The following is a 144179-nucleotide window of genomic DNA, read 5'->3' as shown; positions in this document are numbered from 1 at the left end:
CGCTAGCAACCGGCTCCTTAGATGGGCCATGATCTTAAACAGCTATGAATATTCTATCCATTACCAGGCAGCACGAGAGAACACCCCCGCCGACGCACTATCAAGACTACCGATCGCATGCAACGACACAACACTGGAAGAAAGAACCGGGCTACCGCAATTCGCCCACTTACTACATCTAAGACTCGAAAACATTCCCGTAACAAAACACGAGCTACAAAAACAAACACTCAAAGACAACACGCTCAACATCATCAAAAATTATATCATAACGCATTGGCCAGATAAGAAAGACCTTTCCAACGAGCTACACACGTTTTATGAAAAAAGGGACCAGATATCATACGAAGACGGAATCTTACTTTGGAACGGGAGACTCGTCATACCAGAAACACTCCGACCCCAGATCCTGGAAATGCTACACGACGGCCATAACGGCATCACAGCTATGCAGTCACTGTCACGTCTTCACGTATATTGGCCAAACATCGACAAAGACATATTAACTTTCTCAAAAAGGTGCAGTCTATGTCAGCAGTCCAGAAGCAACACGAATGAAGCTCCGGTGTTTCCGTGGGGAATACCTGTGGAGCCTTGGCACAGGTTACATGTAGACTACGCGGGACCATTCTTAGGTCACATGTGGTTAATACTTATTGACGCCTATACGAAGTGGCTAGAGATTGTGCCAACGAACGTTACAACGACGAGGGCAACAGTGCAGAGATTAAAGAACATATTTGCTACATTTGGAACACCAAGATATATCGTAAGTGATAACGGACCGCAATTCACTTCAGAAGATTTTAACCATTTTTGCCAAGTTTCAGGCATCACACACATTAAAACAACACCCTATCACCCCAAAACGAACGGATTGGCGGAGCGCGCAGTGCGCACGTTTAAGGAGCGAATGCTAGCCAGTGACAGAAGCCTTGACCTCCAGGAACGCCTTAACAGCTTCCTTCGAGGATACCGCAATACCCCACGACGCTCAACAGATCGATCGCCCTACGAAATGATGTTCGGAAGGCAAATACGCACTACTTTCGACCTGTGGAAGCCTGACGTAAGAGAGAACATGGAAAAGGCACGCCTCAAACAGATACTGAGACCTACCAACAAAGTAGTTGTGCCTCCGGTATATAAACCTGGCGATAAGGTTTGGATAAACAAACCTATCGGTAAGGGGTCTGACCCTGGAACAATCATTAAATGCAACGGACCTTACTCTTACGAAGTAGAACTCACGAACGGAGTACATAAACGCAAACATGCAGATCAGCTTCGCCTAAGATATGAACAAGTACCAAAGACGGCCATCGACTCAAACCAACAAACATCTCGACATGTGCCCGAAACTAGACAACCCGAATCTGAACAAAACCCAAGGAGAACGATCAAGATCAAAAACTTTACATACTACAGACGTAACGTTAACACTCGAGAACAGAGTGGCGACCATGGCGAACAACCGGCCCCAGAAGCGCTCAACCGGGATCACCCAGACGGTCCCACGCCACCACCGGCACCTGTGGCCTCCACCAGCAGGGATACAGGCGGAGGAGCGGCCGAGCCGCCTGCGCCATCCTCATCATCTGCTCAGCCAGATCCACCCTCACCGCGCCGGTCGGGACGGAAGACGAAACCACCGTCTCGTTTTGGTTTTTGGGGATTATAGACAAACAAGCCTCTTTGTGGGAGGAGGAGTAATGTAGTATCATGTCAACCTCAACCTATATACTTACTGTCAACCTCAACCTATATACTTACGTACTTTACTCTATGATGTCAACTGTGAATGTCATCTGAACATTCAGAATAAAACTACAAGATTAATAAAATAAATATGTTTTAATATAACAGGGTGAAAGCGATGGACTAAGTACTGGGCTATGGGATAAATAACCGGACGCCTGCCTAATAAGACGGTTTACAATTTTACTTCCGACAGACGGTGAGTCGCCCCCACAAGATGCGCACTCACAGAAAGCGACATCTAGGATGGCTTAAGGGTACCAGTGCAGTGAGGGCTGAGGGTAGAGAGGTATAACTAGACTTTAAACATACCTATAGCCAACTCGCCACTTATGATTTGCCATTTACCTTCGAGAACGCAGCTCTTGCGACTCTACTCTGACCGTCGGTAAAGCCAGAGGCAGAGAATACTGTAATTTGGGTAACTCCCCAGGAGCACTCGGGTACGTGAGGTCGCTAGTCCCCAACAGCCAGTGTTGGCCGTAATGGTTAATTCTAATTAACAATTAATCAATTGCATTAACCATTAATTCCGCAATTAATCAATTGCATTACGCATCAATATAATTAAAATTAGTTAGAATTGAATTTTGAGACGTTTAATTACATTGATTGTCAATCTGCATTAACGTTTAATGGAATTAAATAATTTTTTTCATAAACTAATAATTAATGTTACTTTTGCTTGGAACTATGAAAATTATAAATAAAAATAACCATTAATACAAGCTTCAGTGAATTATCAGATCGTGATACATATTTTAACATGAGACTCTACACTATATGTTTCTATACACTCATTATAGGTGTATTCCTATTTGTCCCTGCCATATGTAAGTTGGAGACAAATGGGAAACGGGGACAAATGGGATTTATATGCAGAACCTATTCCATCTGTTCCAGGTGGGAACAAATGGGAAAACATCAGAAAATGATGTGTTCCCATTTGTTCCCACTTTATTGGTGTGGAGACAAATGGGAAACGGGGACAAATGGGATTTATATGCAGCGTCTATTCCATCTGTTTCAGGTGGGAAAAAATGGGAAAACATGGGAAAATATTGTGTTCACATTTGTCTCCACACCAATAAGGTGGGGACAAATGGGAATGTTTTACACGAATGAATATGAACGGCGGGGAACAAAAGGGATACACCCGATATTAGTGTTCCCATTTGTCTCCGCTCCAATGAGATGGGGAAAAATGAAAATATTTGTATGCAGCGTCTTTTCCCATGTTTCTATACACTCGTTATAGGTGTATTCCTATTTGTCCCTGCCATATGTGAGTTGGAGACAAATGGGAAACGGGGACAAATGGGATTTATATGCACAGCCTATTCCATCTGTTCCAGGTGGGAACAAATGGGCAAACATCAGAAAATGATGTATTCCCATTTGTCCCCCCCTTATTGGTATGGTGACAAATGGGAAACGGGAACAAATGGGGTTTATATGCAGCGTCTATTCCATCTGTTCTAGGTGGGAACCAATGGGAAAACATCGGAAAATGATGTGTTCCCATTTGTCTCCACACCAATATGGTGGGGACAAATGGTAAATATTTATATGCAGTCTTTTCCTATATGTTCCCCGCGGGGACAAATGGGAATACACCCATTATTGGTTATAATGGGTGCATTATTGGTGTATTCCCACTTGTCCCCTATCCACGTGTCCTACGCCATACATGAGAAGGGACAAATGGGAATACATCATTTTCCGATGTTTTCCCATTTGTTCCCGATTCGCGTGACCTACGCCATGCATGAAGCTGGGACAAATGGGATGTTTTATATGAATGAATAAGAACGGCGGGGAACAAAACGGATACACCCGATATTAGTGTTCCCATTTGTCTCCGCTCCAATGAGATGGGGAAAAATGGAAATATTTCTGTGCAGCTTCTTTTCCCATATGTTTCTATACACTCATTATAGGTGTATTCCTATTTGTCCCTGCCATATGTGAGTTGGAGACAAATGGGAAACGGACAAATGGGATTTATATGCAGAGCCTACTCCATCTGTTCCAGGTGGGAACAAATGAGAAAACATCTGAAAATGATGTGTTCCCATTTGTCCCCACCTTATTGGTGTGGAGACAAATGGGAAACGGGACAAATGGGATTTATATGCGTCTATTCCATCTGTTCCAGGTGGGAAAAAATGGGAAAACAGGGGAAAATGATGTGTTCCCATTTGTCCCTTCTCATGTATGGCGTAGGACACGTGGATAGGGGACAAGTGGGAATACGCCAATAATGCACCCATTATAACCAATAATGAGTGTATTCCCATTTGTCCCCTCGGGGAACATATAGGAAAAGACTGCATATAAATATTTCCCATTTGTCCCCACCTTATTGGTGTGGAGACAAATGGGAACACATCATTTTCCGATGTTTTCCCATTTGTCCCACCTGGAACAGATGGAATAGACGCTGCATATAAATACCATTTGTACCCGTTTCCCATTTGTCTCCAACTCACATATGGCAGGGACAAATAGGAATGCACCTATAATGAGTGTATAAAAACATATGGGAAAAGACGCTGCATAGAAATATTTCCATTTTTCCCCATCTCATTGGAGCGGAGACATATGGGAACACTAATATCGGGTGTATCCCTTTTGTTCCCCGCCGTTCATATTCATTCACATAAAACATTCCCATTTGTCCCAGCTTCATGCATGGCGTAGGTCACGCGAATCGGGGACAAATGGGAATACACCAATAAGCACCCATTATTACCAATAATTACCAATAATGGGTGAATTCCCATTTGTCTTCGCGGGGAACATATGGGAAAACCCTGCATAAAAATACAGAGACAAAAATTACGATGTTTATTCTTGTTAATTGTTAATTATCAATCACATTGTTAATTTTCATTCAAAATTGATTTAATTTTTAATGGTTTGTAAAGCAATAACCATTAATTCTTTTTAATTGTTAGTGGTTCGAAATAAATTAATATTATTGCAAATTGATGATCAATGCAATTGATAATTAATTTTCCTTCAATGGTTAATGGTTAATGGCAATTAACCTTTTCAATGGTTAATTTTTAATGGTCAATTGCATTAACGTTCGGCCAACACTGCCAACAGCTCGCCACAAGCTGCCTTGCGTTGACTGATTGCACTAGTAAAAACAGCGACCGATGGGGTCGTCACATCCCTACGCCTAATATAGTATTATTATTAATATGGTATACTATTATTATTGGAAAACCAGCATTGGAAGTTCCCAACAAGGTTGACCGATGTACTAGTTAAAAAATACATGAAATTGTTGTACGTATACGTGGCTCATGTCACGTGCAAGGCAGATATTTGTAGTTTGTTGTTTCTCGGCTCATATAAATATTATGCCATTTATAAAAGTATGTTTACAAACGAATATTATATTGAAGTAATATTCAAGAAATGCTAACTAGGCATATACTTAAACAGGCACAAGTATAAACATAATTTTGTATTTAATGGCGTTCTAGCAAACAACAAACCCTATTAAACTCACGTCTCGTACTTAGTAGAAATAACATTAACTTTTCAGAACTTTTTAAACCTACGCTAACGCTAAGTGTCGGCACGGTACATATTTACAATACTCATCCACGGTCGATGTAGATAGGTATTAGGTACTATACGAGTACATTACTACAGAGGCCGGAAAAATAGATAGACTTACACCAAGAAAAGTCTGCAGCGAATTTGATAGCCCACGCAGTGCAAGTGTTATTTACACGTCATAATTTCATAGAAGTTTGACGTTTAAAATACATAATTATAGAGAAACAAAATCACAAGCAAACCGCATACAAGGCTTAAACAAAGGCGGTATTGCGGCAATTCAAATTGTCGTCAATATGGCTGAATGGTTTTTATAGTTTACCAATGTAACCAAAACTTACGCTTGATCAAAATTAACAATGAAACCCTAGAGGATCAATGAATCGGCGTAAATATGAGGGGTAACGAACCTCGCAGACTGTGACGTCACTGGCCAATTATAATGATTGTGGTAGCCCTGAACCGTGGCGGATTAACGCTTTGATGAGCATTGGTTAGGTAATTTTGTCATCCCTTGCATAGTCTTTTGATTTGTAGCTAGCCCCGAGCGGCTAATCCTTTGTATATTGTTAAGTAAACCCGCGCGTGCTATCACCTGCATAAAAAATCATTCGGTCACTCTAACTGGTTATTGAATTACAACTCCTATGGAAATTGCAATAGATTCAAAATGAACTAATGGAATAAATATTTTGCGAGGCTGTGTGTAATGTGTGTGGTCCCTTCAATTCGCTGGCACTCAGTAATACTGTTATGAAACAAAAACGTCACTTTAGATACTAACACAGTATCTAATCCATATTGTTTCTAGATCTATTAATTGACGTATCTTGAAGTTCGAATCGGGCAGTAAGTCCCGTGTTACTTATAAAAGTATTGAGAACTAACTTTACTATTAAATGAAAGTAGCAAATGTATGAACTCAGACTAAACAAAACTTTGTGTAAGCAGTCCCTAATGTGCATAATCAATCAATCAATCAATTTATTTAATACCTACAGACATAAATATCCTTAAGATTGTTAGTTATTACACATTTACAAGACTTAGGCCCACTTGCACCATCGCACTAACCCGGGATAAAGCGGTTAAACCGTTAACCTAGTGTCAAATTGTACTGGTAACCATGGCAACTCCAGGTTTAACCGGTTAACCCCGGGTGAGTGGAATGGTGCAAGTGGGCCTTATCAAACTATAAGTGCTACCAAAAACATCAGTATGAAACCGAATAAAAAATGAGCCAGTAAATTTCCAAAATTAAGAAATACACGGCAAAATAGTTGGAATTACATGTGATCCGAAACATCTGTGTCATTTCCTCAATATCCAACTAGAGCGGCCTACGAGCGCAGATAAAACTGCGCTTATATTGAAGAGAGACGCTGTCGGTAATAGTACATTACGATACAAGTGCGATTACCTTTTCGCACGTGTACAACGCTTTACAGTACAATTTTGCCCCTAACATTTTTGACATTATGCACGTATTGTCCTTAAAACCGCCCTAGGGCGGTAAAGCACCATATGTATTGTAGTAAAGGTACATAACAGCTTAACAGGTCCACCCGGATAACAACAAATACCAAGTTCGAACTGTTTTTTCAATGCTTGTTACGGCTGTTATGTATGGTGGAACAGAGATAAAGCATTCGCATGCCGTTATTCATACACGTTTGAAGTTCTAAATTATTCATTTATTAGTCATCTGCACTTATCTATACCCAACTGTTACGTTTCTTACGAAGGGAAGAATAATACAATGAGTAATTGATGCTTCTTAAGGTTTATGAATGAGGGGTTTATTAATGTTTGTAATGTAATTCTAAACCGATCTAGGTAATCGAATTTATTATCCTTGTTGTAATTTACTATACAATTTAAATTACCTTGTTAAGTGTGTCGCTAACTTACACACTAAACTCTAAACCTAATGAATGTTATATAACAAGTCGCAAACTGCTGGGAAGGCGTAATAATACTAGCTACTATACTCAACCGATACAATTTAAGCTAGCGGAAATTAACAGCTTCTAGCGTCGAGGGAAGCGGAGCGGGCGCGGGAGCGGAACCGATTTATCGCTCTCGGTATGTTAGGATGTTTCGGTGTTTATCAAATGCCCTACGTACATGCTCGTACAAGTACGAGTATGTGTGGGCAGGCACATGTTGGATTGTTGAACTATTCTATCCGTGCTACACCAGCCAATTTACCCGTTGGAATGACTGTAGCTATGTTTTTGGTTTTAGCTGCAATAAGCCTACGTGGTTGGAGGATTCAAATAGAACTATTTGGTAGTCTAATAATATTAGTCTAATTTTATCTTTCGAGAAATGGGCCCCAGGAAAGAACTAAACAGACAATTCGAAAGTAATTCGCTCGATAGCGTACCTAGCTGGCAAAAACTGAGAGTATTCGGTATCAAGGGAGTTAGGTGGCGCGCGTTCAGGCGTGCTATTGGCGGAGCTTAACCCTGCTGCTGCTGGAAACTTTAAGTACGCCAAGTAAATTAGAATACACTTTAATAAAGCGTAGCTCAAGCAAAAAAGTCCTGGGGGTGCTACTGTTTTTGACGGATTTGAAAGCCTTATTAACTCATGATTTTTTTCCAATATCGTAAAAAGATGAGGGTTTTTTAATAACTTGCATGTAGTAGCATTTCAACGTTAGTTTTGCGGTAATTCCCAAAAAATATTTTCAGTTCTTCGTTTTTGTTACTTTCTTTAAATAAAAACGTCACTTTTGACACTGACATATTCAATCCATATCGTATCTTTAGCAAATATTTGACGTCTCTTAAAGTTCGAATTAGGCCGTAGGTATATGTCATAAATCGAAGTAAAGTATAATAATGCACTCATTTTAATACGATTTTTGCTGGACACTAGTGTTATGATCTAATATTCTAGGTATAAGAAACACCTTGTATGTTTAGGTAAACTAGTGATTATTTGTTAAAAAAAAATCAACCTCTATTAGGGCATGGTTTTTTTTTATGTTATAGTCAGCAAGCGAGCAGACGAGCCGTCTGATGGGAAGCGGTCATCGTCACCCATGGACATAAGCAACATCACAGGAGCCACTTAAGCGTTGCCGACCCTTGAGAACCCTAAATACCCGCTTCTTGAAGAATCCCATGTCGTAGCGCAAAGGAAATACCTCAGGAGGCAAGTCATTCCACATTCTGCACGTTCTGGGAAGAAACGAGCGAGATGCCCGCTTATTCTTGGTGTGCCATGTATCTAAGAAGTGGGGATGAACTTTGCTCCTTTGGCGGGAGGTGCGGTGATAGAAACGAGACGATGGCACCAAATCAAAAAGTTCTTCCGAGCACTCCCCATTGTACAGACGGTAGAACATGCAAAGAAAGCCAACGTACGTCTCTCCGAAGGCTAAGAGGTTCTAAGCCGTCAGTAAGTTCGGGATCGCCGACAATACGAACTGCCCGCCGTTGGATGGAGTCAAGAGGAAGGAGCTGGTATTGTGGAGCGCCAGACCAGAGATGAGAACAGTACTCCATATGAGGTCGAACCTGCGCTTTATATAACAAAAGCCGGTGACTAGGTGTGAAGTACTGTTTGGCTCTGTTAAGCACCCCAAGCTTTTATGGTGAGATGAATTCTATTTTATGCGAAAAGAGTCAGTTATGTTATGAGCTTGCGAAACTTAAGTGAACCGGGATAGAGAAATTGTTTTGCGATACGTTCCCTCATGGACAGTCTTCACGTGTGTTATTAATATTTCATCTGGAGGACCAACTGTCAATATCACACCCGGGCACAATCGCCACGCTATAATATCGACATATTTTGTACAGGCCAAGTGTTATAGAAGTGTCTTATAATAACAATATATCATCATAATTATCTAACACTTTAAACTCTCGCGTTTTGTACACATATTTAATACACACTACACACTAATTTCGGGTAGTTTAGTGGTGTTTTATTAATATCTCCGTTGACATTTGTTGGGACGTCAGTCTTTCCGTGACCACAGCTGGTGCAACTCAGCTGAAACGTCGGAATTAAAGGTAAAAACAATGAAATTATATCGCGGTAGACCCGTTTGTGTAATTAAATATCATAATTATCTACTGTTCATTCGACAAATCAGTTATGATCAGATTATAATAGAATTTTTCATACCACGTCGGTGGCAAATAAGCATACGTTCAGCCGATGGTAAGCAGTCACCGCAGCCAATGGATGCCTGCAACTCCAGAGGTGTTACATGCGCGTTGCCGATCCTACCCGATCCGATAGATATCTGTAATTGGCATACATTATGAATTTAGAAGAATAGAATAGAATAGAATAGAATAGTTTTTTATTCGTAAACACACAGACAACAGACATACATAGAAAAAACATAGTGAATTTAGCTGCATTGAACTTATTAATTTGCAGAAAATGTATGAGTATGTTAATAGATAGGCGTTCCAAAAGCAGAAATATCTGCCATTTGTTTTTTTTCTGTTCTTAGTATTTTTTTACTATATTCATAAACACTGACTTTGACTAGAATATGGACAACAAAAGGCGCTACTTGTTCTAAATGTGAGTAAGTAGTTCTGGAAATCGTTATCAACTGACGTCTTTCTGGATAGTACGTTTATCTTGCTTCTTTCGACTCCTGTTCAAGTTAGTCTATGCTACGTAATAGAACTTGTTGCTTTTCCCTCTTTGATCTGATTAGGATCAGCCCATCGCGACGGACCCAGCATGTAGGTAATACAGGCTTATGGATATGCTTTGGCAGTTCGAACCTGAAAATCTGAACAATGTTACACTTAATTTTTTTTTGTAAAGTGTCCGTTAAAGTTTATAAAGTGCTAAGAATTTTAAATCCTATTTGGAGTCTAATAAGGTGCTTTACATCGCTGTAGAGCGACTTTAGGCCTTTTACAGGGTGGCTAAAACGTAACTGCATTCCCGTTGCCAGGAAAGTTTTGGGATTATACTGAGCAACTTTTACTATGAGCCCAACCCCAAAATCGCGAAAAAAAAATTGTGTGTTTTATACATTTTATATAGCTGGTCCATTTTCTATAGGAGGAAAAAAAAATTCTCGTTTTCGGTGTTGGTCCCATAGTAAAAGTTGCTCAGTATAATCCCAAAACCTCCCTGGCAACGGGAATGCAGTTATTTTTTGGCCACCGTGTATAATGAAATTCGTGTCTGCTACCAAATGACGCATAATTTTGTCTTTGAAATAGCGTATTTTTAATAATTAAAAAAAAATCTCAGCTAGGTATTTTTTGTACTTGCTTGGGCGATTTCAGTTCTTTTACACAGTGTATCTCAGTCACTATTCTATATTATTTATATGTCTCCCTTAATCACTTTATCGCCCAGGAAGCTGTGACTAAGGGGCTGTCCATAAATTACGTCATCGATTTTGACGATTTTGGACCCCCCCCCCCCCCCTATAATCATCCAAAAATCATGCATCAAATGACCCCATTTCCTCCTACTTCATGCTACCGTCATCCGATGTCCAGACCCCCCCCCCCTAATTTGAAATGACGTAATTTATGAATAGCCCCTAATTATGACTAAGTATTACCGGCTCGGGGTCTATTTTTATGTATAAGTATGTATGTTTATATGTGTAAAAATACAATGCCTGCAATAATCGAATAAGGAGCCTGTATACGATTATATAATTCAGAGATGCTGGCAATCTAGAACTATTTATATAAGTATTTACATACCTATGTATAGGTAGTTCGATTTTTTAGCATTAAAAAAAAGGTAAACAATCTTGACGTGTATTTTTATTGCAAACACTTTTGAAAAATAAGTCACGGCAAATATGTAACAATTATGAATAATATACGATTACTTACATTCATTTGCTTTCATAAGTAATAGTTACTGATTTTTAAAAAGCGTTCTTCAATTTAAAACTATTAAAATACACGTCAAGATCACGTAGTCTTTTTCTAATGCTAAATAAATGAGCTATATTATAGTGCATAACATGCGGTTGGGATTTACTCATAACACTAGGAAATACGTACGTAATCGCGGGAAATAAACTTCGATGATACCCGTTTCGAATGGCGCACAAGCTAGCCTAAGTGGATAAATGGGAGCGCATTCACTCACGATAAAGTAGATTAACGTCGCTCTCAGAATATCGAAGCATTTTAGTGGTGAGAAATAAATGGCAAACAGTCTAAATTTACTAGATTAAGAATTAGAATAGAAGTAACCGGCCAAGTGCGAGTCGGACTCGCGCACGAAAGGTTCCGTAACATGACGCAAAAAACGGCAAAAAAAAACACGTTTGTTGTATGGGAGTCCCACATAAAAGTTTATTATTCAATTTCAATAAGCCTTTATTTAAATATTTATTATATTCTGGTTTTAGTATTTGTTGTTATAGTGGCAACAGAAATAAATCATCTGTGAAAATTTGAACTGCCTATACAGCCTGGTGACAGACAGACGGACACACAGACGCACGGACAGCGGAGTCTTAGTAATAGGGTCCCGTTTTTACCCTTTGGGTACGGAACCCTAAAAAAATCATGGATTGTTAGTGATAATATTTACCAGATTTTTTGCCGAACCCTAATCTAACTGAAATCAAACATTCGGTTTTGACTCACGGATCGATTCGGAAAATGAATTAGAATTCTACTAGACTTCAACAAGTTACAATACGGATAATTTAAAGATATTTGTAAGTTAGATATGTCAAATTTGACGTTTCCGCGATTCTGGAGGTCCTCTTGAACGATTTCGACAAGTTATGACTTAGATATCCAAGTCACATCTATTAGTTCATTTTTTTAGCATTAGAAATAAGGTAAACAATCCTGATGTGTCTTTTAATTGAAAAACACTATTTAAATATCGTCGGTGCGAATAAAAAATCGCTATGTGTTTTTTACGATTTTTTGATTTTGGCATATTTGAATTCCTTTTTCAATTTCCCGTCGACCCACATAAATATTTTTGCTATATCTTTATTAGTTTTGAAAATAACAATTCCGCTATGTGAACACAGAACAACATTTGTACAAAAAAAATAGAACAGAAAGAAAAAAAATAGCTATGTGATTTTTTAGCACATAACGAAATTAAATGCCTTGTTTTCCGCCGAGGGTGATGGCGATAATGTTGCACATAGCGATTTATTGTATACGTAGAATGGATTACCCGACATAGACCCTAAAATCGCTATGTATCATCTCTCGTACTACACTCGCGTGCAAAAGTATTGCATCACTTTGCATTTTTTCGTCCGCACCCAATATCTTTGTAATTCTATACCCGATTCTGAAAATTTTGATATCAACTGAAAGCTTATAATGTAACGCATTAGAAAAATGGTAAATTCAATTAAATTTCGAATCTGAAGACTAAAAAAAATCAGAAAACTGAAAGTAATCGCATAATGATCCAAAATTAAATCAGGAAACTTAAGAAAGAAAGTCATTTTTTTAATACAATATCAATTATTATTATTAAATTAATATTTGGTATTGCCACCCACAGCCTTCCTTTCACAAACCAAGTGGTTTTTCATAGACCTAATTAATTTTGTAATGTGATGATGAGGAATAGCGTCCCACTCCTCCAGCAAGGCTCCCGTCAGCTCCTCAACATTGACCAGGGCAGGATTCCGCTTCCGAACCCTCCTTTTTAGGTAGTCCCACACGTGTTCAGTGGGGTTAAGGTCCGGGCTCATCGCTGGCCAGTCCATGGTGTCGATGCCCACTTCGAGAAGGTATGCTGCGGTGGCCCTAGCGGTATGACACGGGACATTATCCTGCATTAGGATGAACCCCTCATCAAAATTACCGGCATAAGGAACAACATGTTCCTCCAGGATATCAGTGATGTACTTGGCAGCGGTCAATCCACTGTCACGGCCCCCGCCAGGCACGAAAACTAGCTGTGTCCGCCCGTCGTAGGACTCGTAGGAAATGCCGCCCCAGAACATTACGGATCCATTGCCATAGGCGACCCTTTCGGAGAAGTAACATTGCACAAACTGTTTTTCTGGCCTTCTGTAGACTTTTTCTCTTCGGTCACACCCATTCAACCACATTTGCACTCTTTCAAGAAGAGAACTGGGGTTCACTGCTCAATGGTCCAGTTCTTGTGATTTTCAGCAAACTCTTTTTTAAATAGTGAATAGAATCAGGCGTTACTTTGCGGAAATCCATACTAATTAAAACCAAAATATTACTTTGCTGCAATTTACAAAATTTTGAAGTCTGACGACATTCCTGTGGCCTTTAAGACAAATAACACTTTGCACTCAAAGCTTTGCAATGGCAAAGATAAGATCGAGAATGGGAAAAAGTCTGGAGTTTATAAGCTTACCTGTGACGATTGCAATAAAGTGTATGTGGGGCAAACGGGCCGTAGTTTCACTACTAGGTATAAAGAGCATGTTGCGTCATATAGACATAACCATCCAGAGAAGTCCAATTTTGCAAAGCACTTATTTAGATACAGGTCACACTTTATCTGAGAATCATTCTTTTGATATTTTACATGTTTGCGAAAAGGGATTGCGTTTGGGTGTTCTGGAACAACTGGAAATAATTAGGTACAACAATAGGGGCATGATTCTTAACGAACAATTGAATGTTGCGTCATCGCCGTTATTACGAATTTTTCCATCTCACTCACACTTGCACGGTAGGGGGAGTGGTCAAGGTATAAATATGGCCGACCATTCTAGACAGGTCATTCCGTTGCCGGGCGTCAGACCGTCAACAACTCCTGAGGATGCCTCGTAGAGAGGCGAAACACGTGTCGAGGTTTATTCTTTTGGTGGTGGTTTGTTATATTTATTTGCGTATTTATTTTTGCGGTGGGAGGGTGGGAATATTAATTGCATGTAAAAATATGCAAGTAAGTATAACGGGTTAGCACTGATTGACTAGCACGTTATCTTTTCGCGGATTAGCAAAGTAATATTTTGGTTTTAACTCTTTTTTAGGCTGTACGGTGTCGCACCAGCAATCTGCGCCCCGCTGCGGGCCTCCTGGGTGTCAAGTTCGCTTTCTTAAGTCTTCTTCTTATTGTCTACTCACTGGCAGCCAGTTCTCGTACCTCACGCAGACGCTGCTGGATGGCAATGCTTGTCTGGTGTCGATCTCGGAGAGATGTTGTGACAAAGAAACGGTCGTCCCTCTCTGATGTACACTTTCTGCGGCCGCTTCTTGGTCTTGAAGTAAAGGATCCAGTCCCTTGGAACCTCTGGTAAACTCTGCAAATTGTAGATTGGCTTAAATTCAGCTTGGCAGCTACTGAAGATTGGCTACGCCCCGCTTGCAGGGGCTGGACGATTTGGCGGACTTCAGCTTCAGTGGTTTCCATTTTTCCAGGTCTTCTTCACGGGAAAATACGCGGAGATATGTAACGATCGACTTCTGATGAGTGACTGATAACAACCCCTTCTCTAACCCCCGTTTTATAGGGGTCAAGGGTAGCGCAACTCGTGCGCGTGATAACGTGAAACCGCTCACAAATCAGGAAAATGCCGATAATTTGAAAAATACTGGGCCGATTTCCATATTTTTTTACTTTTCGCAAAGCTAAAACTTCAAGGAACATGATTACATTAAAATAATTTAGCAAAATTAACCAGTTTACAAATATATTGGGTGCGGACGAAAAAATGCAAAGTGATGCAATACTTTTGCACGCGAGTGTATGTTACTTTGGCAACAAATCGCTATGTGTACAAACTTAACACATGACGATTTTAAATGAACCAAATTTAAGTCGCTATGTAGCAAAATTTTGGTTAAAATAATATATTGTAAAAAATTACGATAAAAACTGTTTATTTTCTTCATGAGTATCATGTAAAAATCATTGATCTATTAGAAAAAAAATACAGGTGCTACAAATATATTACAAACAGGAAAATAAACATAACACTTTAAACTCTCGCGTTTTGTACACATATTTAATTATACAAACGGGTCTACCGCGATATAATTTCATTGTTTTTACCTTTAATTTTGTATAATTAAATATAGGAAAATAAACAGTTATTTTTGTCTCCTGAAAAGTAGCTTAAAAATACATTTTTTTTATTCGCACCGACGATATGTAATAATTATGAATCTAATACGATCATTTATATTCTTCTGCTTTCATAAGTAATAGTTACTGATTTTTAAAAAGCGTTTTTCAATTAAAAGACTTGTCAAGATCGCTTACCTTCTTTCAAGTTCTTTCTAATGCTAAAAAAAACGAACTATAGTCGATATCTAATGTAGATCTAGTTGATCTCTAAATCGTCTCAAGATCTGGTGATTATCTCGAAATCCGAATAGGCCTGTTAGTTTTGCACGAAACCAAAACCAAAACTTTTATAGACTTGTTAAAATCAAGTGAAACACTAGTACTACTGAAAAACTAGGTATAATTCGTGCAAGTGGTTTATGAACGCGCTTATGAAAGTCAATTAAGAAAGACTACTACAAATTCACTTATGATTATAGAAAACTAGCTGAAATCTTCCGATTGTTCAATGCTGTAAGTTTCGGCGTGGTCGAAAGGTCCGGCAATTTATGGGCCGAAACCGAACCTTCGGCCGAAACATGAATTTTATGCTGAAACTTTGGGTGGACACTAATTTTTATACCAAAAAGTTGACATGATTATGACAGCAATTTGTACAATAGTCGGACCTGTTGTACAACTTGTACATAACAATTTATCTCACAAGAGATTATAACAGTAGGTATAAAGTTTTTCATAGGTAGGTACTAAATATTCATAATAATATTATGGTTCCGAATTATACACGTTTACAATCTTTGAAAAGTTATGTAAGTTTGTTACCTGTGATTCTACCTACATTCCAAAAACGACAGTGACAATAGATCTTCTAAATATCCGCATAGGAATCAATCTTGCTTATTTCCTACTCAGGCCCTGAGTTTCCGTCAATACAAATAACCTAACGAAAACAAAATGTAATTGATTGTCGCACAAAATACTTTGTGTTAGTTCATCTCAACCCTCTGGCGAAACAGATAAACAGCCGGACCGAGCGCCGTAAACGGAATACAAAGCAAGATTGATGTTTCCACAAAGGGATTTTAAACTTCTTGGTCACAGCGTTGCGTCACGAGAGGTGTAAGTAACAAGATTTCTTCAATTCACTTTATGCGAGGAACAAAATGAAACAAATTACCTTATTTTATGAGTTAACATTCTTCGTATCATTGTAGTAGAAGATTATTTTTTGGAAGCCTAAAGTTTAAAAAAAGAACTGATTATAAATGATGAAAACTGCTACTGGCTACCCAGTCTAGGAGTCTACTTACTTACTTACTTAATGGCGCAGCGACCCAAAATGAATCTTGGCCTCCGACACGAGTACACGCCAATTGTCTCGATCCTGTGCCCTCTCCCGCCAGTTATCGGCCTCCGCCCTACCGAGCGTCCCAAGTATGCTCTTTTAGCGCCGCGATCCTCCTCCATTCTCAAAACGTGGCCGAGCCAGCGAAGACGGTGAGCCTTCGTCTCGCCTATGATATTGGGTGCCTCCACGAGATCTTCAATATCGACGTTTTTGCGAAGTCTAAAACTGCCATCTTCTCTCCTCACAGGGCCCAGGATCTTTCTCATGATTCTCCTTTCTGCCACCAGGAGCTTGTTTTCTTCTTTAAGTGTTAGTGATGATGATGATGATATGGTTTCTTATTAAACCATATTATCATGAAAAATGAGCCTGTTTTATTCAAAATCGATGTATATTAATGCACAGTTTATACAATGAAAAATAAGAGAGCAACCGTAACACCACACGACTAGTTATAGCACAATAGTTTAGTATCTGTATTATATTATAATACATATTGGTCTACAAGTTTAATACGTAATAAACTACTTATAGGTACCAATACTATTTATGATTTAGCATTCCTTTTGTATAACTCTTATACCTCAATACGGTAACATTCAAATATTAATCACATCTACATTTATAAACGAAGATATTCGACTTTCAGTTCGTTCCATTCGAACGTGCATTGACATCACTTAAAATACATGTGTAAGTAGAGACTCTTACCTACAGGCAAACTGTGTATTAATAATAATGATAACAAAAAAATCGGAATGATATTTGAATAATGTCATTCAGTTATCGTGCATTTCGATCGTACTTGTCCGTACATGTGTTGGTGCGAGCGAGACGAACTATAACTAAATTGACGCCTATTTTGCGTGAGATGGCGTCTACCGTAAAAGCGTTGCACTTTTATCGGCCACCTTATAGCTAGTAGGAATTCACCAGTAACAGGTAGGTACTTACCTAAATATCTGTCTGTGTCTGCATGTATTAATTTAGTTATTTAGTTATAGGTTAGTCATACTGTTGGTTCTTAATTGTAATTTGGTTCTTAAATGTAACATCTTTGTACACAGTTATACAATAGGTACATCTTATCTTATCTTATCTTATAACTGCCAAAGGCCGGTCGATGGTTTCTTGCACCAGACCGATAAAAGTCACTACATCCTAGATATATACTGCTCAGAAAATCGAGTCGAAAGTCTAACTGTGAACAAAGTGATCGAATTAATTCGCGATGGATCAAATAAATCGGACTGCCAGAGCTTAATTAATAGCCCTTTATTAATTCAATTTAGTATCGTGCGTGCCGGGGCGCTATTCTCGAACCCCTTGGAATTAAACCTAAATTAAATCGTAAATATACTTTTAAACCCCGCATCATCGTTTACAACTGTTTACCCCATTTTCACCACCTTAACCTATTTTGGACCCGAATAGAAAAAAGAAACATTCTTCAATAAGAAAGAATCTATGTACAGAATAAATTTGAATATAATCTGATTCAAATTATGTCAACGCCTCGCTTCAACCTTCAGGCAACAGGCCAGTATCTAATTAACGAAACTGTTTACATAATACAAACAGCAACGCAACTGTCCATTGGTGGACCTTATGCCTTTTGTAATAAAGCCCACCGATGCAGTTAGGTACCAGCGTGGGCGAATGGCGATGGTACACATAATATACAATATACCTCCTTAAAAGTTTGCATAACAAACATAGTGGTATATTGAACAGTAATTGAACTTGCACTAAGATTGACTTGTTTGACGACCGGTCTCGCCTAGTGGGTAGTGACCCTGCCTGCGAAGCCGATGGTCCTGGGTTCAAATCCCAGTAAGGGCATTTATTTGTGTGATGAACACTAATATTTGTTCCTGAGTCATGGGTGTTTTCTATATAAGTATGTATATAGTCTCCTAGCACCCATAGTACAAGCTTTGCTTAGTTTGGGGTTAGGTTGATTTGTGTAAGATATCCCCAATATTTATTTATTTATTTATTGACTTTGAATTAATTTGTTTGTCACTGAATACACTCTTGAGCAATCGAGCGGTCCAGGGTGATTTGTAAAGGTTTATCTCCACCCAAGCACATATGAATGTAAGCTAAACGTTAATTATCGTTTGCCCGTTGTGACGTTAAAAAGGGTTTGAGGGCAGTAAATATTGACGATTAATAATTAAATATATGATGTTTGGATAACGTTCAACCTTTTTTTTTATCAGAGGGAAAGTGCTTTGAGTTTTTAAATGTAACAATTTCTCAGAATCAATTGACAGGTCGTGGTGTCGTGTAATCAGCCCCCTTACTTGATCAACTCAGTCCCGACAGCCCTTGGTCTGGCTAAGGCAGGAGGGCCTACCGCGAACCACATTTGACGTGCTGCCTCTCTGTCGCACTTGTAAATTCGTACGTAAGTGTGACACCTTGCACTGCTGCTTCGAGCGGCCTTATTCCCTCGTACGGGGGCTGGGAGAGTTTTCAGGTTAGGATTTTTATAATATTTCAATAATATATTATTAGGTTATTTAGGACGTCTAATTTATTTAAATTATATAAGAATAATTATTAAAAATAAATATTGAAATAAAGGAAATAATAATAAAATTGTCAATAGAGGTAAAAACAAAGACAGGACTTATGTGAGTAGGAAATAATGGGCAGGTTTACATCCATCGTGTTACTCGAATGTGCTAGAGCGATAGAAAGGCAATTTTTTTAAAACAACCCTCCAATATTTCGGTCGCATTTCTGGAGGGTCTATTTCGATAGATAGGCCTATCTATTAAGTTAAGTTCTCCCAATTGACACTTTATTGACAATCCTTTTTTTAGGGTTCCGTTTCAAGGTCAAATTAAAAATAATGTTTAAAAAAAATGTTAAATTGAGAGCTATTTTAAAGTTTTTTGTACTCGTCGACTTTAATGGTTGAATTAATAAAGACTTTGTAACCAATAAGCAAAACAAGCACGTGCTTAGGGCACCACGTTCAGGAGGGGCACCAAAATGCCAGGTTGAAAAAGGTGAACAAATTTTAAAATTAGGGACAGACACATCGTTTTTACCACACGATTTTTTTTAGCTGTCCAAAAGCTAATTTGCAAAAATAATGGCGCGTAATTCTTTGGGAAACAATCGGTAGCAGTAGAAGAGTCGTGATTACATGCATAGATTCGATTTCAACCCACTCTTTTGCGGTTCGGCGTTAGGTCTTATGCGAGGCCTTCTGCCTTAATTACACTTGGGCGTGGATCCAAATCCAAGCTTTCCTCTTTCGCAGCTAGGCCTACTGCCTTTCTCACACTTCGCCAATTCAATTCCAAGCTCTGCTTTCTTGCATATTTTATGCATGAAAACAACCTCGAATATCGAAGCCTAAGAAATATCGAGCCCTATGCGAAGCTAGGCTGATAGAAAACTGTCCCATCCCTTCTGTGTATGAAATCCTGGATTCGCGCCTGGTTGGGACTAAAAGTAAAATTGCGTTTGTATATCGAAAAATTTTCGCGCTCGCTTCGCTCGCGTTTTCAATAACTTTATAAGGTATGATAAAGGTGACATTCGGGTGGCGACTGCAGCAACATTACTCTGTTGCAACGTTACTGCTGCAGTACTGTCAACTTCCGTGATAAAATGATGTGACTGATTTCCATACTAAAAGTAAAAATTTACAACTGTCTATCATATTGCTTTTTTATATCGAAAAATTTCCGCGCTCGCTTCGCTCGGATTTCTATTACTTTCTAAGCTATGATAAAGGTGACATTCGGGTGGCGACTGCAACAGCATTAGGTACTCTGTTGCAACATTACTGCTGCGGCACTGTCAATTTTCGTGATAAAATGATGTGACTGATTTCCATTCTCAGCTGTAAAGCGGCAATGAACTTCTCTCAATTTACCCAAAAATCAACGTAATCTTGATGACCCGAGGGAGAGGGGGCACCTAGAAATCCTTAGGGCATAAACATATCTTAATCCGGCACTGATTGTTAAAAATTGTGTAATATACGGAACCCTTGGAACGCGAGTCCGACTCGCACTTGGCCGGTTTTTTTCTAACAGACCAGATTTAAACAACAGAATGTTTTAAAATAGCTTCAAAAGTATGTAGGAAGAAAGAGGACCGGGCCTCGTTAAGGATTAATTTTATTAACATCTATTTTTAAGTCCAAATTATTAGTTCCGATATGGGGCCTATTTCTAGAACGCAATTAGTCTAATAACATATTATTAAAGTGTAAAGCGACCTAGGAGCCACGTGGTAACACAAAGACTGAATGAGTCAGAGTCAGTCGTATTCCGTTCGATTTCTACGTATTAATAAGCGATATAGCAGTGGTGGCCGAGTGGATATGACGTCTGACTTTCAATCCGGAGGTCGCGGGTTCAAATCCTGGCTCGTACCAATGAGTTTTTCGAAACTTATGTACTTTCGTACATCATTTGATATTTACCACTAGCTTTTCGGTGAAGGACAACATCGTGAGGAAACCTGCATACATCTGCGAAGAATTTCAAAGGTGTATGTGAAGTCCCCAATCCGCATTGGGCTAGCGTGGGGACTATAGCCCAAGCCCTCTCCGCATAAGAGGAGGCCTGTGCCCAGCAGTGGGACGTATATAGGCTGAGATGATGATGATGAATAAACGATGAACTTTGAATGCCGAATAAATAAATTAATAATAATCGCTCGGATATCGAAATCTGTAATCCCGACAGTTAAAACGGCCTAAAGTAAATCTATTCTGAGGTGTACACATAAGTTCACTTCTTGGTATTCTATTTGTCACCCACACAATGTCATATACTCATGATGAATTGTAGAATACTCAAATATTTGGTTTAGTTAAATACGGCTAATGGCTTGAAAGCTTTTATGGCTGGTTAGTCAACAAAGCAAGGTTTACTAAAATAGGGGGATTAGGGGTACATCGACCCTTGTTAAGATTCTAGCGATACGTCAAAACATCCCGCTCCCACTGCAAACATGTTAATATTTCGAAGAACCCGTTTCATGCAGCGACATGTTTTACGACTGTACCTAAAAGAAAACATGCATTAAATATCCAATCAGTTTAAATCGTAAACAATGTCAGTAAACTTGTAGCGTATATTCAGAGACGCAAAATAAGATTAAATGTAAGATCAATATCAGTGTAACTGAGGGCCCGATTCGGATTTTGAAATAGACATCTAATAGACATCTTTTAGACATCATCAAGACACGATAACGATATGTTTAAGATTTAACCTGTCAAATTTGACATTTGCGCGATTCTGGAGATACTGTTGAACGATTTCCACAGGATATGACTTAGAGATCCAATTCACATCTAATAGATATCTTACTCTATCTAACGTAAAAGTGACATTGGTTGCCCGAATTGCGCTGCAAAAGAGAACTAGTTGATATCTAAACTATAACGTATCTAGAATGGATCTAGTACGTGTCGTCTCTTGTGAATATCGTGAAGTTCGAATACGGCAGTATGTAGTTAGTCTGCATGTTACATCTCAGAAGACTGATTTGAACTTAAGATTATAGTTTTCTCATTAAGTACTCGCCCAAAAAGTATCTCGTTTCTACTTTTTTTTTGCGAGCGATATGTGCTTCTGTTCTGTAATAGTTATTTACGATACAAGTGCGGAAAGGAGGAAAGTTTAAATCGACACAAGTTGCGAATTACCTATTCGCACGTGTATCGTACAACGTAACGGTCGTGTTTTAATTTATCACCACTCGTCGCGAATTTCCTACTTTCCGCACTTGTGTCGTAAATAACTATTAAGGCACGAATGCCATTCCTGGAGTAACGATAATCGCTTAATATCAATCGGGCCATATATGTATATCTTTAACAGCTTAACACATTCATTGCCAGCGACCAGCTCGACGGGTTCTCTTTTCGTAGTCGCTGTTCGCTACAAAAAGGAAAAGCCGTGTAAGCGGTTACGCTCGTAGCGCGTTGGTCGAGCTGGCAGTGATGACACGTACATTGATGGCATAGATGTGTTGACAATATTCACTGGGGGCGACCCTCGTTCTTTTGTTGCTTCTCTGTTCGTAGGCGGTTTTCGCTACATAAGAATTTCCCGTGTCGTCAACTACTTTCGTTGGCATTGAATGTGTTAATAGTGAGCCCGATTCTGATTCACAATTTGTTACGGTTTTAATAACGACGACGATCGTCAAGGTCGTATCAAAACCAGATTAAAACCGTTAACCTGAATCGGGCCCCGTGTTTAATGGTGTACAAATCTGAAATGTTTTGTTCTGAAACGATTCTTCCGTGGCTGACGTAGCACAGCTACGAATTACCGTTGTTACGGCGTAGCCAAGACAAACAGTGAGTCGGCCATAACAAGGGTAAGCTGATAGGTCTGACAGGGGACTCAATAATGCTAGAAAGTACCTCTCGGTTTCATTGTAAATGGTAAAAACTAAGTACTTATACTTACCAATTTATTTAAGCGAGATTAGAATCGGAATCGGCAGGATCGAAAAATCTCGAACAACACCAAGATGAGAATCATAAGAACGCTGGTCTTCTCGATTTTTCTCTACGGCTCGGAATCATGGACAATCCGGTCAGCGGAACGCAAGAAAATAGAGGCCTTTGAAATGTGGTGCTGGAGACGGATGCTACGTATCCCATGGACAGCCAAGAGGACAAACGTCTCTATCCTCCAGCAGCTTGGGATCCAGACAAGGCTATCCACCACCTGTTTTTAAAGGATTCTTAGCTATTTTGGACACATAGCCCGCCGAGAACCTGACAACTTGGAGAAACTTGTAGTTGTTGGGAAAGTAGATGGCAAGCGGCGACGTGGCAGATCTCCTGCTCGGTGGTCGGATCAGGTCTCTACCCTTACAGGCCTCACAATAGCAACCGCCATGAAGAAGGCCGAGAGTAGGGTGGGATGGAAGCGATTGGTGACAGAGGTCATCAGAAAATTTCAAGACGGACACGACCTTCAGCAATGAAGAAAACGACTGGAGAAAGAGAGAGAATCGGGATTAGTAGTGTGTCACAAGTAGGGCTTGCAATATCCGCCCATTTTTTGTATCCGGATATTTCGAATATTTATTATTTTACTATCCGGATATCCGGATAAAACGGATAATTCGAACACTTGCTTTTAAAAAGTGTAATAGAATCAAATTTTACGTATAAAAGATTGCGTAACAGCAAGTGTTAAGGTATTTTTAGGAGTTCTACCTGTTCGTCGAAAATTTATTGTCTGATTTTCACTTGAAATTTTTTTTCGCTTAAGCTTTACTGTGTGACATTCAACCTTCGAAAAATTAAACTTTGTAAACGCAAACGGTTGACTCAAACTATATTTGTAACAATCTATAGGTACTTTATTGGAGATACTTCAACCCTCCGCTTAATATTAGCAGCCTGCGCTGCGAAATTTATTTCTTAAGTACTTCAGATGATCACAAGATATTTGACGTTATTTTCATGTAAATTTTAGAACCATGAATTATAATTCTAGTCATCTAGTGATCTAGTCTTATTGACATATGGTACTGGCCGTGGTATTGATGACATTTAGAGAATCGAATCGAATACGTCTTCTAACTGATGCGAGTCTTTTCTTGTTGAGATACTACATTGCATTTAAGGACAATCAAGGTTTTCATTACAGATTTATTCAAATGCAGAATGCTAAAGGTTCCGTCACACAGGCGCGTTTTCCGGGCGGGGCGTGAGCGCGGCGTGAGCGTTTTATATGTAAAAACGGCGCGCCCCGCTCACGCCCCGCCCGGAAAACGCGCCTGTGTGACGAAGCCTTAAAACTTTCTTATCATATCTGCTAAACAGCTACTGCATCTCGTTCGGCAGTTCAATATCAACCGAAGTTCTCCTCCGTTGGTGCCATTTTAGCTCTGTCTGTTCGTACCTTATTAATAATGTATTCAGACGCTAATAATGCAGCGCAGGAACACGGTACAAGTACATTCAAAGTTATTACTTTGTACGTTTTAAGGTGCTAAATAAGTCGATCTGCATAAGATTGTTCCCAAATATTTAAAAAAAATAAAGGAGTAGTTGGCAGTCAAGGAGAAATACTTAAATACACAGTTTTATACCGTAAAAATGTATCCTAATAAATAAATAAATCAACCGACATCGTTTACGTTATAATTTTCAACGTATTTGAAATAGTTTTCTTAAAAACTGGAATGATATTATTGTCTTAAATGGTATTCGAATTATTCGTTTTATCCGGATATCATTTTCGTCTAAATCCGGATAGTAAATTGGACGGATATCCAGATAAAACGGTTATCTGGATATCCGGATTGCAAGCCCTAGTCACAAGGGAGCAAAATGGATATTGGCGACAAAGTGTTAAAACATTTTTAGGGTACCTAATGCCTTCCCTACACGTAAAGTGGGGATGATTTTTTTTCTCTTTAACCCTATGGTGTGGAATTTCGCTGTAATAAATCTATCAAAACGAACAGGGGTCTATGAACTGTAAAAAATCATTTTATGATATAGTGAATATTTTCGGAAATAATAGATCCAAAAGAAAAAAAAATCGGTCAAGTGCGAGTAGGACTCGCGTTCCAAGGGTTCCGTACATAAGTCCGACTCACGCTTGGCTGCACATTTGTAATAGGTTTTCCTGTCATCTATAGGTAGGTAAACTACTATTTTGTGTATTTTTTTCAAAATTTTAGACCCAGTAGTTTCAGAGATAAAGGGGGGGGGGGGGGGTGGTCGGACAGACAGACAGACGCACGAGTGATCCTATAAGAGTTCCGTTTTTTTCTTTTGAGGTACGGTACCCTAAAAATATGCGTTATTTCTTACTTTTGAACCAAGGGCATAAAAAATCATGACAGAAAAGCTAACTCATACTTTCAAACAAAACTAGCGAACATAGGTAATCGATTAAGCCATTTTTGAGCTATCGCAAAAAATCTTCCCTTCTTATTAAAAAGACTGCGCTGCGAAGATACTTTCTTTCGCTTGTAATATACATGATTATTATGAATAGCTACATTGAGCATGGCCCGACATGCTCCCTCACGACTGACCAACTAATCCCACTCTAAGAGTTTTAAGTTAGGTAGCTCCCTTATTCAGAATTCTACTAATGTCTCAGTACGCAGTCAAAATAAATTACTAGAACAGACCAGCTTAATGAACGAAAATGCCTCCACAGCGTCTAACAAATAACGTAATAGATACCTATACGAATTAGATATATCAGTACCGAACATTCGAATACCTGGAAGGTATATATCGAATGAGAGTATAAAATTTTGAAATGTTGTCAAAGATAAATGTATTGGTATAAACACATCAGTTTGTGATACTTTTTTTTATTTTACAATAAACAAGCTGGAAGAAATCCCTTAAAGGGAGGTTTTATGATCATTAAAATATTGTACTGCTACTAATTATTAGTATTACATAATTTAGTGCTACATGCAAATTAATGCAGCAACTGTCAATGTAGATTGTAGGTAACTTAGTTATTCTTTACCCTCCGCTCAAAAGTATTAAGCACACCTGTTTCCCGTTCTTCTTCTTCTTCCTCGCGTTATCTCGGCATTTTGCCACGGCTAATGAGAGCCTGGGGTCCGCTTGACAACATATCCCATGATTTGACGTAGACACTAGTTTTTACGAAAGCGACTGCCATCTGACCTTCCAACCCAGAGGGGAAACTAGGCATTATTGGGATTAGTCCGGTTTCCTCACGATGTTTTCTTTCACCGAAAAGCGACTGGCAAATATCAAATGATGTTTCGTACATAAGTTCCGAAAAACTCATTGGTACCTGTTTCCCGTTATAAAACTTAAATAAAAAACAACGGGTTGGAGTGCCGGCAGAAGGGAAAACTCAATGACATTGTAACAGTTTTTCGATCAGGTCACGTGTCCGTCTTACGTCTTACGAATGTTACGATCACGTGACCTGACGCGAGTTTAACATTTTTTCCCCATCACCCATCACAAAAAGTGCACAGCGCCGCTAAAGAAGTTTTCACATCAGTACTACCGCATTCTATAATTCGGAACCCAGGGCTTTTTTTTATTTAATTATTTAAACTTTATTGCACAATAAATGAAGAGTACAAATGGCGGACTTAATTCCAGAAGGCATTCTCTACCAGTCAACCATGGGCTAAACCGAAAGATCTAGTTGGTGCAGGCTCAGAATACTGTTACAGTAAATTTGGTAAGAAAAAAAAACACTAAACTATAATATATGACATTATATATACATCATAATTAATATTATACATAAATAAATAAATATACATACGTAAATATATACACATATATAAATATATATATACCCATTGTAAACATCATGAGGACGACTTATGACTTATGGCTTTGAAGTAACAATTAAAATTACTTTTATCTAAACTAAATGCTCAGTTTAAATTTCGAGTTTTGAGTGAGAGAATATGCAGCGCAGTCTGGAATTTTATACTTATTTCAAGGCCAAATTAAAGGTAAAGAGTTATTCTCGCACTGTGCATTTATTATAATAAAACAGGCTGCATTACCTTTCATCGCCTCAGGCCATCTCATGTCTTACAGGTTACGTGCCCTCAAGGAAACCCGAGTATCAAAGAGAGTTGTCATATTTACTTACTTTACGTTCTCGCTTATATAAAATAAATTTACATAAATATACGTGGCGCATCTCTTCAAGTAATTTTATCACTCACGTAAGTTACGCCAGTCGTTACGTGATAATTTCGCACAACACAAGAAAAGTATAAGCAGACATTCCTTTTTGATATAAATTAAATACATATCTTTACATTTAATAAGATAACCAGTAGCTGCGTTTGAACTTGATAATCTGTATTAGAAACGTTATTTAGTAATAACCGCGAATCGAGCTGGCACCAAGTGCTAGGTGACAAATTGATGTCAATATAACATGAGGTTAAATTGACATCAATTTAACCTCATGTTATACATGACATAACTTCTTATACATGACACAAGAAAAGTATAAGCAGACATTCTTTTTTGATATAAATTAAATACATATATTTACATTTAATAAGATAACCAGTAGCTGCGTTTGAACTTGATAATCTGTATTAGAAACGTTATTTAGTAATAACCGCGAATCGAGCTGGCACCAAGTGCTAGGTGACAAATTGATGTCAATATAACATGAGGTTAAAAATAAATGACATCAATTTGTAAGTTCAAATTTGAGTTTTTTAGTCGATAACCTCTACTCTAATGAGAGAAATGTAAAAGCGTTACTCATTTCATTAAGAATCGCTTAATCAGTTGAGGATTACTGCATGACTTTAGAAATCGCTGAGCAAACGCTTTAATGTGGTTCGTGTGCTGACCAAGTAATAAAAGGTAAAGGTAAAGGTAATTAAAGGTTTTGTAAAAGCTCGTATTTAACAATGAGATCTATTTAAAGGAGAAGTTTGCCTCAATCATATCACTCAAAGGAAAATGCCAATTATTTGGAAATAGAAATATACGAAAAATTTAAAAATATTTAAAATCAAACCAAATTAACGGTGTACCCTTGTTTTGCCGACAAACAAATTTAATCTTTATATCTGATGCAGTGATGACCATTTATGTAAATGAGTTGTGATTTTTTTTGTAAAAACCAATTAAAAAAGAAAAGATATGTATAGGTCTAATTTCTAAACCATATTTATACTATTTGCTGCCCTGCTAAGCCAGTTAGCAGTTTCGCAAATAAAAATCAATGTAATCATTGTACCTACTTAGGAAAGTTGTAAACTTGGGAAAAACATCAAAGATTCGATTGTATGGGTATAAATATTGTGGTCCCGGTAGCGTTTTACTCGTATTTATTCCAATTTCAAATATGTCCTTTTAAGAAATGTTACTCATGTAACTTTCGAACCATTAATTTTACTGAAATTTGCTGTTTTTCGCTTATTTTCGGCTGTATTTGTTTTTTAAAACATTGAACCACCAATTTTTTTATCCACATCCCAAACAGAGGCCCCTTTGAAATAATTTCAAACGGGCTACTTAGGTAAATATAATTAAAACGAAAAACGCTCGAAATGTTTCGATCAAATTTTCGAGGATCTTCTTTATGGAGCAACGACTCGCCTTTACAATAATACATTTTCTTTATTGTAAAACAATTCTTAAGAAAATCAAATAGGTATTAACCTAAGCCAAAGCTGACATTCATTTGTACCTACCTACAGATAGACATACATTTTAATTGAAATTCTTCGTTTTTCTATCGTAATAAATGTGTGAATAATATATTTGAGTATATATCATTTATAGTTAAAGATACAGTCTGTATTCTGACGATGATCCATAAAAAATTATATGTTTGGTCGAGGAACATCTACCCTTGAGAGCGAAGAAGGACGGTTTCATAGTACCAATTTACTTGAACACGTTTAAAATAAAAGCGAAAGTTCCAAACAAATCAATGAAAAAACTTGTACGTTTGAAGTTATTTGATCAACATTGTACGTATAAGTTGTATTCCCAGCGGCGTCGACACTGCAGAAAAACTCAACTAAATCCAAAACCGTCTTCAGCCAGTACCTTACTCGCCCTACAGGCTTCTGGATCCGTTTTTTCCTTCACGTTCGTCCTTACAGCGCATACTTAATATCTATTTGCTCGTACCGCGAGGTAAGCGGGTTGAGAGAGGGGAGGCAGTAGGGACAGGCGCGTTGGGGTCTCCCCAGCCAGTCGAGGCTGCGGCGTCACACAGAGCGTACTCGCGGCCACTCGGTTAAAAAATAACCGAACCACCGTGCCAGTGACGTGACCAGTGCTTGCACATGCGTGTGCTGTGACCGAGTTGATTATAGTGAACGAGTGACTTGTGTGTGTGATTGCGTGCCACTAAGTGAGTTCGGAGCGAGTTTAAGGACGGTGGTTACTCTGCAATCTCTGAAATTGCTTTAGGTAAGTCTTGGTTTTTATTAGTTGTAAAATTTGCATGGTAAAGGGATTGCTGTTTATTTGGCCGATGTTATCTTTAATTTATGCGGGTTTAACACATTACGTTATTCAGAAACGACATATTAGGAGTACAAACACATGTTTCTATGGATTAATTACTAAACGATATTATTGATTGGCTTAAACTTTACTAATTATTGATTTATGAAAACTTTTGTCCTAATGCGGCATCGCATTTATTATTCACATCATTTAAGTACTTGAACTGACCGGCGCGGCGCCGCAACTGAATCATTGAACAATTTATTTAAAGTGAACTCAAAACACTTTCGAATTTTAAACGATCATTATAAATAGCTAGAACGGTATCCAAACTTTAAAAATCTGTTGTGTCAGCGCATCTCGATTGCATAAAAAAAAAACACTTTTATGAGATAAGTGGATCACTGTTTCTCCATATAAATGTTTCCCCATTTTTCTATCTGAATAAGTATTAATATTAAATAAACTATTTTTAGATAATTAATGTAGGTAAGTATATTAACCTAAGCTATGCCCCGTCGACTGATTCTCTTCGATTTCCGCTTTTTTAAGCATTAAATTTTATTAATTTGGTATTTACATATTTATGTGCTTTATCTGAAACATACTTCTAGCAGTTTATGATTTATACTACACTGTAATACATACGAAATCACTGGAACTCGTAAATCCGTAGCAGGTGCTACAACATCACTTCCAAAATGTAATGGCGGTCGCGCCGTAGCAGTCCAGCTGCTACGAATCTTTCGTAGCACACTAGTTACGAATGTTACGATCAACATAACGGAGTGGTTTTAGCAAAATAAAATATTATGTAAATATAATTTGGAACTGAAAAGTTCCAAATTATATCGTATCGTGGTAGCAACCACGTACCAAAAGACGCAGCATACGGGGTCCTCGGCAAGGGTATTGATGGCATGACTAGAGATATCCTGACACTATACACGCGAACGAACGTTGTGAAGATACTTGGGGGAGCATTAATCCAAGACGCGGATTCTGAATGTAATAACAGGTTATAAATTTGATCTGAATTTGTTCATTCATTCAATCATTCTTTTAAAATTATGGCTTCAGTCTAGTGGGACTATTTCGCCAGTATCAAGGTATTAGGAGCTAAGTACGACGACTAAAATAGTACGGTTACGGCTCGATTCGGAAAATGAATTAGATTTCTACTAGACTTCAACAAGTTACGATACGGATAATTTAAAGATATTTGTAAAATAGATATGTCAAATTTGACGTTTCCGCGATTCTGGAGGTCCTCTTGAACGATTTCGATATGAGTTATGACTTAGATATCCAAGTCACATCTAGTCGATATCTAATGTAGATCTAGTTGATCTCTAAATCGTCTCAAGATCTTGTGATTATCTCGAAATCCGAATAGGCCTGTAAGTGTACGGTATAAGTACGGATACAAGACAGTGTACGGTAATTTTATTAGCTCTTGTAAAGCGATAGCTGGACTTTACAAGTGGCACGTGGACTACCGGCCGTTGACTCCAAAATGGTGGTTAAACGCATTTTAAGATTAATTCTCTATTCACTGCACACTACCACATTAGTTTACTGTATAATAAGCTATCGATATTTCACTACATATGAACAATATTAATGAGCAAAAAACACAGGAATTAATCTTGACGCGTAATTATCAAGATGGCGCTCGAACCGGAAGCCCCATCTGAATTTGTTTTAGATAAGATTTCTTCAACCAGAAATGTCACTTTTGATAGCTGTCACGTCCAAAGCAAATCTTTTTAAAAATAGCATCATTCAGGTACCTTTTTTATTTGTGGGTGGGGTTAAAATTAAATAAATAAATATTAAATATTATAGGGACATTCTTACACAAATTGACTAAGTCCCACGGTAAGCTCAAGAAGGCTTGTGTTGTGGGTACTCAGACAACGATATATATAATATATAAATACTTAAATACATAGAAAACAACCATGACTCAGGAACAAATATCTGTATCATCATACAAATAAAAGCCCTTACCAGGATTCGAACCCGGGACCATCGGCTTCATAGGCAGGGTCACTACCCACTAGGCCAGACCGGTCGTCTCAATTAACAAGTAATTAAATCCTAGTCTAATATTTTGGAATTTATTTTTCAATATGAACTAAATTTGGTTGGTGGCTAATTAGGCTTAATTACATGCACATGATTTTCACGTGAATACCAGCAGGTGACAAGACAATATTTATTACCATTTCTAGTATCAGGGTTCTATTTAAAGTTGGGCCGCCAACTTTTGTGTTAGAATTGGGAATTTTCATATTATTTCTAGTCCACCTACACACACCTTTTTCCACACCTACCACCTACACAGACCAATCACCTTTATTTATCGGTTTTCTGTGTTGAATATACCTACTCAGAATCACGAGCTCTTTCCATCCTTACTAATAATATAATGTCCCCAATTTTTTGGTCCATTTGATTAATTACGTTTTCAATACAATCTTCTAATGACTGTAAGAACAGACAAACAAAAAATGTATGAAATTTTGGGGACACCTTTTTTTTTGCTCGTATTAGGATTTAATGAGCTCGTGATTTAAGTGGAAATAAATAAAATCTTAAATGCAAGTTGGTGGTTGGGGGTACAATTTTAAACGAAATAAAATAAATAACGATACGAAACACGAAACGAAATAGTAGTGTGACTACTTGTAAAAAACACTAATTAATATATTTTTATAAGAAAGTAATTTTATTTGTTCTTAGGGTACAACTTTTTATAGATTATAATGGGTTGGTGTGGTTATTTTTTAAGACTTTATTTTATGTGAATATAACCATGCAATACGTGTTACCTGTTCTATTGATTATATCAATATCGCTTGCGTTTAGTAATTAAAATTAAATAAAATGTAGAAATTAAAAAGTGGCAACATCGTAGTGTCGTCGTCCCGTTTTCTTAGATTTATTTGAAAAGGACGACACTACGATGTTCCCACTTTTTTATTTCTACAATTTCTTGTCGGTCTATAGTTTCGCCTTTCGGTTGGCAACTCGCTGATGTTTAAAAACTGATTTCTTTGTCAAACTTTGAGTAGGTAGTAAGTTTAGCGAAACTCGTTAGGATTTTTTGACATTACTTGAACAATAAGTTGAAATGAGCGCTAAGTCCTTTGAGAATACTCCAGCCTTTAGCGAGGCACAGCGTGCCGAGAGTCATCTTTGAACCTTCAATACTTACAATTAGTTAATAGGTACATATGACATTGTAAAAAAAGGTATAGACACCTACTTGTAATAATTATCGAAAGTCAAGCTTTTTAGAAATAATTGTTCCGTAAAAAAGTAAAGGATTTGAGTTCCTAAAGGCAGGGACACACTTATCCCACGTACGCAACGTTATGATTGCATAACGTGGGATAAGTGTGCATTATGACATCTGGACCCTGAAATTTGTACGCACAAAACATACTTGTCATATGCAACGCAACGCATGACAAGTATGTTTCTAAGCGTACAAATTTCAGGGTCCAGATGTCATAATGCAATGCATAACGTTGCGTACGTGGGATACGTGTGTCCCGAGCTTAATCCAGAGGTGAAGTTATCAGTATGTACCATCACGTTCCGCGATTGTTGCGCCAGTTAGGGTCCTAGCTAAATTGGTTGTTCTAAATATAGAATTTCCAATTTAGCAAGAGCCCTAAATCGCATAACATTCCCGTGTGGCGACTGTACTTGCGATTAGTATTTAGCTACTTCATATTAAGTATTAGGTATCGTTTTCGTAATCCTTTGCAACCAGAACACCCACAAATTATGACAATGCTACTTTTTGTCGTAAATGTTTATACTATTTTGTTTTTGTTTTGCACAAATTATGACCCAAAGTTCTTTAAATGTAATCATAGAGAGAGAACCCTATATCAAATCCATTATTTTTTGAAACAGAAATAATATATACTACAGGTATATATACTACACTAAGTATATATACTACAGGTACAAAGTTTGATAGCACAGACTGTGCAAGTGTTATTTTAAACTTCAAACTTCAGTATTTATTCTGTGACTTGGTGTAGGAACCACCGCTGCGCGCTGTCTGGGATATTCAAAGTTGACCTCGTACTCGTATATTAGCCGCCGTTAGTTTATGCAGTGGACGCCTGCCAATTTGATTACATTACAAGTGGGTAGAAGCTTTTAACTAGTTTTTTTATTCTGGGCTTCTAAATTAGAGCAAACTTTTGATATGGTTTATGTACTACCATTATGAAAAACTTGATTTGTTGACCCAAAGAGGGCTTGACCTCCGAAACGAGAGCACGCCACTTTTCCCGATCCTGCGCCGTTTCCTGCCAATTATCGGCTTGAAGCTGACGCAGATCCGCTTCTACACTGCCTCCCCAGCAATATCTGGGCGGCCACCAGTCTGTCTTCCCAGGTACGCCCTCTTGGCAGCCCGATCCTCCCCCATTCTTAATAGGTGACCAAACCAGCGAAGTCTGTGGGATTTCGTTTCGCCGATGATATTGGATCCACATACCTAAGAATAAAAATCACTCCTCAAAGGACCACATATACAATTATGATGGTTAATATCTACTTAAAATATATCAATGAATTAATAGATCATCGTTCTAAATAAAACTACGAAATTGTGAGAATATCTAAACAGTTTCATTCTAAAATATGTAAGAAGCGTTCCATGTCAATATCTGAATATATAACCACTATGTATGCTGATATTATCGGCATGCGCGCCGTGTGAAAATATGTAAAACAAATAGCAGTAGCAAAAGATTTATTGAGGTACCCATCGTGTTTCCATTTACAAATTCGAAAAGAAAAAGCACGAACAAAATGTGGAATTGCAAGCAACGGTGACCGCGGAAACCATTTGGTTCTGGGGTCGCGTCGCAAAATAAGTAAACTGGGAAAATGGGCAACCGTAGTTCGACACAATACGCCGGGGTAGGCTATCACCGACCCGGGAACTAATTGTGGTTAAACGGCGGTTAACTTGAGTAGGTATGTGAGTGTACGGGGGTGAATTTGAAAATAAATTAACTTTAAACGTGGTTTTCTTAGTGCGTATATTTCGAAACAAAAAAACTATGTCCAATTGAAATGTAACTACCGGTTAGTAATTACGTAATAGTAAGCGAAAGGCCACAAAATTTTCAAATAGACCCGAGTTGCGGTAACGGATCGTTCATCGCGACGTATACCAACCAAGTAACATTGTATTCGGTTTGGAACAAGTAGATAAGTTGAAAGACAAAAACGTTTAATCTCATACCTTTAGTTAGTCTAAAACAAACGAAAATTATAAACATTGCTGAACTGAAGTCGTTAAAATTTTCGCCTCAACTTTATTTCGAGTCGAGCGAACAACGCGAGAAATTTGAATATGAAAGTAAAATTAATTGATTTCACAAATGGACATCACACCAAGCATGCATGCCTGTAACAACGAACTTCAAGCGAAACCTTTCATGCAGCGCTTCATTTCACGAAGTGAATTGGAGATTAAAAAATAACCACTGTACATATAGTCCCCATAGTAATGTCCACCACGGGAGTTGTCCCTAAAACATTGAGCAACAGCCTCGAAATCCTGCACATTCCAACCCAAGTCACACAAACCCTACAAAAAGCTACAATCCTAAACACATGCCGAATAACTAGGAATTTTATGACTTCATCCACAATAACAGAAAACACCACTCAATAATTATTTCTTATGCTTCGTTATGGCCCGCATAATAAATATAAAAATAAAACAAAAATAATAATATAATAAATAATCTTTATTGCACACAAAGAAAACAAAATTAAAAAACAGATTTACAATGTAAATAAAGGTAGCAACATGCGGTCTTATTGCGATCTTATATTATGGAGATCTTATTTAAAAAAATATGCTTTTATAGCCTGTGGCAGTTGTAAATACTGCCGCAAAAACTTATTTACTTTTTATAATAGGAACTAATTTTCGCAGTGTCTGTTTGTCTGCCCGTCTGTTAGTCCATGGAATAGTTCAGTAATCGTTAGTACCTACTAGAAAACACACCGAAAAAAGTGATAAAATAAAAATTAGAATTCAATACGGCTCGTTATTTTACAAAATGTTAGTGTTATTCAAACGACTGTCGTTTGTATTATTTGATTCATTCTAAATTGCCTCGTAAATATTTCTCAAGAGACTTAAAACGGAGCGATTAGGTAGTCTACTGACGTAACCGAGTCTAGATGGGCTTACCTTGGATTAACAACGTCGCTTGACAATCAGAGTCTAGACTTAACAAGCTCGCTTTACAACCCTACTGTTAACTATAAAAAATGTTTAAACGAACTCTTCTGAGTTCACCGTTAATAGTTTTTAGATATTGGAGTATAAAGATTAGGAGCAAAAATTCTACAGGATTGGAACTCAGTTATACTGGCAATAAAATCATCAATTCTGAACAACTACTGAAGTACAACTTTGTTTTTTTTTCGGAATTAAAATTGCCATATTGTATTAAACCATGGATGTATTTCTACAATTATATATTTAACCTTAAGTTCAGTCGAGCGCTATTAGACATTAAGTTATATTTACCGTAAGTACGCTTTTTTATGGTTAAATAATAATGGAAGAATTTTCCTCCGTTTTTATAATATTTTTCAATTATCTCAAGCAAATACTTAAGATTACATTGTTCCTATTATTTATTATAATTAAAAATATAAGACGTAGGTACGTAGCCAGTATTAAAATAGTTTATTTAGAAAACGCACGATTGATGATTCTTCTAGCCTAAAAGTATAAATGCACCATCAAACACACACGTGAAAAGGGTCTAGTGAAAATATACCATCCATTTGCTCGTTAATGAGTAACGTATATCCCGTTTCATTTTAAGACAAAATAATTAACATTATTGTAGGTTGCCAGGAATAGAAAAAGAGATGAATATTTTTATCCCGAGTAATTGGAATATTCTCTCGGGAATGCTAGCAACATTTAACGCGGAGCTACGGTAGTTAAATACCGTAAACACCAATGTAAAACAACGATTATCTAATAAATAAATAAATCAATCAATCAAATGTATATTTATAATGTATCTTTATTATAAAAGCTTCGCGGCTTTTGCCTTTAAATAATTGACTTTAAGGTGCTGTTGCACATTTTAATCTGAATAGTTTTTGATCCAAAACATAAGAAACAAATTTCGGTAGTCGGTCGGTTATATTATTCTTATAATAACATAAATTTAAATAATTAAGCTCCAGGAAATTCAAATACCAGCCAAGTTTCTAACCGATTACCGAATGGAAGCTGATGTACGCCTTGTAGCATGGCAACCGGTATTCACCAAACAATTCTTGTCACCTTTAAATTCATCGCTTTATTTTGAATAAACACACAGGCACACACGTCACACATAACATATAGCTTTCTAAAATTAAAATAAAAACTAATGACCGCAATATAATTTTTATACTATAGGTATCAAAATAATAATCGATTCTTGTATTTTAGAGCCCCAATATCAGATGCAATCTGTATAGATAAGCAGATCGTACTCCTTTTACATGGAGCGGGGCAAAGTTATACATAGATCTAAAATACAGGTTACAGAATCTAGACCCCGTTGCTGGCGAAATGCTGCAGGACACGTTATTTAAATGTTTAAATTGTCGCGTACATGCATATGTACAAACATGTCCCACGGGCATTATTATTTTTACACAACGCTTGTTTCCAGCTACAATCCAAATAGCAGCTTATTTACGACTTCCTGTTTCGCTCTGTTAGCGCTATGCATTGAAAATGTTTCTGATGACCCTCTTCGCTGTTGTTATGTCCAAAAGTTGGAAATAAAGTGTGGTAGCGTGTCCGAAGTTGGCCAACGCGACCATCGGTTTACTATAAAGTTGGCACTGAAACAATCCCGACATTTGAACTAGGTACTATTTTCTGCTACAGCCTTTCAAACAGCACACAGCTCAAACACTTCATTGGGATACGTTTAGAAAACTTGTTTTTTTACAAAAATACTAAATATAGTATTTTTAATAATTGAATCAGTTACATTAATCTATTTTCTCATCACATATTTATAACAAGGTAATACGAGCGCGATTTTACCGGTACTTCGTATATTTTTGCTTTATACTAACAGCTTTACACTACTACAACATACTAGATCTTATGAAATTATGATGCAAACTTTCAATTAAATACGCAACATCATAATTACACCAAGTTTTTAATGTGGCAACATAAAAGCGATATAATCTCACTGAAAACTGCATCGTAATACCGGTTGGTAAAGCGGCGAATCATGTTTTCATCGCCACGCGAAACCTTTTTTTTCAGTAGGTATTTTAACCTGTTTTAACAGTTTATGGCTGTTAATTGCTTTTTATGGCTTCGTATAATTAATGGTATACAGTATACAGACCATGGATGTTAGAACTACTTAGGACTAAAGTTCTTACAGCTTTTTTTTGTAGGTATAAGTAAGGTGGGAGGCGGTCAAGATGGAAAGCTAACGGGTCTAGCAGGCCAAGCGAACAAGAAGTGCCCCCAACGACGATTTGGTCATTCTTTCAGGTGGTGTACTGGCAGGTCCTAAGAACACTCTATGCTTAATATCAGTCCTCGATCTTCTTTTGTTTTCGAGTTATTCAGGATAATGTAAAATAATCAGCGTACCATTGAAAGTGTCGTATTTTGTAAACTGTTCAAGTTAGATTAACCAAACAAAATTATATTTACTACAACAACAAAATAGACTACAAAATGAATATGTTTAACCTGCATCATGTTATTATACTTCATTATAAAAAAAAAACAGTTTTATATAAGTATAAAGACTTACTTTATATTAAATACAAACAAATTTTTAAGCAGTTTTCGTAACTTATTTTGGTATCAGTGTAGAGTATCTCAAAAACTCTAATTTTAGAGATGCACATTTTTAAATAAAACGACTTGAAAGAAAGAGTTCAAAATGTCTCTATCCACCCCGCGATTTCTGGTGATCCCGTTTTACGGTACGTCCTTATGTACAAAATAACTATTAAGCTAACCTACCTACTAGTTAACTTTGTCGTTACACGCATTTGCTCCCCTCTTCGGCCTACATAACGTAGTGAGCTTTAAATCCTTCCTACCTTGGAGGGTTAATTGAAAACCTTCGTTTTACCTCAGCTTCAAAAACCAATCAATTTAAACTCTTATCTTTTTAAGTTTAGATAAGAACCTCTAATAATAATTCAGGTGCCTGGGGAATATATTTATACCCGTGATATTGCGAGCATTATAATTTCGAAATGAAAGATTACATTTCTAATTAATTATACCTGCTTTTCAGTTTGAACACACTTTTTAGGCTGCTAGAAAATAGAATGTAGTAGTTAATTAGAAAGTTTCACGTTTCACTTGTATTTGAACAAGTTATTTAAATTACGTATTTGGGTCAAACAGATCACTGTGTTATGTCTTTCCTGTAGACATACACAAGAGTTAAGGGCTATAAAGGTTAATTTTCTTATTTAACCCTTATCCACGTGAAAAGGTCCTCCTTTTATTTAGAGAACTATGATAAAATCATTGCTTACATGCCCACAAGGTAAGGGTTACATAAGAAAATTAACCTTTATAGCCCTTAACTCTTGTGTATGTCTACAGGAAAGACATAACGCAGTGATCTGTTTGACCCATTTACAATTGCGTTGTGTACAATAAAGTGAGTACCTAACTACTACTACTACAATTTCGTTTTCAGTTTCAAGTAAACAACAAGAACAACCAACATAGATCGATTCGATACCTCTTAAGTATACAAGTGTCAATTTTTCGTATTTGCTTTTTTTTATTTATTGAGAAACAAACGGTCATATACAAAAATGTGTACAAATTTATAATTATTATAATCCATACAAGACCTACAATTTCCTTAAATTGTAAATGTGCTATATATGTAATATATAAATACAAATACATTTTTTCACTACGAGTAGGTATAAGTTAAAAAACAAAAAAAAAAGATTTGAGAAGTTACACTTTATGTCAATTTTAATGTACTTAATCTAAAGGTTTAGAACAGTGGCGAATTTTTTACATACTTACTTTTATATTTATTTATTTTCTTAGGCTAGGTCTTTTATAATATGAATATAAAAGTAAAATACAGAAACACATAAAAAACAATAAAAAAATACATATAAGCACATTATAAAAAACCAAACCTAGGGTGCCGCCGTGGGTGGTCAGGGCCGCAGAGTTAGGAACCGACGTACTTACGTCGTACGCCGTGTCCAAAATTACCGCCTTCTGCATCTGACCCTTGATCCAACCACCCAGCGAGAGTCTCTCTAGGTGTTGGTCCAGACTCTTCGCTATGAGACCGTTCGCTGACACGACTATCGGAACAATGATCGGAGAAAAGTCACATGACTATTTCATTTTAATAAATAGGCAGGAAAGGAAAGGGGGGAGAAGAGTTGGGTGCGCAGGACGGAGTATAGGTAAGCTCTTACCGACAAATTATATGAAAAAAAACTATCCAAAATGATTTAGTGTCAATTTCCGTCGTTAAAAGCGGTCGGTCGTTATAAGCGGAGTAGTAATAAATGGTTGTACTTTCATAGTAGCTCATAATAAAACCAAACATGTGCATATACTTACGTCGCTACGTACTAACCGGACTCTACTGTATATACATACAGCCGACCCACTGAATCAAAGAACCGTGTAATTCAGAAGCATTGATACGACGTCCTAATAATTTGTCGCGGTCCGCTGACTGCTAATAGGGCGTGGGCCTCAATAAATGTTATTACTGATAGTTCAGAATATTATTCGGTATGAATAGTTAAGATACTAACAGCCGTATTCGAACAATGCTAATAAGATGTCACAGCGATACGATATCGATCTGGCAGTGCCAAAAGTGTTTTTGGTTGAAGAAGAAGAAACCTCGGCTCGAAAACCCAACTCTACATTGCTGTCCTGGATAATTGCCATGTCCTCATGTCCTGCATCAATGCTACACAAGTTACACAACTGGCAACGGTGGAGCAGTGCGGCTATGGTAGCAATCCGAATGTAATCTCGGAATAATTTTTATGACGCTCTTGGACATCAGAGTAGTAAGTTTTTATTACTTACTAAACTAAATTCAAATTTTGTTAATATTGCCCTCAAAATCGGTTGGTAATAATTAAATTGATTATGATATCCCTTACAGCGAACGTATACAGGCCTCGACATTAGTAACCTTATCACGCACTCCTGGTTGAGTGGGACGCGGAGGGTTATCGGGGTAGATGTTTGGAAGTTTTACGGAGTGGTATTATGTTTCACTCTGAGAGGTGTAATCGGGATATTTACCTGCCTTAAACTGAAACGACACTTTCGGGCCATTAGGTAATTGCGTAAACGTAACGTTTGACAAGGGTATGTGTAATTATGAAGCCTACATCGTGTTATAGGGAGCAGATGCAAATGTGACATTTAGAAATTCTAACAATCAGGATTAGATTAGATAATTACCAAGTCTCCCCATAAATTCTGTTACAAAGTTAATTGTTTCTAGACACTATATATAGCCGACACGCGCTTGGCCCCCACAGCCTCAACGTTTTAACCCTAAACCTATCAAAAATAGTAATAACTACTGCCGAGGGTGGCGTATTTACGGAGTTTGAGGTCTTCCGCTTACGCGGCATGACCAGCATCACCCGAAAGGTGGGACGGGGCGAGGGTGTCAACGCATGTGGCATCCCAGACTAGAGGCCGTCCCGTCTTCCAATCATAATCTGGTAATATTCTTCGATAGAAATCTGGAAAATCTTAGGCAGGCTATAAGGTCCAATCATACGTTTAATATAGAATAATATATTCTAATTAATTATGATCCGTGTGTTTACTCGTATTGTGTTAAATATCATTTAGAGATATATTCATATTCATATTATATAAACGGCATAATCAGTAGCGGTATCATGGTCGCAATTTTATCACCTGTCATGCCATGGTCACTTTCGCACTTACATATTTGTTAGGCATGGTGACAAATGATAGAAAAGCCGACCATATTAGCCCTACAGCCCATATCTCTAGCCCTTTACCTACGGGCTATTAAATCGCTCCGTCACCGCCCAATACGGGCATGTTTTAGCGAGAGTCAGCGGTTAGGCATAATTTCACTTACTTGTAATTTTTGAAGTATTACAGCTACACACTTGAAACTTCACACACACAATAAGTATAATGTGTTTAATCAATAAATAATCACTTGGAGTAATAATATTCACAATTTTTTCTGCTATCAAGCAATATACCAGTCACTAAGAAATTGAAGATTTTTAAGTTACTACTCGCGGATTTCACAACTTTACGTTTAAGAACGTTAGTTTATAATATACTTAACACAAATAAACACTTAAATAATGATAATTATGAAAATAATGCATAAATATCAATCACAGAAAACGTTGCACTAAAACAATTTGCCACTTATGGAAAATAGTGATGTGCCTCTATCGACGCATTTGTCGATATATCGATAACCTAGTAAATGTAAAACTGAAATTTAACAAGTTATGATTATGGTAAAATTATTATTAGGTACAATAGTACCTAATAATGATTTCATAACATGTTAAATTCCAATATTTTAACCAAAAACGGTAAAAAAACACTAAAAATAACACTCCAAACACTCCCACGCCGTACTCTCATATCGACAACAAGTCGATGAAATTTGAAAACAACACTATTGTCCGCCATATTTAATTCAATTATTAGCACCTCTGCAGTACGGGTGTCAACTCCAGTTGCCAGCAAAAAAGCGGTAATTTTAAAATTATGTTTATGTCAGAGCCATCTACCGAAATATTCGGATATTTTTTAATTTGTATCTATACTAATCACAGTGCATAATGTGACCGCTATTACCAAGCCACAAGGTCTCGTTTTGTTTTAAAAAAATGTTGAATACGACCATTACTTCGATCAACTATAGTTGACACCCGTACTGCAGCGGTGTTGCCTTACTGGCAACTCTGGTTGACACCCGTAGGTAAAGGGCTAGGTTTACACCAAGAAAAGTCTGCAGCGATTATGATAGCCCACGCAGGGCAAGTGTTATTTATACGTCGAAATTTCACAGAATTTTGACTTTTAAAATAACACTAGCACTGCGTAGGCTATCAAAATCGCTGCAGACTTTTCTTGGTCTAACTCTAGTAGAAACCCGGCCGGACTTTACCTGTTGCTAAATTTGGCTAACTTATTGATTTTATCTCGACGGAGAAACCTTAGGGGACGAGAGGGTGTTTTCATAATTTGTACAGTTAATTATAACTTTCCATACATACCTAGGTACTTGCATTAAGAGCGTAGCCGTGTTTAGTAGTAGTAGTAGTAAAATACTTTATTGTACAAAAAGAAACATAAAACATGAAAGAACACACATCATTAGTACATGGAAAAGCGGCGCTTTCACCCAAATGTTTACTGCATTTTTTTTATAAGAGCCCTAATGAGAAGTATTATTCCTGTAAGTTTCAGCTTCCTATCTTTGTTATTTTTAAAGATATGATTTTTTTTAAATTTATAATAATATTTAATTATTACTATAAGGTCCCGTTTGCGGTCCCCTCTATAAATTGCACACCTTCAATTGTTTTTACAACCCCTTTTTTATATAACACTTTAAAGTTTAAACTCTCGCGTTTTGTACACATATTTAATTACACAAACGGGTCTACCGCGATATAATTTCATTGTTTTTACCTTTAATTCCGACGTTTCAGCTGAGTTGCACCAGCTGTGGTCACGGAAAGACTGACGTCCCAACAAATGTCAACGGAGATATTAATAAAACACCACTAAACTACCCAAAATAAATAAATAATATTTTAATAATATTTATTTTAATAATATTTTTATAAACTAATTTCGGGTGTGTTAATGTTCGGGTTTGTGTAATTAAATATGTAACCCCTTTGTTGCCCAACCACTGTCACACCCACCGCTGAAAAGCTGCCAGGCGCCCGAATTAATTGATAATGATAGTATGGCACACTAACTAGAGGGATTTCGTTGCTCTATAAATTGCAAACAGCTCTCCGTCTATATGATTCTGTAATTCATTTGCGGGTGTGGGTATACCGTATCCTTTACTTTTACATTTTCTAGTATGAAGTACCAACCGGATTATATTGAAAAAAATATATGTTGCAGGCCTTTATATAAGCAATCACCTAACAAAGAACTGTTGATGTCGCTCTTCTAGAAAGCAAGAAAAAAAATATTGAAGTTTTGTTTCCTACATTGATCCAAGAATTTTGTTGGTAATATTAAATTTTATTTATAGTATTTATCAGTCTCTATATATAGAATACTGTACCAAAAGTTTGCGTAAATTGCATTAGCCAATGTGAAATAAAAACGATTTTTTATGAAAAATTCAAAAAATAACAAAGATAGGAAGCTGAAACTTACAGGAAATAACACTTGTTTATGACAAGTGTTATTTCACAAGGGCTCTTATTAAAAAAATACTTTAAACATTTGGGTGAAAGCGCCGCTTTTCCATGTAAACACGGCTACGCTCTTTATCTGTAGAAGTTAAATTAAGTAGCCAATATTTTCACATGTTTAATAAGTATCCACTAATCAACATTTGGAAAGTGAAATGAATATTATAAATAAATTAAAATGTTATTTATTAAGGTACCAAGAATTAAAGAATACTTTTTTATACCCATTATTGAACCAAAACTGATAACACAAATATATTATGACATGACATTGCAAAAAACAGAGCAAACCGCAACGTTATTCTGCTTCGTGCTTTACTTCTTTTATAAAGTGTATAATGTAAGTATTTATATTGTAATTTTTTTTTATTTTCTTTACTGTAAAATTGTTTCTTAATACTTATTTACACTTGTTTTTATTAAAATTTTAGACCCCGACTGCTGCTTAAAATCGTTTAAATTGGTGGAAAGTTTTTTTTCCCATACGGTCGATACAGACGTACAGCAACCCGACTGCAATTTGTATTGTGCAGTTCCCATGCAAGTCTCAGTCGGGTTGCAGTCCGTTTGTCCTTCTTAGCTAAGCAAATAATGAATCTGCAAACCTTACACCGTCATATTACAGAATTCAACTATGGAACATCTATCAATACACAATATTCACACTTGCAAAAGGGGCTTTAGCTAAGTTTTTTACCTTAAATCTATATTCAAACGTCAAAATTTTATGTAAACAAGCCGTTAACCCTAATTTCGCATTCACAACAAAAATCTAATACACGGAATAAGCGATAACATAATAATGTATGCGCAAATTACGCATTTATTTAAGTGGGTAGTTACGGCGATGCGTGAGCGTCGCTTTAGCTTACAGAACGTTATGATGCTTATAACTCCGTGCTAGCATAAAGGGAAGAGCGTATTGTGATAGGAAATTCTTAGTACGTAGGCCCTTTTATATAAACGCCAGTGCGGCGTGTTACAAACGGGTGAAATAAAATGCTGTGGGATTTAACATGGAAAAAGTAGGTAAGCTCAAACCTACCAAACAAATTGCTTTTTTCGGATAGGTAATGTTGTTATTTTATTTTTGCAAATATGTAATTATTGGGTCAATTTATGAAGAGGGTGTTTTCTTCGAAATGATTAAATCGATTCTACAGAAAATGCTCTTTATGGAAATACAAAGTTATTAATAATAGGTACGTTACCTACATCCAAAGTTATGATTTTTTTTATTGAGCTATGCCGCCACTGGGACACGCGAAAAAGCGGCAGATTTCGCCGTTTTTGGAACTCCAATTGCGATTTTGTCAGAAACAAATAATATTTAAGGTACAGTTGTAGGTACATTATTCTTAAAGCTTATAATACACTGAATGAAAATATATATGTCGCAGTACGATAGATAAAGCCGTTATATAGTTATAACCCTAGGGATATAATTATATGTCGTAACATAGTTATACGAAAGCGATTCATTACTATCTTACTAGGAATATAACTATAATACGTCTTTAGTTTAGTGATATAGTTATATTACTGGATTAAGTTTAGTGAAATAATTGTAGGTAGGAGTGCGGCGGTGCGGCGGAGGTATAGTTATATCCCTAGGGATATCCCTAGTAGTAATATAACTATATCACTAAACTAAAGACGTATTATAGTTATATTCCTAGTAAGATAGTAATGAATCGCTTTCGTATAACTATGTTACGACATATAATTATATCCCTAGGGTTATAACTATATAACAGCTTTATCTATCGTACTGCGACATATACATACCCAGTCTTTTAGTCCTAAGGACTTCGAGTTTTAGCCGTGGGACAGCAAAAAATGGCTATTTGAAAATTGACCCATATACGACTATAAGCAAAAAGGTGCGAATGGACTTCAAATTATTAAGTTAGCTGATGTTTAAATGAAAAAAAAAACTTTAAAAATTATGTACAAAATTTTTATATAGATTTGTCTCTCTGCCTGCGCACAGTGTGCACGGTTTAGGTTTAAAACATGTATGTTTTTCTACCTACAAATGACTATAAATAATACTTAGTTGTATCATTAAGTTTCACTAGAGTAATCTGTAGCAGATTTGGTATGTAAATTTAAGTTTACCAACACATCTGGGCAAATTAAATACAAAAGGTGAGCAAAATTCAAATTTTATATAAAAACATCGTTATACAGAAATAGAATTCCACTTACGCGTGTTTCAATTTCCGCGCCCACGGGAATCTAACTTTAACCCTTCACTTTAATCCTTACCTACTTTGCTTAATATAAATCAAACAAGAAAATCAAATCACGCATACGATTTACAGATGTAAGGTTCGTAGTCAAATGTGAATTGTTGAGGTTGTGAATAGACCCATTTGTAACAATGCTTAGGGTTGCGGAACAAGAACGGATGCGGAAGCAAACGGGTTTAAAGAGGTTGGCCTTTCAGTGCATCCGACTGTGAACCCTTGTCTTAGACATTTTACATCACATTCAACTTAGCACGCTACACGATCCTTACCCGTTGCTTTTATGACTTTGACTTCACTTATTTCGTTTTGTCTTGACATTTCAACTTAATACATAAATTCTGACTGTAAGTCTTATCCAAAAATTGTGTGCATTGTCGGCGATCAACGTACTGCGAATATCGGGGAAAGGCCTGATCGAAAAAAAACGTCCTTTCAGAACGTAATCTAATACCCTGTTGACTACGCAAGCAAACGTGGCCCGAGCGATGCCGAAACCCTCAAAATAGATCTCTATTATCGTAATGTGTAACCTGAATCTGATCCAAAAGGACAGTTAAAAGGAAAATGAGTTGAATAAACGATGGAAAGCAATGTGATACGTGAAGTATAAATGGCTCATGAAATTTAGCTTAAAGGATATTGCCTTAGAGAAACTCCCGGGTGTTCGAAAAGGAAAATTGTATAGCTTATAGCCCTGATAATACAAACATGAGACCGATGACGTCACATGCTAACGGTTGTGAGAAAAACACAAAACGTGACGCGCACATTTGAGTGTAAGTACATTAACGCCTTCAATTCTCATAGCTTGTTTGTTTCTTTTATTTGGTTTACCTACAAGCACTACAAGTAACAAATCGAATTATTATTTTTTTATTAGCGTTTTAAGTAATCATATATTATAAAGTGAAATAGATGTTATATACATACTAGTTAATGAAACGTGACTCAACGGTGGCCGGATGGTTTAGTGGTCATGGCGTTAGCCAGTTGTTAGTTAAAGTTTAATTTAAGTAATGCGTAATTAGATTGAAAATGGCTTATTATCTGAGCAAATAAATATATAATGTTCTTAATTTACAAATATTATGGTATTGTTTGTGATGATCAGTTCCATAAATTAATTAATTAACACTTCAGCAGTCGCTAATGGATCTGCAGGAGCCAGTGACTTTCATTTATGAACACTATCTTGTTCGTATACTGGTATCATTTACTCAGTCTCTTGCCGCGTTCATTTTTTTAACATAGATGATTGCTATTATTACTACCATACTAAGCTTTACACAGCAGATTTTATTAACGAACGAATAGAGTATTAGGTAAAAAAAGTTCTGAATCTGAAAATAAAAGATTTTATTTAATTCTCTAATGGGTGAATTTCAGAGTGCATTTACGTATATTGTTTTAGTATCTTTTTTAATTTTTAATGAGTCAATAATACTAGTTTTAGAAAAGTAGGTACAAAGAGTTATGAAATTTATTACCTAGCATAAGAAATGAAAGTAAAAAGCAATTTTTGAAATTATTGTTAATTTTTTGCTATACCTGTTTCGCCAATAACAAACTCTTGATTATTATAAAGATTGTTTTATTTCCTTATTACTCGTATTGTTAAATAATATGTGTGAAGGTAATCATATTTCAAAGGTTTTCGTTAATAGTCACATAATATACTGGGTCCAGTGGACCCTTTGGCGTCTATAAGTGTTTGAAACTAGGGCGCGACTGTCCAAATGCTAACATTTAACTTTACAGCAAAATAAGGACTTTTTCGAAGTCAGCTAGAAAGCTGGTCTTCACGCACTACAAAATTGTTGTTGAAATTAGTAGTTCGTTGTAGCCCATTGGGTTTCTTTCTATTATTTATTTTTAAAAACCTCGGTATCCAAAATGAACCTAAAAGGAACATTTTAGATCTCTTGGTCACGGAACCAAAAAGTACCCTCCCCAACTATATAAATATAAATACCCCCATAATAAATACATATAATAAACCCCCCATTAATAATTACCCCTATAATTTGGCCATGTCGTGATCGTCTAGCTAGCAGTTAGGACCCCCTCGAAGTGAACCGCGGAAACCTAGATTCTTTAATGAGTAAAGCTAAATTTTGGACTCGGTTTTTAGATATTATTACTTACCTAGATTTTAATTAAAGAATATTTAATATACTAAAATAATTTATGACGTAGCTAAGAAATAGAATGAAACCTTTTTATTTAATTATAAGAATAGGAAATACTACGAGTTTTATGGTGTAATGTAAGTGTCATTAAAAGAACCAAAACTAGAATGATATTGAAGATATGCAGCGTATATATGATAAATAATATAAAAATATTTGTTGATAAAATCCTGCTACGCCTATTAAGTCCCCGGGATAACATAGAAGTAGCACTCCTGAGGTAAGCTCATTTACTCCCTAGGATTTTAAGGATAATTACAGTTAACTATCAACTTCTAAGCGATGTGTGACTTATTCACACGTGCTACTCCTTATGCCCGATGCAAGTCTGGGAACTCTTAGTCCGATTACAAAATCAATCGAAACACCTAGCCTACCATTTTAGCCGGAAGGGCTATGACCAACACTTCGTAAGATAAGCGCACCTAGATGATGATGAAAAGAAGTGTCAAAGTATCCATCAGTCATCAATATTACTAATCTTTTTTACATTCAAAAGCTAAGGATACGAATCCTTTCATCCCATTTCCCAGAACTAAGAGTATAAATAGTAAATCTGATTTTTAGAGGTATAAACGAAGTACTAAGTTTATTTGTTAAAAATTAAACTTTATAAGACTAAGAATATCAAGACGAGTAGATATATTTAGCTCGAAACATCCTCTGGATTACTTCTGCCTGCCAAAGGGTCCCTAAAACAATCCTTTCTTCGATTTTCTATCTCAGAAAAGTCTGTGTTCCTAAACCCAGCTTGATATTAAATAATTTGTTTTGTAAATACCTTAGAAACCTGATTACAATACCCAGTACTTCATTTCTACTCCAGAAGACCAGAATTGTGATAGATAAAATTGAAATATTACCTTTTTACCCAGATAAATCAAAATATTAGGAGATTTAGACGATTAACCACCTTACCGCATGACTTAAAATAATGATACCATATTTGAAGTCCTTAAAAGGAGAAATATATACCAACCTAACAGAAACCCCATATTTATAGTGTGTGATTCTACCCTATACCTAAACGTAGGCCCTAATCTAGTATATTCAAAGCATAGTTCGTTCTTACCATCGACCTAATGCTTTGTAATATACACAAGTGTTGTCCCTACGAGAAGCTGTAATAGTTCGGCAGGCGAAACCGATAAGGCAACCTACAGGCCGGTGTTTTTGACCCCCCTTCCTACGCCCGCGGGCTAAGAGGTAGGAAGTAGGCCGCCCTATTACGTGTATATAATCGCTCGATACCCTTAGCACACACCCGCACCAATCACAAGAGAAACTCTGCCACGACCTAAACTGTGAGATATGATATCAATCACGACAGAGTCCCGCCCTGCAACCAGCACAAGCACGTACCAATGCACCGAAATAGATAAATATATTTAAGCGGGGACCTAGCCTCAATTACTGCCGACTTCAGTGGGCCCAGATTACTCCGGATGACGCGCACGTGACGTCCCCACATCCATCTAAACAGCTGGACTTTGAGACCAGTGAGATGCTCATCCCTTGTGCAAATATAAAAGGGAATGCCAAGCTCTCTCACACTTGGAACAAAAGACTCCTAACCATCCAATCCTTTGACACCGTTAGGCGGAGTGAATGCTTAGCTGGACAAACTGTCAGTCCAAACAATGATCTGGCTTTAAAATTAGCAAAAAGGTACCTTAGAAAGGTATGAGAATATCTAAGTTTACTTTTACAAAAAGAACCCCACGCAAAATAAAACAAACTCATGAAATTCCCTTAAACACTGCCATTCTGAACCCACGCTTTGTAGCGGGTATCGTTCCCCAAAGCTGAATCCAGAAACACAATGTAGAAAACTTCACGACAAAAGAAACACAGGTACAGGCAAGCAAAGAATCTCCACTTAGTCTAAGTTCAGCGTTACGACAATATTGTCCCCGTAAAACCAAACACAGACACAAATTCCAAGTTTAAATTCACTAGGATAATTCCAGGTAAACCCAAACACAGAAAAAGTAGCAGACAAACTCCACCCACCAGCACTATGTACGCCCTAAGCCAGGGACATTGCTAGCCAAAGATTAGAGAATGAATAAGTCCGTAAGCAAGGCCCGCTCAGCCTTATATAATATCCAAATGGCGACAAACGTTTCAACGCTTCAAGAAGAAGAGTCATATATCCCCGTTTGTTTACTATTCGAAAGTGCTTATTCCCTGCATATTAATACTCATAATCGTTTAATGTTAGCAAGGTGGAGGCTACCAATGCAGTAATAAAAATAGCGACATGATCCTCTTAGAAGTAAAGATCTTAAATCCTTGTTTGTTTACTAAGTCATATGTCCCACTCATTAAGGCTCATAATCTGCCGAACCCAACGGAACCATACCCGAACAATACGATCATAAAACTGGCGACAGAATTCGAAATTCAAATATTTAAATCCTATTTTGTTTACATAAGCCTTATGTCCTACACTTTAACGTTCATAATCTATTAATGCTGATGAAGCTATTTTTCAACGATACCTACGCACACTAAAGCAACCAAAAGTATGTTTGAGTTAACATCTTTCCCTTTATGATTCCAAATATTGCGTCCGTACTGAGGTATTTCATGTTTATTTTTATAATAATGTATTAAACATATAATAGAAGTTAATTATTTAATCATTGTAACCTTTTATCTACCTCACGCTTTTTGAATTTTGCGGTTTAAAACGATACCTAGACGTCACCGCGCCTATACCTGTCAAAGTCAATGTAAACAACCTGACAATATTTGTTTTCCTAAGCAAATTCTTGTTATTATTTTGTTTTTACTAAGTTAATTAGCAATTAATTTAATCGTGGATACATGATAAAGACTAGACTATGAAATCAAGTGCTTGGAGTTACCATCGTTTAGATCTTTCAATGAAAATCAAGAACGTAAACCCACGACCGGCAAGGAAGCTCCCGGAAGCTTTCCTTCACCGCTAAAATGTAAGTTTTATATTGATAAATGAGCTTAATATTACGTAATAGGCATATGGCCAGTCACAGCCGCCCCCAATTTAAGTGTTTTATGAATTACTTCAGGAATTTATAAAAAACTTCAATTTCCCCTAGATTAGTCAGATAATTTCCCTCCCTTTTTAAACGTGTGGTGTGTATTCCAATACTAAATGACTGTTAGCGACTCAGCTCCGAAATTAGGCCATCAGAACTCTGTCAATGAGTCATGACAACTTTTTCCCCAGCAACCTCGCTTCGCCAAAGATATTAGGTTGTGAATCTAATAAGTTAATAGTTAACTCGTCCTTGCCAGCTCAACCCGGTGCACCGAGTATTACTCCTGTCTCTACCCTTTACGCCGCGCACTTCCGTAGAAGAGCATAAGATGAGACAGCAAAAACCTCCCAAGCAAAACGAAGAGACCTTTAATTTTTATAAGTACGAAGCTTTCAAGCTCCATTGTCAGAATTCAAACTAAATTTCATTGCCCTATCACCCTCAGCCACGTTTTCTTGGTGCGTGTCTTATACTTGAATAAAATATACCGACCTTTAAGTTTGTTTGGGTGTGTTTTTTTTTTTTTTATTAAACAAACTTAAAATTGACACAATTAAGTACCTCAATATGGCACACCAAAATTATTTTGACCTAAACCTAAGAACCATTTGATCAAGTAATAAAAACTAATTACGTATAGTAATGAAAACAAAAAAATATTATTTTAATTTACTCTTAAGTAGAGCCTCGTCCTTCTAGACGCTCACAGCTCATGAAAATATGTCGAATGTCGGATATATCTCAGCCAAGACAAGGTGTGTAGAATTCGTATGAGTATTATTACCTTGTAGAGTGATAGCCACAAAATAATACTCTTGGAACGAGTCTTAATCCAATGGATTCTAACCTACTGATAAAAATTTTCTGGCTATTTGTGTATTCCCCGTCCCCACCTTTTGTTTCCCAGCAAACTCCGAAAAATCTAGTCTGATTACCCTCTAGCCTTTGTCTATCTGTACCGATCCATTCTTAACAACACATAAGTACATTCCTCTACTAGGCATCCATCGTCTTATATACATCTCACACAAAAATCCTAACATACTCATAACTGTAAGCTTGAACACTCAAGTCTTCATACTTCCTTCCTCATACTCCGGTCCGCTTCGATCTGAACAGACAGCCAAAACTATTGAGAGGCAATCAAAAATAAAAAATAAAATATATAGGTATTTTTTTAGAATAGTAACAAAATAAAATCACCCCTTATCCCGTTTTGATACAATATTAACCTTTTAATTTTATCCCTATATGATAATAAAAAAAACCTTGGCACCTATCCCGAGCCTATCCTTTAATTATTTTGAGCTTTAAATGATTAAAAAACGTAAATATTAACTTCAGGACTTCCGTTGAATTATTTTTAATTTTATTTGTTATTTATGTATCTCTATTTATTTTGACCAAATATTAGGATTAAGTATCTGGGAGACCGAACGTACAAAACTCTTACAAAAAGTCAAAAACACGCGCCCCCCCAGCGACAAGACCCAGCCAGATCGCCCCCTCGCGGCCCTCGCCCCCGAAAATCCCAATATAGCAAACCTCACCGAACTCGCCAGAGCCGTTTGCGAGATCCCCGAAATATATAAATATAAAAGAATTGCTCGTTATTTGTACTTTGTAGGCGGACTATTTTTCTTGTTCAAAAGGACAAGAAAACTTCAACAATGTTGTTCAAAACACAATAGTGTCACCCGATTTTGCAATAACAAACGTTGGAGAAGTACAGTCAGTTGCAGAGAAAATGACCCACCTTGCATTTAATTTAGTATGCAAGAGTACTAAACGGAAATAGATAAGGATAGGAAATAAAGATCTACACAAGCGCCTACTAACAGAACGGCATTGTGTAGAATGATAGGTTTGGGTGAACAAAATACCGACCTTAGATGGTCGCGACCCTCAGTCATGACTCACGAGAAATCGAGGAAGAGAACAAGCGTATAATACTGTTGACTGTACACTCAAATAATGAAAAATTTCTGAGACGCGCTCAACTATTCCACTGTCAACCTCAGATAGTTGATATAATGTTTAATTATTGCTCTGCCAAGAACCCAAAAAATAAACTATTTCGCTATAATCATATACCGGTTAATTATCATATTATTCAGATGTCATCCCCATAATACTGAGCAACTTTGTTTCAATGAACATAAGCCACAAAAAAAAACTGAACCAAAAACCGCAACGTGTTTTATAAATTTAAAACCCATAATTGACTCTACTTGTATGTTGCCTTTGTATGACTAACCCATTGACCCGTAAAACAATGCAAACATACTCCCAAATAAATAAGCATCAAAGTAGACCTTGATTTGGAGTGAAAATTCTGACCACTTCCTATATGACATTTATAATGATGATGATGATGGTTTTATGATGATGATATTGTCGTCCTATGGTACCCCATTGGTACAGAAGGCCTTCGTGAGACGGCGCCATCCACTCTTGTCAATAAATATGAATATGTCCCGTGCCTCGCGCTCCGCTTCCCTCTAAATCAGTCCAGCTGCACGCAGCTCGGCGTTGATAGTACGCTGCCACGTTTGCGTCGGCCAACCTACCATAATTATATGCTGCAAAATATACTCAAATAACGTGATTAAGTAACCTAAAGTCATTGACATGTCACATAATTACATTACACCAAATAAAAATTTACCTACAAACATACAACAATATTATCCCTTCACAAAACATTGGGCTTAATTTTATTTGATTTTAACTACCTCATATTAAAATATAATAATAACTTAGTTTTAAAATTGGTGCACTCGAAGAGAGGCCTATGCTCAGCAGCGAACGATAAAAGGTTGATATGATGATGATGATTAAGTTTTTTAAAATTACATAATTTTTTCTATTGAACGTTCATTAACTTCCTCTTCTTTCTTCTATTCGAAATATTGTTTCTTGAAATTGTCCGCAGTCCGTAGAACGATTGTAGGAAGTAGCCGCGACTGTTGTTACTTGATCACACTAGTAGCTAAGGAATTCCTCTTCTATCTTCTACAAATAGGCAGCACAATCATCTTGTCACGAATATCCGGTTACCAGCAAGCAATGTAACTAAGCTATCCCGAAATTTCACTGTACACTGTAACTACCACAAACTAGTGCCTACGTCAATTCTTGGGACCAGTTGTCGAAACCGATGATGACCTCAAACGTACGTTATCTCACTCAATTGGAATATAGGTACTTAGCTAACACAAAACCCGAATCATAATACTGTTAGACATCTAGGTCTCTTAGGAACTAAGTAGGTACCTAGATGTTCTTAATCTACTGACCGTAAAACTTTTATTCATAACTCCATCTCCAGTTTGTATTATTAAGCTATATATCCAAAACAACTTGTATAAGAAAGATGAACCACGAAACTAAAATAATTTAAATATAATGAAGCCATAAAATGATCTAATTTATAGCAATAACATTGCAAAATTGTCTGATTTATTAAAACCAATTCACAAACAAAAAAATAAAAAATTAAAACACTTTCACTATGCGGGATTCGAACCCGGACCTATAACATTTAAATCACATACTGTAGCCCACAGTCGAGACCATTAGGCTATCAGGGTGTTAACAAATTGGACAAATTTAACAATCACATTTTTGAATTTCTTTTATTTTTATAGCGTCCTACACATATAATGACTAAATACAACTTTTTTTTTTTCATTATAATAAGCTCAAAAAGGAACGCAAATATCTACACATATAAATACAACCAAACTTCACGAAATTCTTTGATAAACACTATTAATCGAGAATCATGTAGATAGAAAAATTAAAAGAGCATTTTATTAAAACTTTGGAACGTTAGAAAGATTATATATAAATCCTACATGCAATATATACTGTGAACAAGCGATAACATATTTTTTTTATACCAAGATAACCTATAAAAGTACCAGGTTCGACAAAATTTTCTACTCACGTGTTAGATGCACATTCCTTGATAATAAGTACTATTTCCACCACTTTTTCACGTCACTGACTTAACTCACTGCACTATTTTAACATAGATTTACTACAAGGAAACACATAATTTTGTTTTGTTTACAAAATGCACTCGTTACTTGCGGCTGCAAAATGCACGTAAAATAACCCAATTTTCACTTGAATACGCGTTTGCACTTTTTCTGAACCTACTCCGGGATAGCATCTACATTTATTTTCGTCCGAAACATTGTCCATTTCATTTTATCACTGCCTCATACCATAATTTCGTCCAAAACAAAGTTGTTTTATTTACGAAGCCGACATATTTTATTTTAACACGTTTTGATCAGATAACATGGCCCCAGTTTGTTAATATGCACTTCACTAAACCTCACTATGATTCTTATTTGTCTCACATAAGGAATTCCATTATTAAACCAATCTACAGACTCATTTTACGATTTCTTAAATAAAATACAATTACTCCGCGTATACAAATTCCAAGAACTGTCAAAAGTTTCAGAGACGTATTTTACTTAAAGTTCTAAGATGCAAACAAAACTTGGCAAACCACGTTTGTCTGTAGCAAAGGCGGCAAACTCGAAAATGTATGCGTAAAAAAAACTGTCTTTCATAACAAAACTTGAACCCCGCGCACCCCGCTGAATTGAACTTTATTTTATTGATTTTTAGAATATATCCTTTTATCTATAGCAATATGTACGAATAAACTTAACTATAATTCTTCAATAATTGTTTTTGTGAGTCTGAGAGAGCGTGACACCATCACGATTGTTATCTATTACCTTCCGATATCTATGATCTTCCGCCTTAAATAGTAGGACCCTATAGATGTGCTACACGCGTGCGTCCGTGAGAGACAAAACATACGCAACTGCACGAGACTGTGACAAGGACAAACAATAATAGCGCTTTCGTTTTTACACCTACTGAAAAATACATAAGACTATCCCGTTCTGTCACCTAGTGACAGTAGCGCCACCATTACGATCGTGTAAGTAAATTCGTTTTTACAAACGGGCCTCCGCGTGCTTTCGCAATGCGATGAAATTCAAAAACACTTTCTAACATTTTTGACAATACACCAAAATAGACTACGTAATTTGGTCGGATTCATTTGTTTACCTATGAATGGATTGTAGTGAACTTAGTAAGCTTCCAATAATTGCGTGATTAATGCAAATTGAAATAAAAACCCTTATCTATTATCATTTAAGTTTTTTATTTTTACATAGAATGATTTGAATGATAAAACGCATTTTTACAATGTGAAAAACAAACAATCGATCTATTGATTGATCCAAACCATAAGCTATTCTAGACTGAATGTCCTACAACTTCTACATTTGGCTGTGTGAAATTTTTGTCTATGGCAATTTTACCAACTGTCAATCTCCTAAGTTCCGTTGAACGATGTATTTTTTCCTGCAAAAAAAAAATGGTTTAACAAATATCAAGGCAAAATTATATCACTGAGCTAAATTTAAAGATAGTACGGTAAAAAGAAAGTCTCCGAGAGCGTCCATAATGATTTCCATCTATCGAAGAACCTACAAGACCAAGGTAATGGCATTCAGACCCTCACACGAATTTGCTTCTACTTATTTCATCAAACTAAATAGTCAGGGAACCTTTATTAGTGCCCGTATTTCTGATCCAGTGTACTTATTTATTTATTTATTTTACGTGCCTAAGTACAGACAGTGTCAGTGTGACAGTGCGAGTGAAATAAAATAAATACAAGGTTGGGAATCATTCCTTCTAGCAAGGTAAGGTTATGTTCTTGTTTCTTCTTTAAACAAGTTACTGCTATCGAGACCCTGTTAAATACATTTGAATATCACCAATCAGAAAATAATTGTTCGCAATTTGACCTACCTATCATTAAATCTATTTTTCTGACTGATCATATCTGTAAATGGCTAGCATTAGTTTCTTTACTTTCAACGTTCTACTTTATAATGCCGACGCCTAGTGGATTGTATTTCCTTCTTTATACTCTTTATTCAGTAACATAAAGACATTTCTTTTGGAAAACTGACAGAGATCAAAGTAAAATCAGTATTTAAAAAAATTACTGGTTGATTTTCGTTTTACTCTGTCTAATATATCATTAGACCTACACTACACTATTTGTATTACAATAAGTTTTAAAAGCTATGTTTGATGTTTCAGTAAGCTGACAACTGCATTAAAATGATTCCCTGTGCTGATATACAAAAACTGTTATTGAAGAGAAATAAGTTGAAATTATGGTGTGAAAAACTCCATTTGCTGATTTTGAAGAATGTTTCCTGACCCTTAACAGTAAGTATAACTACCCTGTTACCATATAAATACCCTTAGGCTTGCCCTTACTGTACTTTGAATTTTAAGTGTTGTTGTTCTAAAAGATGGTTCGACTAATTTTTTTTTGAAATAAGTGCTTCTCGAACCTGGAAATGCAATATATTATAAAAATCATAACTATATGATAGTGTCAGCTAAAAATAAACTGGTTTCTTTACATGTTAATGACAACTGATGATGAATATGTATTTTTCTCTTGAAAATGATCCCGTGGTTGTCTGGTAACTTAAATAAAAATATGTGAACATAAACCTGGACCTGCCATAATTATTCCTGTTGTCGCAATAAACCTTACTGTTATGTGTAGACAATGAGGGTAGGTGTTGACTATTGTGAACCTACAAAGTAAGGTAGTTAGAAAAGGCAGTCTATCAATGTGAACCTGTACCAGTACATGTACGACGAATATGTGAGGTGTGCAATAATTGTATTGTATTGCATATGTGCTTCGACCCCTAAACTGTGAGTTATATTACTTACAATGTATGTTTCATTTTTTTGCAAACAAAACCAACTCGATGGCTGTCCGCTAACCGGTGACATCTAAGCTGATCGGAGCAAATTCCCATTGTTGCCTACAAAGGCTCCTCCGAGTGTTTCGACACTACCCTAGTAAGTATAACAGCAATTTCTAGACTTAATCCTACTTAGAAAATAAATAAGTTGAAATTTTTCCATTTGTTCTACAAAAAAAACTTAAGATTTTTATTTTTTCTGTTTTCTTAACTGTGAAGACTCTACCTGTAGTAAATAATAAACCCTGTTTATGAGACTTATAAGTAGATTTTCTTAAATATACCCTACTTTAGCTAAGTTTTCCATAATTCCTGTTCCAGTGTTACCCGGAGGCTGACTTTGTCCCGGAGTGTCAAGGTGCCTTCACTGTACTTCTGCTGACTGCTTCCATTTATGAAAGGTATTTCATCTCATTATATAAATACATAACTTATTATAAACTAAACAACCCATGACTTATTTCTGACACCAATATTTCAAATGCCTAAGCGGAGAGCTCTTGATGACAGCGCGGTGAGTTGAAAACTGTGCTTAGCCCACATACCCTATTTTAATTCTGTTGACTTAAGTAAACTTAATCTAGCTTATTTGTGACTTAACTATAGAAGTATGTCCTGCAAAGATTCTCAAACTTTTTTGGAATTTGAAAAATATGAAGTACTGCCTACTTTTGCATATTTTTACTATGTCATTATATTGACGATAATATTGTTGAAATTCGGGAGAGCACATATGATGCTGTACTCATTTAACCTGAAAACATCTGTAATAATACCATGAATTGCGACGAATAAATGATTATGATTGCGCACGTGACAAACCCAGGCTGGTTTTGTTGAAGTGTCCACATATTTCATTACACTACACAAGCATTAAAAATAATATCGCGCCCCCGTGAATGGATGTCTTAAGAAAAATGTTGACATATTGCCTAAAAATCTAAAGCTATTATTTGAACTGAATTTTCTAATATGTACTTGTCTAACTTATTTCAGACTACCAAGGCGCTTGACTGCTACTGATACATGAAGACCCCTGTTTGCTGGCTTCATCTCAAGAACTTTGCTGTAAAAATGGCTGCTGTTACTGCTACACCCAGAAAAACCACAGGACAAAACCCACGTTTTACCTTCTTAGGTACTTACTGTTAGCTTAACCAACTATATACTACTATTTGGTTGTAAACACACACACACACAATTGAGAAGTACCGTCAGTAGAACAGTACTGTAATCCTAAGCAACCCTATGATAATATACCCACTTTATAGTACAAATGTATGCACAGGGTCAGTCCTGGTGCTTCGCGCGTTACATATCCTAATCGATTTTAATGAAATTATTTGAGCTGCTTCGATAATGAGTGAGGAGACCACACAAGGTAACTCGCTGAGGCTTTAACCAATAATGACAAAACAATAAACAGTAGGGTTCCGTACCGAAAAGTATGTACATAACTTTTCTAACATGTGCATGTTCCACTAAATCTCTAATAATAAGTGTATGATGTACTATTACTGATTTTCAAACATACCATACATTACTCAACCTGAGTATAGCCTATTCAAATCCAAGCTCATACATACACATACATGCTTGTCTTTCCTATCTTAAGGTAGCTAATGTATGATGCTCGCATACAGTGACCAACAGCTTATTCCTAGCATGTGTGATGGTTATCCAGACCCACACTTAGTAAGATAATTGTACCTAACAGAATTATCTGTTTCTTAATACTATTGTATAAAAGTCAAGGCTATGGTAGGCCGTCAGATTTTTGGTGCGAGGCGCAAACGTGTGGATTATGCCTTGTACAAGAAAACGTACCGACGAGAACGGTAGATGGCAGCACCTGCCTTGGCAATCCACATGTGTACACATGCTTCCGATTCAGCCCACAAGACGGCAGACCCACCAAAGCGCACGGTCCCTATTATTTGTTCTGTAGGTTATAGAGTGATATTTTACCAGTAAACAAGCCGTCTAACAAAGATCTAACTCTTAAATCAACGCATGTGTACATCTATTATTTTTTTATGATATAGAAGGCAAAAGCAGACGAATGACTGATTTCATTTAATTATTTAACACGTTTTTGATTTTATATACATGATTTTACAACGAATAAATGAAATGAAATGACTCGCCTGAAGGCAAATGGTTACCAACACCCCGCCAAAACAGAGGGTGGCAAAAGCGTTGCCGACTTTTAAGATGGGAAATAAGAAAGTCGCAGAATACGCCCCCTGTACCTTAGTATTTTGCATGTAAATGAACTATTACACGCCCCCAAAACTTTAGACTAAAGCATGACTTCTTACACAACTAGATATCTTGGCCTAGACTATTTTAGGTAATGTTATCTTATCTCTAGTCTATTAGTAACCCTGCCTCGTATGCTGCGTGGCAAAGACGCGGCTACTTCGAATCATGGACATTATTTGTATCTAAGTATGTATTTATTCATACAAGTATGTACTCGCCGCCAAGTACCCGCAGTACCAGCTGTGGATATGTGAAAAACTGACCCGAAAATATTTATTTATTTATTTATTTCATTATTGTTATTGATACCTGCGATGAACTAATTTCTTAACGAATCTAAGGCGCGAGAGAAATAAGTCGTGATTGTTTTCGGTGAAAATAACCGTAATAAGTGCTAATATTGCTATACCTGTACCTACTTTAATTTTGTTACTTTATATTTCAGGTATCAATGACGCAAGAAGATGGATTTATAGTTGTAATGACACACATCTTTAGCTGAAAAATATGAAAAGAAAACCCTAATTACGGCGAGCAGTGAACGAGTAAAAATGTAGTACCAAACTCGTCAAGAGATGGCGCCACCTCCGAGATAGAACTCGCTAACGATGTGTCGACGTAGAATCGTGACGTCGGAGATGCAAATTACCGATCGATTTTATTATGTTAGGAGAAGATTAATGCTTGTTAGCTGCATAAGTGAATACCCATGCTGAGATTACAGCAGTTTCGTTACGTAAAAACTCAGTAATTGTACATAGTGTTGTAATAAATACGCTAACTGAAATTACGTTGTTTTCGTCTACAGAGAGTAACCCTTACTAAAATAGAATAATAAAGTAAAAGAAAAATTAGATAGATTTTTTTTAGTAATAAAATTAATGTTTCATGACTTTTATTTAAAACACAACAGAATACGAATCCAAAAATAAGCATACCCACTCCACTTTCACGGTAACAAAAGCCATAAAGGCTACTTTTTACATAGATATATCTTTAAAAAAACCGTAGTAACCCCAGGTAACCTACATCCTGCGTCACTTTGGCTCCAAAATGTAGCCCATTGGGTTTCTTTCTATTATTTATTTTTAAAAACCTCGGTATCCAAAATGAACCTAAAAGGAACATTTTAGATCTCTTGGTCACGGAACCAAAAAGTACCCTCCCCAACTATATAAATATAAATACCCCCATAATAAATACATATAATAAACCCCCCATTAATAATTACCCCTATAATTTGGCCATGTCGTGATCGTCTAGCTAGCAGTTAGGACCCCCTCGAAGTGAACCGCGGAAACCTAGATTCTTTAATGAGTAAAGCTAAATTTTGGACTCGGTTTTTAGATATTATTACTTACCTAGATTTTAATTAAAGAATATTTAATATACTAAAATAATTTATGACGTAGCTAAGAAATAGAATGAAACCTTTTTATTTAATTATAAGAATAGGAAATACTACGAGTTTTATGGTGTAATGTAAGTGTCATTAAAAGAACCAAAACTAGAATGATATTGAAGATATGCAGCGTATATATGATAAATAATATAAAAATATTTGTTGATAAAATCCTGCTACGCCTATTAAGTCCCCGGGATAACATAGAAGTAGCACTCCTGAGGTAAGCTCATTTACTCCCTAGGATTTTAAGGATAATTACAGTTAACTATCAACTTCTAAGCGATGTGTGACTTATTCACACGTGCTACTCCTTATGCCCGATGCAAGTCTGGGAACTCTTAGTCCGATTACAAAATCAATCGAAACACCTAGCCTACCATTTTAGCCGGAAGGGCTATGACCAACACTTCGTAAGATAAGCGCACCTAGATGATGATGAAAAGAAGTGTCAAAGTATCCATCAGTCATCAATATTACTAATCTTTTTTACATTCAAAAGCTAAGGATACGAATCCTTTCATCCCATTTCCCAGAACTAAGAGTATAAATAGTAAATCTGATTTTTAGAGGTATAAACGAAGTACTAAGTTTATTTGTTAAAAATTAAACTTTATAAGACTAAGAATATCAAGACGAGTAGATATATTTAGCTCGAAACATCCTCTGGATTACTTCTGCCTGCCAAAGGGTCCCTAAAACAATCCTTTCTTCGATTTTCTATCTCAGAAAAGTCTGTGTTCCTAAACCCAGCTTGATATTAAATAATTTGTTTTGTAAATACCTTAGAAACCTGATTACAATACCCAGTACTTCATTTCTACTCCAGAAGACCAGAATTGTGATAGATAAAATTGAAATATTACCTTTTTACCCAGATAAATCAAAATATTAGGAGATTTAGACGATTAACCACCTTACCGCATGACTTAAAATAATGATACCATATTTGAAGTCCTTAAAAGGAGAAATATATACCAACCTAACAGAAACCCCATATTTATAGTGTGTGATTCTACCCTATACCTAAACGTAGGCCCTAATCTAGTATATTCAAAGCATAGTTCGTTCTTACCATCGACCTAATGCTTTGTAATATACACAAGTGTTGTCCCTACGAGAAGCTGTAATAGTTCGGCAGGCGAAACCGATAAGGCAACCTACAGGCCGGTGTTTTTGACCCCCCTTCCTACGCCCGCGGGCTAAGAGGTAGGAAGTAGGCCGCCCTATTCCGTGTATATAATCGCTCGATACCCTTAGCACACACCCGCACCAATCACAAGAGAAACTCTGCCACGACCTAAACTGTGAGATATGATATCAATCACGACAGAGTCCCGCCCTGCAACCAGCACAAGCACGTACCAATGCACCGAAATAGATAAATATATTTAAGCGGGGACCTAGCCTCAATTACTGCCGACTTCAGTGGGCCCAGATTACTCCGGATGACGCGCACGTGACGTCCCCACATCCATCTAAACAGCTGGACTTTGAGACCAGTGAGATGCTCATCCCTTGTGCAAATATAAAAGGGAATGCCAAGCTCTCTCACACTTGGAACAAAAGACTCCTAACCATCCAATCCTTTGACACCGTTAGGCGGAGTGAATGCTTAGCTGGACAAACTGTCAGTCCAAACAATGATCTGGCTTTAAAATTAGCAAAAAGGTACCTTAGAAAGGTATGAGAATATCTAAGTTTACTTTTACAAAAAGAACCCCACGCAAAATAAAACAAACTCATGAAATTCCCTTAAACACTGCCATTCTGAACCCACGCTTTGTAGCGGGTATCGTTCCCCAAAGCTGAATCCAGAAACACAATGTAGAAAACTTCACGACAAAAGAAACACAGGTACAGGCAAGCAAAGAATCTCCACTTAGTCTAAGTTCAGCGTTACGACAATATTGTCCCCGTAAAACCAAACACAGACACAAATTCCAAGTTTAAATTCACTAGGATAATTCCAGGTAAACCCAAACACAGAAAAAGTAGCAGACAAACTCCACCCACCAGCACTATGTACGCCCTAAGCCAGGGACATTGCTAGCCAAAGATTAGAGAATGAATAAGTCCGTAAGCAAGGCCCGCTCAGCCTTATATAATATCCAAATGGCGACAAACGTTTCAACGCTTCAAGAAGAAGAGTCATATATCCCCGTTTGTTTACTATTCGAAAGTGCTTATTCCCTGCATATTAATACTCATAATCGTTTAATGTTAGCAAGGTGGAGGCTACCAATGCAGTAATAAAAATAGCGACATGATCCTCTTAGAAGTAAAGATCTTAAATCCTTGTTTGTTTACTAAGTCATATGTCCCACTCATTAAGGCTCATAATCTGCCGAACCCAACGGAACCATACCCGAACAATACGATCATAAAACTGGCGACAGAATTCGAAATTCAAATATTTAAATCCTATTTTGTTTACATAAGCCTTATGTCCTACACTTTAACGTTCATAATCTATTAATGCTGATGAAGCTATTTTTCAACGATACCTACGCACACTAAAGCAACCAAAAGTATGTTTGAGTTAACATCTTTCCCTTTATGATTCCAAATATTGCGTCCGTACTGAGGTATTTCATGTTTATTTTTATAATAATGTATTAAACATATAATAGAAGTTAATTATTTAATCATTGTAACCTTTTATCTACCTCACGCTTTTTGAATTTTGCGGTTTAAAACGATACCTAGACGTCACCGCGCCTATACCTGTCAAAGTCAATGTAAACAACCTGACAATATTTGTTTTCCTAAGCAAATTCTTGTTATTATTTTGTTTTTACTAAGTTAATTAGCAATTAATTTAATCGTGGATACATGATAAAGACTAGACTATGAAATCAAGTGCTTGGAGTTACCATCGTTTAGATCTTTCAATGAAAATCAAGAACGTAAACCCACGACCGGCAAGGAAGCTCCCGGAAGCTTTCCTTCACCGCTAAAATGTAAGTTTTATATTGATAAATGAGCTTAATATTACGTAATAGGCATATGGCCAGTCACATCGTGATATGGCACAAAACGCAAACGGGACATCCATTATCACTGATTACCAATTACTGCTAATGGCTACTTTTAGTTAATTGAAAGATTTTGGGGCATTGAATACGACATCATTTTGGTGCTTTATGATTAAGGGTTTTGTGACATTCGTCTCTGAAAAAGTCAAGGATTGACACGAAATTATCAACATGTTTTTCATTATCCAATAGGTCTTTAAAAATTATTATAAGTACTCAATGGTTCAAATTAAGTCTGACCTAAATCTTTACTCGTAAGGTGCATCGGGGCAATTCCGACTGCGGGATAATTTCAACTCATCGAAATAACTTCCATGTTTTACATTATTAACTAGAGTGCCATATACGTCCAGATAGCGAAAAAGATTTGCTGTGTGTGTTGTACCTTACAGTAGGTATATTATATTTAGTGCTTTATTTTGTCGCCGTAATAACTCGCTTTGGATCCACATCGCAAGGTCAAAGCGCAATATACAAAATGTTTCTTAAAAAAATCGAACAACAAGTCCCAGATCCAACGAGAGCACATATCTCCTATGAAGGATCTGTGGATTCTGACCCAAAACTTACGCAACTTCTGATTAGGGAATGCAAATCGGTTATTTTTTGTATGGAAATAACCGCGGTTTCGGTTAATAACCGATAATTTCCATACAAAAAATAACCGAAAATAACCGATTTGAATCCCTACTTCTGATCTGATGATACGAGTAGGCATTATGGAGGGAACTAAAAGCGTCGACTCATTTTATTTAACCTGGATAGTCCAGTTTCTTATTTACCTTTTCCACGGCTCATTGGCTCCATTCTTCGGCAAACTAGTTAATAACTTTCTCACATTACGCCTTCATATTCTTAGAAGTGTTTGCTTCTAGGACAAAGTATTTTCCATGGGAAATCTATAAAGTCGTATCTGCAATGGGGGTACTTAAGGACATACGCTGTTTGGATAACAACGGAGGCATTGTATTAATTTTATGAAAGTATTCTTACGTTCTTAGGTAGTTGTATTAAGGACCTTATACTTTGAGCATTTTCTGCAAACTTGGAAGTTTATCGGAAAGAGTCATGGAAAGAGTCAACGTATTATTATAAATAGACAAGTTTTGCAATAGACAAATATGAAACAAAGAGTCTAGTAGGCCTATCAGTCCTATCACATATAATTTTTAAAACTATATTTCCATAGACAATGATTGGTCAGAAAACTTTTACTTTCATTTTAAATTTACAGTAGGACCTCAAAATAATAATAATATAAAAAGTTTCCAAACAACCTTTTTCGGATAACTATTCAAATAAAACTCCGCCAAACCGTACCAGGTCAGTGCACACTACACGTAACATCAAAACTACTCAACGAAATAGGCTTAAAGGAAACATTGTATGAATAGAGTTTATTCAAAAACCTTTAAAGTGGATTTAGGTAAAGGGTACAAGCCTTCACAAGCGCTGGAGGAGCCCTTGCGTGGTACATATTTGCTATGAGATGAGTTGACACAGCGACGTGAGGTACCGCCAGCGCAAACGATATACTTATTATAACATTTATAACATTTAGTAAAACTGTCAGAGTTTAAAAATGTAAACGAATATAAATTGACATGAAAATGGTGCCATTCCCAATCAAGTTTTAATTAGAAAAGTCAATTCTGTGATCAATAAAAAAACTGTAATTAAGGAAATGCGCAAGATGACAAATTTGTTAATGACCGATACGTATAGGTACACATTTTTCACAAAATACATATAATTTCGTTGTACACGCTGTAAGAACTGGGGACTATTTCATAAATACTAAAATTATTTGTTTGTTAATTGTTTGTTTTTGTGTGGCATGTATTTGTGTGATGAACACAGATATTTATTCCTGAGTCATGGTTGTTTTCTATGTATATAAGAGCGTTTCTTTTATTTTTTGCCATTTTTATTATTGTGACGTTTTTTGCCACTTTTGTGTTATTTCTAGTCAGGATCGCGAGCCCTTTTCATCCTTATGGGAGAAAAAATGGTCCTAAAATTTCCATACATTTCTCAAACTTTCCTTTTTGTTACCGCCATACATAGTATATGGGGACTGGAATGGTAACACAATAGGAAAAAAACTCTGGGACATTTTTTACCCCATCAGGATCGAAAGAGCTCGTGATTCTGAGTAGAAATAACACAAAAGTGGCAAAAAAGGTCACAATATACAAAAATGGCAAAAAATAAAAGAAACGCTCATAAGTATGTATTTATCTATTTAAGTATGTTTCTATCGTCGCCTATAGTATACCCTTAGTCCAAGACATGCTTAGTTTGGGGCTGGGTAGATTTATGTAAAATGTCCCCAATATTTATTTGTTTATTATAATAATAGTATTGCAGGATCCATATCAATTTACCTTTAATTAAATTAGCCCTATATTTTTGCATTACCGTAAAACAAACAGTGTCTGGTACATCGCTTAAAATTTCGTCATTGATCGCGCGGGCAATGTGACCCACGGCCGCTGAAAGGTCACAAACTCGTTCTAATACTTGTTAATAAATCCGTTTATTCTCGTTTTATGATCCTGTTTACTTTAGTCACTAGCTTTATTGCTTTGAACCTTATTTATTAGAAAAAAATGCTGTGCCAAAATGCAATTGAGTGATAACATAATTATTTTTCTGCCTATTGAAAATATACGTACAAACCTTATGGTTTCAATTTCCACCCCAGATTAATAAAACTTACCACTTTATATGAAATTTTACATACAAAGTAACCAGTTATTAAAATTATCCTATCATTACTTTGTTCTTTCGACTATCTACTCATATATTAGATACTCGACGCTAATTATCTATATATAAATCGCAATAACCACTTCCTTACATTATTTTGCTTTCCAAAACGGTTGCTAATATTGCCTCTATATTTTTTAAAAGTAGGTTTCTTTGTTTTAGGCCAATGAAAACATAATTAAACAAAATGTTTTAGGTATTCGTCTTCCACAAGTAATCCTCAGACTAAGCTTTTAAAAAAGTCTCATTTCAAGACAGTCTAAAATGTCTAAATCGTCCAAGATGGCGTAAATTTTTCACCAACAGGACTGGTGCTCGCAAAAACAGGCTTTATCCCCCTAGTAACGCAATTTGTAACTGCCCCGCGGTAAGACTGACTGAGTGCGCGACACTTTTGCGGACCGTACATTGACAGAAATGGGTCACTTCTCATCCTGTCGCGCATTTACCTGAAGGCGAAGATAAAAGTGAAGCTCGCTTGTGTGGATTGGGAATTGATAGTGCTACGGTGAACAGGAAACGTTAAATACCTACCTATGTACCTATTTATCCTTTATTTGTTTATCTTGGGTCTTAGGTTAGGGGTTTATAATATAAATATAAAAGTAAAATATATAAACACTTACAAAACAATAAAATATAGGTACATAGGTAGGTATAAACACATTATAAAAAACCTAACCTAGGGTGCCGACGGCAGCGGGGCAGGGCCCAAGCTGCCGGTGGTCAGGGCTGCAGAGAGAGGAACCGGCGGACTATCCGAGCCGTGTCCAAGATCCTTCTGCATCTGGCCCTTGCTCGAACCACCTAGTGAGAGTCTCTGTACCTATTATTATTATATTATATAAATAATAATATAGTATAAATTTCCAAAAATATTATTAAACCGGACTCTGCCAAATAACGTGTACCTACATATAAGTAAGTACCTACATAAAACTCGTAGGAAATCGTTCATTCATATTATCTCTATATATTATTAAATACTGTCGCACATGTTTAAAAATAATAGAGCTTAATTAATCTATTCAACAATGATGACTTAGTAGGTATAATTGTTACCAACTATTTTCGGGCACATAAAAGGATACCATTTCAGATATCAGCTTGCGAAGTGTAGGTTTCCTCCTATTGCAACCAATTAATTACTATTTCGTCTCACGTAACAATTAAACCCCATTATTGAATCGGCCTCACACAAAGCCATGCGTAACTCATGTTAGTACTTAAACATAGTTTACAATACATATGGTGTCACTTTACCCCACTAGTGCGATAATTAGCACATTACGTATCTATGTCGAAAATTTAAAGGGCCATATGTATTCTAAAACGTTGTACAACACATGTGCGAATAAGTATTCGCCACTCGTTTCAAATTTTCTATTTTCCGCACTTATATCGTAATGTACCTACTATAATAAAATTAACGTACGGCTCGATTCGGGAAATGAATTAGAGACTCACTAGATATGAAATAGTAAAGATATTAGTCCCTGGTGTTCACTTAATTATACGGCAAATGATGATGATGGAATTTCCTTTTGACTCACAGATTGATTTAGGAAGGGGAGCCAATCGAATTTTTGATGCAAAATTTTGACTTAAGGGGGGGTGGCCCCCGAAATTTGTAAAACTAAAGTTTTGCTATGTGGCCAAGTTTGGTATCATTTTCGTGTAACTCAAGGATGCTAAATTCGTTTCTGATTTAATTCATACGGTTTCATATAAATAATTTGAAATAAATGAAAAATAAAAATATTCTATTTAATTTTTTTCCGAATAAAAGCCTATATTTTTCTTATTTTAATATGCACACAAAAAATAAAATTTCATGAAAAAGCCCTACTATTTCTCGTTATGAAAAGTATACACATGGAATATTTATGTCTAAAAATGTAGAAAAAAAAAATGAAATGTAGACCTACCTGTATATATAAAAAAAAAATTTTTGGCATTTATTCGGAAATATAACTAAAAAATTTAATTTTTAATTTTTTTTTCAAATTATTTATATGAAACCGTATAAATTAAATATCAGAAATGAATTCAACATCCTTGATTTACCCGAAAATGATACCAAACTTGCGCACATAGCCAAACTAAATTTTTTACAAATTTCGGGGGGCACTTATGTCAAAATTTTGCATCAAAAATCCGGTTGGCTCTCCTTCCTAAATCAATCTGTGAGTCAAAAGAAGCAACTCTGCAAAAGGAAATTCCATCATCATCATTTCCCGTATATCACACTTTTTTGTCGTGTACGCCACGGACTATATGTGACGTTCCACTGAAAAAGGTACCTAATGGCGGCTGGCGCCGCGATTCGGGAAACGAATTAGAGATTCACTATATATAAAATAGTGAAGATATGTGACGTTCCACGGAAAAAGGTACCTTATGGCGGCTGGCGCTTACGTCACATAGCGCCGCAATAATATTGGAGCGGCGTTAATAACAGCGTAAGCGCAAACCGCCATAAGGCACCTTTACTCGTGGGGTCGTGGGACGTCACATATCTTTACTATATCGTATCTAGTTAATCTCTAATTCATTTCCCGAATCGCGCCGATAGAAGACTTCAAATCGTTGAAACAAGCCTTTATGTTTTCCAAAGGGTAATAACAACGATTTAGCTCCCGAAGGGGATTGTTAATCAAAGTAATTTATATTAATTGGTCTAAATGTAGGTTAGTTCTGTATTGTAGCTGTTTGGGGGCCAATTTCAGGCTAGCGAGACGATTATAAATCATAAAACTCATGTTGTTTTAAGTGTGCACGCACCATTTTCGTTAAGGTTTGATTTGGAGGCCAATTTTTGGTTTAACAATTTGTTACGGCCGCGACATAATTTCATTGTTTTTACCTTAAATTCCGACGTTTCAGCTGAGTTGCACCAGCTGTGGTCACGGAAAGACTAAATATGTGTACAAAACGCGAGAGTTTAAAGTGTTATAATTTGTTATCGCGGTACATGAGATACAGCCTGGTGACAGACAGACAGACAGACGGACAGCGTCTGTCTTACTAATAGCGTCCCGTTTTTACCCTTTGGTTACGGAACCCTAAAAATATATACAAAGCTAAGAAAAAACGCAAATTAAATTAAAACAGAAAATCCTCACTAATCTATGCATCTCATTGTTTTTTTATGTGCAACTAAGCTCAGAAAAGAGCCAATGAACTCAGAAGAATAGCAAAAGAACTGCGTCATTTAATAGTACATTTCGCTCGCCCGCTCGAAAATAATATGAAATAAAAGTTACTCACCACCGTGTCGTTCGCTTAATCTCCTTTCTTCGGCATCTCTAATTAACAAGGTTATTTTGGTGGCTTATCCTGCATTATTTTAACTCGAGAACTTAGAGATGCATTAAAAAATACTTACTTTCAGCCCGATTCGAACTTTAAGTTACGTCAAATATTACAACTAGATACGATACGGATTAGATATGTCTGTGTCAAAAGTGACGTTTTGTTTGAAGATATCTAATCCATATCATATCTTGTTGTAATATTCGATGTATCTTAAAGCTCGAATAGGGCCGCTAGTCGCTTCACTAATTCTGAATAATTGTGGCAATGTAAGTGAAGTAGCCTGGAGAAAACATCTATTTACCGTTACGGTTCTTATATTGAAATAAAAAATATTTTGCGGTATTAAGTAAAGTTTTCTTGACCTTCAAATATTTATTTGCGTCTAAAATTGTTTAAATTGATACTCAGAAGTTCAAAACTAATTTGAACCGAAATAATTTTTGAACAGAAGTCAAATCTAATTTTAGAATTGAATGTTGAGCTTTGACTAAATAAATATTGGAGAAAGTTAACGAAGGTATTAAGGGCAATTAGTTTTACGGGATACGCATTTTAACTTGAAACGAGTTTTGACGGTAGATGTGAACATTGATTCCAAGTAATCCTATCTTAATGATATGATAGCTATCTAAATAATTAAGTTATTTAGTTATAGTGCGTCCCCCTCGCACCAATACATCTATAAACAAGCACGAGCGAAATCCACGATAACTAAATGATCTATCTAACATGTCTTAGATATCATTTTGATGTCAATGTACGTTCGAATTGGCCTGTATCTCTTTTGCTTTCTACTTTTAAACAGAAAACAAGGTTCCTTGAATAATGTCTGCCATTTCAGCGGCTTTTTCCCGAAGTAATCTCCAAGTTGCTTTAGTATGAGCGCGAAATAAACATTCAAAGGTTTTATTATAATGAGATCCTTACTTTGTTTTAGGGGCGCTCTGTTGGTTATCATGTTGTAGAACGTTAAATATAATTATTTTTTAAACTAAAAGGATTAATATACAAGCTATGCTTATTATATGATATGTCTGGGTATCATATAAAACCCAGGCATAGGAGGTTAAAGACTCTCGTTGAAAAAAATATTAACATCAACACACATTTAACATTAAATTTTATTTTGTAGTGTTCGATTTATGTAAACCTGTGTATGTGCAATAAAGTGACATACATACATACATACATACATCACAATTTTATTAACTGACGGATAATTATGACAATAGTGGCTTCCGCTTCCCCATAAACACGTAGTCCCCGTTTTCCTCTCTGGATATTACTGCTTTCTTATTCTGGACAATATAGAAAATATTTTTACGCAATTTGATGTATCTTAACCTCAGCAGCTATGCCCCTAACCCCATAATAGTTTGGTCATAAAAAATGGGCAATTTTTAATAACTTGGTGGAACAGCACATAGGTCGCAGTCCTGCTTTTACTGCTATATTTCAAAGATTGCGACTCAGACCACAAACAAAATTTAAAAGTAGTATTATATCCGGCAGAAAGAATGAAATTTCAGGTACAAATAAAACGTAGAAACATGTCCAAATAAACATATTATAAATGTTAAGTTTGCACCCCAAGACATTTCTTTAAAATAGATAATAACATTACGATTAGAATTAAGTACCGCACTTAATTATGAATTCAAAGTTACACTAGAAAGGGAATTCATAATATAAAATAGCATTTAATGTAATGAAGCCTAGCGACCCTCTCTCCTTATAATAATTGCCCTTAATACCAGCGTTTGTAGTGCTTGAGCACGCAGCAGTGATTGTCAAGACTCAGAATAGGTGCGTAACCATCCATGACTTATGGATATAAAGACATTAAACGTGACTTGTCTACATTGTTATGTTTTTGATATTTTGCGAAAACTAGTTTGGACTAACAAAAAATTACTTTAAAAACCTTGTTTAACTAGTGAAAACGCGCATTCACTATAAACCGGTAATAAATATGTTTAAATTATATGTATCGTCATCGTCGTATTATTTCTTTATAAAACTGACATAAAAAACTTCTTACGAGTCAAATGTACCTGACTTAAAAATAATTACTTAGTGAAATATATATTTTTTGAATTTTAATGCCTCTACCTACCTACCTAATGCCTGGAATACTCTTCTTTTAATGTTTTAGTACATGAGAAAGAACTAGGCCCAATACCTACTCGTCAAGATTAATAGTTAATGGTATTTATTGGTTGTTTGGTGTATTAACTAAAATTATACGTAATGTTAATATAATTAACTTCATACAGGCAATAACAATAACCAAGCGAACACATGCAAATCTTCAACCTGACTCTTTATTAAGAAGCTACATATTATAATGTACGGAACAAGACGACTTTCATTATTACGTCGTTACACTGAGCCCTTTGGAGCTCGTCTCCGTCAAGCGATTATGCCTTAATTGAATTTTGTATGCGTGAACATTTGGTTTCATGCGTTCCCTGTTTTTGGGTGTTCAGTGTCATTATGTCGCTTTATTTTGTAGGTATTTTTACTCAAATCCCGATAGTATAATTTAAATTTTTCTTTCGTGAACATTTTGTAACAAATTTTGATCATTCAATTAATATAGCGATTCAATAAACGGTATTTCGGTAAAAGCGAAATTTCACAAAACTAGTTGAAGGTTTGTCTATGAATAAAAGTTAATCATTATACCTACTAAGGAATACAAACTTATTAACTCACATTTATAGACGGGTATATCGCGAATTTATTTTATTACCTTTATTTACCGACGTTTCACTTTCACCGACATTTTGCTGGGACATCAGTTAGCCACGACCGCGACCAGTAAAACCTGTGTCGAAACGTCGGTAAATAAAGGTAATAAAATAAATTCGCGATAAACCCGCCTATAAAATTGTTCAAAACGCGAAAGTTTTTAATATTATAGAATTGTGTTATTATTATTTCGTAAGTATTTAAGGCCCGTCAGGCGGTATCAAGCTGTGAGTGTGGACATATTATCTGTTTTTTTTCCAGCTCAAGAAGTACTCAAAAACTACGGTGGTACATCGGTACACTGTATACGTATAAGATATGTGTGTGTACAATTTTTGCCTATATTATATAATATATTTACAAAAAAATTGTTGCCGAGGGTACGCTATGTGGGGTATTCTCTATAATGGGGTGTCTTAAGACAACCACATATTAGTCTAACTCTCGCTATAAAACATTAGGAATTAAAGCTAATGGTCGAGAAGGTTTCAGGTTGTTAAATAAGAAGGTTTTAAAATTTTACGTACAAATCACTTTATACCTACTTTTACACAGGACTCTGCTATATTTGGTACGTAAACAACAGATATGTCCGAACATTCTTCGAACTAAATGGTGCACATTCCGTCGAAAAACAATTTCGCTTCAAAACTGCAGAGGAACGGCCAATGCCATAACTGCAGACAATTACCGAGAAAAATCCACAACAATAACTGCATTTAAGGCAAATATATTGCCGCCATAAATTCACTTAGTGCGGCCGGATCGTAAAGTTTTTACATCAGCTCTACTTGCCGTGTTATAATGCAAATGAGTTTTGTAACTTGGCGGTCGTCGTCTTAAATCTTCACCAGTTTCGTGGCTAGACGTGACAGGTTTAATCTTATGGAGTCCCAGCAGTTAATAGGTTCGCGGTTGTCCAGTTAACAAGAGTTTGAGCATTTGAGATGGCTGCTTTTGACAGTATTCGTAGACTTAATAAGGGCGAAGGCATTAACTATTAACCCGTCAATTTTGACTAAGTGTCAAATCGGTTAATAACTGTTGTATTTTGATACATTACGGTATAAAATGCTATAACATTCTACAATAGATTGAATTTCAGTCAATTAAAAAAATAGTGTACTTACACAAAGCAAATTACATTGAATGTAATAATACTTACTGTCAAATACCCTGAGATTTGTTATGTAAAGTTACAGAGAATCGGGTAAAATAATTATAAAATATACAAAAATATTATACGAATAAAAATACTTGTAATATATATTTTTTTAATAAAATAAAAATTACCTTTGGGTTGGTATCAAATTAGGACAGCGTGCAGCGCTCTGATATTGAAGTGAAATTCTTCAGACACGTAGTTTGCACAGAGTGCACCAAGATATCTATGCTCACCTAAAATGATGTCACCAAACAATAAACTTTCCGGTGATACTCGTACAACGCGTAGTTGGAACTGTTTACAGACGCACCATAAAATATTTTATGTCCAGATACAAAACTTTATTTTATGGTCTGTTTATATGACACCAAAATGAGAAATGTACGCTTTGGCTTGAGGATCGTGGGGTGCTCTAGATTTTGTAGGTATCTGTGACAATAAATAAGCGACTGAACTAAACATAAAATGAATTTAGATTACCTATGTCATTTGCCAAAATTACTTTCACGTCTTATAACATTACAGTGTGAATGACATTTGAGCAGAAGGGCTAAGATGGCCGGCTCTTTATCATTTGTCACCATACCTGTCACGTTCTAACAAGTATGTAAGTGCGAAAGTGACGCATGACATGACAGGTGATAAAAACGCGACCATGATACCACTACAGAGCGTTGAACTCGAATAATTGAACTAGTAAATTTTCAACTGACATTCATTTAAGCAAAGATTCTTAGGTTACTCAAAGTTGTAATTTTTACATTATTTAATTGCGAATTTTACAATGACAACTTAAAACGATAAACATTTTATCATACCGGGTGTGGCCTGTAATATGAGTAATATGAAAAAAAAAATAAACTGTAGGCTGTAACCTCATACTAACCAACATTTGTACAGCGACTTTTAAAAATAACTTGTAGTTTGATTATTAATACACTTTAAAGTTTATTCTAAGATGCAATGTATTGCGAATTTTGTTATGTTTAAGGCGTGACAAGCAACATCAATCACAATGATATGGCGTGGCGATGGCGTCCATTGAAGATAATATTTATTTTGTATGAAAAATAGGGAGTGTCACCGTGTGAGGAGTACAATCTATGTTTTAATTATTTGCTCGTGTTATAGGCCACACCCGGTATACCATTTTAGTATTTTTTTAAATCGCTGCTGCTGCTGACGTATAAAATGCCTTTACTATAATTGTTTACAAGTTTTTATTAAACCTGCACTTCGTTTGTTGCCTTCAATGCTTGTATTTTTATAATACATGAGCAACAATTTGGGATGTTTGGCCAATACCGATGACAATGGCATATAATAATATGATGATTGATGACAGAGCTAATATGATGATTGATACTGAAGGTGGCCATAGGAAAAAGATGATAAAACAATGCAACGTAGTTGAGTTTGGATTTATTACAATCGTATACATATATGACTGAAGAAAATTATACTTGCCAAAAATCAATACTAAAATGTTTTCATAGAAACATATTTACGTACTTTAAAAAATTGTGCTTAATTATTAACATTACATTTTGGCGTTAAATTAAGCTTAGGTGAGTCAGGCATTAGGGTCAAAAACAAAATCTTATTTTCCTGCATTAACTTTCAAAGTAAATTGAAGAAAAGATTGCAAGGAAAAATAAAAATAATGATAGGATTTCGTTCCTCCTTTGAGTAATCACAAGCCCCAGTTCCTTATTTCTTTTCTGTCATTATTTTTATTACTTCATTAAGATTATCCAAATTGGTAACATAGAAGCCTGCGCTTTTTATTACGGGGTCACGCGTTTGAACAAAGAATGTTTAGTTTTAGTTTCATCATTTCGATGAAATTATATTAAATTAAATAATTATATACATATTATACTGCGATGCGATGAGTATGCGATACCATGTCAACTAAGTTGTTCAAGAGTACCTTTGAGCAGGTGCTCACGAAGCTGGCAGTGGACGGGAGAGAAACCTGTTTCTCCAATTATATTGTCAAAGTAGATCTTAGGGTAGGTATTTTAAAATGCAACCGGGAATTCACTAATATTAAAAAGAGGAATGGTTAGTGAGAATATAAGTCCTTTTCAATTGTTACATAAATATAAATGTATATTATGTACCCTTTGTGAATCTTAATTCGCCACAAACAAAGCGAAGTACAAATAAATATTATAACAGCAAGCAAAAGGTGCACAACCGCTTCAGTTAAGTAGGTGACACGCTAAAGAATAGAGACGGGTACACGACAAACAGAAGCAACAGCCGCGGCGGGTATAAAACGTCCGCTCACAATACAATTTCTGTGTCGAAAGCCTTTGCACAATACTTCTGTGTCGGACGTCGTCCCACAATACGTGTCGTCCCTTTCAGGTCACTTCCAGTAACGTACTCAAACAAATTATGCCGCTTTTATAGCTACACGTGCAGCTAACGGGTTACACGAGGCGAAATTCATACCTTGTTTGTTTTTGAATGAAGTATCTCAGGGGTTGAACGCGGAATGCGAAATTTACAATAACGAAATAGAATATGTAATAAGTAATATATTGGGAAGCGTATGAAAAGCTCTTTGATGTGGTTACAGTGTTCAAGTTTGCATTTGTAAAATAATTTTTTTTATTCCAAATTTGTATGCCAAGTTTATGGAAGGTTCTTATAGTATTTTGTGCAACTGGTGAGTATAAAAGAACTAAGTACAACCATGATTCAGGTCCTATGTCTTCCATCACGAAAGAAGCGATATTCTTTCGGTTGTGATGAGTGCGTTTTGTTGTAACCATGTAACAAATAGATACAATACAACTATGTATTTACTTGGTATAGGTAACTTCCAAAAACAGACGTCTACATTAATATTTGTCAATTTGAAACCATTTGAAACTGAATTCTAAACCTATTTACATGAAATATAAAGTAGTTATTTGTGTCATAAAAAATAGTAAAACAATTTTAACTTAGTCTTATTGCCAGTACTTAGTACGAGGAAGACTTACAGAATGCCTTTACTGTTACTTTAATTTAATTTAACTGTAACACTTCTACTGCGTTACATCGATAGCATTCTTACTGAGATTTTACTTATAAGTACATAAGTGTATTTTAACTATCTGAGATTACGTTCATTTAAAAACTCGTATTAAATGGCGTTTTTTTAGAACGTTTTGATGTACCTAATAGGTAATAATAGATTTGATATTATAGTTCTACGTTTTTTTCTTTATTTAGTACGTATGTACAACAAATATTATTACCTACACGATATACAGATTAAAAAATCTTAATCTAAATTAAACGAAATCTTAATCTAACTAACAAGCACAAAAACTATTCACAAAATTCTCCGCGCCCCTCCAGATGTAAAGGAGTCCCTCACGCTTGCCGCGCTGCCACGTTAAACGGCGATGGACAACCTTTGCATACGTTTTCCCACTTCCCCAATAAATGTCTTGGCCCCAGAACACCAACAGCCAATAAGTAGTTTGTCAGCGCTGCGTACTTTCATTATCACTTTTCAATATTAAGTATAGTGGTATTTAATCACATATTAGTAAAGTCCTCCACATTATTATAGAAGTGCTAGGTACGACAAATACATTTTTAGCCCGTAATCATGTTATTTTTAGTAGTAGATACCTACATAAGTACCTACGTATTTTAACTTCCTATGGGTCACGGCGTAACAACACATTATGAAGTTTTTGCCAAAAACTTATTTTACGTCCGTTTTGCCACCCTCTTTTTATAAAAATATTCTACAAGCACTATCGTTTGAAAAACAAAACTTGGAAACATTCCAACGTGTTAGTATGCACCTAACCAATTTGTTTCTTTTTTTTCAGATGTGACCGCATAGATTTCTCGTCTATCAAAGAAAGATGTCGACGAAAAAATCGATACTACCCAGAACAATGGAAACAATGAGTGTACACTGAAATTGGACAAGAAAAAAGTAAAAATGTCGGTTCGAGCTAGCGTGGGTTAAGCAAAAGGAAAAAATGGCCTTCCAAGGTTTTGCCGGCGAGGTGATTGGCTTTTTCCTGGCTGTGGCATTCTGCATCATATGCCCTGAATATGGTAAGTTAATTCAATCTACGAAAAATTTATAATTATTTAATTAATTTATAATTTAATAAGTAAATAAATATTCGGACACATAGAGTCCAACCAGTTGTACACAGACTCGCCACTTTGCGATGCTTTTCACCTCTTACGACATCGACGTCCTTAGGTGGGCACGTAAGGTCCGATCGCTGTCTCGCTCCAACCTATGGTTGTCGCCTTAGCCGAAGCTAGTTGCGCTATGTGGTGGCCAGGCCGTAACGGCACTAGATCAAGGGAGAGGTACCTAGCAACTAAAATATTTGTACGGTCGAAAGTTTTAATTTATGACCCATTTTGTACCTTGTCACAGTGGCAATAGTATGAGGAGTCTCTAGCGACTTTCATATTGATTGTCACTGTGACATGGTACGAAATGGGTTATAAATTAATACTTTCGACTGCACATTACATATTATTGTATTTGTTCTAAGTTTAACGTAGCCGCCATTTTGTGATAGTTCCTATTCACAAACAATCGTTAGGTAACCCAATTTAGTGGAGTGTTTGATTGTGCGTAGCGATTGCAAATCCGTGAACATTTTTCAAATCCGGATTTTCGGATTTTGGTTTGACCGAAATCCGAAGTTCGGATTCAATCCGGATTTTAAGAAAGTAATATGTGGCATAAAGGCAAAGTGAAACAAACAATCAAATTAAGTTGTTTTTATTAAAAATAAAAAAACAAAATGCGTACACTGCTACGCCAATAACAAAATCTTTAAAAAATAATAAAAACAAAATACATACGTACACTCCCAAGTAACAAAAGGTTCTATAACTAAGGCATTTTATCACCAAACAGTGATATAGTAGGCCTATAATGGTAACCATTGTGACTGCTTGTACTATAAAGGTTTTTAACAAAGCGTTTTGTTTCTATAAGATTAAAGACCTTTTAAGTAATTTTTCTCTTAGAACGCTTATAGGATCATACAAAAGAATCTTTAAAGTGCTGCACTGTAATAGATATGCAAAAAGCGATTATGGTACTATTTAATACTATAGACGACTTTACTGATGCTTTTATGTACCTATTTTGCACTAATAATGCGTCAAAGTAACTTTTATAGTACTAGTATTGTAGCAGTATCGTAAACACTATTAGAGGATCAATCTGCACTATAAAAGGACTTTGCACGACCATTACGTAACGTTATAGCTTTTTAAAAGCTCTCTTAACATCGCTATAAGGCTAGAAGAGTTCTCTAAAAGTCATGAAAGTTTTTCTATAGTGCTATATAGTACCATAAAAGTTACCTGGTAGTTGCTAAATAACTTAAATCGTAACTTAAAAAATGGCTGCTGTTTTCTGCCATAATAGCACATTAGCGGCACGGCTAAAGCCTATGTGTACTATAGCAGCCACAGTTGGAACAGGTCCTTATTTTTTTTAATTTTAATTTAATTAAAACATGAAAATTATGACAGCGCATTGTCAAATTTGAAATCAGCATAATGATTCTATCGATACAATTATTTTCGCATGTACAATGTACGGCATAGTAACGGTCCACAAATGCTTTTTAGTACATCCTTTTTATTACCTAAATACAAATGTCACTTCAAGAAACAATGGCGAATGAACTTATTTAATATTTTAGGCACCCACGACGCAAGTATGATAAAAAAGATCACTGGAATCGTTTACGGTGCAAAATAGCACTATAAACATGTTTCATTGGTTACTTTTATAATTCCAAATTGCGACATAAACGTTGCAGACAGCACTATTTTAGTACTAAAGAGCGTTTCTCGTCACTTTTACATTTCAACCATAGAGCTGATTTATCACCGTGAGAGCCTTTATGTAATGTTTATAGAATAAATCAGTGATAAAACTAGGGCCTATCTGGGGTTTTGTAAACGTTTACAACACCATTATAGTGCTAATCATGAACACTAATTAGCACGCTCCAAAACGTTCTCAGGACTTTTATAGTACCAAATTTTGTTACTTGGGCTGCTACGCCAATAAAAAAAGCGGACGCGGGGCAAGCATACAGGTGCGAGCGAGTGCGCGACGCGCAATGCCCGGCTGGCAATAGCTCTCCCGCGTTACCGCTTCATGTGCACCCTTGTGCACCGCTTTTTATTTCGCATTAGAATTAATTTTGAGCAAATTAGTACTGGTGGGAAAAAATCCGAAAAACCGGTTTTTTCTTTTCAAAATCCGAATTTTAAAACGGATTTTCAAACGCTCCGAAATCCGGATTTTTGAACTTCGAATAATCCGGATTGCAATCACTAATTGTGCGATGGACCATTGTTCAACGCATCGTATATTTTTCGTTATCTAGATTGGAGAAACTATATTCAATACCTATAGTTCTGTCAACAAGAACTATATTGAATTGCAATTTGTTTCTATTTTTTTTTTAACTGAACTTATTGAATCATATCGTATATTTGAATTAGATGAACATTATGTGTGTCTAGTCAAGAGGAAGTGTTAGGATAAAAGAAATAATATTTTGTTGCATAAAAATATTTTCACCAAATAGTAATAAAGCGCTGTGTGAATTAAACTTAAGCATAACAGAAAAGCTTAACTAATTTCCAACTCGTACATTTGAGAGAGTAAAATGGACACAATCGTTTTGCACTGTCACCCAAATTCTACCCCTAATGAGATGTCTATCGTATGCGACCTGTCCCTGGTATAAAAGTGAACAGGTAAGGTAAACGTATTAGTGCTCGACATGCTAATGCCCAATAGATGACACCCTGCTGTCACCTCTATTGACAATGACTTAAATTTCAAGATGACATGTACTGGAACCGCGTCGAACACCAGTACGTTTACCTTACGTCACGTACATTCTTTCCTCTAGAATCCAGAAGGGTGTTGTTTTGTTTTATGCTCCATGGAAGTTTACGTTCTTAAGATTCTTATGTTCTCGTGTTCTCGCTTTATGTTATCCAAATCTTTTGCCATTTTGCCGTGGTATTTTTCTAAGCGAATTTAGAAATATGCTTGCGAATATTTCTCAGAATATTACATTCCCTTTTATGTTTCTATGCGCAACTCTGAATATTCTGAGAGTGCGTAGCGTTGAAGTACTTCAGTCGATGTTATATCTCTCTACGCAAGAGTACTCGTATTCGCGGTATACCAAGTGTCTTATTAAAGCTTTTTCTTATGAGTTCATTGTCAGCAAAGTTCCAAAAGCGAATTATATATAAAACAAAAATAAATAGTACCTATTCTGTTGGCAAAGGCCTTCAAGGGTGAACAAAAGCATAATATTTATAGATTCTTTTTATAGTCAAGTCACGTTCAAAGCCGGAGAACTTCATAGCTGCAGACGCGGAATAGTTATTATATGTCAGGATAGAGAAGCATGCGGATGACGTAAGATGTTCGTATTCTTTTTAGTGTCATTCTATGGAACTTGCTAACTATGTTAACAAAAGTCACTAGTAAATTCATAATTTAGAGACAATTTCAATATGGCGGTTTGTTTACATAGTTAGCAAGTTCCATAGTATGACACTTTACGTTATTCACGATTAGCCCGTGTTTGTTGATTGGCAACTTGGAAGGTACATTGTCGATGCCTTAAAATAAATAAGTTAGCTTTTGCCGAATGTTAACAATGGTAAATAATATATAGCTACTTCGATTAGATAATTATAATATATAAATACATAACACAAGTTACAATCAAGTTGTTACATAAGTTAATCCATTTTAAATATAATAAAAAGTTCAAATAAATTTAAGTAAATTCAATAAAAAAAAAAACAATTATTTTCGTTACAGTAACTACCTAGTATATTTTACTTTCGGGCGTTCGATTACTTTAAGCAAAAATAACCAAATGAAAATCTGAATTCAATTAATTAAATTCGAAAGTGATCCGTTGCTTAACGACATTGATAATTATTATTTTAAGACAATTATAAATAAAATCAACAGAAAAATTAATTGCCTTTTGCTGCAATCGATACGAGTAAGGGTCGTGTTAATATTGGTTTTTTGGCTATCCAGGGGGGATTTTTGTAGATTTTCCACTCTGTAGGCTATTCGGTTGCGAGTAAACAATACTTAATTATAATAAAAAGTATTATATTTATTATTCCATTGTGCGTATTTGAATTACTTTTAGCTTGTATTGACTATCTGTCTTTTCACGTAGATAATCCTGTGCACGATCAATGGAGTTTATTCGGTATATTTCTGCAATTTTTAGTGCGCTTTTTGGAGTGGCGTGGCTTGTGAGCAGTGTCAGTAACAGGCGAAGGCTGATTGTTTCATCGTATGCCAACCACAGGCAATCGACGGCCAGAGGCGAACGATTTTAGGATTAATAATTTATACAAAGTTTATTTTGATTAAAACTGATATTCAGAAAATATAGGATCTATTTTTTTTTCTAAACTGAAATTAATTTTATATATATGGTCCTTATCCTTCTCATAATTATATAATATAGGACATTATTACACAAACTGACTGAGTGCCACAGTAAGCTCAATAAGGCTTGTGTTGCGGGCACGATATATGTATAAATAGGCACTTAAATACAAAAAAAAAACACTCATGACTCACGAATAATTATATACCTATTCACTATTATCATATAAATTGTATTCATTCCGGAAGCCAATATTTCCACCATTATTAATTTCCAAGACTGAAACCAATTTGCTTTTTCTCACTGACATGAATTTAATTACAATTAATACTAATATTTGATCGACGTTGTCGTCGTAAGTTTTAATGGGGGGTAGATTACTTATTATCACTTGCACATTTCTCATGAAAAGTGTTTAAGTTATTTTTATTTTATGTAGGAAAGTAAAACTCACGAAGAGCTCTATTTACTATAATATATAGGATATTATTGTTCCAGAATTCGGTTACTGGTTTGCCTAGTTAAAACGCTCGGTAAGCGCCGTCAGTACAGAGCAAATTTCGCGGCTCGCTGATATTTTTGCGTTGATTGATTAATATTTTTCAGTAGTAGGTATATAGTTTCCGAATATTGGTTGCGAGAGATTTGATAGCTGATGTTTTTGGCACGATGTTTTAGATCAAATACAAATCAATGCACAAAATATTGGCTTGGATTTATGTAGAAGGAGATATTGTTTTTGATATTTCCTGCAGCATGCAGTCGGCAGCAATATATATACCGAAATTGCATTGCTCAATAAAATTACCCTTTACTCTTGGTATTTTTCTGACGTGGCGCACAAAGAACGAGAGAAAACCAGTGCTTTTATAAGTAAACCTTTAGTGCTTGAAAAAGGAGACCCATGATGGCAAAAACGTATAACGAAAGTGACTAGTTATAAAATAAGTTTCGTATTTAATGTTTTACGCAATAATCGTTTTTTACGAACCTACAAGTTATTTCTAGAATAACATTCGAATTTCTAGTTATAAAATACGTATGATAGAGTTTTGTATTTAGATTTATACGCAATCATCGTTTTTTTTACGATCCTACAAGTTATTTCTAGAAGACATTCCAATTTCAAAACATCTCATGTAATCTTGATCTCATATAAATCAGCAAATAAATTTTAATAAAAAACATAAGATCAAATGCCGCTCAGGGCTTGTGTTATGATTGTTATTACTAAGATGTACTACGTCAACAATGTGCATTATTAGATTTAACATCGTCGAATACCAAACTTTTGCTTTATTTAATTGGGTACTTCCCTATGGGCCTAAACCGACGTACCCTAATCACGTCGCAACAGTTTTCAACTGAAACTATTTCATTTACCTACGTGAAATCCCTTTAGAGTATTTATTGAACATGATCAAAATTTCTCGGAAAATAATAGGAATTCCCTTTTGTTGTTTGATTAAAAATAGTTGTATCGAGTTACTTTAACTTTCGTGTAAATTACATTGCCACATGCGACTATTTCATGACGAATGTAACTATTTACAATCTTGTTTGCCATTTATTAATCTCTTTTCAAATATTTAAAGTCGCAAGCTAACGTAATTTCAGATGCTGCATTTTCTTTTATTTATTCAATTAATAATTGGAATACTCACTATTTGCAAAGTTACTGTTTGTTTTTAGTTTGTTTGAAAAAAACAAAAAATAGGACAATGCAAAAATACACGATTTTCCAAGAAGCTTATTATGTACCAGATAGGAATAAAATTGAGAGGTTTAAATATAGGTTTTAGGTACTTGAATGTCTAGAGCATTTGGTGACTAATATCTTAAAGTAATAAGTAAGCATAGAGTGCTCACTATATACATCAGTTTTGTTACCAAAATGTGAATTATTTTTGCAGTCGACATCTAGCATCAAGTAGCGGATTTATCTATCAGTACCGCTACCTACTTGATACTAAAATTTTAAGCATTGTTTGCAAAAAATATGTTAACTATAATAATTTACTAGAGTTTAGTTATTGAACAGTATCTACTTTATTATTTCTAATTCTAGTGACACAGATCTCCTACGCATACCTATAGGTACCAAAAGCCTTTTCTTTTTTTAGAAGCGTTGATTAATAGCTGTTAAAAATATAGGTATACACGGGTTTTAACTTTTTATCACACGTTAATGAACCCGCTTCAAAATAGGTCACCAGCGGGTCAGCGCTATTCGCTCCACATGACAGCCGCGGTAGAAGGCAGGCTTTAGACTGTGATTATAATAGGATATGTGTGCGTAACCGTAGGCCTGAAGTATTTTTTTTGAATTCATATTATTTTTGCATGCAAACATGCAAGATGCCATTTTTACTTTGTTTAGTGTTTGACTTTTTTGGCAGGGAAATTGCGGACCATGTCCTACAATCAATGCAACCCTGATTACTTTAGACGCATGATTTATAGCAATATGAATCAGACCTTTCTTATTCCGGTTAGGTAAAATACCCAATTATTTTGCACCAATATTAAGTCAGTTGATAAATTTAACCCCCAGCAGCTGTCAATATTGGCTAGTCAAAAGGTAAACTTGAAATATAAAACAATATGTTTAAATTTAGGGAACTAGTTTGAAGTTGGACTGGAAATGTGGCCCAATTTTTGGCTCTAGAGCTCGCGTCTTTAACTCGAAATCCATCAAAAGACAATTAAATGTACCTTTATTTATGAAATCCGAGTGATAGGAATTTAATAATGGGAATTGTCATGGTGTTGGTCGTAGGGTTGTTCATGCAATGGTTGGGTTGTTCAGGGAAAGGTGGTGATGTAAAGAAAATGGTGTTGGAAAGTGAGTGGCTATCAATCGAAAATACCGCTTCGTTTTATAGAACCGTTCTAATTATTCCCGATCCGCACTTACCCCAGCATACCTTAATGCTAGCTCATCAATTAAATCGGCTTTGTGCACCGTGTGCAGGTTTAACGGGACGGGTTAGGTATAGGGTTGCCAGATCGAAAGGCGCTATTATCGGGAAAAAAATTATTTTTTTGGGATTTTGGGACTTAAGTCGGGAAAAAAAACATTCAAATTAAAGCGATTGTATTAAAAACAACGATATTTTACATTACCCCATTACACCACACTACGCTACTACACACTACGTCAGCTGCTCTGCCCATTATTGAAATTATTGTTTTATAACGTGAAGCTGTTTTTCGGGACAATTTTCACTTTGTCGGGAATAGGGAACACATGCTAAAAATCGGGAGAATCCCGCCAAATCCCGACCATTTGGCAACCCTAGTTAGGTACCAGATTTTAATGTACGCTCTCTAAATTAAATAATCAGACTGAAATTCAGTATACTTTTACCGTTACATTGCTTAATGTCGATATTACTTATAACTTCAGGTGATAACCGAAAGTTACTAATTGCATAAAAAAAAACCTTGTTTTATTACTAGTATGTTTCAGTATGGCTGTTGGTCTTACGTTACTTCTTTTTTAGGGTTCCGTACCCAAAGGGTAAAAACGGGACCCTATTACTAAGACTCTGCTGTCCGTCCGTCCGTCCGTCCGTCTGTCACCAGGCTGTATCTCATGAACTGTGATAGCTAGACAGTTGAAATTTTCACAGATGATGTATTTCTGTTGCCGCTATAACAACAAATACCTACTAAAAAGTACGGAACCCTCGGTGGGTGAGTCCGACTCGCACTTGTCCGTTTTTTTTTACTTTAAATATTTTTGCACTAACTTCAAAAGGCTTGTTTTTACACAACACAGTGTATAACTCAGATAGTACATAAGTAAGTATTAGGTAAGAGAAGTTGATCGCTGAAGACTATACGGTAGGAATTAAAAAACCGGACAAGTGCGAGTCGGACTCGCCCACCGAGGGTTCCGTACTTTTTAGTATTTGTTGTTATAGCGGCAACAGAAATACATCATCTGTGCAAATTTCAACTGTCTAGCTATCACGGTTCGTGAGATACAGCCTGGTGACAGACAGACGGTCGGCCGGACGGACGGACGGACCGCGGAGTCTTAGTAATAGGGTCCCTAAAAAAGAAGGAAGCCCTGTCGTAAGTTTTCACTATAAAGACGTACCACTTATCCGTCTATCCTGGATTACACCCGGAGTTCCGGGATCCCGCACGTGCGCGGGGCTAAATCTAGATCATCGCCGGGATTTGCGATAAATTGAAGGGAAGCTTTTCCGGCGCACTTTTGAGATACCAATGTCCTTCGAGTATTTAAGCTTTACTTGACATAATTGTAAATATACAAAATTAATAATCAACAATATTTTTTCAAAATGCTTATTCATATCGCTCGTGAATGTCGGAAAGATAAAAGATTATATATACAGGATGGCTACAAAGTAACTGCATTCCCGTTGCCAGGGAGGTTTTGGGATTACACTGAGCAACTTTATACTATGGGACCAACCCCGAAATCGCGAAATGGGAATGCAGTTATTTTTTGGCCACCGTGTATAAGTAATATAATTATATAAGTACGTACTTTTTCATTTGGGATCTTAAGAGGAAAGGGGGCGACCGATTTTCCATACAAACGTAGCCCCCATTTTCCTCTCTCTGGGTATTAACATTATATAAAATAATATGTTTACATAATTTTGATGTACTTATATTAACCATCGCTGAAAAGTTCACTTTCCTACAAAGATACTATCCTACAAAGTACAATTTGTACGTGATAATGATAATCAAAAGTAGTTGATGAACTCGCAGGTAATGAAAACTACTATCCACGTGAACAAATACTCAAAGAAGTATCCTCGTTACGAACTTTAACTATTCTAAGATACGTGACACTTAACTCTTTCGAACAAAGTAGTTAATTACTTGCACTAAAGCTCTTAATTAGGGACTTGGAAATTACTAATTTAGGAGCCTGTCTGTGTCTGTGCAGACTTAATTAGGTACATAATTATTTCGTTGAAGTGATTAAACTCTTGTCAGTGTTCGGAATGTCACTTGCTAATCCAAGTTACTTATTTTTATTATGGATAAGTCACCCATAACAAAACTGCTTTATAATATAACTTCAGTTAATATCTTGTCCAGTTTTTCGAAGTGAGATAAGCGCTACCAACAGATCTGTTTAAAGTTGGTGCTAAACCCGAAGACTTTCTCCAGTCATCTATGCAGGACTTCTGAAATGAAAAGTACCTACACCCACAGGTGGACTGTTCCTTACCTGAGAATAAATTTAACTTACTACTTAGTAATCTTAAGCAATCCTAAGTACTAAGTAAGCTTTGACGACCGGTCTGGCCTAGTGGGTAGTGACCCTGCCTATAAAGCCGATGGTCCCGGGTTCGAATCCTGGTAAGGGCATTTATTTGTATGATGATACAGATATTTGTTCCTGAGTCATGGTTGTTTTCTATGTATTTAAGTATTTATATATTATATATATCGTTGTCTGAGTACCCACAACACTAGCCTTCTTGAGCTTGCTGTGGGACTTGGTCAATCTGTGTAAGAATGTCCTATAATATTTATTATTTATTTATTATAATATTTATTATTTGTTTGTCCTTTCCATATCTCGGGACCATGGGTCCCGGACCTTTGGGAGGCGTGCGTGGGGCCGAAGCCAACAGCGCAGCTGAGGCCCTTTAAGACAGTTTACTCTAAAAGCAAGGGATACACATTATTATTATTTTTTTTTATTATTAATTCAGCCTATATACGTCCCACTGCTGGGCACAGGCCTCCTCTCATGTGCGAGAGGGCTTGGGCTATAGTCCCCACGCTAGCCCAATGCGGATTGGGGACTTCACATACACCTTTGAACTTCTTCGCAGATGTATGCAGGTTTCCTTACGATGTTTTCCTTCACCGAAAAGCAAGTGGTAAATATGAAATGATATTTCGTACATAAGTTCAGAAAAACTCATTGGTACGAGCCAGGATTTGAACCCGGGACCTCCGGATTGAAAGTCGGGCGTCATATCCACTCGGCCACCACCGCTTACATTATTATTATTTAATCTTAATCAATAAAATTTAGGTAATACCTACCTATTATTTAAATAGGTGTGTGTTGTTGTAATAAAAATAAAGTTGGCCAATCCATCCTAAACGGTAGCCTTATATTATAATACACTGCATAGTAACTTACCCTCATAATTGACATATTGCGTGAGGCTTCAATGCGTAGATACATACATCTAGTGCTTTAATTACAATGATTACTTCTTCCTATAGCGTTACAGTGATTATATCACACCTATCCCTAGTTTATTCTATTCACAAAACTTAAATAAAGTTATCGGTATAAAGTGTATAAACTATCGCAGAATGAAGCAACATGAACTCCACGAAAAACAATCAACTGGCTTCGTTAATACAGTAATAAACAAAAAATGTAGGCCGAGCAAAGTGATTCACGGATAATTTAAGCTCAATCTCAATTAATTTTCTGGCTCGACTAAACTCTATTTATTTCAGCAAAAGGATGTTTTTAGTATAACTTTAAATAGTAATTTGGTCGGTTTTTTTTAGAAAAGAAAAAGAAAAAGGGAAAGTTATTGTAGCTCATTCACTCGCAGCTTAGTTAAAGGCTGTAATGTCGGGGTGCCTCTTACTTTTCAGGGTTCGTTTCTTACTCGATTAAACTCTTTTTTTTATTACCTGACTCAAGAATTTAACTATATGGATATTCCCTGGGACTAGCGATGTAATAGTAGATTGTACAACTAGGGCATAAAGTGACCCATTATCATCCGAGGCAATTTTTTGGTCGACGAAATTGTCGTAAAGCGAAAGAACATAATACATAACCAATTCCAGCCAACTTTTTTTTTTTTTAAGTGTCAGCATGTGATCAGAGTTTCAGACGCTTGGTTTTCTGCAAAGTCAAACATTTTGGAGCATTTTTGAACGATAATCAACTCACATTTTATGTGATTTACTAAATTTAATGACAGAAAATACGGATTTCTAATAAATTGTAGCAAAAATAAAATAATATAACAAGTTTTGTCATCTACACAATTTTATTGCTCAGTAAAATTGTGCAATAGTTTTTCACTTCTCATGCTCAAAAAGTGCACCTTTATGTCGTGCGTAGACGACATAAAATCGCAGTTTATGCTCTAGAGCATAAAAGTAAAATTTTCTTCTAAGACTAAGGTAATCGGTCTCAACAGCCAAACAGTTAAAACATATTGCAAATTTTACTGAGCAATAAAATTGTGTAGATGACAAAACTTGTTATATTGTTTTATTTTTGCTACAATTTATTAGAAATCCGTATTTTCTGTCATTAAATTTAGTAAATCACATAAAATAGGAGTCGATTATCGTTCAAAAATGCTCCGAAATGTTTGACTTGGCAGAAAACCAAGCGTCTGAAACTCTGATCACATGTTGAAAATTAAAAAAAAATATTAAAAAGTTAGTTGGCGGGAATTGGTTATGTATTATGTTCTTTCGCTTTACGACAATTTCGTGGTGTAAATTGCCCTGAAAAATATAATTTATTTTCCTCGCAATCGAAGTGAAAAGCAGAGTGTACAACAAGGGCATAAGTGTCCATTTTTACCCTCGTCTACTATTTTGGTCTTCGCTTCGCTCAGACCAAAAAATTGCCTCGGGTAAAAATGGGTCACTTTATGCCCTTGTTGTACAATCTACTATTAACTGTTTGGCTGTTGAGACCGATTACCTTAGTCTTAGAAGAAAATTTTACTTTTATGCTCTAGAGCATAAAATGCGATTATATGTCGTGTACGCACGACATAAAGGTGCACTTTTTGAGCATGAGAAGTGAAAACTTTATTTCTGCTGCAAAAACTGCAGTGAACATGCAAAAAACTAGTACAACTAAATATTCTAAAAGTAAAGTTCCATAACTACCTAACTATACTTTTAGGACCACAAAGGATGAAGCCTTATAAGCCACTCTGTAGGTACTATAGGTAGTTAACTAGAAGGTACCTGCATATTTGAGTTTTCTTTTTTATTGTAGCTAGGAGGGTTGGCAGGGAAGCCGTTGTTGGCGATTAGCTGTTTCGATATCACATTGCGACAGTTCACAACACGATCTTATTTCGATACTCTACTCTTTATTTTACTTAAGGTGCAGTGCGTTCAGCCACCAGAGTTTTGGGTAACCGTTGGAAAACCGTATAGTTTCATGTCCATCTGGCTGTCTGTCCATAAGTCACAGCAACTTTACTAGAAAACTATAAGATAAGAAAACTATAGTTTCGACCACTTATGACCCCGATTTAAGCGATTTTTAGACCCAGTTACATGATTGAAGCTAGTTGACGCTACCTAGGTTAATCATGGTCATATATGTTATTACTATGTGATTGATAATGATGATAATCACATTTTAAGTTGACCTTTATTGTTTGTAATGTCAATCGTCACAATTGGATTTTTTCCTTAACCTACCTGTATAGGTAAATATCATATTGATACAACACAACAGCTTGAAACAAATTATTTTTTCTTGGAATTTCATAATGTGCAAACCCTTAGCCGTACTATTTGTCATAATATTGTGTAACAATGCCCTGAAATTAGGTACTATGGTAATAATAACATAACCGGTTTCTTAGTTATTACTTATTACCAACACGGGTAGTTTTTACACAGAGGACTAAACTAGGCAGAGCTACAGCATTAAATAACCCGTGCCTTGACATTGCTTTATAGTATCATGTACACCCAGCTGCAAAAGTGCATGGCCAGCGGGTTCACGTTAATAATGAAATAGGTACAGTCACCTGCAATAGTATGTCACTCTTCGAAGGCCGCAAAAATATCTGACACGATCTTATTTGTACAGCCCTAAGAGCGTGTCAGATATTTTTGCCGCCTTCGAAGATTAACATATTATTGCAGGTGACTGTACTTACGTGAGTTAAACCGTAGAAAATAGATTTAATTTTAGCAAGAGTGTTTAATTTGGAAGTGGTTGATAATAAAGTAATAACTGTGAGTTAACTATCAGCTGAAAGCAACCTATTTTGTTGCTTTTTACAGGATTTCAACGAGCCAGAATTTCAAAAGTAAACATTTATTAAACCTGTTTCTCTGTATAGTTTAGTCAGTAGTGGTTTAATGGAAGTAGGTCGGAATCTAACTCCGTGTGCCACTAAAACGACCTAAGCCTCTACCATCAGTTTTAACATTGACATAACGCTCACGTCTACGTAATTTACTTTCTGTACATCTCGCTTCCACTATTGCTCGCATATGCGAGTACGAGCGAGATGCATAGAAAGTAAGTTACGTAAACGTGAGCGTTATGTCAATGTCAAAACTGGTGGTAGCCGTACTAATATACATATAAGTATTGATGTGAGTGACGCGCACGGATTTCGATGTCAAAATGACATAATTTAGATATCGAAATGTAAGTTTGTATTGGCCTCCTGGTTAAAATCACTGAAATCCAATATAAACAGCAGCGATTATAGAGAATTCCTTTGTAGATACATTAAAGGTATTTTGGTTGATATGAGTATAATGACCATAATTATTATAATTGTTTTATTCGTTGCTATGTAGTTACTAATTCATCGCTGAAGGAAGCTAACAAGCCAATTATGCAAACAACGTTTAAAATAAACAAAAAGTTTTATCCATGACAACGTTAATAAGCGACAGTTAAAACAATCAATCAAATGTTGAATGCCTACCTTAATTATTGTTTACGTGATAATTATAGTAGAATAGGTCTCGTGACTCAGTTCTCAATCCACAAGCGTACACACAATTTTAACACGAATTACCTTAGTATTAGTGGCTGTTGTTTCTCAGTAGTAAGTTTGTTCGAAGTCACGCAGACCCCCCTTACCCCTTCTCCCTGTTACCTAAGTCGTGTGGCGATTAACCAAATTGCTGGGGAAAGGCTTACGGAGTTGCGGCATTTTGAAGGTATTATACCTATCTAGTGTAATAAAAGTTTCTGGAACACGAGCTATACTGTGTTGTTCTAAAATTGTGGAAGACGTCTGGAAATGCGCATAGAAATCATTCTACGCGAAACGAATTAGTAGGTGATGTAACCATTATATGGTTGAATCCAAAAAAATACGCATCATAGTTAAGAACTGATATGTTTGTAATCTTAATTGAAACATTTTTTTTATGAATAGTCTTTAGACACTGAATAATGTTTTATAAAATTTTATATCAGATGTATTCAGGTAGCGGTGAATCACTTCCGAACGTCAGCTACTTCCGTAAATTAGCTATAATTAGGTACACTAGAATAAAGGGCATTATCATAATGACACCAAGATAGTGTCCATTATCGGATTTTTACCTTTTTTTCAAGTATCAAATTAATGTGAAATTTTTAAAAGACTTGTTGTTGTAGTTAGGTACGTGCCTAACACTGATATTATTTACAATTGAGACGAGCTTTTAATTCACGCAAAAAGAAAAGGCAATTTTGTAAAATTCATTACATGAATGCATTTTGCTCTGTCATTGATGTTAAGCCATACACGAAAACAGAGGGATTAAGTGCTCAGTCGCTCCATTTAATGTAAATTGCACGTTTCCACAAATTATTTCAAGTCCAACACAGGATTAATGATTTTCGCTGTGTTGTTTTAATCGTATTCGATTAAATTTTGTTTCATCCGTGTTTATTTAAAGTGATATCTATTTGTGAAAATGTATAAATCATTTATAATGTATTTTATTAACGGTAAGGAGTAAACTCCAGGCGTGCGTGGGAGCTGACACCCACACACTTTTTGTAACAAAACGGATCAAGTACTATATCAGTTTAATTAATTAACTGTTTGATTTGGTTAAGGTAGAAACATAAACGAAACCAGTAAATTGAATAAGGTAAAAACAAATATTGTTTAGGCTGGGTTTTGATCAAATAAATCAATGTGATAAACGAACCCCAAAAGATTATAAATATATGAAGCAATATCATAAACCCTGCGATAACACGCCACGGAAACAATATGTAGCTAATAATCCAGAAAATATGACACGACCGAACACAGTAAACTAAATATGGGACGTGTAATGCCGTGTGCACAATGAATTATTCGCGGAGATGGTGCCAACTAGTTAAGCTGATTATTGACTGTGTATTAGTGTTGCAAATAGTAGATGACTGAATTAAAGCCGCTAATATTAGTCTTGTGCACGCATTTCACGAGTGAAACATAGCGATGGTAAAGAAAGAAGAAAGAGAATGAGATACAAGCTATTAACACTTTTAAACATAAAACTTACGAATAAAGATGTTTTAGGGGTTGCAACTGCAGCAGCATTTCTGTTACAACGACACTGCTGCAGCTTTGTTTGTCATCTATCTCAACAACACCGTTGTTTGTAGTGTGTATATTATGTAATTGTCATGTCTAAAGATGACATTCGGATGTCAACTGCGTTACTGTTGAGGCATCGTTGTTGCCGCCCCTGTAGTGTCAATTTCCTTGATAAAAGTAATGCAGCGGAAATTTACATCCGAAAGTCACCTTAATGGTATTCAGCAGCATAAAGCAGACCCGGTAGCTTACTCGTATTATGACGAATGTTGACATTTTATGAACTTTTTTATAGTAGGTAATCATCTTGTGGTTTCAAATACATGGCAACATTGCATTTTCTCAGACAGTCCGTAATCGGAATCTGTAATAAAAATAAATATTGGGCGCGACAAGCTCGTGCTAGGGGTTGCTGACTTGCAATTTTATGCTAGAAATATTTTTTGTGTGTTAAATTACTATCTTCTTCCTCGCGTTGTCCCGGCATTTTTGCCACAGCTCATGGGAGCCTGGGGTCCGCTTGACAACTAATCCCAAGAAGTTGCATAGGCACTAGTTTTTACGAAAGCGACTGCCATCTGACCTTCCAACCCAGAGGGTAAACTAGACCTTATTGGGATTAGTCCGGTTTCCTCACGATGTTTTCCTTCACCGAAAAGCGACTGGTAAATATCAAATGATATTTGGTACATAAGTTCCGAAAAACTGATTGGTACGAGCCGGGGTTTGAACCCGCGAACTCCAGATTGCAAGTCGCATGCTCTTACCGCTAGGCCACCAGCGCAGTGTGTTAAATTACTATAATTACTGTAATTGTTGTAAGGTACCTAAGCCCCTCGGCCACCCAGGCTACGGTGGCATGGGTCAATTTTTTTTTAATATTTGCTATTTCCTGAGGGCTTTTCTTTGTATGTATATGACATTTTTTTCCATTTATAATTTGTATACTTGTGTTTCTACTTGAAATAACACAAATTAAAATATTTAAAAAAAATGTTCGAATGATTGATAAATTGATAATAAGTATCAACGTACCTATTTTTCCAATTTTGTTTCGAAGTTTAAGTAATATTATAACGGCACATCCATTTGCTATTACCATAAAATTATTATTCATGACTTTCCTAAAATATGTTCATGCGGAAACGAAACGAGGAAAGTTATATTAACTTGGAGAAGTTAGATTAGCGGTTATCCAAACATCTAAAACATGTTTTGTTTTTTTTCCCAAATAGTAAACACACTTTAGAACATTAAAACCACATTATTTCGAAACCCTAGATGGCTTTAGTAACCACCAAATTGGGTAATTACCCAATTAGATAGAGTTAGAGATTAGATGGGGATAGAGGGGAACCATTAGACAGCAAGCACTGTGAACTGTAATGTATTTTTCTCAAAAATGGACGGCAAAGTCGACTTTGCCGTTTAAAAAATAGGTCGCGAAGCGCGTAGTTTATGGTCTCTAACAATATATATAAAACAAACAAACACAATCCCAAACATCTCACTAATTACTATGTTCAAACGACTTGGAATAATAGCAGTAAACAAATAAACATTTATCACAGCACAGCCATATTCTCTAAGAGTAACTTGACGATAACTCATATCGGGCCGAAACGGGGTGAGGCGGGTGAAAGGGGGTAAGGGCGGTGGGATAAACGAATCAAATAAAATGGCCAACGGATGGGCGCAATAAAATTGACTTTTACACCAGTAAATAAAATCAAGACTCTTCTAATCTGAATTGTGAATGTTTAGAATGTTAAGCTTTTAGTCATATACGATGTAATCAAACAATATTATTAACTCTATGTTTGAAACGTTACTTAAGATTTTAATATTATTGTAAATCGATTTTTAATCGAAGTGAATATCGAACAGTAAGATCCTTTTTAATCTTTTGATGGTGGAACAATTTATAAACGATGATGGAGTACATTTTTATGTTACCTATTTGTAAGGATCAAATGCTTTTAATATGAAAACAATTGTTTTAAAGCGATACTTAATTCAGTAAAATTGACTCGAAATCGGATGTTTCCTTAAGGACTACAAAATCCGTCGTACTGAATGGCCGCACTATTTGGCGTCACCTTATGGCAAGTTGTAGATAAAGATGGGTCGTAAGAAAGACAAATCAATTTGTGTTCAAAGCATTAAGAGATGTAATTTTTGACCTACAAATACCCTCTTTCGCTTATCGTGTGAGTAGAAATACACCAGCCAGAGTCGCAGCAATAAATCTTAAGTGGAATATATTCGGGCGATAGCTGACTAAATGCGCACAGTGTGTTGGCAACACTGGCACAAAGGTTGCGTATTAGGTTAGAGTTAAATTACGTTGTTCGTGGTTTTTAGGGCTCCGTGGGGACGAACCTTTATATAAATTCATGTGTGAGTGACAGTGGGGTGTTTGTACGTGGAGCGTGTGGAAGCTTAGTTGAAACTACGAGGGCGGGTCCGTATTAAGTTGTTAGGTGCTCCATCGATGCTCATGCGATTTGAATATTACCTTTCACATTATAAGACCCCCGAAAATAACATTTAATTAGCTGAAAAATTATTCTCCTCCTCCAAAAGCAAACATAATTCTGTTGGCAGAGTAATTACAGCAGAAATTATGATCTAATTTTAATAAATAAGCAGCATTGTTTCGACATTGCGTACTAATAATTCATTGCGAATAATTTTCACATAATTATGAAAAGGCAAAGTCGACTTTGCCGTTTAAAAAATAGGTCGCGAAGCGCGTAGTTTATGGTCAGTCAAAAATTAAAAAGTTAAAAACATTGCAGTCTCGATTTTGGGACTGCAATGTTGCATACAAATTCCATTATTTGTCGAGTTCCAAACTTTTTAAAAGTTAAAATGGCCATATCAAATGAAGGCACAGGCCCATTAAACAGCCAAACAGATAATTAGTACCGCGACTATTTAGCTGTCTCAAATAGGTTGGCGTATTTTCGGCAGAAAAATACACTTCTATTTTTTTATTAAAAAAATAAAAAGGCGGCATAGCAAATTTTTTCAATTGTTTCTACTTTTTTCTGTGAAAATATATACGTAAGAACGTTGCTTTTGTAAAATATTTCTATGATATTTATATTTCTTGCACCATTTTTGAGAAAAGCACTATATATGACTCGGCTGGAAGGCTACTTGCTGGCTTCGGATTCAATTAAACGGACTCCCAAGGTCGTCCGTTTAAAACGAATCCTCAGCCTGCAAGTAGCTACTTCCGAGCCTCGACAATAATGTACTATACCTACTTGAAATATCGACTATTAAGGTGACATTCGGATGTCATCTGCAGTTGCATTACTTGCATTACTGTTTACATTATTTTCGACTTTCGAAGCGATTATCCAAAAACCTTAAACCTATAGGTAAGTACCTTATTTTAAAAAACTTATTAAATGATGTGTCACACGTTAATATTTACTGATTTTAGGTACTAGTACGTGTCCCGTGCCGCTCCTAAAATATTGTATAAATATATTAATTTTAATATGTAAACTTAAAAGTAATTTACAAAATACACTGATGTTCCATATTATTAATGTACAATAATAACTACCGTCCAGAAATAAATAGATGTGTTTATTGCTGCTCTATTCCACAAACTTAATTCTCACTCCTTTCATTTCATCGGGCTTGTCCGATTGTAAACAAGCCACTTAACAGCTGTTGTCCTGACTGGCGGATAAAAACTTATCCCATTTTCCTTTTATTCAGAAATAAATACCTACGTTTTACAAAGATGTTTTTCTTCGCTGTGAGGCCAAATATCATAAGATGATAACGTTCAAAATCGAATAGAAACTTAGAAAGTGTAATTTTGTGTAACAATTTGGCTGTTTCAAAATACATATACGAAGATTCCATGGTAATTACGTTTAGGGACAAAAACATAATTAAGAACCAATATTTTAGAAAGTTCAATCCGTCACTCATTTTATCAAGGAGATTAACACTGACATCGCCCGCGTCAACACTGCAGCAGTGCTGCAGCAGTAGAGGTGAAGTTTGTATGCCGCAGTAAAGGATGACTTACGCTAGGCCGGGCCGTGCCCGGGCCGAGGCCTCCGACATGTCATTTTCTATGACGGCTGATCAGTGATCACGTAGTGCTTTCCATAGAAAACGATGCGCCGGAAGCTCCGGCCTGGTCTAGCGTGAGTCATCCTTAATGCGGCTACGAAAACGTCACTCATTTTATCAAGTATATTGACAGTAACAGCGCCGGCGTCAAGGCTGCAGCCAGTAATATCGCAACAGTATTGTAGCCGCAGTTGTCATCCGAATGTGACTTTAACGCTGATATATATTGCCGGTCAAACAAGTTTGTCAGTAGAAAAAGGCGCTAAATTCAAATTTTCTATGGGACGATAACCCTTCCCGCCTACATTTTTTTTAGTCGCTCTTTTCTACTGACGGAAATTGCTTGACAGAGTATATCAATGTTGCTATTATAGTCGCCTCGCCATCCGAATGGAACCTTTAGGTATCACAAGAGGTCAGAGTTATTTAGGTACTACTCTCGTCTGTCCGGAATACCTAAGTATTATGCAGGCAATATAGGTATGGGTACCCGACACCGGCCTACTCAAGTACTCAAACTACTCCAAGCCATCCCTTTTCTTCAGACGGACGGACGGACATAGTAAGCTCAGTATATAGGTAATGTTCTGAGTGTCACCGGTCTATCCGGTCCGACAAAAGAAACAGGTTCTAAAAGAAAAAGTAAGGTCTAGACTTATTACCTCCCTTACACACCTAAACTATACACATAAACTTATTCCCTATTTATTAACGTAAAACCTATTTTCCGTCAATGACGTTCAAGTTCGAAATTTATTGCTTTCGCTGCTTGTAGTTGGTAGTGTTTTACTCATAATTATGTGAAAATTATTCGCAATGAATTATTAGTACGCAATGTCGAAACAATGCTGCTTATTTATTAAAATTAGATCATAATTTCTGCTGTAATTACTCTGCCAACAGAATTATGTTTGCTTTTGGAGGAGGAGAATAATTTTTCAGCTAATTAAATGTTATTTTCGGGGGTCTTATAATGTGAAAGGTAATATTCAAATCGCATGAGCATCGATGGAGCACCTAACAACTTAATACGGACCCGCCCTCGTAGTTTCAACTAAGCTTCCACACGCTCCACGTACAAACACCCCACTGTCACTCACACATGAATTTATATAAAGGTTCGTCCCCACGGAGCCCTAAAAACCACGAACAACGTAATTTAACTCTAACCTAATACGCAACCTTTGTGCCAGTGTTGCCAACACACTGTGCGCATTTAGTCAGCTATCGCCCGAATATATTCCACTTAAGATTTATTGCTGCGACTCTGGCTGGTGTATTTCTACTCACACGATAAGCGAAAGAGGGTATTTGTAGGTCAAAAATTACATCTCTTAATGCTTTGAACACAAATTGATTTGTCTTTCTTACGACCCATCTTTATCTACAACTTGCCATAAGGTGACGCCAAATAGTGCGGCCATTCAGTACGACGGATTTTGTAGTCCTTAAGGAAACATCCGATTTCGAGTCAATTTTACTGAATTAAGTATCGCTTTAAAACAATTGTTTTCATATTAAAAGCATTTGATCCTTACAAATAGGTAACATAAAAATGTACTCCATCATCGTTTATAAATTGTTCCACCATCAAAAGATTAAAAAGGATCTTACTGTTCGATATTCACTTCGATTAAAAATCGATTTACAATAATATTAAAATCTTAAGTAACGTTTCAAACATAGAGTTAATAATATTGTTTGATTACATCGTATATGACTAAAAGCTTAACATTCTAAACATTCACAATTCAGATTAGAAGAGTCTTGATTTTATTTACTGGTGTAAAAGTCAATTTTATTGCGCCCATCCGTTGGCCATTTTATTTGATTCGTTTATCCCACCGCCCTTACCCCCTTTCACCCGCCTCACCCCGTTTCGGCCCGATATGAGTTATCGTCAAGTTACTCTTAGAGAATATGGCTGTGCTGTGATAAATGTTTATTTGTTTACTGCTATTATTCCAAGTCGTTTGAACATAGTAATTAGTGAGATGTTTGGGATTGTGTTTGTTTGTTTTATATATATTGTTAGATCATTTTACCTACTTGCTTAATTGCATTGCATGGCTGTACAATACGGGTTTGGTTTAATATATTAGTTTATTAGTGTGCGTTTTAAAGGCTCAGATACTTTTTACAATTAAATCGAATAAAATACGTTTTCAGGTCATGCGCATTAGCACATGTCTGAGAATACTTATTATTCTATAAATTATGAAACATCTGATTAATTCATGATGAATTGACAGAATTCCATGTAAGATCCCGGAATTTCCGACAGTAATTTGTCGATCAGAATATATTTTATCTATATCGAACTGCGTGACAAAGTTCCGGTATTTTGCCTCCGGGTTGTAAAATATGTTAGGGTTTTAGCTATAAAATTTCCCTTCCTGTTATTTGCTTCGCTTTCGGTTACACTGGATCCCTTGTTCGCATTCGCCATTTTGTGATATTCGATACCGACAATAACAGCGCTCGGAAAATTTGCCACGTCTTCTTGTAGAATAAATCTGCGCTAAACGTCGTCGATTTTCCACATACATACGTGTATGCGAAACAGTTTCGATGTGTCACCGAGAAAAAGAAGAATTTGAAATGTTTTGCGGTGTCTTTAAGTACAGTGAATTTTAGATGACAATGATAACTTATTTGTTCGCTTGTGCCTGCTCGGTCACTAAAGAGAGCGCTCCGCTCTCGGTCAATCGGTCAAACGAACTAGTTCGGTCTTTTAGTTCCTTTAGTTCAGTTCGGTCATGAAACCTACTATATGACGGTTAAACAAAAGCTTGACACAATAAAAAAAAATTGATTTTACTTCATACTTTTCAGGTTTAGGACTGTTTGTCACTCTTTTATCTCGTTCGCACTCGTGCCAGCGTCATTGTGAACCATTTCGTTCAGTCTATTTTCTGTTTCACTCATGTCAAGCGCTCACCAATCCCACTGAACTAAAGGACCTAAAGACCGATTAAGAGCGTGCAAAAAGATTTAGTTCCTTTCGGTCCTATGGGATTTCATTCTTAACAGTTCTTCGTTCATGACCGACACAAGCCTACTTATTTGCTACATTCCTTATTGCATTAAATAAAGATCGGCTGTTTTTTAAGGTTCCGTAGCCAAATGGCAAAAAACGGAACCCTTATGGATTCGTCATGTCTGTCTGTCTGTCCGTCCGTATGTCACAGCCACTTTTTTCCGAAACTATAAGAACTATACTGTTGAAACTTGGTAAGTAGATGTATTCTATGAACCGCATTAAGATATTCACCCAAAAATAGAAACAAAAAACAATAAATTTTGGGGGTTCCCCATACTTAGAACTGAAACTCAAAATTTTTTTTCATCAAACCCATACGTGTGGGATATCTATGGATAGGTCTTCAAAAATGATATTGAGGTTTCTAATATCATTTTTTTCTAATCTGAATAGTTTGCGGGATAGACACTTCCAAAGTGGTAAAACGTGTGTCTCCCCCCCTGTAACTTCTAAAAGAAGAGAATGATAAAACTAAAAAAAATATATGATGTGTACATTACCATGCAAACTTTCACCGAAAAATGGTTTGAACGAGATCTAGTAAGTAGTTTTTTTTTAATACGTCATAAATCGTAAACCGCAATTTTATTATGTTAGGTACTTGCTGCTACGGAACCCTTCATGGGCGAGTCCGACTCGCACTTGGCCGCTTTTTTGTATGTTAATACTGATAAAATGCTCTTGTTGAATTCAAGTTTCTGTTCTCGAGAGCCCTCCGGGTCATTGTCAAATACTTGAATAAAAGCCATGAAATTTAGTTATCTTTTTTGATTTGTCAATGTTCCCTACTAAAGAAGTAAAGACTAAACAATACAATAATAAATACTCTTTATTGCACACTAGGGTAATTCACGATTGTATGAGAAAAAATCACACTCTAGAAGACATAATTATATGCTACCCCCTTATTTTGTTACACCGCCAAGTTTTGTTATTTCATCTCATTTAAATAATAATAAATAATGAAACGTGTTAATAAATACCTAAATACCCAGCTTTCACTTTCGCTTTTGGGAGCGTTTATTTTGTAACTGCAGAAACCGGCAAAACGCGTGTAAAACTCGCGCTCTGATTTCTATTTTACAAAAATTTTACTGGAACTGAATTACAGGATGTCATTCTTTGCCTACAACAATATAATTATCTGACCCTTATCGGATTCTTTGTCAGTTTCTCTGCCATTCTTAATGACAGTATAATGGCTGCTGATAGGTATTCGACAGTAACTTCCATCGAGATTGCGTCATGTTGAACTGAAGGCCGAGCCAGCTTATTTAAGATAATAAATAATAAAGATTTTCCCGCCTAGTGTTATTTTTTTATATTTTACATTTGTATCAAAGTTAAAAAAATATTAAGAAGGTAATCTACTTATTTAAAAAACATTAACATAAAAATAGCAAAACTAGAATTTTCAGGACAAAAAATATTCCGGACTTGTAAATGTGATAATGATAAGTGAAACCAATGCCAAAAACTTCCTTCACCTTTAATACTTTATTATAAATACATACATACATTTGAATTTAAAATAGATTTCGTTTTTACCTATACCTACATACTTCAAAAACCGGGCAAGTGCGAGTCGGACTCGCGCACGAAGGGTTCCGCACCATAATGCAAAAAAAAAAACAAAAAAAAAAGCAAGAAAAAAAAACGGTCACCCATCCAAATACTGACCACTCCCGACGTTGCTTAACTTTGGTCAAAAATCACGTTTGTTGTATGGGAGCCCCATTTAAATCTTTATTTTATTCTGTTTTTAGTATTTGTTGTTATAGCGGCAACAGAAATACATCATCTGTGAAATTTTCAACTGTCTAGCTATCACGGTTCGTGAGATACAGCCTGGTGACAGACGGACGGACGGACGGACGGACGGACGGACGGACGGACAGCGAAGTCTTAGTAATAGGGTCCCGTTTTACCCTTTGGGTACGGAACCCTAATTAAAAACAGCCAAATTACCATTACACAAGCTGTATGATTATTTTCTCAAAAATGGACGGCAAAGTCGACTTTGCCGTTTAAAAAATAGGTTGCGAAGCGCGTAGTTTATGGTCAGTCAAAAATTAAAAAGTTAAAAACATTGCAGTCTCGATTTTGGGACTGCAATGTTGCATACAAATTCCATTATTTGTCGAGTTCCAAACTTTTTAAAAGTTGAAATGGCCATATCAAATGATTAGTACCGCGACTATTTAGCTGTCTCAAATAGGTTGGCGTATTTTCGGCAGAAAAATACACTTCTATTTTTTTATTAAAAAAATAAAAAGGCGGCAAAGCTAATTTTTTCAATTGTTTCTACTTTTTTTCTGTGAAAATATATACGTAAGAAAGTTGCTTTTGTAAAATATTTCTATGATATTTATATTTCTTGCACCATTTTTGAGAAAAGCACTATATATGACTCGGCTGGAAGGCTACTTGCTGGCTTCGGATTCAATTAAACGGACTCCCAAGGTCGTCCGTTTAAAACGAATCCTCAGCCTGCAAGTAGCTACTTCCGAGCCTCGACAATAATGTACTATTTATTGTTAACTACTGCAAATCTTCATATTCTCAAATGAAACATTTTAGTTATGTACCAACCGTCTGCAGCAGAAGTCACTGCGCGAGGTACTATTTACAATTATCTATTTCTCTATAGCTCTTATTCTCTAAACAAGAAAATTGTGTTCAGATCATTTTAAACCTCTCCCGCTTGGCTACTCAAGGACCGGAAAACCCCTCTTTACGCTTAATCCTATCAATTCGGTAACCCAATCGATTCGGTTACCTTATCATTCGGTAACCCTATCATACTGTTACCTGATTGTAATGGTAACCTTATTGAAACGGTAACCCTAACCTTTAACCGAGTTAATCTCAAAACCCCATCGCGATAGGGTTTTTGTTAAGGGTTTTTAACAGGTTTTCATTCAGTTATGGTAACCTTTATTATCGGTTGCTTACTGGTTTGCTACATTAATAGTACATTATTGTCGAGGCTCGGAAGTAGCTACTTGCAGGCTGAGGATTCGTATTAAACGGACGACCTTGGGAGTCCGTTTAATTGAATCCGAAGCCAGCAAGTAGCCTTCCAGCCGAGTCATATATAGTGCTTTTCTCAAAAATGGTGCAAGAAATATAAATATAATAGAAATATTTTACAGAATCAACGTTCTTACGTATATATTTTCACAGAAAAAAGTAGAAACAATTGAAAAAATTAGCTTTGCCGCTTTTTTATTTTTTTAATTAATAAATAGAAGTGTATTTTTCTGCCGAAAATACGCCAACCTATTTGAGACAGCTAAATAGTCGCGGTACCAACATTATAATTATAAGTACTAATCATCTCTTTGGCTGTTTAATGGGCCTGTGTCTTTATTTGATATGGCCATTTCAACTTTTAAAAAGTTTGGAACACGACAAATAATGGAATTTGTATGCAACATTGCAGTCCCAAAATCGAGACTGCAATGTTTTTAACTTTTTAATTTTTGACTGACCATAAACTACGCGCTTCGCGACCAATTTTTTAAACGTCAAAGTCGACTTTGCCGTCCATTTTTGAGAAAAGTAGATTTAGTGATGTGCCGTCAGAACTAAAAAAAATACTAAAAAAAATATTTATTTTATTTACTTTATTTATATTTTGTTGATTTTATTGACTTTATTTATTAAATTTATTTAATTTAATTTATTTATTGAATTTATTGAATTTATTGAATTTATTGAATTTATTGAATTTATTGAATTTCTTGAATTTATTGAATTTATTTAATTTATTTAATTAGTTTAATTTGTTATATTTGTTTAATTTATTTAATTTATTTAATTTATTTAATTTATTTAATTTATTTAATTTATTTAATTTATTTAATTTATTTAATTTATTTAATTTATTTAATTTATTTAATTTATTTAATTTATTTAATTTATTTAATTTATTTAATTTATTTAATTTATTTAATTTATTTAATTTATTTAATTTATTTAATTTATTTAATTTATTTAATTTATTTAATTTATTTAATTTATTTAATTTATTTAATTTATTTAATTTATTTAATTTATTTAATTTATTTAATTTATTTAATTTATTTAATTTATTTAATTTATTCAATTTATTCAATGTATTCAATTTATTCAATTTATTCAATTTATTCAATTTATTCAATTTATTCAATGTATTCAATTTATTCAATTTATTCAATTTATTCAATTTATTCAATTTATTTAATTTATTTAATTTATTTAATTTATTTAATTTATTTAATTTATTTAATTTATTTAATTTATTTAATTTATTTAATTTATTTAATTTATTTAATTTATTTAATTTATTCAATTTATTCAATGTATTCAATTTATTCAATTTATTCAATTTATTCAATGTATTCAATTTATTCAATTTATTCAATTTATTCAATTTATTCAATTTATTCAATTTATTCAATTTATTCAATTTATCCAATTTATTCAATTTATTCAATTTATTTAATTTATTTAATTAATAAATTTATTTAATTTATTTAATTTATTTAATTTATGTAATTTATTTAATTTATTTAATTTATTTAATTTATTTAATTTATTTAATTTATTTAATTTATTTAATTTTTTTTAATTTATATAATTTATTAAACTTATTTAATTTATTTGTTTTAATTATTTTAGTTATAATATAATAATATTTATAATAAGAACACACCACACAGGTAGGTATAACCAGCGAAATGCTATACATGGAAGTATTCTGTCCGCTCAATTATGACCCAACGCAAACTACCCCGCGATAGGCGCTCAGGACCGCTTCGGCCTCAGTTTCATTTCGGCAACTTCTTAAGTAGTTCTCATTCGCATTTGGTCTACTGTTCCGATTCGCCAGCATTCCTATATCGTCACTTTCTTATCTCGCCCGCTTTCTTACGTGGGCCACTGTAGTAACTTGGTTATATTCCTAATTAGACTACAGTGCCGATTCGTCAACACTCCTAATTCGTCCATAGTGCTTACTCGTCAACATTCCTATTTAGACCACAGTGCCAACTCGTCAACTACATAGCAGCCCTAATAGTACATCATCATTATCATCAAAGTTATCTTTATGGTTAAGGACAAGTGTGACAACAGCAAATACTAGCTGGAGAAAATAGCACTTAAGAAGATATGAAGTGCACATTGACATTAATTTTTATTTCTGACAGTTTAAGTGACAATCAGTATTAATTCTACATTCTCAATTCAAATAAAAGAACGCGGACGAGTTGGCACTTTGGTCGAAATAGGAACGTAGACAAAAATGGTATATTGACGATATCAGATATTGGACGAGTTGGCACTATGGTCAAAATAGGGATTTAGACAAAATGGGGTATTGACGATATCAGAAAGTAGGCAAGTTAGGAAGGTGACGATTTAGGAATTGTAGGCTGACGACATGGCACTGTGGACGATTTATGGAGATGACGAAATGAAACTGAGGCCGAAGCGGTCCTGAGCCGCGATAGGCGGTACTTACAAACTGCTCGATTGGCAATCTCAGTACCACCGAGATGACAGTCAGTGACAAATGGCTAAATTGATTTATAAAAACAACGTTTTTTTGTAATTAATAATATATTCATGTGTCGTGAAGTGGTGTAGAAGTTATTTTAGTTCATACCAAGGACAGTGGAATCACTTTTCACTTGTAGTAAACAGATAACTTCAGTAGAATTTGGAAAAAACATGAAGATTTGTTTTCAATACTACCGTGCTAAGCTAAAACGTAACAACTGCATACGACTTTCATAACAACATACGACTTTTTAAATTGCGAGGATAATAGGGATGGTGTTATGCTAAATGAAGTAGACTATTTTATTAACTTGTGTTTGGTTTAGGTATTTTCTATATAATTATAAATGTAGTAATAAATTCCTTCTTACAGATTTGTATTTTCCTTTTTTATTTCATGAGATGGCGCTATAAAAAAACTACCTAGTTATTTCAAATTAATAATCAAATTTGGTATTGTCATTTTACATTAGGGGAGAAGTGGCATGAAAGAGCCAGTTTTCTTTACGGAGGAAAAAAGACTACTTACAATAAAAAAAATGTTATTATTTTGTTTATAAATTATTCTTTATTTATTTGAGCATGTAATTTCGTACAAACAAATCTTAAACAATATATAAAAATCAACGAGATATGCATTTCAAAAAAATGTGTCATTTGGCTCTTTCAAAACAATTCAGTATTGAAAGAGCTGCTACAAGTTTTGAAAGAGCCGGTTCGTATTACAACGCTAAATTAAGAAAATTATAAAAAAAAAAAAAATGCGACATGAAAAAAAAACTCTTAATACAATTATAACAAATTTCTTTAAGTAGTTACTAACATTTTTAACAAAATTTTAATTCTATCAGTCATTTTAAGTAATCGTTTGTAACGCTTTAATCTTAACATAATTAATTAGTCATAGGTACATATACCTACTATATAACCTAACATATAGGCGGTTTTTTATTAATAACAGTCTCTAAAATAAATAAAATATAAACCTTCTATCAAAACCAACATCAATAAATCCTCAGGAACTTCAAAAGTAATATTGCTAATTTTGAACTTAAATATCTCTCTATTCATTAATTATAAAAATCAGACTGTTAGCAACATGGAATATGTAACATATTTTTCACATAATTAGAAACATATCTTACAAAAAAAATTCAATTGCCCCATAATGCCACAAGACTCATGAGCCCAACCAAAACAAATTTTGCACTGAAACCAATCTTGAGCACTGTTTTCATATGATTTGCTACAAACTGTGCAATTATCACTGTTTGTTTTTGTTTTGGAGTTTTTTTTGCTTCGAACAACCTTTTTTTTCACTTCAGCTAATACGATAGAGTTGGATGAATCAGATGAGTCATCTTGAAAAGGTGAGTTTTCCGGTTTTTTCTTGAATTTCTATTAAGAGTTTTTATGGATTGTTTTGTAGTCATTTTTTTAACTATATTTTTTGTTCTTTTTGCATTACCTTCTTTCTCTTCTAATCTATTTTTTTCTGGAGTATCAGTCACTATGGCAGATGCCATTTTTCTGCTCTTTCGTGTAGTGTTTAGTCTGGGGCCCGCTTTGGAGAATGGTCTTATCATTGCCGGTGATATTATTTGTTGGCCAGAAGAACTCGGAATCGCATCATCTCTAGGAGTAGATGTTACACGGGGAGATGGTCTGATATTCTGGTCAGTTATATCATTTTCTTTGTCAGCTTGAAGTGCGTTTATAAAAGGCGGAGGTGTTGATCTTAAGTTAGCTTCAATATTTTCTCCCTCCAAGTTCAACTCGTTAGCTTCATTTGACTGTGATGGATCCGGTCTATCAGTGACATATGATGATAAAAATTCTGCCTCGTTAAATATATTCGAATTCAAGGGGTAAATTCCTGTTTTTAAAAATCCTTGTGTTATATTCTGGGGACTAAAAGCTGACAGATATGCTTCCCTTACGAATTGCCCAACTTCATACATGGTCACCGTTTTACCAGGGTTCGATAACATCCATTCGTTCATGGCAATGCGGTATCTAGTTTTGAAAGGCCCATATACTGTGACATCTAGTGGTTGCAGTTTATGGCTGCAGTGCGGTGGAAATGTGACTATGATAATTGAGTTTTGTCTGGCAAATTCAACCACTCTGAGATTCACATGAGAGCTGTGATTATCCATTAATATCAATGCTGGATTCTCCTTTGATGGCTTTATATGCATCACAAAGTGTTCAAGTGCTTTCACAAAACAGTCCTCAGTCATCCATCCAGAAGCTTGAGCCAAGCCTAGAGCTCCAGGCGGACCATTACTCAACATAATATCCTTGTAGTTTACTCTAGGAAACACAAAAATGGGCGGTAAAAAACCACCAGCAGCATTAATAAAGAACAGAGTTGTCACCAATGTTCCTCGTTCAGCTGAGGTAACTTGACCAATTTGTTTAGAGCCTTTTTCAGCTATGACTTTAAGAGGATTGGTGACTGTGCTGCAGCCTGTTTCGTCGGTGTTAAAAATCATATGGGGCGGAAAATTGTGTATGCGTAAAACAGTGCTTACTTTCTCAAAAAACATTCCCACATTGGTTTTGTTAAAGCTTGTTGCACGGGATAGAGAAGTGCTTTCAGGTTTTTTCACACTTAAATCTTTGTGTCTGCTCATAAACCCTTTGAGCTAATCATCACTAGCAGTTTCGGCTTCTTTCCATTTATCTGGGCAAATATCATTGGCCATGGCATAATCAAATGCCAGTTTCTTAGTTTGATGTCTTGTTAAGCCATTTTAGAAGCAGTCTTTAAATAATCCGCTAGCATGGTCTCCTGGTCAGATGTAAAAATACGCTTATTTCCTATATTAGGACAGTGTTTATAAGGTAATTCACCAGCATTCTTTGCTTTTTTAACTATTTTTGCTAAATAAGCCCTCGATATATTGAAGGTAAGTGCAGTTTTATTTATAGACTGACATTTTTCTAAAACTTCAGCGACTGCCTCTTCAATTACCGATTTTTCGGGTCTTTTTCGTTTTTTTCGACCAGCGTTCTCCATAATGCAATATCTGAAGCAAATAATTTAATAACGAATAAAAATGTGGGTATATAGTATTATTTTATTTTATTAAAAAAATTTTTTTTTCATGGTTATGAAAGAGCCAGTTATGAAAGAGCCGGCTTTTTCAAGGCCCATTCATCCGGCTCTTTCACTACTGGTTCCAAAAAAAAATATAACCTTCAAAATAACAACAATATCAAACCTTTTGCAGCTTAGTTTTTATGGAGCTATAGGCCAAATATATGCACAAACTGAATCTATAATCCGTTTGCCTATAATTGTTAACAAAAAAATACCAAAAAACTACTTAAATGAAGCAAAAAACTTACTTTTGAGTGCCAAAATCTTTAACTCGATGTACCGGCGTCTGTTGGTTTCAGCGAACTGTCAAATGTTTGTGGGTGACAGGAAATCAGTGTTGCCACCTAAAAATAATATTGCCAACCAAATCTGTTCTAAAACTACCGAAATAACGCAAATGGCTCTTTCAAAACCTGGCTCTTTCATGCCACTTCTCCTTTCCATTCAGATTCCCACAAGATGCTATTCGCAGAGAACTATGGAAAAAAGCTGTCCAATTAGAGAGACATGAAATTGAGTGGATGCCTGGCAAGATATCTAGAATATGTTCTATTCATGAGATATAACCCGTGAGATAATCATACCCGGTCTCCTATATGTAGATACATTTTTCCTATTATGCTTTCACTGAATTAATTTAACAAATACACACATTATCTGAAAATATTGATCATTTGAATCCACCCTCTACTGTCACATATATGTAGGCTCTCTCTCAAGCCATGTCCGTCAGTAGAAAAGAGCGGCAAACATATTAACTCACATTATAGACGGGTCTAACGCGAATTATATTCAATTACCTTGATTTACCGACGTAAATCAGTTTCGTTTCGTATAATGTGAGTTAATATGTGTTCAAAACGCGAAAGTTTAAAATATTATAAGAGCGGCAAATTTAGAAAATGTAAGCGCGCGAACGGCTGTGGTCCTATACAAAATTTTAATTTTGCACCTTTTTCTACAGACAAACTTGCTTGACCAGCTATATACATATAAAATATTCTGAACTGAAAGTGGGGATTTATTGTGACTCCGCCTGTTCAAATATTTTTGACCCGATTCGTGTACCCATGTAAATTATGCAGACTGTATAGCCAGTCCGATTTCTAAGATCAAGTTCGCCATACATTTACTATGGCGTACTTGATCTTAGAAAAACGGACAGACTATACCTGAACGTGACTTCGCACTGCCATGCAAGATTGATAATAAAATATACAAAATACTTATTATAGCGGAATACATTTATACAACAATGATATATTTACTTATGTTGAGTTAGTCTGTCATGTCATAACAACATTTTAACTAGTTATCTTTTAATCTGCATTAAATTATTATACGTGAATTATTTGACTGGTTCTTCACTGTATGGCATAAACCTATCCCTGTCCAAGTCATATTCTAATCAAATATGAACCGCGAACTCTCAGCGGCCAGTACGTACAGCAAGAAGGTTATTAGCGGATTAATGTCGCTGATTGGTAGTTATTGACATTATATGCATTTCATCTACACTTTGCTATGTACCATTAGTGTAATAAAGATGACTCTTATTTTGTTTACGAGCTTTGATTACAGGCTCTGTAAACGCGTCGTCTTATTTGAATGTAGGCGTAATTGTGTATGTGTGCTAATTTGGCCCGAGAATTTGAACGGTAATGTTCCTAAAGGCGGTATCCATGGTTATATATGATCGCAGGGTATAACGATAAACAAAGGAAAGGCAAAAAAACTTGTTTGTGCTGGAGGCTTCATAGACCGCCCATGCCAACCTCGGTTATTCAATAATAAGTTGAATTTAAGTGTGCGTAAAGATTACAATCGTTTGAACTGGTCAAAAACCTCATAATGAGGTAACTGAATAGACTGGGTTTTTATTTCGGTTACCGGTAACAGAGGTTAACTCGATCTGATACGGTTACCGAATCAAAGTGTTACCTTATTAAGCGGTTACCGTTATGGTAGGGGTTTTTATAAACACCTCTAAAATAACCCTATGAAAAACCCCGGTTAAGGTAACCGGTTCCTGTCCCTGCTTTTACTGCTGCTGACTATACAATATTTAGTGTCCGACCGAAACATGTTTTTTGTCGATACCGAAACCGAAGGTTTGGCTTTGGCTCCAGTTTCGGCCGAAACCGAAACCAAAACTTTTGTAAACTTGTTAAAATCGTTGAAAAATTTTAATAAAATCGCGCGTCGACCATGCAGTGGCGTCCTCATTAGGGGAATTGTGTTGTCTAATAAACCAATCAATTTCTGTATACATAAATCAATATATTAATATTGTTGTCCTACTCGTTCCCCAACTTTTGGTCTCTGTCACATAGTTTAGTCTCATAGTACGAATTACCATTTCGCAAGTTTCGGAAAGGTTCGGCAGATTTTTGGCCGAAACCGAAACTACGGCCGAAACATGATTTTTTGGCCGAAACTGGCAGAGACCGAAATCGAATCTTCGGTCGGACACTAACAATATTACTCTTTCAGGAAAAAACCTTACCAAAAATTTGTACCTACGCAGAAGAAAATTCAGCTGAATAAATCAAAAGATATCAAGTTCCAATAAAGCGACTATTGGAAGCCTGAGAAACGAACCTCATTTTTCTACAAGGTCTGCCCTACAATCCTGCTTCCATGTACTTTATGTACCTTTGTGTAGTCTGATTGATCCTGAATTATTAATGGACCTTTAATTTTGCTAAAGTAAATTAGTACAGGGTATAGACTAAATACGATATTGTTCGCCAGTAATATTTTTCGAGTTTAGTAGGCTACATCGTTTGACAGATTTCAACAGAATTATAAGGTATATTTACATTCATTTCAGTTGTGGGACTAAATGTCAAAAATAGCGGATTTTGTCGCCACCATATCATGTATGGTTTTGAAAAATGAGGTCATGTTACTTATAATATTTTTCAAACTTACAACGGGTGTGTCTTGCATCAAAAAAAATGGTTCTAGTTCATAATTGTCAAAAATGTTTATGTTAAAGCCGACCACTGACTAACAGTCCGCCGGATGATATCGGCCGGTCAGTTGTTCGGAACTGTCAAATTTTTGTTCTAAGTGACAGGCCGATATCGTCCGGCGGCCTGTTAGTCAGTGGTCGGCTTAATACTGATAAAATGCTCAGAGCAGATCTACCGGGTTACTTCCCAAGTAGCACAGATTAGCTGTATAGCAGCCGCATAATGAGGTACGAATACGCTTGAAGCTGGAATATAAAAGCTGCATAAGAGCTGTATAAGCGTCTTTTCAGCTTTTATAACTCTTAAATGGGCACAAATTAGGCAGCCTTAAGTTCACATAGCTACTTAAGAGCGTTGTAGCAGCAATTTAACGGCATTATAAGGGGTAACAGGAGTTACAAGAGGTGTATATTGACTGGGTAAGAGACCACCAGTTACCCTTTATTCAGCTAATATGTCACATGTGCGCCCTAATACCGGGAAAGATTGACGTTGGGCTGAATAAAAGATAATTAATAACATACTTTTACACCTCTGCCTTAAAAATCAGCTATTAAATTTTGTATAGTGACGACGAACGCAGAGGTGAACATATTTATATTGAAGCAAAAACGTTAAGCGCAACGACACCATAAGTCATTTTGTTAAAGTGTTTAGTTAAATGTTATGTTTTATATATTAATGCGAGAAAGATGTTTGGGAATGCAGGTTTATTGACATTATATATATACATTATCTAAGAAAATTTCAGTGCGCCACGAAAATAATCAGTATTTATTTAAATTAATGATATAAATAAGCTATGTGTAAAAACTATTTCAGTGGTTTGGACAGAATTATGAGATAAAAAGTTAATAATACGTTATAGGAAGTACTAAACTAATGATTTAGGTTAAGAACTCAGGCACAAAACCTTATTGTTACCCTTAAAAGTTGGAAAAGCAATTTCAATTTTATAGGTTATATACAATAAAATGGCGGTCAATGTTAAAAAGCAACGTGAACCGTTAAAATTCTTATATGCAGCATACGACTGTTATATATCTGATAAAGATACTTAAGTGAACCACTATAAAGTCCAAGTCGTTATTTCGATACACTATAGTGAACCTCTAAACAGTTATAAGGCATCTTGTGAAAGTTTTAACAGCCGCTATGCAGCCAGTCCCAATGGCAGTATAATAGGCTGCTTAGCGGTAAACATGTTCAGCGCTAAGCCGTATTATGCGCCACATGTGTTCGATTATACGTCTATTGGTTTCATAATAGTTCACTCGTTCTCCCTTATAATAAGTCAGTGAAATAAAAGCTGCTTTAGCGGTAAACATGTTCAGCGATAAGCTGTATTATGCGCCCCATGTGTTCCATTATACGTCTATTGGCTTTCATAATAGTTCATTCGTGCTTCTTCAAAAAGTCAGAATAATAAAAGCTGCTTAGCGGTAAACATGTTCAGCTATAAGCTGTATTATGCGCCCCATGTGTTCCATTTATACGTCTATTGGCTTCATATTAGTTCACTCGTGCTCCCTTAAAAGTCAGCGTAATAAAAGCTGCTTAGCGGTAAACATGTTCAGCGATAAGCTGTATTATGTGCCAAGTGTGTTCCATTATACGTCTATTGGCTTCATAATAGTTCATTCGTGCTTCCTTAAAAAGTCAGCGTAATAAAAGCTGCTTAGCGGTAAACACGTTCAGCGATAAGCTGTATTATGTGCCACATGTATTCCATTATACGTCTATTGGCTTCATATTAGTTCACTCGTGCTCCCTTAAAAGTCAGTGTAATAAAAGCTGCTTAGCGGTAAACATGTTAAGCGACAAGCTGTATTATGTGCCACATGTGTTCCATTATACGTCTATTAGCTTCATAATAGTTCACTTGTGTTCCCTTAATAAGTCAACGTAATAAAAGTCCACAATTACCTCCTTATACAGCACATGGCGTAATTTTATCCACTAAACAGACCTTATAACGGTTAAAGCATTTGATAACCCTTAAAGCTGTATAGGGTCGTAGCAAATATACCTTTATATCACTCTTTGCGTATTAATGGTAGTTTTCAGAGCCGTAATGCAGCTTTTAATCAGCCCTAAGCTATATAAATATCACTGAGATCTATTATACAGCTGTAGGACCACGAGTGTGCTCTTATAAGTGTCTTAATACGCACAGAGCGTTAGATAGAACTAAAAGTGAGTAGTTATAGAGCTATCTGTGCTACTTGGGTTATACCCGATTCTACAGGGTGAGTACTCATTTTATCTACTTGTATATTTACATTTTGGATTTTACGGGCCTATATATCCCGGTCTTCTGATAGGCGATTGCGTGGGCTGCCGTGTCACGCCCAACTCCGTTAACTCGAGTTACATGAGTTACGGATAACCAGTCTAAATCGTCTTAAAAACCATTAAACATATATCTTCTAAAAGAAAATTTTGAAAATCTTCATTATTTACTGAGAAAAGCATATGACTAACTCATGTAACTTAATTTTTTTGCCGGTGGCGTCAGGCACAACTCAGTTAACTTGAGTTGTATGACTGACACAACCAAAATATCACCATCGTTTCTTAAGTTGTCGGAGTTAGGCATGACTGGCCGAGCGCTTGGTTTATACGACAACAATATTGGTCAAGTAATACGTGTCACGTTTGATCACGCGTATGTCATGTAACTTGACTTACATGACTTCTTGTGACCACTATAGTATGGAAGAGTTGATCATGCGGAACCATTTAATTTGAATAAAATGAAAAGTATTCAAATTATGCGAAAAAAAAATTAAAGGGCCTATTCTATGACCATATTTCCGACATGTAGATTAGAAAAAATAAAAAAATTATGATGAACCGTCAACGATAACAGCATTTGAATCTTTAAAACTTTAAACGTAATTATCTCGAAACTCAACTTTTAAAGTTACATGAGATGCGCGTGACACGGCAGTGGAGATATAGGCCCAACACGTAGAGACCCTGTCATGTAGAACGCCTGCTGGTACCCGTTCACAGGCGCAACAATAGACGCCAATGAATCGGTCTCAGCAGGCATTGGGACTATTGTAGAAAAAGTGAACAGTATACCGGTCTATGGATTGAAGTTTGGGTGGACAATGAGATTGGTTATTGCAAAGATGTCCGGGCACCTGGCATAACAATGTTTTCACAAGTTATATTTACATTATCTATACATGGGGCATAAAACGTGACCTAGGTTTGAACGAGCCTGACCGTCGGTTGACCGACTTGACCAATAACTACTGATTATATTACAAAAACGCTTTTATCGACTATCCTCTGTTATTATTGTTCATTAATTATTCAAGCTTAAACTCTGATCACATATTCCCTTTGTCGGAGCGTGGGCGAGCTGACATTTCGAGCAACCAGTGTAACATTTACAGGGTAGGCCCAAATAAGTAACTCGCCAAACTTAACCGTAGATTCCGATCACTTTAAAAAAATATATGTAGAGTCTGTTCAAAATAAGTCTGCAACGATTTTGATAGCACACGCAGTGCAAGTGTTATTTATACCTACGTCACAATTTCATAGAAGTTTGACGTTTAAAATAATATTTGCACTGCGTGTGCTATCAAAATCGTTGCAAAATTTTCTTGGTCGTACTCTACCATATTTTTAGTCCTCTGTAAAAAATAACTGAATATCCGACCTCCACATGCTCTGTAAAGCGATTGGAATGCAATCTTCGGACACTGGAATAACGGAGTTGGTAGAGACACTACGATTTGCATATAAAATGGGGTAATAATCGGATTAATGTAGATATATGAGTTCCTTTAGACCCGACCGCACTTTTCCAAACATGAATACTTGTAGTACATGGTTAAGTGTAAATTTATTTCACTGTATTAGATAGATAGCCTACCCATTAATTCTGAATAAAACCTGAGCTTTCTGAATAATGGTAATACGAGTAGGTATTATGTGAGTACCAAGGTATTTAAAGGTGAGTGAAAATTTATTTATTTTAACATAATTATTATTAATATGTATTATTATGTCGATCACCTCAATATTACATAAATTATAATCATGACATCTAATGTTCAGGACATTAGATGTCATTAGGTATTTTACAACCAGAACCAGTCAGAAATGGGTGTTTTCACAAAGTACTAAATTTCAATAAAAGTGTGATCTACATTGTGATGTCGATTCTCGCGGCGTTGTATGGGAGTTGTTAAACTTCTTTATTTACTAGCGGGCGATTCGAACTTTATCTTAAGGATATGAAACCGTTATAGATAGGATTTGTAAAGACCATTCAGATAACAGTTTCATAACATGATCTATCTATACATATAATAAAGCTGAAGAGGGTCGAAAGTCTGTACATGCAAGATATTCGAAAAAAAGTTGGCTGGGGATACTTAGAATCGATAACAGAACACGTTCAGAACAGTTTTTAGAATTTTTGTCTGTTTGTCTGTTTATTTGAACGCGCATCACGTGAAAACGGCTGAACAGATTTTGATGCAAACTTTACTAATCTGTCGACAACATCCCCGGCCAGGTTATATGCTATAAAAATTCAACCCCTAAAATGGGGGGTAGCCACAACAATCGATTGACTTAATTTTGCCCCTGAATCTTATGGTGCTACTTAGGAAGGAGGGGCAAACATTTTTCAAATATGTGCTACCACTATAGAGTACCCTGATAAACTAACAGATGGCGCTAATTTAATACGTGTTGACATGAATAAGCCACCGAGGAAGGATTTTGCCAAATTAACTCTACGTTTAGAAGAGGGGGTACGGATAGCAACAAATTTAATTAAATAATTATGTTGATTTAATAATACAACAAAATTAAACGACAGTAAATTAATTGCCCCTCATTGCACAGTGCCATCTTTTGGAAAACTGAGTAAACATTAAGTAATCAAGAAAACTAAAAATGATTTTACATAGTTACGTAGTGGTAAAATAAACACACATATCAACACGCGTATAATTATTTAAAATTATTAATTTTCTCCGTCATGAATTATACCTAATCGTAATTATATCGCATCCATATCAAATCCATATTCATACGTATCGCCTCCTTCAAGCACTTAAAAATGGCCACGAAGGTGGGTACTTTAAAAAAAACGTTGACCTCTGTCATTTGCAGTGCCGGATTAACCCTATTAAGCAAAATAAGCACTTGCTTAAATGCTTAGGGCACCACGTCTAGGGGGCACCAAAACCGTAGGCAAAAAAACGCGCAGGCTGCATCAGCATTGCAGTCGTCGTGGAGTAGGTACCTACATGAAACTTTTATACGTGTACAAATACCCATCTAATAACGAAGAGTCGTAGGGATCAAGTAAGAGAGTGAGGGTACGTAAGAACATCTCCAAAGTAGGCTTTCGATTTGACCTTACGCGGAGGCCCTTAAAGTCATGGAAAAAAATCTTGCTTTCGGGCTTGTGGCCAGCCGATTTTTTCGACATAGGTTACCGATTTTATAGCGAATTTTGGTCTCTTGCACGCCAGATTTGTCGGCCAAGCCGAGTTGCTCCTTAGCCGCGATCCTGGGACCTAACTGTCAAAGTGTTATAAGGGGCCCCGTGAAAGCCGAAAACTAAAAGCATCCTATCAAGTAGCGCTTTCGAGTGAAGCCAAAGAGCGAGCAGTAGAAGAGTCGTGATTACATGCATAGATTCGATTTCAAGCCACTCTTTTGCAGTTCGGCGTTAGGACTTATGCGAGGCCTTCTGCCTTACGGCAAAATTGATCTTCTGCCTTAATTACACTTGGGCGTGGATCCAAATCCAAGCCTTCCTCTTTCGCAGCTGGGCCTTCTGCCTTGCTCACAATTCGCCAATTCAATTCACTTGGTCAATTCCAAGCTCTGCATTCTTGCATCTTTTCTGTATGGAAACAACCTCGCTGAGACCCTTAAATATTGAGCCCTAGGCAAAGCTAGGCTGATAAAAAACTGTCCCATCCCTTCTCTGTATGAAATCCTGGATTCGCGCCTGGTTAGGACTAAAAGTAAAAATGTACAATTGTCCATCAAATTGCGTTTTTAATTTGTATATCCAAAATTTTCCGCGCTCTCTTCGCTCGCGTTTTCAATAACTTTCTAAGATATCATAAAGGTGACCTTCGGGTGGCGACTGCAGCAGCATTACTCTGTTGCAACGTTACTGCTGCAGCATTGTCAATTTTCGTGATAAAATAATGTGACTGATTTCCATACTAAAAGTAAAAATGTACAACTGTCTATTAAATTGCGTTTTTATATCGAACAATTTTCGCGCTCGCTTCGCTCGCGTTTTGAATAACATTCTAAGATATGATAAAGGTGACATTCGGATGGCGACTGCAGCAGCATTAGGTACTCTATTGCAACGTTACTTCTGCGGCACTGTCAATTTTCGTGATGAAATGATGTGACTGATTTCCATTCTCAGCTGTAATGCGGCAATGAACGTCACTCAATTTACCAAAAAAAATCAATGAAATCTTGATGACCCTAGGGAGAGAGGGCACCATGATCTAGAAATGCTTAGGGCATCAAAATATCTTAATCCGGCACTGGTCGTTTGCGGAGTCAAACGATTTGGGACTCGCATTTTATACGCATTACCATGCCTTCCCGAAAAAAATCGAATCATTCGCTAATGTCTCGCAACGCATTGAGGTTACAAGGGGCACGTGGTCTTCCTCAGGAGTCTGAAGAAGACCACGGTGAGTGGCGCTCTAGCCAGCAGGGATGTTGCGAACATCCGCATCCGCAACCGCGGAATTTCCGCAATATTTTCAACATCCGCATCTGCATCCGCATCGGCATAAAATCGATACGGAGCTTATGCGGATGCGGATGTCGAACAAGTCGGTACAGGAACGTCTTAGCGGCGGCGTAAGTGTAAAGGCCTAGTCATTACCTATAACGAAATCGTCTAGATCCAGAAAAGTCGGCGAAGTTACTGTTTATTAAATATAACGCACCTATATATTCTTGCTGAAATACTAAACGTTTCGTTTTTTTTAATAAAAACATATTAAAATTGTAATATTTGACGTTTTCTAAGTACCTAATATTGACATCCGCATCCGCATCCGCATCCCCGGATGTCAAAAAATCTGCATCCGCAACATCCCTGCCAGGCAGGCCGCTTCGCTTTCGCTTGCTGTATCGGCCGATAACTATACACCTACTACTCTGTCGTTTAAATCACGTGTAAAATTTGAATGAGGGCGAAAAAAACTATTGAATTTGGAGTGTAGTTTTATTTAGTGGTACCTAACTGTAAAATATTTTATCTGGACTACAGTATATGCATCTGTCAACTTTACTTCAAGTTCCGCCTCCAGGGGAGAGGAGAGAAATTAGGATTAGAAATTAGCTGCTTACTGACACAGACCGAATTCCTACTGGCACAGCTAGAGTCTGGCTACTGAAATATTACACAAATGTTTGGCGGGAAATTCAACAAATCTTGGGCTGGTCACACTTTGTGTAGTAGGAATTTATAGTTTTGATACTAGAAAATATTTTTGATTTTCTGTGCACACGTAAGGTACCTAAGGATATAAGTATATACGTTGACGTCAAAGTACAGTCAACAATAAACACATATGTTAACACTTTCTCACCATACACCATTGTAACAAGGCGAAAAATGAAATGTAGTGTAAATAAGACCTAGCTCGATAATACCGTAATATTAATCCGTCACCAAAAAAAATACATAAGTACTATGCCAAATATGCTAAATGCTAAATATCAAAATATTTATAGAGCACCAACCTCCTAATTTGTTTACATTTGTTTAGGAGTTGTAAACATTGCAGTTTTTCGTTATTCAACGCTACATGTCGACTGCGCACATTGTCGTAATTATTTACGATCTTAAATAATAGTTTGCGAACCTCACTCAGTATTGACAGTATTAATATTATTTAAAATAAACCCCTTATTGACCGCAAACAATTTTAATGAATGAAATAAATTGACAACTGACTTTTACCTTTTTTTAAATCATATCATAGACAATTGGTGATACAACAACGAAATATATGTCAACAATTTATGGCTAGCCAGACTCTAGTTATACATAAAGTTCTAAACATCCTCCTTGACTGTTGCTGTAGCTTTTCGTTTATTCCACAATTATATTTCCCTACCTTAATAGATTTTTCGTAGTTAAAATGTTACTAAACAAAGAATAAATACGCAATTGTTTACTAAAGCGGTGATCGGGAATATTGTACGAGTATGAGCGGTGGAATGTTAATATATTAATACGAAATTTTATGACTTGAAATGATTAGGAAGACAATAAAAGTCATTCTGAAAGCAGAAATCAGTAAAATGTAATTTTATAAAATATGCCCCGGTTTATTTTTATGGGACATTCAGCGTTCCACGTGTGATGACGTCACCGGTACTGAAGAGATGTGCTTACGCGTGATCGGTTTTACGGAGTTTCCACACCAGCGAACTCGTATAATACTTTCCGTGACAAAAGGACTTAACTCTGCAAGATTTTTCGCAAAATACGTCCATGGAAACAGAGCAGGATAATGAGGGTAACATTACTAAATATACCTGAGACTACATTCTGTGACACCTGCCCGGTTTTTGAGGTCTGCCGAGGTATATATATATAGTTACACAGAACATTTTACTATAAATATTCAGTAAAGTGTGTTATATGGTCAATTTTGGTTATATGTAGATGTGAAATTTTTGAACGGAAACCCTACTTAGGAATATAGCCTGTCCGATTTCTAAGATCAAGTTCGCCATACCTACATTTACCTACTATGGCGTACTTGATCTTAAGTAGCAAAACGGACTGACTATACCAATATTACAATCTACATTAGGCATTGCTGAAAGGCTTTCGAAAAGGAACACCCAAAAAAGGGACAGGACAAAACAAAAAGTGAAGGATGTCGCTATTATTTAACATCTTGTTCTCTGTAAATTCTAGAATAATTAATGGAAAAATCATAATTTTCTCTGTTTTGTCAACAGTGTCATCGGCCCAACGTGAGCTCGGTAAGGCACCAGCCAACGCCTCGGCGACGGCCGCTCCGGCCGGCTCAGCGGACAACGCCATCCGACCCGGCGCAGCCGATCCGCGCCCTACTCCCCGCACCGGCCCGTATTTTGACCAAGTCGCTTCGAAGAACGTTACTGCTCTGCTCGGCAAGACAGCTTACTTGAACTGCCGTGTCAAGAACATAGGAAACAAGACGGTAAGTTTCAGATCGCAGACTTTGTAATGAGGATATTAACCATATTATGAACCTTTGAGTTACTCATAAGGGGACTGCGCACACCTAAAGGCATGTCGGAGCCAAAAGTCAACCAATACAAGTTCAAAGAATTTATATTATTAATTTTTATCATGTTTATGACTATGACATACAAGTGGATGAACTGACGCACAGACAGACATAACAAAACTAAATGTACCTATTAGTAATGTATCCAGTTTTTTTCAATTTTGGCCTCGGAACTATACTCGTAATAATCATCTTTAAGATAATAAGTAATTGCATTATGATAATGGCTGTTAACATTATCATTATAATTTAATGATATTTTTAAATGCCATAATACTGATTGACCTGTACCCCCAGTGTAAATTTCATTCGATTGCGTGACGTGACGTACGTTGAGTTTCCAAAACTTCCCGCTTGGCGCGCTGTTCAAAATCCCATACAAAATGAGTCTTAACGCGAACGCGTAGTTACGTATGCGTAATTGCGTACGTATGAAACTGTGGTCATCATAGCCTAAAATAACTAGGTACACTTTTATTATGTGATCGTATCAAAAATACACGCAGTATAAAACGAGATACTGTAGGTATATATCAAGTGACTCTTAAACTGTACACATTTTTATGCCGGGGCCACACACTAACGGGAAATGCCGGGAAACGCCGGTGATTATCGCGATAATCCCAGTGTGGCCGTATGAAAAGTGTCAGTTTTGTCGCGATAATCAACGACGTTTCTCGGCGTTTGCCGTTAGTGTGGCCCCGGCATCATAGTAGAACGTGGCGTTAATAGGTCCTGTGTTTCCTATAGGTATACGGAAGATAAGTTTTAATAGCGGCGACCTATATTGCTCACCGTCTTCGCCATAGCTCGCGCGTGCCGGCTGCAATTTCCGACTGTCGACTATATAACAACCGCAATTTAAATGTCATTTTTCACTATTCACACAATTAGAAGAATAACTTTCAAAACTCAATTTTAATTTTGTATGAAGTGTAATAACAAATTTCATCATCATCATCATCTCAGCCATAAGACGTCCACTGCTGAACATAGGCCTCCCCCTTACATAGGCCTCCCCCTTCCATAGGCCTCCCCCATAACAAATTTAATGAAGGTTAAAATAAAATAAAGTCAAAGGCGTAGGTACCACGGCTGAACTGCGCAGCCTACCTTCATAATGGGTAACAACTATAAAGCGGTACACGCGTCTAACGAGACCCATTTACTCGTATTTCGCCAGCCCAATTTACATAGCGGTCACAGCTTCTGGCTTAAAATGAAACGCAACAATGGGACAATGCAACTTTAAGGCTATTGTGGAGTTTATAAATAAAAACCTCATTAGGCAGCCACATCTTCCACATAAATAACAACCCACTAACGAGATCTCACTCAGATGCTTTTAAAAGGAGATTTACCATGCCTGTTTAAATTCTACGCGTCTGACGTAATGATCGCTATTTTATTTCGTGACACCAGACACCCGTCACACTTACGTACGAATTTACAAGTGCGACAGAGCGGCAAGACTTCGAACGTAGTTCGCGGTAGGCCCTTAGATTATAATATTCAGCTTGATGCCTTTTTTCGCACGCCATTTGGGATGGCCACGTTGAATGTGCAGGCATGTTCCGGCTGTTTATGAAGCAAAGCAATCGAGTGAGAGAAATGCTCAGCTTGAAGTACAAGTACTTATTCATGCTGCCGTGCTACATTCAAAGGTGCTGTTGGAATCATTTTGGTCAAAATAATAAAGATTTATATGAAACAATCTTTCCTTACGTATTTTTCATCTAGCAGTGTCGTAAAAAGTCTAATTAGAGCTTATTGTAAAGCATAAGGCATGTTTTACAATGTTGGTACGTAACACTACTAAATCAAAAAGTCAAGATATTAAAGGCATTAAGAGAAAAGATATTAATGTAAAAACCCACTACAGTTTTGAAAACCCGTGAATCCGAATAACAAATACGATAAATCGTTCCAGATAGGGAAAATAAAAAAACAGTGCCTACAATTTTTCGAACATCGACTCCCATTCTATTCGTTCTTATCAAAAAATACTGTTTTTTCCCACGTCAATAAAAGTGTTTCCTTTTTTGAAATGATTAGATACAGAAATCGGCACGAGTTGCGTATTACCTTTTCGCACGTGTAATTGTAGGTACAACGTTTTACAGTAGGTACATTATGGCCCTTTAAATTTTCGAAATAGGCACATATTGTGCTAATTACCGCACTAGGGCGGTATAGTACATTACGATACAAGTGCGAAATTCGTGAGTGGCGATAAATTAAAACACGACCGAAGGGAGTATTTAAAATCAACACGAGTTGCGAATTACCTATTCGCAAATGTATCGTAAAACGTTTTACAGTACATAATTATGGCCCTTAACATAGTTACGTAATATGCTAATTATCGTACTATCGAAACGGGTAATTCTATAAAATTATACGAACATTTGTCGACGCCAAGCTAAAGTGCTAAGTTAAGATCCAGTTCCCAAGTTCAATCTGAGAAAGTTGCGAAATGAGACGAAATAAAGCAATTAATTGTGAAACAATTTATCTTTAATATTTGTTTAAATAATTAATTTGATTTATCTTCAAAAGTAATTAAGGGGTGGCAACTTGCTGTTATCAAATTGCCGTTGATTGACAACACCTGAATTTGGAATAACACGAGGCCAATTTGGTAGATGGATGTTGTTTGTTGTTGAAAACAAAAGTAATAGATTAAGGTGGCGCGTCATTTTTCACGTGAAGACAGCCAACTATTAAGTTTTGGAGTTTGTAGCTGTAGGTATGCGTTTATAGGGTTCCATGCTGGCTTTAATGGATTTTACGGAAATTCTAGTCATTATCACAATAAGCATATTTCTAAATGAATATACAATGTAACATCATGTTTATACAATGTTAAGTTATTATCTATGTTTGTAGATTGTACACTGTGTATATATTTACCAGAAAATTGTAAGGAAGAGACAGGCTGATTCTAATTTTAATATAATTATGTCATAGGAATTCAATTACATAGGCAAAACAACATTAGAATTAAGTAATTTAAAATTAAATAAATTTGTAGGTACCTATATATATTAAATGAACGTATAAAGAACCCGATCATAAAAAAATATCCGATCCATATCGTATCTAGATCAAATTTTCGACGTACCTATATTGAAATTAAAATCAGTCGTCAAAAAAATCGAATCACCATCTGGCTAGACGATCATGTCTTTGTTGTTGTGAAACTCACTTATCATTAAATTCAACCTAAATTATTCAGTATTTTTGGACTGAAGACCCGAGAGATTTTCTGTAATTTCGCAATCGAAATTTAACCCTTTTGGTGATAAGCGGCCTTGAAGGGGGGTGGTAGGGGGAAGCATCCGTGATGAGGGTATCGATTTAAATTCTAAAAGGAAATTTCCAATCTACGAAACATTAAATTAAGGAGTCGTGCTTTAGGAATCAGAGATACCACACACATTATACCACGTTTTCTGCTGGCCGCTTATGGACATTAATATAATTAATATTTTCTTGGCATGTATTTCACCTTAAGCATAATTTAGAATAAAAATAAGAATAATATTTATTTAACAGAAAATACCATATTTATATGACAACATTTTGTGAACAAGAAGATTTTAAAATCTTTTGTCTTTTTAACCTACTACTCGTTTTTAATATCTTAGTTTATAACTTTTGCGTAATAAAACTAATAAGTAGTCTGAGTCATGTTTAGAAATAGGGCTTATAACAATTTTTTTACTTCCGAATCTCGAATGAATACTGTCTGAGAACATTTAATAGATTTTTATTGTAAGGATAAATCATACGATATACAAATAAACCTTGCATGATTATAAATTTTGCATAAGAAACGATATCATCAATATCCTTGTCAATATGTCATAATTTTGTCAATTTGTCATAATTTTGTCAACTTGTCATAATTTTGTCAATTTGTCATAATTTTGTCAATTTATCATAATTTTGTCATTGTTTCAGCTGAACATGCAAGTGTCCTGGGTGCGTCACAGAGACATCCACTTGCTGACCGTGGGACGCTACACATACACCAGCGATCAGCGATTTAGAGCCATTCACCTTCCGCATTCCGAGGACTGGACCTTGCAGGTAAATAAGTTTTACTTATAACTAGCGACCCGCCCTGGCTTTGCACGGGTTAACAAATTATATAGGTACCCAAACCTTCCTCAAGAAACAGTTTATTGATATGTGAAAACCGCATGAAAATCCGTTTAATAGTTTTTGAGTTTATCGCGAACAAACATACAAACAGACAGACGCGGCGGGGGACTTTGTTTTATACGGTGTAGTGATAAAGTGTAGTCTACTCTATATGGATTAAGAATACCTAATGTAAAAATTAAAAAGAAAAACTCGTTACTACTACCGAGTTGTGATATATTTCCGTAGATACAAAATGTTATCTCCAACCAAATCACGGGTATTATTATTAATACACACAGTTTCGTTTTCCTCACTAAAATCTCTAAAGCGTTACCGCAAGATCTTGAATCTACTTATATTTTAGGTACATACTTTTGAAAGCCACTATACAGCTGCCACAAAACAAGTAAATAAAAAAAACAACAACAAGTTTATTTAAACTAAAACAAGGTAAAAATACAATACAATGAAGAGAGTTGGTTAATGGTAGTGGTTGGTTAGTGCTAGGGCTGCACCGTCGTCAAAGCCTAGGGATTTTTTTGTAGATTTAAATATGTGCCGTGTTCCGCGGATGCACATGCTTTTGGCTCTGATTATCGAAATTTTGATTTTTGATCTACCCCAATATTTGTAAATAAGTAAATATTGTTATTTATTTTTTGTTACAGATAAAATATCCACAGCATAGAGACTCCGGCATCTACGAATGCCAAATATCGACAACGCCGCACATGAGTCATTTTATTCATTTGAATGTCGTTGGTAAGTACTTCATAATTTTAACTAGGAGCTACTTTAATATTTAAGCGTATTCGGTTGGCGACTGTACCTGTAGCAGTTTTATTGTTGCAACGTTACTAGTTACTATTTACTACTGCAGCGTTGAGGCGGGCGGTACTAAATAGTGGTGGGCGGTAATATCCTTGATAAATTACGTCGCTGTCGATGCGGCATGGCTATCGCAATTAGAACGTTCAATCCGTCAGTCATTTTATCAATGAGATTGGCAGTGACACCGCCCGCATGAACACTCCTGCAGCAGTGGTAGTGCGACTGCAATTGTCATCCCAAGGTCACCTTAAGTATCTCCGAAAGCGCGTCTGAGAACTACACTAGTTTTATTCCTTAATTTTATTTTATTAAACGCCTTCCATAGCTTAGAGATGCTTAGGAAACTGGAGCTCCCGGGTTCAAATCCCCGTAATTAAGGGCATTTTTCATTTGCGTTATACGCACGGGATGTTTATTTCCCGAGTTATGAATGTATTTTAATGCTAGGAATAAGGCTTTTACGCATTTATGACTATTTGTGCATTTTATTCAAGATTGTTATCCCGATTAGTTAACCCTTATCTTGGCATTGTAACACCCGTGATACATGGAACTTTAAAAAATCTAGCAGGTTCACTTTATTACCTAACAAAATAATTCTGTCATCAATATATCGAGCTACCCTCCTTTGTTATAGAAAAAAATAATGGACACAAGTGTCATTGTAAATTAATTAGTAATAATCAACATGGTGCCACGGAAACAACAGATTTCGGTTCGCACTGGAAGGTTTGCATTTATTTCTTAGATTAGTAATATTTTTCCATAATCTACATTTTGATGAATTTACTATCTGTTAATGCATACATATTTACAAGGCGTTCGAATTTAAAAACATTTAATACACAGAACCTTACATGAAACTGTTATGTATTATATTTGATACATTGCCAAGAACTCAGAAATGTACATATCGAAAGGATTGTATTACATTTAATACATTGCAAGTTGTCGTCAAAATTGTTTTATGAGTTTTTATATTTTTTTTATATTTATCGCGTTACAAAACATGTTTCAAGTATTTAATATTAGTTGCCATATTATTTAGTTACTGAACTTTATTTTTTTTAAGTACTAGATGTTATTTAAGTGTATATTCGTATTATTGCTACGCCGTAGCCCGTAGCACGGAAAAATATGTGTATGGCAAAAAATGCCTCAAAAGTAAAAAAAAAATATTTGTTTTGACTTTTAATTATTTGTTTACTTTTCATATTTTACTCAACTTTTTCCTGACGACTTTTTTGAAACTTTACGGGATCAAATTTTCCGCCCATGTGATCAGGTATTCGTAGATATAATTTATTTTTACTGGTGTAATAGTCATCTGATGCTTTAGATTGCGTTTAATTAACAATAAATGATAATTTTAGTTGCATTACATGTTTTATTTTTATTAAAATCCACATTTTTCTTCTAAAAAGTAGGTAACTATTTTATCGAGGGATTGGCATTGTATCAAATATGATACATATGATTTTCCGAAACTGGAAAATTCTAGATTTTTTCCTTATTTTTTAATAGTCTAGTATGCTCAATAGGTGGCGAAAAACTAAAAAAAACGTGTGACGTTATTGAAGTTCATATTAGTGGAATAAAAGGTACCTACTACTTGATCTCTTGCCTAAAACATTTTGTAAGATTGCCAGAGCCAAAAACCCTGAAATCTTGGATATCCTACGGACAATTTTCCTGTATACCATAAATCTAGTGCTTCCTTTATTCATGACATTGACTAGACATGCATATTGCATATATTCCAGATTGCAATCTTTCAAGGCTTGCAAGATAAGGCGTTGTCACGTTGTCAGTTTTGAAATTATTGATTTATTATTCATACACAATCTAAGATCTTGTGTTATGTTTTTGAGCGACAAACATATATTATACCACTTGACAAAAATAAAAATGAGTACTGGTCCTAACTGACGCGACTAACATTTATAATTACCACGTATATTTTGGTTTGTCACATTGTCGCGTCGTTAAGTGACGTGGGGGATATCTCAGATATGTAGTTTTTTTCACGGCGGGGTGGAGCACGGCCAATTTGTATGAAATACTAACATCATACCTTCCACGTCAATGCTGTCGCTACCTGCAGTTGTCTGACTCGTATGCCGCGTTGCCGCTGTCGCTTTTGGGACATTGAATCCGTCACTATTCAGGAAGATTGGCAACGACATCGCTTGGATTCCGCAGCTACAACTCTGTACTAGAAATGCTTTCGCAACCGGAATATAACCTTGAATTAAATACAGTAAAGTAATCAGACACCATGTCATTCATTCTGGGTCATTCCTGATACAGAGGCTTTTTTGTAGGTTTGTTTAGTTTAGGTCTTTTAGGTAGGTACCTACTTATATTTTAATTAGATTTAGTGCAATGGTATGTCTTTTATTTTTTTTATTTTTATTATTAATTTATTGTACCATTATTTTCAATTATAATTAAATTATTTATTGTCAATAAACGAATATCATCAAATACAACATGAGGTTATTTGGACTTTCATAATTGGAGATTGAATTCAATTTTAATTAATATTACGAGCTCTTTGACTCATTATAGGTACTGAAACTTTAAATGAGCCTACCGCTAATTATATTAATCAAAGTCATATTAATGTTAATATTAGCATACCCCGCTTTAATGATAATAATTTGATCTGACATTTATAAGTCGATATCGATGAAATTATGATGTATCATATATCACCGTTTTATATAATTCAAAAATATGTAATATTGACAATAAAAATTATTATTCAATGTGATGTTAATGATTGTCAAAATGACGCGAGTCATTGTTAGATGTCAATTAGAAAGAATTATAGTAAATTTACAGGGCTTTTCAAGTAGTGCGTAATTAAAGTGTTAACTCTGTTATTAATAAGTGAGGAGTCAGGTTCAATTATGTTATTATGATTGAAGAATTGTGTATATCGGCAACACTTGAGTCCATATTTCATTGATTAGGTACCACATCTAGATAATCAGAGGGATTGCAATCCGGTCCGGTGGATCCGGTAATCCAGCCGAAACCGGCACTTTTTGGAGCTACCGGATCTGGCTGAAACCACCAGATCCGGACGCGATCTGGGAAAATAAAAAATACGCCTACACGCAGCACGCGCTTTGCTTTTTAGATAGGTAAAGGCGACGGTCGGAAGGTATGAAGTTGAACAGAACAATGAACGAATGAAAAGATAAAATTTAGTCAAACTGGGGTAAGGTTATTATGGCTGTGGAACCTACTCGGTTGGCTTGGGACCTGGTTAGTTACTACCTACCTATTCCCGCTCCACCTTAGTTAAAACTAGTACCGCAAATATATAGGTACCTAATAGTATTTTAAACTTTGTGTTACATGTATCAAATATATAACCTTTTAATAGAAGTCTCAACGTATATTAAATTTTTATTGTACGTAATAAAATTGGGGCCAGAACTTGGGCAAGATATAAAAATCTCGGCGTCAGAACCCGTTGCATTAATTTATTTTATTGCGCGAAGATTAACTTTAAGCGGCAAATTTTGTTTAATAACCTTTGGCTTTTTTCGGACGCCGGGAACATTATAAAATTATTACGCTATTCGTCTCTGAAATGCGCTCCATCTGACGATAAGACAAGCCCCAAGCAAAATAACTTACTTCATAAGCACCCTCTAGAACAGGCCTAGTAGGAATTATTATATTAGTAACCCTTACGCATTACCCTAGAGGGAAAACTTAAATGGTTAATTTACGGTGTTAGCATGGTGTTAGGCATACAAATAGGCTGTACCTAAACTTATTTGCTATCCTGTTTTTGCTCAATGCTCGTTTTATGTCGTATCGAGTATGATATGACTAAGGGTAGGTCGCACCAAACCGTGTTTCACCGTTTTAGCGTTCGCTAAATTTTATTGTATGGAAAGTTTCATAGTTCTCTGCTGCTTTGAATATGTTCTGGTCTGTGTTTTGAGATAATTTCGTAAATATCGAGTTTGTTTAGTCGGGTGTTTACTGGAATGTTGCGAGTTGGAGACTGGAGACGTTGATCAGTCTGTTAAGGGGCTACCCCACGCCAATGACCTTCGATCTGAATCCCTTAGTTTTCTAATGTTTTTGTAGCTTATTATATTAACAGCAACGGCTTTAAGCAATAGTGTATCCCATATTTACTTCAAAGTTCATTGTCTTCGAAATATTTGGCATCAAAGTTGAACAAGTTTACGCTAAAAAACTGGTTTTATGGCCATAACTTTTGTGTTAATTAGTTTAAAATTAAAACGTTAGACTTATTTTTCGAGACGTCAAAGACGAAACCAAATATGTAAATTTCGTACATGTAAGATCCTTCACAACAAACTAGATACGAAAAAAGTGTTTTTTTAGACAATTTTTAAAAAAATCATAAAAAAAAGTTCATGGACAAAACCGAAGATAAAATATTGAAGAACCGATAACCGTTTGTCTTATAATTCTATCTGTAGTGCAAAAAAAGAGATACGATTGAAAACTTGTGAAAAATCAATGAAAACCTCGGGTAGCCCCTTAATTGTGGTTGGTGCCACTGGCCCTTAATCGTAAACCATCACAATTAAAAAAGCTCCTGAAGCAATTTGCAGTTAAAATATTTGATTAGATGCCGTATCAGAATTTATATTAGGTCAGCAGAAATACTGCGTCGTTATATTGAAGGTTAACGAGCAGTTTAACGTTAAACCTTGACCATTATCAGCAATTGAATTCCACATTTATTTTTTACCTGTACCTGTTTTTCTAGTTTTTATTTTCATATGAAAATAAAAAAACCGACCAAGAGCATGTCGGGCCATGCTCATTGCTCAGTGTTGTGCCTTGAACGTAAATTAAATTAAACAAAACGTACCTGTATCATGTACGTAGGTACCATAAAAAATGAGAATTACCTGCAGCGCTTTTTACGTTTTTTTACTAAGAAAGGAAGATTTTTGCGATTACCTACTCAAAAACTGCTTGACTGATCATTTTCCCTCTATAGTTAATTAAATTAATAGAATTTTTTTATTAAGCTTTCTTTCACGATTTTTTTTATATTTTAGACCCATGGTTCAAGAGTTACTGAGGAGGGGTGAAATATTCACTTTAACAAAAAAATGTTGTAGAAGAACCCTATTCGTTTTGTAAGACATATCCAACGACATCCCACACCATAGACTTGGAGCTAAAAAAAATTCAGGAGATAAGTACCCTAAATATATTTTTTTCTAGTTTTTATTTTACCACTTTGTCAGCATAAACGATTTAAATATGCAGCAAAATTACAGCTTTGTAACACTAACAATCAAGGAGCAAAGCCTCGGTTAGACAGACTGACAGACATGCCGTTCCGATCAATCGTTTTAGAGAAATAATTAATAGGCGCACCCCATACATATCTCCATATGTACATTTCTCCCGGGCGACCTTACCTATGTTAATAGGTATACCCACCGTAAGTCCTAAAGACGTAAATCACAAAGAATCTTACTTACAAAAAATATATATTCACTTCAGACGGTTTAGAAAGGAGATGTCAGAAAGTTACCGAGATAAAATACGTTTCCCAAGTAAGTATAAAGTTACTCGCATCTTGTATCTGGACGTGTATGCCAAGGCATGTAGGTAAATTTTATTTCACGATTTCTAGCTAACATCACAGATAAAATTACCTACGGTGTTGACATTCAAATGATTGTAGGTAAATGTGATAAGGTTATGCTATAACACCTTATTTGCTTTTTTAAATTTTAATATATCTGGTTAGTATTCTACCATCTTCTACTTAAGTATTAGAATAGTCTACCGGTTGTTTGATTTGGTAGCTATCAAAGCTGCGATACATACATACATACCTACGCACACACAACACAATACAGGATCTACAGGTTGTCCGGTAATTAATGGATAAACTTCTAACCACCGACAGCCCTGTCCTTAGGTGACCTTATGCTGGTCCAGAAAATGGACTTATAGGTCTAGTAAGAGTTTCATGGTTTTCGACACAATCCCACTATTTTTTCTTTTTAATAGCTAGAGCTAGCCAGCTAGCACCATTCTTCGCTTTAATTGCCATCTAAGTCATATATATATTCGTTTGTAAAGATTTTAATAGCATGATGTGTTATACCATTTTAGAAGGACCTTTTCCCGTGGAAAGTCACATATATTTTGATTGTGTGTTTGTTGTATTACCTACTTGAATATATATACCTATTGGAATGCCTACTCATGAATGGTCAACTGCGTTGGTGTGGACACCTTGTACGCATGCCGCCATCAATATTGCCTAAGGTTGTGTTTTACTCCGAACTAGCTTCGGGTAAACGCAAGGCCGGTGGACAATATCTGCGGTACAAGGACGTCCTGAAACGCTACCTGTCGGCCACCGGCATATCGTGTGAGTCGTGGGAGGAGCTTGCAACTCGGAGATCGGACTGGCGAACTGCGATCAACACTGGTCTCAACAACTTTGAAAGTGCACGCCTCGAAGATCTTGACGCTAAACCCCAGCTTCGAAAATCTCGGCCCAAGCCCTCCTACACATACACTTACGACTCGAATGGCGAGCTTTACTGCATGTCTTGCGGCCGGAAGTTTAAGACAAAACTCGGTTTCGCAAGTCACATTCGAGCCCATGGACGTCAGAATTTACATAATACCTGATTTGTCCGGGTGTCGCCGCCGACGGATACGTCTGGGAGAACATCATCATCATCATGTATTACCTATATTTAATTTTGGTAAAGAATCTCTGACATTAAACGTCATTTTTAACCAACTTCAAAGAAGGCGGTTATCAATTTGACCGTATTTTTTGAAGTGAAAACTTCTTTAGCGGCGCTGTGCACTTTTTGAGGTGGGAAAAAAATGATAAACTCGAGACAGCGTAAGGCGTAACGCGTAAGGCGTCTTTCCTCTCTTTCTACCGCACGGCGAAAATGTACGCCTGAGCCTGCTGTTTCATGTAGGCGGCGCAGGGCGCTTGCGTGACTTTATGTTATATGTGACGGACAATGTCATTGTTTTTAGGGTTCCGTACCCAAAGGGTAAAACGGGACCCTATTACTAAGACTTCGCTGTCCGTCCGTCCGTCCGTCCGTCCGTCCGTCCGTCCGTCCGTCCGTCCGTCTGTCACCAGGCTGTATCTCACGAACCGTGATAGCTAGACAGTTGAAATTTTCACAGATGATGTATTTCTGTTGCCGCTATAACAACAAATACTAAAAACAGAATAAAATAAAGATTTAAATGGGGCTCCCATACAACAAACGTGATTTTTGACCAAAGTGAAGCAACGTCGGGAGTGGTCAGTATTTGGATGGGTGACCGTTTTTTTTTTTTGCTTTTTTTTTGTTTTTTTTTTTTGCATTATGGTACGGAACCCTTCGTGCGCGAGTCCGACTCGCACTTGCCCGGTTTTTTTTAATTTAAATGCCATCTAGTGAGTTTCCCTCAAACTGGTATTAATACTCACAGTGATGTGCTTAGGGGTTTCAAGTAATGCGACGATACAACGCTAGATGGCGTTAACCTCAATATACATAGTGCTGCAGACATTTTGCACTATATGGCCCTGTTATTAATATTTTGAGTAACAATGTCGTTGAGTTATCACTTCTACCGGCACTCCCGGAGTGCAACCCGTTGTTTTTTTTTATTTAAAAGTGTATAGTTTCAGATTGGTCCCATTTTTGTCAATATCTAGTTCTGATTATGGGATCCAGGAACTCCTCAAGTCTTGATAGATTCTGATCCAGGCCTTGAAACTTGGAACATATCCAAAGCTGTCTGTTTGGCCAGACAGGAACGAATCCTGCATCACTCATAGCAAGAACTTGAAACAATAAAATAAAAAAATAAAAACCACTTAAGAATGTATTAAACTTTATCCTTTTTGAAGTCGGTTATTTTGTAAGATTTTTGTTTGTGACATCAACTGTATCCAAAGGACCTTTGACTTTGTAATATTAGAAGCTAGTTAACCATCCTTTGACCGGCAACGGCGACCCTTGCTAATTGCAATCATGAGTCCAAGGGTGCCATTCCATTCGCTAGTCGAGCGTGGGAGAGTTGTATCTCGGTCAGACTAGCATAAGAACTGGAACGGTATTTATTTTGCATTTATTTGTTCTGACATTGAGATGCCACAGATATGACACGAATCGCAGTGCATTTCGTTCGAACCAATAAGCACAGTAAACGATCATATCATACCAATATAAAAACTATAACAAATTTTATAATCTGAATTCAGCTCCTGGCTCTGATCGTTTAGTTATAGTTTGTTACAAATTGCGGCATAAAAGTATTGGCTCTTCCAGAAACTCCACTCGCTTGAGCTCGTATAAGCATAACCAAACACGTTAACAACACGACTTGATATGGCTCGCGCCTGAAAGTTGAATAATAATCGTGTAGAATAATAACTTTGCTTCTAAACCTTCTATCGACTTTTTGTTATTGCAGTCCAATATGACGTTAAATTTAACAACATTCTTAATTCTAGCATCAGAATTGTGTATTCAATAGTAACGTGTGAGCAAATAAATGTGTTTAACTTTGATTTAAACATTATAACAAATACTTTATAAACATAAAATCTAAATCATTTTAACTTTTCTTAAATATAATCATTATTGTTTCTGACCATGTTAAAAGTATAATAATATAATATTAATTATTTAAAAAAATCCGATGGACAAAATGCATATATGTAATGAAGTTATGTACCTTTGTTTCATATTATTCTCAACAAACAATTTGTTCCCAGAACCTACAACGGAGATCATCGGTGGGCCAGACCTGTACATAGACCGGGGCAGCACGATAAACTTGACCTGCGTAGTGCTGTATTCTCCGGAGCCACCTGCTTACATTTTTTGGAATCACAATGATGCGGTAAAGGTTTTTTATTTCATTTGACTAAAGCGACTACGCGTGATAACTATAACGACTAATGATTTGAGTTAAAACTAGTTTTACCTGTCGCCTTGGTGAAGACGCGTTTTTACTAGTTAAAACTAGTTTTCGCAAAGTGCCTTGAGTTTGAGTTTTTACTAGATTTTTTCAGTAAAAACTAGTTTTCGCAAAGTGCCTAGGTGGTGGTCGTGGTTAGTATGTAGTTGGTATTTTTAGTTTGATAATAATGATAATTTAGACGAAATATATAATTACTCGTATCGTATAATAACTTACTTAAATAATCTTTAACCTAGGTAGGTATATTACAAATAAAATCACAGTCTAAGCTTGTATCAAAGACTTTGACGGAACTTATTCCACCATTTACCAGTTTACAAAGCCTTAGCAAAGCAGCAGCTGATTTTTTAATAATCGTTATTTCAAATGTAGGTAGGTAATAAATATCTTGTGGAGGACAAATTTGTCAATAATTCAGAGTAAACACTTGTACATTCGCTTGCGTATTCACATTATTTGATTTGTTGACTTAACATTTTGTAGGTACATACAAATTTTGTTTCTTGGAAACTTTTCCAATTTACGTCATGTTATTCACGTGTCGCGACTTGATTGAGTTTGTATAATAATTCAGCAATATCGCTAGAAATAACTATATCCGGATAATAGATTCAATGAACAAATAGAACTTAGTGCACCTTTACAAACTTAATTAAGAATATTTGTTTGAAATTTTAAACTTCTCGGTGGTAACTTTATGTGGTGTGTTTACTCAAAGTGCTTTCTGACCGCTTTTACGTCTGTTTAAATATTATTTTAAAACTCGCATATGTTATATTTTAAAGTGAAATATTAGTGAGAAATATTCTCAAACGAACGCTTAAAGTGCCTGCCACTTGCAATATCGGCCAATTCGCTTTCGAAAAGTAAACATTGGAAACGTAGATAGGTGTACCACTTTTTTTTCAAATAGCTCTGTTATTTGCATGCGACTTTTGATGCTCTGTATTCATCATGTTAACATTATACCGTCATTATAGCCAACTTTGCCCGCTTTTTTTGAAAAAACACCTAAGCATTTTACAAAGGCTAGGGTTGGCACTTTAGAGAAAATCTGTTACAATAGTTTAATGGCAAAAAATATGAGTTTTGCTGTATTTTTCACGCGTTAAAGGGATAAAACATCTAAATAAAGGATAATAAGACCAATTAGTACCTATATATTTTTAAACTTACTTTAGTGTACAAACATAACCTTCTTTTACTTGCGAAGTTGGGTAAATTAGTCAAAAGTGATAACCCTAAGCCGTTTTTGGTGGTGGGCAATGTTGGCATCCATAGGTCTGTAAATTACCGGATTACATTGCCCACCGCCATAACTTTTGTGTCTTTAGGCCTTTTTAGATTAAACCTCAATAGACATAGAGGCCTATTCGGATTTCGAGATAATCACAAGATCTTGAGACGATTTAGAGATTAACTAGATCTACATTAGATATCGACTAGATGTGACTTGGATATCTAAGTCATAACTTGTCGAAATCGTTCAAGAGGACCTCCAGAATCGCGGAAACGTCAAATTTGACATATCTATCTTACAAATATCTTTAAATTATCCGTATCGTAACTTGTTGAAGTCTAGTAGAAATCTAATTCATTTTCCGAATCGAGCCGATAATCTATGCTTCATGTTTTATAACTGAAACCCGGAAATATTTGTCAAAGGGTTCTCAATTTTTTCCTACTTGCATTCATTTTTCAACAATTTTTTGCCTGCTGAAATATAGGTACCCTATATTTGACAACTCGCTGTAAATTCCCAAGTCAAGTTGTGCCATGTTTGGTATATAGTTTTGTCACAAATATAATCTATTTTCTACTAAAAATAGCAGGGTGGCCATAAGTATTTAAATTTACATACATTAACGAATTTGTTTAAAATTGTCGTTTTGGGCAAAGATTCCCAAATAAACATTAAAACATGAATGAATAAAAAATGTTGCATACAGGGATTACTAAAACTTTTCAATAAGAGCCAGTTTGACAACCTTAATAATCCCCAACGCTCGAATAGAATAATCGCTTTAAAATGTTTATTACATAAGATATGACATAGGTCATATCTAGAAATAAAATGAAATAAATATGACAGTTTGAATGTTTAGATAGATATGGAGGAACAAACCGTCATTACATAAAAACGACGTAACGGATCGATGAGTTTGGCAAACGTGCACATTTGTAGGCCGGAAAAGGACAGGATACTTTATCCTGGAATTTAAAGGGGTACAGTGGGATTGCAATTTAGTTCAAGAGTACTTAGGGTGAGGGGGTAGGAAGCAGTTTCATAATTTATACGCGGATAATGTCGTAGCCGAGGAGCTAAAGGGCGCGTGCGCTCGTCGCCATGCACGAAAAAAGAATGAGCAACTATGATGGTGGAACGAACGGGAAGGGTAGCGGAATGAATGAATGAACTAAAAATCAGTTCAATAGTCAATTCATTGTCTCTTAATATAGTGCAAAAGTCGCCTGTAGGTTTAAAGGACTACCTGGTATATGTTATATCTGAAGTATGAAACGAACGAAATATAACTATCTATAGTTGTATCATAGGGGTATGTTTTTCCTACAGATAATCAGCTATGACTCTCCCCGCGGCGGAGTGTCCGTGGTGACGGAGAAGGGGGAGACCACCACCTCGTTCCTGCTCATCCAGCAGGCCAGGCCCTCAGACTCGGGCACATACCAGTGCAATCCGAGCAATGCACAATCCAAGAGTATCGTTGTGCACGTGCTTAATGGTGAGTTAGCTTATCTTTTTGTGCCAGTCAAATTCGATTTTTTCAGGAACTAATTCCCAGCAAGCTGGAAATCGTCTTAATACCTTCATTTGGTTCTAAATTAGTGTAATCCAAGTTTGCTCCATTCAAGGAGTTGTGGAACAATTTTTTTTATTTTTTTCAGTTTTTTGCTTGTATTTTGGAACGTCCGACGGAAAATTTGCTCTAATCATGATAAAAATTGACATCTGAGGATCCGAAAAGTACCTTAATATGAATTCGTAGTTAAACATTGTAAAAATGGCCGCCACTTTTAATTTTTTTTTTGGTAAAATCGTGTTAAAATCCGATTTTTTTTACCAGTGTTTGATTTACAACCACCTTTCTGATATTGACATTGATTTTACGGTGGGTGGGACGAGTGGTTTTGTCAATCCAAGGTAAAATGTATCTCCCAAGGCTCCCAAAATTTATCCACGCCTCCTGGGATTGAGAAAACTCAGATTATAGGTATTTAGGACCAAATACAGGTATTAAAATGATTTCCAGTTTGCTGGGAATTAATTCCTCACAACGCTTTTTTGGATCTAATTTGACTGGCCTATTTTACTGTCAACAAAGTTTATTATTTATTTTAACTAACATGGATTTTTGTCCCCATGTTTTGATATGTTGGTAATCCTTCAGTGTTTTTTTTTGCTCAACTCTTGTTTATGACACAACAATTCCTCGAGTTATAAAATGCAAACCAGCTGTTTATATTTAAGTAATGCTAAAAATTAGGGAATGTTGTTTACCTGTAAATAGGTACCGTTAAATATGTAACTATTTATGTCTTTCTTGAATTTAAATTCCATCTGATTAGGTACTCGTTCATTTGATTTAAAGTTACCCTTTAAAAAGGGAGCGATATAAAAAATACAATCTCCGCAACTCAAGGGCACCTCATTCTCAAAGACATCCCAATCTAGTTGATAAACGAGCGTAAGATAGGAGAAAGGAAATACATTTTTAAAATCCCAGGGAAGAGTAAAAATCCCGAATAAAGGCCATTATCATTAAAACAACGATGGCGATAAATCAAAAGTATGAAACGTGTCTTTCAGATGGGTGCGTTAATGTTTTTATTATGTTCTGGGTCTGTGTAAGAGATTTGCCGAGGCCGTTTGGCGATAAAAATTCATGATAATTTTGCCATCACTGAATACTGTATATTTACGTAAAAACAGCTTTTCTTTACTGGTATTGTATTTTTAGCCAATATTTATAACAAAGTTACTTCGCAAAATCACAATGAATTTTAAGCAAAAAAATTACACAAACAGGTCGAGCTTTATACAACATTTTAAAATCGATTACAAAGAAGTGAACAGTTGGTATATATGTCTGCGTTCACTGCGCAGTGGTAGGAAACATGACCTACTTTAAGAATATTTAATAGTTATTTGTTTTACAAGGGGGCAAAGTTGTTGTTTAACCGCTCGTGCTAATATTGATACCCGAGGAAGCGAAGACACCAAAATTTAACCACGAGCATAGCGAGTGGTTCGAAAAATGGAATCTTGAGCATTGCGAGGGTTTCAAAGCACGAGGGTTAAACAAAATTTGCCCCCGAGTGATACTAAAAAATTTTCACCACACCAACCCGAAGCAAATATTAAATGTAAAATATCAAACAAAATCAAACCAAATCAAATTCAAATGAATGTTATTAAATATTTATCATCCAAAACCATCATTTAAAAGTCAGTTCTACCAGCAAACATAAAAAAACAACTCAAAATTTGCATTTGCTTATTTGCCTCACATGTGAATTACTGATAGCAAAGTGCAACTTTGCTATCCATTTTTGAAGTGAAAAGTAAGCCTTTCCGAGCTGGTGTGGTGAAAATTAAATTTTCGTTTTAATCGAAAGTGAATTCCAGAACGGGCACGGAGTCTTTAATTCGACCGTCTTCACTACATCACCTGGATTTCAGACCAAATCATAAAAATTAACTGCAATGATATGTACTTATAAATTTAGGTCAAAGAGTGCAATGACGATGAAAATTTAAAAAGAGTCGACCCAAAACATCCAGGGAGCCGGCATATTAAAAATGCCTGACGTGAACCTGTCAGGCAGCTCTTTCGCTATTTTTATGTAAAACAGCGTTTTTTTGTACTGAAAAAGCATATAGCAAGCGTATAGCGTACGTAGGTATACAATTTGTTGAGACAGCTATGGTGAAGCCGTTAATTACCTAGGTAAAAATAACGACGAGTTTTATCGATTACCTAATCACCTCCCATACTTATTTATTATTCACAACCATGTTAAAATTTTACTCCTTAAACATTGTACGGCCCAAATACGGGTGCACTTAGTAAATTAACTATATCTTTCTAAATATCGCCCGCACATCACACGTATAAAAGAGGTGTCATTCGATTGCTTAAGAACTAGGGCATTATACGTCATACAAAAATGTTATAGAAAAGATTCTACGACGACTTTAAAATTGATAACTGATAAGCGCCAGTTTAAAAATGGTTGAGAAAAATAAAATAAGAATAGGGGCGGGGTGATTTGTCAATAAAATGTATCGTACACCTCTTAGTTGACGACCACACACCATAGCTCTCCAAAGAAAGAGGAGAGTTTTTAAATAAAATCGCCTTTCATTTTTGTAATTACTGTGAATGTGTCCTTAAAATTTAAGTATTGAGTTATAAATAAATATAACCTATATCAAAATTGTTACGGCCTTTCTCAGAGCAGTTTTAATTTTTGCCAAAGAAGCAAATTCGATTTTTCCTTTATCAGGTGAGTACCCGGCGGCGATGCAGCGCGGCGGGCAGACCTTCGCGCCCATGTCTCCGACACACTGCCTCGTTTTGGCCGCTTGCCTCATCCTTGCGCTCTCCTGACACATACCTGCCGACATTTACATGTAAATACAGTTTTACACCGCTTCTATATTTAACATTGACGCTTACATAAGCCACAGGAAGGCGGAAAGCAAATGTTAATAAAAGAAGTGAGAGCAACTATTTTCTATTTAATAGTGTGGGTTGTGTTTTGTAAAATATAATATTAAATCCCTGAGCAAGTAGCTAAGCGCTTGTTTAGTACTGAGCTGTATATAGTAATATCATAAGTCATCTGAGTATTATTTTTATAATTTTTACTTTTTCTTCTTAAAAGGAGCTTAGCGTTAAATTTACTTGACTTCGACTATGTTAATAAACTTAATTTTAATTTATACATATGTCGAAAACAAAAAAAAAACAGGTTTAAAATAAATAGATAAGCATGTGATCCTGTTATTAAATAGATTAGAAGCATTTGGAAAGTATTTCTTTGATCGAAACCAAGAAGACAGAATGTATAAACAGCTGACAATACTATTTAAAAATGACAGGCAGTGTTAAGAAAAACTGTAAATAATATAACGAGTAAAATATACGAATCATTACACCTAGCTTTACTATATCTGTGGTGAGAAGTGTACTGTACATTTTTATGTAAGTTTTAGCGAATGTTTTGCTGATTTCAATGATGTTGTAAATAATGTTGTATAGAAAGTAAGTACAAAGGTACCGAAGATGATTATTTGAATCTTATTAATAAATCGAGACCTGCGGCATACGAGTAGTCATCTCGTCGTAACAAAAACAGTAAGAATAACATAGTACCTAATGTAAGTATAAATTTAGACAAAAAATATAAATTTTGCATAAAAAGTTAGTTAGAAATTAATTCTCATTCAAAATTTCTTGAGTTGTGTTTATGGAAACAGTCTGTAGTTTCACGGAAAATTACTAAAATACCCGCTATATTTTCGACAATTTACCCGTCCTAACAATATTATCATTAATAATGACCTTGATCTCAAATCACTATAATATGTACATCGGATACTTAAATAATCAAGTGCTTTCGAGACAGATACTGTCTTTAAATATCCGGTTTTTTTGTGTCGTGAATTTTTATTTAAGTAACCTTCCAATTGTAAATAATTCTAATCCCTTGTCCAATCAATTTACAAAGTTTACTAAAATTTGAAATAGATGCGATCTTTGAGTACATTGATTATCGTGGTTTTTCTTGAATTTTGCTAATTAAATAACAGAATCTCGAATAATATTACCAGTTATTATTATGTCAAAAGTTTATTGTATACAGGTAAATGATAGTATTAAAACTTGTTGTATGTATTGTATAATGATACTGAACGGTTTTTAATCGTTACAATATAAATTACATGTGTAATGAATATTATAAAGACACAATAAAGTTTAAAAAAAATGACTTTTCTTTCATACGCTTTTCCGTTGCTTAACTGAAAAATTCCATTCGGGGATGACAGATAGAAGGTAAATTTATTCCGACAAAGAAGACAG

General features: G+C 35.8%; 2 protein-coding genes across 3 annotated transcripts in view; both read left to right on the top strand.

Moving 5' to 3' along the window:
- LOC134806730 (uncharacterized protein K02A2.6-like) overlaps positions 1-1681 on the top strand; it is a 4215-nt gene extending 2534 nt beyond the window's left edge. The window contains exon 1 of the mRNA XM_063780051.1: positions 1-1681. This exon is cut by the window's left edge and continues 2534 nt beyond it. Within this exon, the coding sequence (XP_063636121.1) occupies positions 1-1681 (1681 nt within the window).
- Positions 1682-29320: 27639 nt separating this feature from the next.
- On the top strand, positions 29321-143425 carry LOC134806868 (uncharacterized). Of its 2 annotated transcripts, none has more exons than XM_063780278.1 (8): positions 29321-29630; positions 79079-79313; positions 122786-123009; positions 127066-127194; positions 127920-128013; positions 136862-136989; positions 139646-139814; positions 142573-143425. In XM_063780278.1, the coding sequence occupies exons 2-8, from the start codon at positions 79235-79237 to the stop codon at positions 142701-142703; spliced, it is 954 nt and encodes a 317-aa protein (XP_063636348.1). In that variant the 5' UTR covers positions 29321-29630; positions 79079-79234; the 3' UTR covers positions 142704-143425. The 2 variants fall into 2 exon arrangements, with proteins under 2 accessions (XP_063636348.1, XP_063636349.1); XM_063780279.1 differs by having other exon boundaries at positions 29323-29630; positions 142600-143425.
- The last annotated feature ends 754 nt before the right edge of the window (positions 143426-144179 follow it).

Source organism: Cydia splendana, chromosome 3 (assembly GCF_910591565.1).
Source record: "Cydia splendana chromosome 3, ilCydSple1.2, whole genome shotgun sequence".
NCBI classification, from domain to species: Eukaryota; Metazoa; Arthropoda; class Insecta; order Lepidoptera; family Tortricidae; genus Cydia; species Cydia splendana.
This window is presented reverse-complemented; position numbering and strand designations above follow the sequence as displayed.

Bases quoted from the DNA above. Each gene is read 5' to 3' on its own strand.
- LOC134806868 (XM_063780278.1), top strand. From the start codon at position 79,235: ATGGCCTTCCAAGGTTTTGCCGGCGAGGTGATTGGCTTTTTCCTGGCT. The intron at 79,314-122,785 runs GTAAGTTAATTC...TTTTGTCAACAG, and splicing joins CATCATATGCCCTGAATATG to TGTCATCGGCCCAACGTGAG. The intron at 127,195-127,919 runs GTAAATAAGTTT...TTTTTGTTACAG, and splicing joins CCGAGGACTGGACCTTGCAG to ATAAAATATCCACAGCATAG.